Below are 122,280 nucleotides of genomic sequence, written 5' to 3'. Positions count from 1 at the left end.
ATTCTCATGAATAATAGTCAAAATTCAATTTAATATATTATGATAATATAATTATTTATAATAGATTATGTGTATAATAATAAAATACAAATTTAATGTATTTTGAATAATACAATTATCTCTTAAAAATTTTATAAAAATGCTAGTAAAAAATTTTTTTGTCTATTTTTAAGTAATATAATTATTTTAAAAAATTTTAGGCATAATAATAAAAATATTTTTTTCTGGGTTAAATTAATTTTTCAAATAAAATCAATTTAACTTTTTTTTTTTAATCATAGATTTAACTTTACTTACAGATACTTTATTCCATTAAATTATATATTGACATATTTGGTGTAACATTCTTTCAGTTCAATTTAAAGACACCGTTTTTCTAATTTAAATAATTCTAAATTCGAAGCTCATAGTCCATAAATTGAAAAAAATATATATTTGCTATGCATGAGCTAGAAATTTATGACTGCTCCTGTGAATGAAGAAAATTATATTTAAGAGCAAAAAAACAAATGTTGAGGAAAATTTACTGAAAAAATTATGTAATAGACCGTAGATTTTATTTATTTTTTTTCCAATTTTGTTACATGTTTTCATTTTTGGCTTTAGTGGTTTTGAGTCTTTCGACCAAATACCAGAACCAAAAGTAAACAAAGACAGGCTGAGTACTGCCGCAGTACTTCTACGCTGTCAAAATAGCAGAGTGATTCTGAAGCTCAGTCCCACCATGGCCAAACCTCGTCGCTCTTTCTTCTTCTTCTTCTTCCTCACAACAACCGTACTGCTTTTCTCGCTATCGCTGTCTCTCCTCCTCCAAGCCACTCCAACCCATCAACACCAAGACCCACAAGAAGGTGACACTCCCATCACTCGCTTCCAAAACTATCTCCGAATCAACACCGCTCATCCTTCCCCAGATTACCCTTCCGCCATAGCCTACCTCCTTTCCCAAGCTCGCTCAATCGGCCTTCTAGCTCGGACCTTCGAGTTCTCTCCCGGTAAACCAGTCGTCCTGTTCACATGGCCAGGTTCACGACCTTCTCTACCTTCCATTCTCTTCAATTCCCACTTGGACTCTGTCCCAGCCGAGTCCTCCAAGTGGGTCCACGATCCTTTCTCCGCCGTAAGAAAAACAGATGGGAAAATCTTCGCCCGAGGAGCCCAAGACGATAAATGCATCGGTATGCAGTATCTCGAAGCGATTCGCAACCTCAAGGAAAAGAAATTCGAACCCATTCGAACACTTCACTTTTCTTATGTGCCCGATGAGGAAATTGGTGGCTTCGAAGGGGCTGCCAAATTCACGGCCTCGAAAGAGTTTAAGGATTTGAATGTGGGTTTTGCAATGGATGAAGGGCAGGCCAATCCAGGCGACGAGTTCAGGGTCTTTTACGCCGACAGGTCTCCGTGGAATTTGAAAATTAAGGCCGATGGGATTCCCGGACATGGGTCGAGGTTGTATGATAATAGTGCCATGGAGAATTTGATGAAGAGCGTGGAGATTATGAGCCGGTTTAGGGAGAGCCAGTTCGATGTGGTTAAAGCTGGTCGAGCGGCTAATTCGGAAGTTATTTCGGTTAACCCTGTATATCTGAAAGCAGGGATTCCTTCTCCAACTGTGAGTTTCATATTTTTAAGAAAATGGGACTATGTGTCTTTAGTTGGTTATATTTACATGTTTTGGTGGTGGGAATTTGTGGTTTGTTTGTGCAGGGATTTGTGATGAACATGCAACCTTCGGAGGCAGAAGCTGGATTTGATCTCAGATTGCCACCTACAGCAGACCCTGATGCTATGAGGAAAAGAATTGCTGAGGAATGGGCACCTGATGTAAGGAACATGACCTTTGAGGTAAGTGACTGTTATTTAGCTGATTGATTTTTGGGGTGTCTGATTATGACTTGTTTAGGAATTTAAATGTGTATAACCAACATTTTTTATATGAATTTTTGTATACGTTGTCGTATAGTATCCATTAATTTTAGATTTTTAACAGATGGAAATATTACTCATTTCTTGAACAGTGTGTAATACCCGGTTGTGTTACTGTTACTCAATGGCTTCAGGTTACATTATCAAACTTCAAAAAATTTTGCCATGTGGAACCGATTTTCCACGAGCAGTCTAAATGGTGTCGGTTGAAATGTGATGGTCGTATGATGTTGGTTTCTTGGGAAGAGTTGAAGGATAAGATGCATGTGCCTAGGACATCATATTCTTAGAACCATGTTTAGTAAATCTTTGTTCTGCTAAGTGATTTATGTACAACTATCATGAAACTGCATCCTTTACCATATATAAGTGAAACTTATTCCGACATTTGAAATCATTATTGATCTGCAAATTAATACTAACCTAATCATATTTAAGTTAAAATGGGTGAATGGTTATAAAAGCAAGCGTGGACAATGTATTTTCCTTGATATCAAAGGGCCAATAATTCGAGAAACGAAGTTGGTTGTGTTTAAGATATTCAACTAGGATTACAAATTCCAGCAAAGAACAGCAACTCTTTCTGTAAAACTTATGCTGCTCTTTGGACAATGCTTGTAGAGTATATTCATCTTAATTCATCTTCCTTTAACTTTATTTTCTCAATATTCAATTTAACATTTTGGTCTCAGAGGGTATCATGGGATTTGACTTATTTTAGACATGCTTAGTCCATGATATTGAGTATCATTCGTTGCTCATGAACCTATTGGTAAAATAATTTATATGTCAATATTGCAAAAGGTGCTGAACTTATGTTAAAGGAAAAAAAAAAGAAAAAAAAAAGGATGGTTAAGATGCCATAGGAATTTCCTATACAATTTGATATCTGCGAGTCCCAAGGGTCTTTGATTTTTGAGTTCATATTTCCTTGTGTTCTTATTTGTTTCTGTAGAAGTTTTAGCATTTAGTTCCAGAAGCAATTGCTAACTTGTAAGGAGGTGGTTATCTCACCAAAGTTGATAATGAAAACGTTATGGGGATAAAATTATTTTAGCAATACTTAGTCTATGAAATTGAAGATCATAATCCCTGATCATGTTTTTTAACATAGAACGAACCATGGTTTGAGCTTCCAAATTCGCATTAAAGTGATTATATGTCAATATTGTAAAATGAGGATTCAGGAAAATTCCTTTACAATATCATTACTCTGTGTTTGGCCTATGTAATCTACCTGTCTTGTTTTGTATGGTCTAGAAATATTTAATTTGCTTACAGATGCAATTGCTAACATGTAAGCAAGTGGCTATCTCTACAGAGTCTATCCTGACTTCTGTAAAACTATATAATTATAATCATATATATGTTGGGCGGAGTGCTGTGTTATCTGTAACTTTTGCAGTACTCCCATTGCCCTAAGGATATTGAGGGAATTGACAATACATCATCATCTCAGCATAAAGGATGACATGGGCCATTTTTAATGGGTTTTCTTAAAAGTGGATATACATGGCACAAACTGAATAGGTGATTTTTGTCTCCTATTTTCTTTTAGGTTGGAGAAAGAATAATGCAGTTTAGAAATTTCATATGCTCTTGTTGATATAGGTATTGCCATTTATGGGTTCCAACTGTTAGTTAACTATTTTGATAGATGCTTACTAACGGGAAGGAGTAAGGAGAGGAGTAATTGCTAATTGATAAAGTGAACAAACAAAGACTTTTTAATTTCTCTTACTTGTTGAATAACATATGCACACAGAAACATGAGTATTTTTAAACTAATATTATCAATAATTCTTTTTCATATGTTTTCATTGTCTTAAAGTTTACATACTCTTCATTTATCCTGATGATCTTTTTGTATGGCAGATAATTCAAAAAGGACCCATTAGAGACATTCTGGGTCGCCCCTTAATGACCCCAACCGATGAATCCAATCCGTGGTGGTCTGTTTTCAAGCAAGCTATTACATCGGTAGGAGGTAAACTTGCAAAACCTGAAATCTTGGCTTCAACTACAGATGCACGTTATATCAGAGAATTGGGAATTCCTGCCCTTGGATTCTCCCCGATGACAAATACTCCCATCTTATTGCATGACCACAATGAGGTAGTTCTATGTTTATCTATCTTCTGTATCTGCATCTACTGCCTTTGGTTCTATGTTTATCTAGCTTCTGTATCTGCATCTACTGCCTTTTTTTTTGTTAATTTTCTTCCCTTCTCCTCATTCTCTAAACTCTTTCTGCAGTTCCTAAAAGATACTATATATTTGAGGGGTATTGAGGTATATGAATCAATAATCAGCACCTTGAGTTCCTTTGAGGAAGCATCTCATTAAAACGCAATCCATATCACGAAGAGTCAAGAGCATCATTCGTCCAAACTTCAACCTAACTCCTGCTGCACAGGTAAAAGGGGTCATATTTCAGGGACTCTTTCGTAATTGCTGTTAGCTGTGAATGTTTTTTGATAAGCTGTATGAACAACTTTTTGTTTTTACAAATAACACTTGGTTTATAGCAACATTCCTGCAAAAAGGGTTTTAAATGCTGCTATTTGGAAGCTTTATTTAAGAAAATTTGTAGGCTGATTTTTTATTCTATTTTAAAAGCCTAACCTTGATCCTTCAAAGTTTTTCAGGTTTTGGGAATAAACAAGAAAGGAACTTATGCCAGTATCCTTGTTATGTTGAAGGTTGCGTAGAATTTACGATATGCCAATATCCTTTAACAAATGTAAACTACTGTTTCATAGAAAATGCATTTGTACTTGTTCTATTATGTCTTCTGTACGCCCTATTGGAATACAAATTTCAGTCATTCTATGGATTTAATTCGGTGGCCATTTACTCTTTTTAACTTTACAAAGACAATAAGCAAGGCCTTTTATTTCACTTTACCATGTTGTATGATTAAAGAGGATTCTTTTTCCATTAATAAAGCCAACTTGAAATGTTTCAATGGATGTGTAATCAAATTTCATTTCAAATTATCATATTCATATTATATAAGATCATTTGTACAGTTCATCCAATCGAGACAACGTAGTCCAAGCTAAGTTATGCAACAACGTTCCAACGCATCTAGCGGGATAAGAAAATCTACTTCTACATCCCAGTTGGGACATAGGTATCGGTCAACATAAGCTCTGCTACCCGGTTCTTAAATTGTTCTTGAGCAAATTGCCTCTTTTTTGTTTTTTTTTTGTTTTTTTTTTTTTTTTTTTATAAATAAATTTATTATTATTAAAGAAGATTATGCATCCACAAAGCTCAAGAAAGTAAGAAAGAAAGCTGCTGTGACAGTAGTGAGCAGTGAGCGAAAGGGTCAACAAGATCGTCCTCTGTAACATTCAATGCACACAGAAAGCAGAGCTACCAAACATTACTTCTGCCATGGGCATGGCCATGACCATCCAATTTTCATCCTATCCAAACCAAAGATATGGTTGTTGATACTTGATACACCCCCCAACTGAACCCATTTTCCATGAACTTTCTTATCCTCCTGTCTATCAAAAATACCATTTGGATTATTTAAAAAGAAAAAAAGAAGAAAAAAAAAGCCACATGGATCTTGCCCCTTCATCCTCCAACATCTTCCCTTGTTTGAATACCTTCAGGTCCTTCACTGCACTTTCGCCCATATCCCCACAATTAATCCATTTTCTCATATATTTTATTATAAATCTTCTCCCATTTTTTCCATTTTTCTTATTATTTATCTACAATTTGAAAACCCAACAAATCAATTAAAACCAAGGTCTTTCTCTTCCACTTCTCTTTTGCCATTGCTATTACCACACACACACACACATACATAGCCATTGCTATTACCACACACACACACACATATAAAATGGTCCTACTTCCTCTGCTGCCCTTTTTTGTTTTTTTTTTTGGGTTGGTTGTTATTAGTTTGATTGTCAGCATTTATTGATTTGAGAGGTACGGAAACCATGGGTACGGTGCCAGTTAATAGAAATAGACTTTTAGATTTATGGAGATGCTAATCATGTCATATTGTATGAAGTGCATGACAGAAAGTATAACTGCAATCTTCAATATTTGATATGGTGCTTGTACTTGGGTTTTTGAATGAGGAAGCTGAGGAGTACCTACTAGGAATCTGCTAGGAAGGAATGTTTATTTCCCATTTCAATCTCTGTTTTTGGACTTCTTAAAATGGCTCATCATCATTGATACAACAAATATATTAACAGGCTTTACAGCTCACATCCTAGCCAACAGACACATAAAAATTTGGTCAATTTTTCACATCTGGGGATTTAATCGTTTTGGTCGTCATAACTATTTATTTGCTTAACTAGAAGCACTTCAATCCAAGTTGAAGAAACTTATAATAAATCATTTTTTTATTCCGTGAGACCGACAAATGGAAAATTTACGATTCAACTAGATTGAAAAAAAGGGTGTGTGGAGATGAAAATAATATATAATAATATCTTTGTTAAAAAGATTGATTTAGAAGTTAACGATTTTGACTAATACATAACTAACCAGGTTTGTACCTAGTTCAGCACAAAAAATATGTCCATTTTGACAAACATTGCTTAGAATGCATCGATAGAGTAAAAGCAAAATCTAACCCTTGACAATAATAATAATAATAATAATAATGAATTACTAACATTGGTAAAAGCATTGGATAAAACTCACATTTTGATCAAGGTTTTTCAAAAAGTCAAGCAAATTCAGCCATTGGCCAATCAAATTATACCCATTTTAATGATATTTCCTACCATGTTCCAACAAGCAAGTCCCCCATTTTCATTCCAGGATTTCTGACAGATTTTTAATAAAAAAAATATGGGGAGTGTGGCCTGAACATGTGACTACTCATTAATTCAAGAATAAGAAAATCAAAAATCAAAAAATCAAAATTTGTTAATTATAATTTTATCAGGAAACTGTACTGTCAGCCACCTGACAGAATACTAATTAAGACTTTATTTTATTTTTTTAAATTTTTTTGTGAATATTGATGTAAGAAATGATACTCCATTTTAAGAAATGCAAAAAAGATGCTTTTGTATATAAAGAGGGGTTTATATAATTTTTATATTTATTATGTGTTCAAATTGTGTCAACAGGAAACGAAGGAGGGAGGAAGCAGCACAACGAGGGAACTTGTACGGATTGACGACACTAATCTTTTTTACACTTGTATTTAATTCTTCATTGAAGAAACCAATAATTTTGCTTTCATGTTGTACTCCTCTTTTAATTTGCTCTCTTTCTCCCTTTTCTATTGTTTATACAATCACAAAATTTAATTTCATTTAAGTTTAGGGTAATGTGGTTCAGCTGAATTAATTCTAATTCATATAATTTGTTGCTATATGTATATATGGATTTAAGTAGGAAAAAAACTTGAACCAAAATTGGGTTGGAAACTAAGCAATGTAAAATCAAATGACAAGAAATAAAATAAATGAGACCCATTATAATTTTTCCAACAGGGTAGCTAGGGGTATTAAAAGCAGCTGTAACTATAGTTTGCCAAAGTCTTTGATCACGTGGACTCCAAGTTGTGATTATAATGACAAGAGTGAAAAAGACAACCAAAAAAAAAAAAAAAAATTACTTTGTATTTCACAATAGCGACTGAAACATATATACAAATTCTGTTTTTGGTCAACAACCTTCCGTAAATAATCAAGTAACACTACCAAACATATTTGGGAGCAGCTAGCTAGCTTGAAATGTTCCAAGTTCCAAAAATCCAATATCAAAATAGCCTATTTTGGAACACTAGTAATAATTAATAGCAAAAAACTGTCTACTTTCGAATCGTGGAATTTTATAGCTGTTCTCCTATGATAATAACAAAACATTTTCCTATTGAATGACAATATGAGAATGGTTCAACTCCACCATGTATATTTTGAAAAATAGGAAAGGATAGAAGAAATTCATATTAATTTGATAGCACCTTGCATAATTTGCACATGAATATTCATAGACAATTAAATATTTGTTGCAATCAGAGTGACAATGGAGGGATACGAGTGCTGGAAAGTTGAAAAAAAAACCCCCTCTGCCAAACCCCCCACCCCCAAAAAACCAAAAAAAAAAAAACTCTTTTGGTCTTGCCCATTTCAACCCTTTTAAAACGAAAAGCCAAGGCCCCCAAAATGAGAAAGGGTGCTTTGGGTCCAAAATGCTCCATGCATATGTGCGCTGGCATTTTTTTTTTTTTTCCAAAGTTAAAAATTAAAAATTAAAAAGTATAATTGATTTTAAGGTATGCCGTACCAAAGAGAATCCCAGCGAACATAACTCAAAATTTGAGGAAGTGGGAAGTGGGAAAAAAAAACAAAAAAAAAAAAAGTGTGCAAAGTCAAGTCCTGCAGGCGTAAGCAGCTAAGCAATGCCATGAGAAAAAAAAACAGTTTGAGATGTGTCTTTTTAATTACTTTATTCCTAAAAATTGAAACTTGTACTGCTTCATTCATACTTGATAGAGAGAGAGAGAGAGAGAGAGAGAAAGATTACATTTGCAAATTGCATGACCATAACGCGGTTTTAGAGTTGCAAGACAGGAAAAATACAGCTGTGCATATTACACATAGATTGGGGGCTAATTAAATGTCTAATTAATATTAAAACAAACTATACTATCTAATTTTATATGATACTTGAGAAATGTGGGTTTTTTTTTTTTTTTGGATAAACAGCCCAAAATCCAAAAAGCTCATTTCGCATCACCTGCATATCCAGGAAGTTTCTCTATTAGGAGAGAATCCTAAGTTTGTTTCTCTCTCTCCCTCTCCATAATTCAATATATATTTTATTAATCATAATATATGATATGATGATCTTAAAATAGAAATGAGATAAACATAATATCATCATGATGTTTCAGAAACAGGAAGAGAAAACTATTGATATTACGTATACACCCTTGAATTAATGTTTCTATTCTTTTGTTTTCAAAACCAAAATATTTACTTTTTATTTTTATTTTTATTTTTTTATCAACTAGGCAAGGTGATGACTTGGTGTGAAAGTCAAAAACTCTAGAAGAAGCGTTAAATTATTATTGTTATAACCAATTTAAAATAAAGTAAAATCCTCCTTAGCTAGCTTGAAGTAACCTGATTGGAGCATATGGATTACAGGCTGCAATATTCATTTCCTTTTTTCTAATCAAATTCTTTTCACTTTTTTTTTTTTTTCTTTTCATTACATTAATCTCTCTTCTTACTTTTAGGCACGTAAAATGACTACCCATCAAAAAGTCATGTCGGTTTTTATGTGTAATTATTAATATATATACATGCATATACATACATGTATATTATATATAAATATATATATATATATATATATGTTTACAATAAAGAAATAATAGAAAAAAAAAATGAATAGAAGCTTACAGAGGCCTCTATTTTCAAGAAAGCATGTGGGATTCAATCACTTTCTATCTTATGCGATTCTTATAATTTTGTCATTTTTCAATATATAAGAAACAACTAGTAAAATTTTTGAATTTTCCTAAGCATTCTCGTGGTTTATAATTTTTGTACAAAGTAATAAAAAGGACAATAAAGTCATTTTCAAGAAACTCTATAGTTTCTCCATTAAGTTGAAGCTGAAAATATCTGTCACCCATTATCATATTCAAAAAATGGATAGTTAGAGCCATACTGTTATTTTGACTGAGAGAGAGAGAGAGAGAGAGAGAGAGATCTGCTAGCTAAGCTTCCCACTCCCCCAATCCCATCTCTATAAATGGTAATCTTTTCCTTAATTTCCTTCCCATTGAGTTTCCTATCTCGTTCCTTTTTTCTTCATCACTTCCACAAAGCCAACATATAAACACCAAAACCAACTTATAATTTATACCACCTCAACACAACAAAAAAGAGAAACAGATACATATAACCTATAGCTATATATCTATAATCTTTCTACCTTTGTTCATCGGCAAAACATTTGATATCTTTGTGCAAACGATGGTGAAGACAACCACAGAGCAGAAGAAGATCCAGAAAGAAGCACCGAAGGCAATGTCATCATCATCATCATCAGGAAGCAATAACAACAAAAAGAAGTACAAGGGAGTGAGGATGAGAAGCTGGGGTTCATATGTATCAGAGATAAGGGCACCTAATCAAAAAACAAGAATATGGTTAGGCTCTTATTCTACACCTGAAGCAGCTGCAAGGGCTTATGATGCAGCACTTCTGTGCCTCAAGGGCTCTTCTGCAAATCTCAATTTCCCAATCAGTCCTTCCTCGTTTCATCATATTCCTCCTCAGGACACCATTTTGTCTCCCAAGTACATCCAGAGAGTAGCTGCTGCTGCCGCCAATAGTTTTATTGACAATAATGCCCCAAGCACTGCCACTAGTGCACCATCTTCTCCTCCTCAGCCTCATTCTTCTTCCTTTTCCGCATCATCATCATCATCATCTTTGGTTTCATCCCCATCTTTGTCCTCATCATCACCGTCTGATCAACTTGACGACGACGTTTCGTTGATTGGGACCTACATGCGTGGTATTACCTATGATGATCATCATGACCAACAAGGAAATATTGAACTAATGGCTATGATGGAATCGTGGTACAACTTTGATAACCTACAATCACCCAAGTATGTTGATCAGATGCTGAATGGTGCTCTTTTTGGTCCATCTCTTATAGATGATCTCTATGAAGAAAGCGATATTTCTTTGTGGAGCTTCTGCTGATTAAAGATGACCATTATAGAGATTTTTGTATTTACTAAACCAAAACCCATATATCATTCTTTTAATCACATCCATTCATTTTTTTTTTTCCCCATTGATAATGATCTTTGATTTATTTGTTAAAGATATATTATTACTGACAGTGACAAGAAAAAATCATATGATATATTATATATTTGTTAGTATGAATTATATTAGCTGTGGGAAGAACAAATTCATTTGGCGAGATGAGACCTTTTTTTTCCCCCCCTTTGACTCTCTCGATCATGTGGGTTTCTTTGTAATTTAATTATTTGGATTTTATGTATCATTAATGCAAATTAAGTGTTTCATATTTCGAATGTTATCAATATCGGTATTTATATTGTAATCCAATAAAATTACATGGAGATAGATTTATTTATTTTTTTAAATTTTCAACAGTATCCAATGTTATTTATTTTGGCTAATCAAGTATTGGATGTTAATTATGTTGGTATTTATGAACGTAGTTACTTTTCATATATAATGTTTTAGAGTACTATTACCCAAAAATAAATATAGAATATGTATACTGAAAGTACATATACACATGCTTTATATTCTGTATTTTCTTTTTACTTGTAAACCAAGCTATGCAATACTAAATACTAATTAAGAAACCAAAAAAAAAAAAAAAAAAGAGTTGCATTCGATTCAAGCCCGGAAAGTAGGACTAATCCAACTCATCATGCAGACTATGCAGAGGCCTAAATCGGTAATTTCAATGGTTTCCATGAATGAGAGATAGAGATTGTCGGTCTAATCTATACAGGATTTTCAAAGGCAGCAGAGGGTCCTGTACGGGATTGGGTTGGGGACTCGGTATAAATGGGTAACATGTAAAACAATATGATTCGCCGCGTCGATTGTGAAACTGTGTATATGACAACTGGCAACATCTGGAAAGATCTCCGAATTTTCACGGTTATATGATTGGAGATTCATGGCCATCTGATCAATCCAGCCTATGTATGTTTGCATTAATCTATTAATTTTCAAGAAAAGAGAAATGTGAGCAACATCACAAAAAATAAATACATAAAATAAAATAAAATAAGAAAAAGGTGACCAAAAAAAAAAGGGAAAACAAAAGAAAGTCTTTGTTACGATCAATTTATGATTGATTTATTAAAAATTATATTTGATTTTAAAAAAAATATTAAAAGGAACATATTTATTTCCTTTATATATATATATATATATATACATATTACATTAGAAAGGAAGATTAAAAAAAAAAATGTTAAAAAGGCTAACTGCAGTATAGAAGAATAAAATTCAACTTTATATGAGGAAAAACTATCTCCCAATTATTAGTTTGATTGATACAAAATAAAATAAAAGTTTGCCAAAATCAATTGTTGCAATTCAACCTCGTAGAAGTAAAATCGATACAACCTTTACGTATAAGCAATAATATGTAAATTTTTGGGGTTTCAAATGGTAATATATATTTTAGGGAATATTGGCCTCGTACTTAACGGTTGATTGCTTTTTTTTCTTTTTTTTTTTTTATGCTTTTTTGCATTGTTGAACATATTGAATGAGCATACTCTATAAGTCCAGTAAAAAACTAATCACTTCAGGAACCATATAAGGTGTCCCTATAAAACAGTCAGGTGGTAAAAGCTTTTGGATGTTGGAGTGAAAAGAATGAAGGTAATTCCTATTAGGCTACAATCTTGGTAATAATAACATACAACTTTACCAATACTTGTATATTTACTTGTAATTCTTATCTGTATAAATATAATAAATATGTGAAATTCAACCAAAAAAAAAAAGTGAAATGAAAAAAAAAAAAAAAAAGATATGTGAAATATTGGAGTTATAAATAGAATGGGGAGGATTCGACGAACTTGGCAGTATGTAGCAAAAAAATAATAATAATAATAATTAAAAAAAAATATATGGTGAAGTGAGTGAAGTATGTGGAGGAAGCCAAGACTGCACATGATGTGTCTTTATATCAACAGGGTATGAGGCTATGGCATGGGGCCCCATTCTCCTTGGTTTTCCTCTAAACATTGTATTCGGTCTATTCTCTTAATGGACCACACCCACGTCTTAGAACTATACGGAAAGACTCTGATCATTAGCAAATGGGCCCAATTGGGCCTTTCTGAGATTTTGGGTCGACATTTAAATATTTCTATTTATTTATTTATTTTTCCATATGATTTGCGCACCGGACACAGCCAAAAATGTCAATATTAAATATGACAATTAATTTGATAGACACATCATGTGACCTAAGAGCATCAATTAATCTCAGATTTCATTGTTACTTTCTATATTATTGCCCCTAATTTTGTCCATTGCAAACACCTTCCTTGTCCTTTTATTTTATGAATAACACCTTCCTTGTCCTGCCCAACCCAACACCCTGCAAAATATTTTCTTGTGTTGTGTGCCAAATAGTATCTTTTTGGAAGTATAGACTTTTTATTTTTTATTTTTATTTTTTTGGATTAAAAAAAATTATATATAGTATGTATTAATGTATTGCTAATAATACAAAATTTAACCAATTATGTATTTTCTTGGTGTTAATATTACAATATTTATAGAAACGCCTTTTCCAAGAAACTAAGGAATAATTAAATTGTTGTATTCCATGTTTAGTGATACCACCACCACATGAATATTTGATAGGTTTGGTCTCATTAAGCCAAAATTAAGGCAGAATTACAGAAGACATTGTGTAAATCAGATCCAACATAGGGCATAAGTTTGATGATACCGGCTTGGCCTTATTAAGACAGAATTAGGTTTTGTTTTATAATTGATTGGTCTTGATTTGATGCTGTTATATATAAAAATGCTTAAATGATTGAAAGAATTTAAGCATTTTGTTACAAGTGATTTACTAATTAATACCAACTCAATTTTAGGTATCCAATGAGATGATAAGTTGGATAACGTTTTAGCTGTTGAAAGATAAATATGAGATCTATATATAAAAGAATAACCAAACAAGGTGACAGCAATTTTACCATGTACATAATTAGGGAATTCTCTCAGCCAAAAATGAAAATAAAAATAAAATAAAATAAATAAATACATAAATTAGGCAATTCAAAAAGTGAACCTTCGACTTAGCCCAACACTGGGCATTTTTATTGGGCTATAAAGAGAACCCAACCACTAAGGATTTGGGTAGCCTTGATCTGGAGCTCCGAGCCTAATCGGCTTGTGACTAGGCTATGGTTCCTATGATTAATTGGCCGAGCCTCTTTTTATTTATTTATGCTTTAAAACATGTTTACGTTGAGATAATCCAGTAGTTAAAAGTACTAATTGTTTCTAATAATAATCCAAGTTCAAATCTTCAGTTCTAATATATATATATATAAGTTTTAAAAGATTGGCCCAAGACGTAGAGTATATATAGTTTGATATTTGGTAATAAAGCAAACTTAGAGTAGTGCTCCAACTCAAAACTATGATATAGGAGGCTTATCAAGCAAACCTGGCGTATCAAGCAAACCAATTTAGCTTGACTATTAGTTGGTAAATATGTGTTATATAAAAAAAAAAAATATATGTTATTAATTTCTTAGTTGAACAATTATTATAACTTAAATATATAATAAACTCTTAAATGATAAGGGAAATAAATATAAGCTAATAAAATTAAGACACCTTATTTTGTCATATCATTTAGTACTTCTAGCATCGTTTCTTTTTTTTTTTTTTTTTTTTTTTTTTTTTTTTTTTTTTTAACTACTACTAGCGTCATTGTATGACGCATATGTTATCTATAATTTTATCTTTGTTTTATCTATGCAAATAAGTAGTCTAGCTTTTGATTTGTGAGGCTACCATGAAAAATGTCTGTATAGTAATGTAGTAATTAAATGGAAGCAAAAATAAAATAAAATAAATTCCTTGGCCAGTTGGTTTTATTTGTTGGTTTGTTTTATTTATCTATTTATTTTTCCCTCTTTCGAAAGGCCTTGGCTACCGGCTAGTGTTGATCGTTTGGAGAAGTACTTATATGCTTACAAAGATAATGTTGAAAAACAAACATGACTTTATCAACACAAAGTCGTATCTCATATTCCCTATCCACACAAACGGTTTAGCATTTGATTAGTTTAATGCGTATACTCCACTTGCAACCTTTCCAAAACTAGTACTAGTATTCATTTGTGATTTTCAACAACATATTATTTCAAACAAATGGTTACTATGTAAATAAAAGAGGGGATTATACCGTAAAAATGCTAATATATATAATGAGGATTATAGAAAAAACCAATAAGTAATATGGGAATGATTTTAATTATTCTCCTTCAATAAATCTTTGGCTTTAGATTTATAAGTCCAAAATAACTAAAATAGGTCCAAGGCACCATACTCATCAAGAACACCTATAAATAGAGACATATCCATCATGTGACGGTCCGCACCTTTGGAATGGCCTAGTGGTATTTTCGTAAATATTTGAAGGTCGGAATCTTCGATCCCGGGCCGTGGGAAGTTCTTAAGAATGTCACTAGGATGGTGCATATCGAATGGCAAGCCAAGATGTGAAGGTTTGCTAGAGAAAACCCCATTATGATTTCTCGCACAAAGTGATATCTATGGGTGCCAGAAAGGAAATGGCTCAATAAGCTCTTTAGGGGGGTGGTCCGTGTCTGGCTCTCCACGGCCCCCGGCTCCGGCTTCGAGCTTGGGCTAAGCGAGCCTCCCATGGGCGACGGCAAGCCATGGAGCGGACATAAAGTGCCACGAAGGTGGGCATATGTCTCCAAGGGACAGGGAGTCCCGAGGACAGTACCGGTAGGCGCTACGAGCTGGTATTGCGCGTCACTCCTGTGCCAGAGGCTAAGTGTAGCATTCGCTATGCCGTTTTCTATCGGCTATGCCAAGAACACACGTAGGCCTTTGTTACAAGGTTGTGGCAAATGTGCCAGTGAGCGGGGGCTCGGGTTCTGCCTCGCTCACGAGGGTCGGAAGCTAAATAGGCACGGACGGGGCGACACCGTGCCATCGGGTGACATTCATATGTGGGCTTCCAATCTTGTGTTGCTACCCTGAGGGCATGTTGGCACGACGCTGGTGTGCATGCTCTAGGGTCGGATGCTATTCGAGATGTGCATGGACCAAGGCCCGAGTGGAGAGATGGGTTACTGGCTAGATCTTGGCACAAGATTGAGTAACAAGCTACCGAGTGGGCGTGAGGCCATCGGGCTAGCTTGCAGGGCGGTATAAGCCATGATGATTATGGGAACCTCATGAGCATATAATTGGTATCAGATGGGTCGATATATGAACTCGGATAGTGGAAAGGCTGGCCATGACTAGAGAGTCTTGGCGCCGCACGGTCTATTTCCGCTGCATAAAATGTAGGACCGTGACACATCACATTCACATATACATAACTTATATATTCCATCATAACATTTTGCCAAAAACCTTAAACCCTGAACATCCTGGCCCACTGAAATGATGATACTAATTTAAGTGTCATGGCATTATTAAGCCGATGCCACTTTCGTAACCAGTGACTCTTCTTCATTTTCTCACTTACAAGTTTAATGACAAATCTTAGTAAGTAGTCAAGTAAAAAATTTTGATTTTTTGGTTTGAGACAATTTTGACTTTGCATTCGACGCTATACTGTTCTGTATGAAGAATGTTTTCCAGATAGCCAGACTACACTGATTTCCTTCCAAAAGTAATACAATTTTAAAACTCTAGAAGGTTTGCACTTATTGTGAAGAGATATAATGCTCAAATTTATGAAGCGCTATTTTGCTAGGGTTCCAACGGAAATAAACCTCTTCATTATGTGTTATAATTATTGCACAATTGAAATAAAATATTCCAAGTATTTCAAGAACTTAGACACTCAATTTTAACATATATCTAAATATAATTAATTAAAACATAGAGTTAATTGTAATTTAGTACCTTAAACTTTTAGAATCATGCGATTTTAATTCTGTACTTTTAAAATATGCAATTTGGGCTCTCAAGTTTCGAATTTTGTATGAAATTGGTCCAATTACAAATAAATCGTAATGGACCATCAATGCGTGTAGCTCGTGACATTTTTTAATTGCATTTTATTTTCTTTAACCTTTAGATTGTGCAATTTAAGTGTTCAAATTCATTAACGTGCTCTTTAATACCCTTAATTTCAAATAATTGGGATTTAGGCCATCAACTTTATTAACATGCAATTTAGGTTTTCAGTTTTTGAAATTATGCAATTTAGGCCTTCCAATTTTCAATTAATATAATTTTATAAATAAAATAATACTTTTAAATAATAGGTAATAATCAATAATATAAAATGTATAGATAGGTTTAAATTCTATTTAAAAACATTTTAGCAAGAAAAAATATATTCTCTTTCAAGAAAAATATTTTAATTAATAATTTAAATATAGATTTTTGTTTGGTGAATAAGTTCACACTAATATTTTTATTTTCAATTAAAATTTTATAATATAATAAAATTAACAATAAAAAAAGCATTAAAACCTTTATTAATTTAAAAATAATTCCCAAAGCATTGTTTATTTAGAATATTAATAAACTATTTCCTTAAATAAATTTTTTTTTTTGCTACAATATTTTTAAATGGAATTTAAACCTATTTAAACATTTTTACAATAAATTATTGATTTTTTTCAATTTTATTTTAAATTCCATTTTTCAATTTAAACCTACGATTTTTTTGTTTTAATGAGGCCGGATGGGATGATTTGGATTTGACCTTGAACAAATATTTTATTTGTGTGTGTGTGTGTGTGTGTGTGTGTTTTTTTTTTTTTTTTTTTTTTTTTTTTTTTTTTTTTATAATAAAAAAACCAATGACTAGTGTTGGGTCTTATAAGGGGACGTCTACATAGTAGGATGTTTGTCTACTCTATCGTTGTCATTATCTTTTATTATTATTATTGTTATTTTCTTAAATTTTTTTCTTGATAAACATATATATATATATATATATATTTTCTTGCTATAATGATTTTAGATAGAATTTAAACCTCTACGTTAAAATACTGGTGGTTATTAATTATTTTTTAATGAGTATTATTTTATTTATAAATTATATCATTAGAAAGAAAAATTAAAGGTCTAATTTGCATGTTAGTTAAGTTGAGAGGTTTAGATCGCACATATTTGAAAATTAAAAATATTAAAGTGCAATTGAAAAAAATTATGTGCACATAGAGAGTCCATTAATGGTCCATTTATAATCGAACCAATTCATGCAAAATTTGAAACTTAAAAGTTAAAATTGCAAAATTTCAAAATCTAGAATTGAAATTATACAAGCTTAAAGTTTCAAAGTATTAAATTACAATTAACTCTAAAAAATATTAACATATTTTACATTAGTACATTTTTCTCTTCTTTTTCTTTTGCTTAAGATTTAAAATTAAATGGACAATATCTTTCAAGGAAATTTGGATAATTCTAGGGATTTTTTAATATATATAAGATTGTTCTTGAATTATTAAAAATGCTACAAATGGATCGGACTTGAGGCTGGCCAAGCATGGCCTGTTTAGAGAACTAGTAGTACCGACAGAAAATAATGAATTTGACTCAAGAGAGGTTATAAAATAAGCCCAATTGTATTATAGTACATATAGGCGTAGTTGGATTAAACATTCCAACTGCCACACGAACAAAAAGGTCATATGAACATATGGAAAATAAACACCGAAATCCGAAGGAGTATATAAAATATTAATCACCATAAATTTGGTCAAATCATTTTTTTTAATTAAATGAGGTTGATTAATATGATATCTCTTTTACTTTCATGTCCATAAAATTGTAAGTTTAAGAAAAAGGAAAAAAAAAGAAAAGAAAAAGAAAAAGAAAGAAGGGAACAATATAGCACCCTTTAAGCAAAATAAATAAATAAAAATTCTTACCACACCTAACCTAATCCATACCCCGCTGTCATTCAATTGACGCAATAGTCAAAATTATTTTTCACTTGATTTGCGATCAATAATGACGATAATAACAGTAGTATTTAATAATATAGTGCAGAGTTAGGAATTGTTTGATATAAATATGATTAATTAAACTTAACCTCCATTCACCAAAAAATTAATTTAACCTGTTTGATATGAAATATGGTTAATTAAACTAGAACAAAATTACTATTGAGTGTCAAGATTTCCTTTGATAGATATATGTCATCCGAATTATGGATTTTTTGGGGACATTCTCTATTGTTTGTTATAAAAGAAAAAAAGAAAAGAAAAAAAAATCCTCAATAAGAAAAAGTAGGAAAGTTAATAAAGAAATTTTGCATTGTCAACTAAGTTGGAAAAAAATATTGCAACAAGAATGATAAACATGTTAATTATATGTACTATATGGAAAGATAGAAGTAAACTCATGATTCTTAATAAATATTGTTGGGAACTTAAAAAAGCCTTACACGCTTCCCCAAAAGCTGACTTGATGTTAATATTGAGTATTAATATTCTCTTTGACTTGCACTATTTTTTTTTTTTTTTTCCTCTCTCTCCTTTGGTAGAATCTTCTTTAGGGTTTTTCCAAAGCCTAGAGGGCAGGCACATGTTGATCGGTGGGGTTGGCAGTATAATAATATTGGGCCTCTTTCGGATTTGTTTCTTATGAGGTAGATAGGATTTTCCATTCTTCAAGTCATAACAGTAAGAGCATCAACCAATCGTGGATTCACATTTGATCCTTCTCTTAAGGAAACGCATGTGCCTAACTTGTTTAATTGGTAGGAATTACAATACAAAAATGTTTTGTATGAATGACTTAGTTGGGTACTAGTTTAGTAATATTGATAATAGTAATTTTTCTTATTTATCTATTTACTCATTTTCTTGGATGAGAATGTGATAGTTGTTGTGTACTGTTTATGAAAATGATTATATTTTCTTTAAAAAAAAATTGTCAAATCAAAATCGCAAAAAAAATAAAATTGGAAGAAAGCGTGAAAGAGAATGATAAACCAACAAAGCATCCCACATTTGATGTTTGATTTTCTGCCCCAAAAAAAAAAAAAAAAAGGTTTGATGTTTGATTGAAACAAAATTAAAAGACTCCACTCTATTATTTATTTATTTCAGCAAATATATATATATATATATATATATGTGTGTGTGTGTGTGTGTGTGTGTGTGTGTATTTATTTTCTGCTTGGCCTAATCTAATATCGGAAACCCATTTTTGAATTTCCAAACACATTTAGCAACAATTTACCAAAAAAAAGAAACACATAAAGCCACACTTTTAAGCCAAGCCAATTTTCTCTAATTGACTTTTTTTTCTTTTTTGGAAAGAAGTCAAGAACTCTAATTAACTTTTTACTTGTTTGCTTTCCAAAATAAACATACTTCTTCTTTTTTTTTTTTTTTTCATTTTTTTGTCTCAAAAGAAAAAGCTATACCATTAAATAAAGTTAAGACCTGCAGACCCAATCCAACAGCTGTAGAGCAACAACACGACATTTGACCGGGCAATAATTTAAGGACTCTCTTGCACGTAATTAAGCTCAATGTCTCCCTAACATATTTCCAATCATTAGAATTGAAATGCATATTGATTTATGAACTTACAAAAATAATATCAATTACGCGACTGATCGATAGGAAGCCTTAACCAATGCCTATCATTTAAGTATCAGATTAGTTGTACCTTATTTCAAGCATCTTTAATGTAATAAAATAGTTCACAAAGGTTGACAAATATGATCTTGTCTATTAAATGCTTCCTTATATATATATATATATATTTATATTTTCCTCTATGCACCATGTTCACAAGCAATTAATATTAATTTTGCAAAAGTTTTAGTGTATAAGTGGCGGTGGAAACTGATAAATAAATAGATGAATTTCTTAATTATCATGTCTCACTGTTTGTCCCGATCTTTTATATTTTTTGTTTTCAAAAATTAATTAATTTTTGGTTTTATTCAAAACTAGACGTGCACATTACAACTATAAATAGAAGAAATGGTTGCTGTGGTGCTTCACATTGTGGGCTACAGAGAAAAAAAAATTAGAATCCTATATATATATTTTTGCTTTGAAGTGAGGTCTTAAAAATTGGAAGAAAATGAAGCTTCACATTCTCTTATCGATATGCACAGTTCTTGGCATTCTAGGTTTTTGTCAAGGAGGAAACCTTAGAAAAAATTTCTACAGAGAAAAATGTCCCAATGCGGAGCAGATTATTCAGCAAGCCACTTGGAACCATGTCAAAACCAATCCCACCTTGCCAGCAAAATTTTTGAGGATGCATTTCCATGACTGTTTTGTTAGGGTAAGTATACATTCCAAACATTGCAAGATCATAAATCAAATCCTTCCTCGTCATTAAAAACTCTTAGATCGCTCAAACCGGCCCGAATCTTAATCGTTTTTCAATTTCATGTATGTTTTTTGCGATTGTATATGATCGCTTGAAGCACAAGAAACATATGTTAATAGTGCAAAACATCTTTTATATATATATATATATATATATCTCATTTCCAACTTAAGGCTTTATATAGTGATTTAACATTTTTTTCAGGGTTGCGATGCATCGGTTTTATTGAACTCAACAGCAAATAGTACTGCAGAAAAGGCAGCAACTCCAAACCTAACTCTGACAGGTTTCGACGTCATTGATGACATCAAAGAAAAAGTTGAGGATGCTTGTCCGGGAGTTGTATCATGTGCTGACGTTCTGGCTCTCGCCGCTAGAGATTCTGTCTCTTTCCAAGTAAGTTTTCTAATCACCAAAAATCAGATCCTTACTAATTAAAATATTTTTAGTGGCAATTTCACCGATTAAATATTGATAATACTTTATATTTATGAATGATTAGTTTAAGAAATCCATGTGGGAAGTGCTAACTGGTAGAAGAGATGGCAAAGTGTCTTCAATGACAGAGGCCTTGCGCAACATTCCTTCACCCTTCATGAACTTCACTCAACTCAAACAAAATTTCGCCGCTAAAAATCTCACCCTCCACGACCTTGTGGTGTTATCAGGTAAATATCTTTATCGGTCTCTTATCATGTTGACATTATAATATTGTACTTAAAGCTTTTATACCAAATTAATTTTTTCCTTAATATTTAATTGTAGGTGGACATACAATTGGAATAAGCCACTGCAATGGCTTCGGCCCCAGGGTGTTCAACTTCACTGGAAAAGGAGATCAAGACCCTTCTTTGGACCCAAATTATGCTAAATTCTTGAAAACCAAATGCAATGGCCCAACTGACACAAAATCATTTGTCGAATTGGATCCCAATAGCTCCCTAAATTTCGACACCAATTACTATTCGATCCTTCTGCAGCATAAGGGTCTGTTACTATCCGATGCTGCCCTTATAACAAACAAAGGTTCAACCAAGATTGTCAAAGAGTTGGTAGAGACTGAAGATTTCTTCACAGAGTTTGCACAGTCAATGAAGAGAATGGGAGCCATTGAGGTCCTCACTGGCACAGATGGTGAGATTAGGAAGCATTGCTGGGCTGTTAATTCGTAAATTCAATGTTTTTATTTTTTATTTTTATTATTATTCTCTGTGTGTGTGTGTGTGTGTGTGTTCTTGTTTTTTTAAATTTGGGGTTTCGGATTTTTAATGAATAAAAATGCATTCTATGAAGTGGCCGGGTTTGGTACTGGGTTCATTTTTGTTCGCCATTATGATAAAATGGAGGTGCTGTTCGATATGAACCTGTGAATTAATGTAGATGCATATGTGATGAGTTGATGTAATATTATTGGAACTGGTTCAGTGATATTCACATCCAAATCTGTTAATTTTTTTTTAATCAAAAGTGAATTGTTGACTTATTATAAATGTATGAATTGTTACATATCCATTACGCACTAATAAAGTCAAAAGCACTCCAAGAATTGTTAATTTTTTGAAAGGTTATATACGTGCCTTTTGGGATTCATGATCCGCTATTAAATATTAACAAATTATAGCTATGTTCCCAAAACAAAAAAAGAAAAAAAAAAAAAAAGAAGAAGTCAAAGTCATGAGGTTTACAGAATTCGAGATTTATATATTACTATGCAAAAATTGATATCTAGAGGCACTCACTTAATGATGCTACGAAACAAATGCATGTGAAAAAATAAACTATGATTCTGAAGTTAATATATCAGTAAAAATTCAATAAATATACGATGCATCCAAAAACTGTCGACCTTAAAAGGTCGCCAAAAACAAAAAACACGCAATATATCTGTTAAGGGTCGCTGAATATGGGGCTGACGAGAGTCGCCATTAATACTGTGTGTATATTTTATCTGAATTGTATTGTACGCTTAAATGCTACTCATGAAAAATGAATACCAACCACTAATCTATGTTTACATAATAATAAAATTTAATTATACAAGATTGTTGTTCAATTATATAATTTTTCTTATATAACTTATTCTTGCAAATCTCTTAAATAATATTATTTTATTTCAATTACAAATAACCAGTAAAAATATTAGAGCAACATAACTGAATTGGTTTTTTTGTTTTTTTTTTTAATAGAGGTAATAGGCGACGCACTATTTAGATTGTGCGTCGCCTGTTACCTTTTCTTTACTTTTTAATTTTTTTAAAGTTTTTTTAAACAATTTAATTTTATTTCGACAGTAAATAACCAGTAAAAATATTAGAATAGCAAAACTGAGATTTTTGTTTTTTAATATATAGTTAACAAGCAATGCACTATTTAGATTGTGCATCGCCTGTTCACCCCTATCTTTTTTTTTTTTTTTTGGTTCTTTTAATCAATCTCATTTTATTTCAATAATAAATAAGCAATAAAAATATTAGAGTAATGTACCCGAGCTGTTTTTTTATTTATTTTTTATTATATATATTACAGGCGACGCATTAATTAGATTGTGTGTCACTTGTTCTCTTCCCCTTACTTTCTAATTTTTTTTTAGTTTTTTTAATCAATCTAATTTTATTTCAATAATAAATAACCAGTAAAAATATTAGTGCGTCAAAATTGAGCTGTTTATTTTATTTTTTTTATATAGTTAACAAGCGATGCACTATTTAGATTGTGCATCGTTTATTCCCTCCTCACCTTTTTTTTTTTTAGTTCTTTTAATAAATCTAATTTTATTTCAACAACAAATAACCAGTAAAAATATTAGAGCGCCAAAACTGAGCTTTTTTTTTTCTTCTTTTTTTATATAGTTAACAGGCGACGCACTATTTAGATTGTGTGTCGCCTGTTCTCTCCTCATCTTTTTTTTTAGTTCTTTTAGTCAATCTAATTTTATTTTAATAACAAATAACCAGTAAAAATATTAGAGTGCCAAAACTGAGCTTTTTTAATTTTTTATTTTTTTTATACAGTTAATAGGCGACGCACTATTTAGATTGTGCGTTGCATATTCTCTTTGAGCTCCCTTTTTTTTTTTTTTTTATATATAGTTAATAGGCGATGCACCATTCTTTAACAAATGCATCGCCTTTTTTTTTTTTTTCCAATTTTTTTGTTTAAACATTTAGAAACCCATAAAAAAAATAAAATCAAAATAGAGTCATAACAAGAATTGAACCCAAGACCTCCTACACTCTCAAGAAATCATCACACCATTTTTTTTTCTTTTTATATAGTTAATAGGCGATGCAATAGTGTGTCGCATGTTCTCTACTCACCTTTTTTTTTAAGTTCTTTTAATAAATCTAATTTTATTTCAACAACAAATAATCAGTAAAAATATTAGAACGCTAAAACTGAGCTCCTTTTTTTTTTTTTTTATATAGTTAATAGGCGACGCACCATTCTTTAACAAATGCATCGCCTTTTTTTTTTTCCAATTGTTTTGTTTAAACATTTAGAAACCCATAAAAAAAATAAAATCAAAATAGAGTCATAACAAAAATTGAACCCAAGACCTCCTACACTCTCAAAAAATCATCACACCATTAGGCCAAATGACTTGTATGTACTAATAAAACAAAAACTAGCTAATATAATGTTAGACAACGTATTATTTAAAGAATGCGTCACTAGATAGATGAAAAGGCGACGCATTCTTCAACAAGTGCGTCGCCATTTCTTTGTTTTTTTTCAATTTTTTTGTTTAAACCTTAGAAACCCATAAAAAAAATAAAATTAAAATAGAACCATGACAAGAATTAAACCCAAGACCTCCTACACACTCAAGAAATCACCACACCACCAGGCCAAATGACTTGAATATAATAATACAACAAAAACTATCTAATATAGTGTTAGGCAACGCATTATTCAAATAATGCATCGCCAAATAGATGAACAGGCGACGCATTCTTCAACAAATTTTTAACTTTTTTTTTTCAATTTGAAAGTTGTTTTTAGTAATTTTTTAATTTTGCAAATAAGCTTTTTTTTTGTTTTTTTAATTTGTAGATGAGCAATCAACAAAACTAATTAAAAATTAAAAAAAAATGGAATAGGCAATGCGTTTTTTAATGGAATTATGTCGCCTATTCCTTCAATTATTATTATTTTTTTTAAAAAAAGCAATTTAATAGACTTTCAATTTTTAAAACCAAGTAAACTATCATTGACCACAAACACATAAAAGTTAAGCTTATTTAACATACCTATGTAGATAAATTGGTCAACAAATGCTTATTGAATTAGAATTCTATATTCAGTACCATATCTCAAATTAGGTCTTGAGATATTTTATATCTCGTCTATACACATATATGTGAATAACTGAGAAGAGCATTGATAAAACTATTTTCTATTTTTAGATCAATAGAATTTATGTTCATTGGGTTGCTACATGAATATATTTGTAGATGAACAATTAAAAAATTATTTAAAGATTATAAAAAAAATATAAAAAATGAAACAAGCGACTCTTTTTTACCATAATTTTTGGCTTGATCCCAAAATTCAAGAACGGGCTACCATTTTTCAAGAGAATGCATTGCCTGTTCTCTCAATTAAAAAAAGCAAAAAATTTGAAAGACATGCAAATTTTATAAAGAATAAAGGTGTACTTGAAAAATAGAAAAATAAACAGCAATCTTTGATATTTTACTTCGCATTTTTAAAAAGTATTTTTAGTTTTTATTTGTAGATAAAAAATAAAAAATTAATCAAAGGAAAAAAAATGCAATTGGGAGAAAAGATGCATTTTTGCCATTTTTTGAAAATTTTTGGCACGTTTAAAAATTTTTATGTGCTCCTTTGAATCCCTTTTCTTGTTTAAAACTACATCAAGTATACTACCTAATAGATATTAGATTTGGAAGCAATCAAAGAGAGACTTGAAAAGTGAGATATTTCGGATTTCATTTTTATTTGCCTACGTTGTCGTTAGCCGGGAAGCTGGATTTCTCTGTGTCGCCCTCGTGATTTTCTGGGTTTCTTCTTTCTTTGTGGTTGGAGGAGACATGAGGTGGGTTGTTTTTTTTTTTTTTTGTTTTTTTTTTTCATTTTAACTGCAGGTTAGGTTCGTTGGGTTTCATTAATTTTACTTTTGTAGAAATTTTGTTTGTGATATTGCTTGACATTGTTCTGTTAAGTTCAACAAGTATTTTATGTTGAAGATCAACTTGATTCAAGATGGTCTATTGTTTCAACTTCACCACAACATCATACCTTTGTTGAAGAAGATGTTCTTGGAGATACTATGATGGTTCACAATCCATTTGTCATATAGTTGCCAAGTATCGATGAAAATGATAATGAGGATGAATGTGAGAGTGATTATCTTTGTAATGACTATGAAGAGAGAAATGTGCCTCGTCAAACCTTAAGAACAATTGTAATATTCTTTAAATTTTTATTTACTAAATTATAAATTTAATAATAATTAATATTTTATTTATTTTGCATAAGTGTTAATAATTTTTTTAATTTTTCCATATGCAGTATGAGGGTGTAATATCCTCACCAAGAGGACATTAACTTCCATTTCAATGAGTATGAAAAATACAATAGCTTATAAATTATGTAAAAATATGTCAATGAGATGATATTTAATTTATTTGATAATTAATTTGTTATGACAAAATATTTATTTAAAAATTTTGTATTCTAATTATTTTGGATGAAGCTAGTTTTCGTTTTTTTGTATTTTAATTATTTTTATATTTTTACTATTTTAATCACTTTTCACAAAATTTAAAAAAAAGAAAAAAAAAGGGCGACGTATTAACAAATAATGCATCGCTAAAAGTGTCGATGCATTGCTAAATAGACGACTCTATTAATGCGTTGCTAACTAGGATTAATGCGTCGTTAAATAGTCAACTCTATTAATGCGTCGCTAAATAGACAACTCTATTAATATGTCGCTAAATAGGCGATTCATTAGTGACTAATATATTTAGCGACGCTATATGAAATAATCGCTAATATATTTTTAACGATATTATTGTGAAGCGTCGCTAAATAATGCGTCGTTATAAGTAGATTGATAGAATGAGTCACTAGAAGTCAATATGCATCGCTAAAAACTAAAATATAGACAACTCTCATACTGTGTCGCTTATTGTATTATGAATTTGGCGACAGAACGTTAGGCGACGTCGTGCGATATGTCGTTGTTTATTTTATGCAACATATTTATTGCGTCATTTATCAATGCGATTCTAATAGTATATGGTAGTTAATATTGCTTAACATGATTGCATGGGTTTTAATTGGTCACGTTATTATAACTAATTTAAAGGCTAGCAACATCAAATCTCATGAATGATTATTGGGAACTGAGCTATCCAAAAAAGTACTCGCCACTTTCAGTTGAGCATAATAAAATATTTTTCAGAAAAAAAAAAGTAAAAAAAAAAATGAGACGACAGAGTTGAGCCAATGAAGTTTTCAATACATAACATTCAGGCAATTTTATATTTTTAATGGAAGTGAAATTTTATTTCATATTATATGAAAACATACAAGTAAATTTATTTTCATTATTTATTAAATTTTCAATGCCAACTAATTTGATGGTACGCAGGCTAATATATGTTTGACAAATCAATGTAGAGAAAAATAGAGATTTTTTTTTTGGCATAAAATAATATATATAGAGAGAGATAAGTATTATCAAAACAACAAATGTAAGTAGATCCAGTAAAACAATGTCATATATCAGTGAATATTCAACACTTTTTTTTGGACAACAGTTAATAATTAGTTTGTTTATCAAGTTGTGTTTTTGTTTTTGTAAGTAATCATCAAGCTGTGTGTTTGTTATTGTTGTTCAAAACTTATAAACAAATTTACTTGTAAGTCTAATATTATCAATAAATAATATAATATGTGAACAGAACAATTTTATGTTTTTTATTTTTATTCTTTTAGAAGTAAAGAGAAGAATTTGTTCTGCCGTACGTAAACTATGATTTGTAGCTGGACATATATCACACTCCGATAGGAAAAAACTACTGGGCTTAAGAGGCTGGGTATGAATTCCAGGCCCAACATATCGGATCCAAAAGTTGGGTTCTAACACGCCCATAAACTAATCTGGTCGCACATGTGTCTCCGATACGCGTTTCTAGTTTGGAAGAGCATTTTGGTTTGGAATTTTTGCCTCTGTTCTGCGCAGAACTCTTTTAGACCTATTGTTTTTCGATTTCTAGCAGTGAAAAGGAGATATGGGTTTTTCCAAGGAACAGTTGTTAGCTCGTTTGCAGGTTCTCTCCCACTCTTAACACTTTCCCATTCAGGGAAATTTCTCGTTTTCTTTCATGGATGGTAGAATTTGAATAAATTTATCCGGTTTTTATTTTTTTTGTTGTCCTTTTAATTGTTGTAAATTTTCTATTAGATATGGTTTTGTTTTTACACTTGGAATTGAATGAAAATGGTAAAAATGATTGAGGCTTATATGGGTTTTTGATGGGAGATAAGCAACACACAAATTGTATTAAGATCAACCTTCAATAGGCAAGGGCATTCGAGGTTGAAATTTCCGACTATTTTAGGATGAGATATGGTTTTATAAGATGCATGCAATGTGGGAAAATTCTAGTTTTTAGTTGAGCACCGATATTTCGCCCATGGTATTTATATATATATATATACACACGCATATATGTTTACATTGGAACTATTTTATATATATATATATATATATGTGTATATATTTTGGAGTAGGAACTCTGGTTCAGCTTTTTCTGAAAGCCTAACTGTACAAAATAGTAAGATTGAGACTGTAATAATCAACATGCATTGCAGTATGTGGAATTGGTTTTATTTTCTTAATGACTCTGTGTGTTTTATTTCTGGATGCTAATCTTATAGTATTGGAACTTTTTAGGAGCTTCAAATTGATTATTCCCAGCATGAGCATCCTGTGGTTTTGACTGTTGAAGCACAGGTAAAAGAACCTCTGAAGTGAACATGGAAAATAAGGGGGATCTACTTTCCTTTATGTAAATGTGTGTTTATGTATTCTGAGGCAAGAATCTATGTGTTTCAATCAGGCAAAATATGTTGGAGATTTGGGGGGTGGACTTAGTAAAAACTTATTCTTAAAGGTAATATATTTTAATTCTTGAAAAATAGTTTTTATGATGTTTACCTTTTCTGTTTTATTTACAAATGGCAATAACCCAATGTATATGGTTGTTTACCTGTGTAGGACAAGAAAAATAGGTTATATATTGTTTCCGCTTTAGTGAATACGAAAGTAGATTTGAAAGGTATGTGCTTTTTTGCCAATTGTCACTTTATTATAGACGAAGTTTTGAGATGTCAACCATATGTGTTTTAGCTGTCATATAAATGGATTTCGGTCATCTTTATATGCTTCTCAATATTTTTAAGAGTTATTGGTGCCTTCAAAACTGAGCAGTTCTATCAACAAGACTGGGATTGGGAAAAGGAGGTTTGAGAATGGCTCCTGAAGAAGCATTGGGAGAAGTACTTCAGGTCTGTGTTTGCCTATAATCCACTTTGGCTTGAAACTAACAGTTTCACCAAACTAAGAATGATATGTCCGTGTCAGCAGATATCCTGATAACTATACCTGCTTTCTTCAAGTAAAAAATTTAATGCATTGGAGGGTCTAAACTTTAAGTTATATGTCAATATGATTTGAATATTGTAGCATAATACCTGTTCCTCATAAATTTGTCATTCTTTCAAGATCTTTTTTATTTTTATTTTTAATTTTTTAATTTTCTGGTTTAAAATTGGTTTTTCTTATTTGCGTAGGGTGGTTTTCGGTTGTCTACGGTTTCCATCTAAATAGGTGCAATCAGTTGCTACTTTCTCTTCCTGAGTGTTATCATCCTTGTAGCACCTTCTTTAAGTGATATGCATCATACGAATTGAGTGATTTTTCAATTTAGACATATCTTTTTTGACAAACAACTGATAAGCATTTATAATTCTTACAAGTAATCTAAATTGCCCTCTGATTCCTTTTCTTGTAATTTTATCTGCAAGGTGCCACTGGGTTGCGTCACACCATTTGCTTTGGTGAATGAATCAGCTAGGTATTGATCTTCACTTGCTTATTGCATCAGGTGTTATTTATTTCTGCTCTTGATATAACATTTCATACATTATCGTTAGTTGCACTTGTAGCTTGCATCTATAGCAGACCAAATTTCTTTTGATTGATACCATTTCATACATGTTTATTACTATATAAAAAATACATTTAAAAAAAAAAAAAAAAAAGATATAATGCTGTAGCAAGCAAATCTTACAGGCCTATTAAATAATTAACTTGTTCCTTTATCTGTTTTGCAAGTAAATTCTTTGCTTTTTTGTAGTGATTGGACCTTTTTGTTTTTTTTATTGTTCTACTATTTAGATGCAATAATTTATAACGTTGGTGTCTGCCCTTTAGCTCATTCATGACTTCTTCTTCTTGATTCATTAAAAATTATGAAGCATAATCTCCTCATGCTCATTGAAGAATTGATGTTATCATCTTATGTGATAAAATCTCTTTGACCTTTTGCCTTTTTCCTACTTTCATGTTCTCACATGTTATTATCCATTTTTCTTTTTTTGGAAGACACGTCGCTCTGTTGTTGGATCAAGGGTTTAAAAGTCAGGAATACTGCTTCTTTCACCCACTATCAAATGATATGTCAATCTGTAAGTAGGAAAATTCCTGACTGTGAAATTAATATTTTCATTTGTTTTATACAAATCTCAACCTGTATATATACTCAGCTGAAATTTTTATGCTCGTCATTAATGGATTCTTATTTGCTCTTAATTTACCTGATCAAATGGCTTTTCCTTTTATCAATCTTCATTATTTGAAACCTCTTTCACCTCTATGATGTTTATTATTTTTACCTTTATTTGTCTTTCTGAGAACTTTGTAAGTAAAGATTCTCCCTGATCCCTTTGTTGTATTTCTATTCCAGCTCTCAATGTCTCTGGTCTTGACAAGTTTCTTAAATCTGTTGGGAGAGACCCCACATATGTAGACTTGGAGGTGATTTAGATTTTCTTTGGTGAGTTTTAAATGATATGTGACTATTTCATACAATGTAATTATATTTTTGCAGGCTAGCCCTTCAGTAGGAAAAGACCAACCTCCTGATCTTGCTGCTCTTGTCCCAACGAGTAGCACAGTTTTCTCTGATCCTTCAGAAAATGCAACATCAACAAACTGCTCTGTGTCCTCTTCTGGTGCCAACACCGCTAAAGTCACTGGTAAATTTTTTGGCAAATTTCCATATGCATTTCAATTTACAGAAAATTGCCACTCTTTTGCCTGTATTTTTTTAGGAAACAAAAATTCAGTAATTCCTAATGCATCCTACGATCCTGACCATAATGCCGATGGGCCTTGTGGCCAACTGGTATTGACCATGTTAAATTTAGAAGGTATTGATTTTAGGGTTTGGGTCATTTCTAAATTGGTGTTGTATGTTAAAGAATTCATTATCAAAAACCGTTTTGTCAAATCTATTTAGGTAATAAACTTGAGGGTGGTGAATAGGTCAAATGATCTGAACTTGCCAACTTAAAAAGAATGTAATGACGTACTCAATTTGTAAACAATCAGATCAACCATTCTCGTTTTTTTACATAGCTGATCAAGTCAAACATCTACATAATAATTTTAGCTATGGATGGGTGAAGCTTATAAAATCTCTTGCTAATGTAGCGAATCCATCAAAGCCATCCTCTAGTGTGAAAAATGCCAAGGATAAAGCAGTCAAAAGTGCAAATCCATCTGCCTCTACAACAAATGTTGAGGCATTTGTGGAATCAATACTGGATAAAACATCTCAGCTGTTGCTTAAAGAGGTTAGTAGAATATTATTCTCTTTTTTTACCCTCAATTTTGGCAGTACAAGGCTTGGGTCCATGATATGAAGTCATACAGATAACTGAAGAGACTATCAAGGAACATGGAGGACAGCTGGGAACTGTAGTATCTAATATTATCAGAAGCCGTCTTAGCTCGGATTTGAACAGCACCACTGTGAGTTTCTAACTTCACTTGTTGATGAATTTCTTCTCTAAGAATTAATAGCATGATTTTACAAGCATGAGATTGTCTCTGTTGTAGATGACATTCAAGAACACTGCATATACAGAAGGATTTCATGCTGGCATTCACTCTTCTCCCAGGCAAAGTTTTTGATGAGTATTATTGGGTCTCCCTTTCCCACCCCCAAGTGAGGAGGGGAAAAAAAAAAAAGGAAAAAAAAAAAATTTAAAGAAAAAGGCGGCAGAGAGGGTATGGAGATATACTGTTCAATGTTCTAATTTTTAATTGATATAATTTGATAGATGTATTATTTTTAGATTGTTGATACTATTTTCCATACTGGTCAATGTTTAATTACCTTGTAAGTGGCTTTCTTTATAATTTACTTCAATGCTACTGGTAAAAACTTTCTGGATAGTGAGCTTGATTACTAGTTACCTCCTCATCCATTTGTCATCTATTTTAGCTTCTATGATTGCATGAGAAACTCTGGATGGTGAGTTGAATAACTTCGTGTTATTTTCGGGTTTTTCTAATTATCAATTGATGATTAGATGTTGATTGTCAGTTGCTTCGAAACACAATGTATGCTTGAAATTACAAATAATTCTCTAACTTTGAATTATTGCATAATAATGTACTGTACATTTTCATAGGCATATAAAAGAACATCTACTTTTCTTTCTTTTTTCTTTTTGTTTAGTTATTTATTTATTTTTTATGTGTTTTGCATGAATTAGAGCATCTCTCAGAACACTGAGAACGCCCTTTTTGAGTTTTCCCAAGCATGCTTTAGGCCGAGATTAGGTGAAGAATCAGCTACACTCCTGCAAAACGCGCAGTCATGGAAATATAGTTAGCCTACCTTATTGAAATTTTATACGAGGAGAGCATGAAAAATCAGAAAAAGCAAGTTACACACACACACACACACACACACACACAAAAATAAAAAAGGGTTCATGTTTTTAAATTAAGGGAAAAATTAATAATTATAATAATTCATTGTAATAAAACAGGAAGAGAATTGTAGGAAGGGAAAAGAGGGTTCATACCGAATAATTCAATGATAAATCGGTAAGATCAATCTCCACAGTAACCCTCCCAAGAGTGAGGCCAGAAATAGTAGTATAAAATCTTAAAGTGGTCCTAACAAAGATTTCAACCATAAAAGTCCATACAAATGTCATCCATATACAAAGTGCTAAAGAATGTAGCAAGAATGCCGCCATGAGCTAGCAGCTGTTGAAATAAAAAGCCAAAATAAATTTAGATGAAAAATTCATATATGTTGAACACCCATTTCAGAGTATATCAAAAACTAAAACTTAATGATAAAAAAAAACATAAACTTTTATTTGCAAGACTTTCTTTCTTCGGCTTACAAACTATTTTGAGTTAGCTCATAATACTAAATTGAGAGAACAAAATAAGCGGTTGACAAACGTGTTTGGCAAAATTTGAAGGAGTGCTTCGCCATAAAATGCTTTTAGGAGAAACACCAACATTTGTGTTTTTACAAAACAAAAAGTGCTTTATGTTTTTATTGAAAGATTATTATTATTATTATTATTATTATTATTTGAAAATGATGGGACTCTCAATAGATCTTATCGGCCTAATGCTTGACATATTAAAAATGAAAATTGAACTAAGCAATTTCAGACCCAATTATCAATGACATTTTTCCTTTTTTATAATTCATCTAATTTATAAACTATTTAAAAACCTTTATGAATTTATATTTTTCATACTCAACCATTAAAGCTACGTAATCAATTAAATTGATTGAATTGACCAATGACATCTTATCAAGCATTTATTTGCTGTAGGTGTTGGTGGTGTTTTATTATTATTATTATTATTATTATTATTTATTTATTTATATAAAGTAGTATTTGATAAAAATGCTAGAATAAAAGGACTTGTAAAAAAACCACACTGCGCAACACACCCATAATTGGAAATAATAAAAAAATATACAATGGAATTCAAATCAAAACTAACCAGGTCCAGGTCGAGAAGGAGTGGAATCAGGGTGCGAATGTGGATTAAGCTGGCGATACCTTGATCGGAAGGGCCAGAAAGAGCCCAACCGCTGATGCCACCTGGGGCACCGGCGATTCCTTCTTCCTCCACCACCACCGTCATTGGAAGACTCCGATTCCAACAAATCTTCCCCGGCATCGTCTTCCGACACCGACAACTCGTGCCGACAGACAGGGCAAGAATTGTGAAGTCGCAGCCAAGGAACAATACAGTCATAATGGTATATGTGTTTGCATGGCAATTCTTTTGCCTCACCACCCACCTTGAACTCCTCCATGCAAACCGGACAATGCGGCGAGTCATTTTTCAGATGCGCCTCAATGATTTTCACCGTTGGAATCTTACCAATTGCCGATTCCGGTGCCGGAGGCGGTCCCGGTCTGTCGTTCTGGGTCAGTTCCTCGATCAGTTCATCCAAACGCTGTCCCAAAAAGTAGTTTCTGGGATCCACACCAGGTGTTCGGGGATTTTCCCGACTGAAAATGGGCGAGAAAGGGTTAGAAGGATCCAGGGGTCTTAGTAGAATCCACGCCCCAGGTTGGTTTTCATTTTCTTCCATGGTGGTTTCCCGGACCCAATTCGTCCCGTCGAAGCTCCGGTTTCGCCGCTGCCGCCTTCTCCACCGCGGAGGTGCTCCTCGAAATATTTGAGCTTCTGGATCCCGAGCATCTGCACCTTCTTGGGTTTGTCGCCTCCGGAACAACGGACTGGTTGTTTCCTGTTCCGTCTCCGGATCTCCAAATAAGCCTCTCCTTATCCGAGGATCAAGCATTAGGGTCAGCGCTTCGAGTAATCGAGCTCCCGGAGAGAGATCGTAATCGGTGAAATCGACAATCCTACTGGGCCTTTCTGCATCCATTTCGCAGAGGAAATGGCCGAAGCAACGAGGGCAAAGGATCTCGGAAGGGTTGGTGTTAGGGGCTAATCTGACCGCTCTACGGCACTGGTAGCACCAGTAAAGCTGGTAGGTTCCGGTGCCGCTGCCGCTGCCGCCATTGTTGCCGAGACGAGTTGGGCTTAAAGACATAAGCGATTCAATTGATGGTGAGAATTCAAAAAGGGGTTTTCGTTAAAAGATCGAATTTTGGGTTTTGTGAGGTCAGCTGTTGGAATCAAAATGAGCAAACATATATAAGCAATGATACGTACACAAAAGAAAGAATGGCTTTTGGGTGTTGAGAAAAGCAATGCTGTTTTTCTCTCCATCTTGGATTGGATGTGCTTCTTCTCACTGTTTCGTCTTTGTAAAGGAAAGAATGAGTCGTTTGTTGCAAAAAGAGATTTCTTAAGGAACTACTTCAAAAAACAAAAAAAAAAAAAAAAAGGAAAAAAAACGAAGAAAAATTGGAAATTTGAATTTGGAGGGAATGTAACGGCTAACTTTTCCTGGAAGAAAATGTTAGCATCTTTTATATTATGGACCTCCTTTTTCACTTTCATTTTTCATTTTTTTTTTTTTTTTTTTTTTTTTTTTTTTTGGTGTAAATCTGGTTTCTCTCCCATTATGGGTTAAGTAAACTGACAGTTTTGAACTTCACCGTGTTATAATGACCAATTTTGTTTTTTTTAAAAAAATACCAATAATAGAGGACTTGACTATTATGTTAATCAACTAAATCTCCATTCAAATGACTTTTACGAATAACTAGACTTTTACGAATAACTAGATATTATATATGTCCAATTTTTTCTACCAAAATATATAAAGTCAGGTTCACATCACATAGAATCGATTAAAACTGCAGTTTTGATGTATGCTAAATATTTTGGTCCAATGCCCCTATTTTGCAAGCTTTAAAGATATTTACTAACACTTTTTGGATCTTTTTTATTTTACCCATCAATGTCTATTTTATCCTTAATAAAATTACAATTAACTTGTGTATCCTTATTTTACATTCCCCCACGTCCATTATTCACCGTTCTTCGAAAAAAAATTTCCATTCAAAACAAACAGAAACCCCTTCGTCCCCCACGTCATCTTCATCATCATTTTTTTTTTTTTTAACAACCTCAAAAATTTTTCACAAACCCAAGGTAGCCAACGAACCCAGATTGAATTTTGAATTTAATAAAATAAAGATAATTTATGAATTTTGTAGCTGGAGGAGATAAAAAGAAAGAGAGAAAAATAAGGAAAAATGAAAAAAATGGTAGCTTTAAATATGTGAGAAATGAAAATCAAACAGCCAAAACTTCTCAGATAGAGAAAATATAAAGACAAAAGTAATTCACAAAGAAAGATTGAATAATTTTGTATGATGGACTGTTTGTTATAGATAAAAAAACAGCCCAAAAAATATATATATATAAAATAAAAAATTAACGGAAGAAAAAGCAAAATGAAAGAGAAAGAGAGAGAGAGATGAAATGAAAGATTTATCAAAGTTCATTGAAAATTGAGAGAAGCAAATTTAGGAAATGGGTTTTCTTTTCTTTCTTTTTCCTTTTTTTTGGCTCTCCTTTTCTCTCTCTCTATCTATTCTATTTTCTCTTATTTGTTTGTCCCACGTATACCTGGCAATTCGTGTTCGTGTCAACCCGTTTAATAATCGTGTCAAAAATGCCTAACCCGAACACAACCCATTTATTAATCGTGTCAGGTACCTAAAACACTAATCTGACCTGTTTATAAACAGGTCAACACGATACAACCCGTTTAACACGATTATTTTAACGGGTCGTGTTGACCTATTAACTCGTTAACCTGAAATTAACCTATTAACCCGAAATCTAACCTATTAACCAGTTAACCCGAAAATTAACCTATTAACCCGAAATTTTTTTTTATTTTTTTATTTTTATGTTTTTGTTTTATTAAAGATGTATTTTTTGTTTTTAAAAAATTAGTAATAGAAAATTATTTTTATAAAATTTTTAATTTATAATATTTTTTAGTTATAAAATATTATATTAGTGATAAAATATTAATTTAAAATTAAATTTAAATGGGTTGTAATAGGTGTATAATCGTGTCAGGTTGAAACTAAAACGTTTAATAAATGGGTCGTAACGGGTCAATTTTGAGTTAAATAGGTCAATCCGAAAATGACACGATTAATAATCGTGTTAAACGGGTTGACCCGATTATGATCCAAACCCATTTATAATAAACCCAAACCCATTTATTCCGTGTCGTTTTCGAGTCGTGTCGCCGTGTCATGACCTAAATTGCCAGGTCTAGTCCCACGGCCATGTCTATCTCATTGTTGAAACCTTCAAATGAACATTTATGAGCGACAAATCACTCATCCTATTTGCTGGACCTGAAATTGAGCATAAAACCTCCTTCCATAGCTTTGAGATCGTCCTTTGAGTCCAACAAAAGAAAGAACTTAAATATGAGAAGGGTTATCAGTAAAGAGAAAGAGGGAAAGTGGATGTGAAATGTGATAGGTGAGACATGGGTAAGAGAGAAGGGTAGGGTTGGAATAATGAAAAGAAGATGGGTAGATAAAAAATGTTTAAAAAAGAAGGGGTATTTTTCGTTAAAACTCTCAAAATAAGGGTATTGGGCCAGATTCCCCAATACAAATATAATCTGCATTTTCTTTATTACAAATATTATACATGTTAAGAAACACTTTGACTTAGCCCTGCATTTTATTTTATTTTATTTTGTATGGTGAAATGGATGAGTGACAGACACTTTGCTCAGCAATCCCAAGGCTTGGAGTTACTGTAAATCTCTAATTTTAAAAGCAGGAAACTGCAGGTTGGTAAGCTTAGACCATCTCCAACCCTCCACCAGTTTGGTGCGAATACACAAATTTTGGTACAATTGATGCATCAAATCTTTTACCATTTTAGCGGGGATGAACATGCATTAAATTTGATGTATTACTGTTCATCTACTAATTTACTGTTTATGTCTTTTCTTTTTTTAAAAAAATTTTATTTAAGTTTTTTAAATTTACAAAAAACAACCTCTAATATTATAACAATTATAATTTTTACCCCAAAAAAAATCAATTACTTTTTGGTTAAAAAATAATAATTTTACATTCATCCTATGTTTTTAATTTTATAAAGAGTAAAATTAATATGTAAATAATACAATATGTTAATTTACAATATAACAATGGTAATATTAAAATTTTTAATGATATTAATTAAAATCACATAATATTCAAACTAAATTTAAAGACTAACATAGATGAAGTAGATAAAAGTTGGAAATAAAAAAAATTTATATAAAAAGTATATAAAAAAGAATATAAAAAGAATATATATATATATATATATTTATGTTAAAAATGGTTTAATAGGTTGGAAAAAAATTAGTATTTCATGTGACTTTTGTACTATTTTGGTGCAATGGATTGAAGATGTTCTCAAGCCTCCAAATGGATTTTAACCATTTTATATCCTATAATTTATTATTATTATTATTATTATTATTATTGTAAATATATGACATAGCTTGTCTCTTGGTAGATAAAAGTCCATATTTTTTTTTTTATTATTTGGATGATCTTAAAAAAAGATACAAATTCAATGTTATACCTATGATTTCAACCGGTTCATAGATGCTTTCTACAGGTCAGCTAGCTAACGAGATTTTCAATTTTCAATCTAGGTCTTCTTCTCCTATAAATTTCTTTGATTCTACTTCAACAACTTCTCATGGTGCATCTTCACAGTCACAAAAAAATTTACATGAGTTGAGTAAATGGTCTACTACTACTTCTACAACAAACCAATCAGGTACATTACAACCTCATAAGTCAGAGTCTTCAATTGCTTCTGAAATTGACACATATGTTGATTTACCTGTTCAGCACAATAAACACCCTATGCGGACTTGTTCTAAAAGTGGTATAATAAAGCCCAAGGTGTATGTCTCAACCAAGGGAGATTTAGATACAACAATTGGTTATAAAGTTTCGGCTTTTTCAATACTAGAGCCTTGTACAATCAAGGAAGCATTATAAAGTCCAGAATGGAAAAGTGCTATGGATGCTGAGTTTAATACATTTATACATAATAATACATGGATTTTAGTTCCTTATTCTTCAAACATGAATGTCATTGGCAACAATGGATATATCGAGTCAAGTTTAATGCAAATGGTTTTATTCAGTGATATACAACAAGATTTGTGGCCAAAGGTTTTCACAAAAAATCAGGGTTTCCTTATTTTGAAACCTTCAGTCCAGTGGTCAAACCTACCACTATTTGAGTAATTCTTACCCTTGCTTTATCCTATAATCGGCCCATATGTCAATTGGACTTCAATATGCATTTTTAAATGGTGATCTCCAAAAATCTATATATATGACTCAACTTGAAGGATATGTGAGTGCTCAATCTCCTGGTTATGTCTGCAAGGTGAATAAAGCCTTATATGGTCTCAAGCAAGCTACTCGGGCTTGGTTTGATTAACTTAAGACAACTTTATTTCAATGTGGGTTCATTAATTTTGTGGCAGACAGTTTGCTTTTTATTTTCAAAACCTCAACAATTCATGTATTCATTCTAGTTTATGTGGATGATCTTGTTATCACATATTCAAATTTAGAGTTCATCACCACTCTTATTTCTCAACTTCATAGAGAATTTTCAGTTAAAGATATTGGAGATTTATCTTACTTTCTTGGTTTAGAAATTAAAAGGACAAAAAGTGGCTTGATCATGTCACAGACAAAATATATTCAAAATTTACTTGTGAAGACTAAGATGGATACAACAAAAGCTTACTCTACTCCTATGATCTCATCTAAACAATTATCTTTATATAATGGGAATATTCTTTTTAAACCTGAGTTATATCGAAGTACTGTTGGTGCCTTACAGTATCTTACTATTACCTATTCTGAGATAGCATTTTCTGTCAACAAGTTATGTTGTCCAAGCCTTGTTAGTTGGAGTTCTAAGAAGTAATCTGTAATTGCCCGTTCTAATCCAGAAGTTGAGTTTTGTGCCTTGGCTCTTATTGCTTGTGAGCTTAGCTGGTTGACTCATCTAGCTTCTGAATTGAAACTTGAATTATCTTTTTCTATTGTCTGGTTAAACAATATTAGTGCAGCGACACTTGCTTTCAATCCAGTCTTTCATGCTAGAACAAGACATATTGAACTTGATATTTACTTTGTTCGTGACAAAGTTTTGAATAAAGAATTAGAAATTCTTTATATTCTTGCACTTGAGCAAACCGCTGATATTATCACAAAAACTTTATGAACTTCACGTTTTCTTTTCTTAAGAAACAAGCTTCATGTAGTGTCTGGCTATGTGTTATGGATGTCAAAGTTGTTCAAGATATCACACTCACATAGTACTCTTCTTGAGGGAGGGTGTTGAAATGTCTTATACAGCACCAACTCCATGTTAGCTTCCACAATAGCAGCAGCTCCTCATGTCAGCCTCCACAACAGCAACAGCTCCATGTCAGATTTTGTAACAGAACAAACTATTTTAATATCTGTTTTAGGTTAGTTAAGTAGTTAATTAGTTAGTATTGTTTGTTATTTAAGTTTGACAGTTGTCTTAGTTTGATTGGCTTTAGCACTCAACTGTATGTATAAGCTAGCTTCTTTATATAGAGAAGCTAGGCTCTGTCTTCATCTTGTCTGGTTACTTCCTCTTGGAATTTTCTCAAAAAAACAAATAGTAATAAGAAAATAAAATTTCTTTTTGCTTTCTACATCTTTTTCTTGATCGAACATAAAGGGTATGTTGATTTGATTTTAACATTCATGCGGTTGATTAGTAGTTGGGTATTCTATGCTGACTACATAATTTTCACCTCAACTATAAAAGCCTGCTTAACCGATGACAATGAGAATTGAATTTCTATATATATATATGTTTTTGTCAATCTTCTACTCTGTTAATTTGATTGAATTTGTTATACTTTTAGAAGGCATTTAGCTATATTTGATTTTTTTTTCTTCAATTTGGATTACATGTGAGTGTAAAACTATCCTGTTCTATTTGGACAATGATTCTTTCCTTTTATAGAGAATTGGAGAATCTCAATTTGAGTTTATCAAAATATGCCATGTTAACACTTTAAGGGGGGTGTATTCAATTAGGATTTTAATGGATTTTAAAATATTTTGAAAGTCTAAACGTATTTGATTAAGATTTATATGGAATCTATTAAAATCTTATAGTTTTCAATTCAGATTTCTATATAATCCATATAAATTTAATGGTATTCAATTATGATTTTTTAAAAGTCTATAAAAATTTATTAACTTGGAAGGATTTTACAAATTAATGGATTTGATTGGATTTTAAGATGCTAGATATAAATACCCAAGGGTTTCACAAATCTAACTTACACCCCATAGATTTCATCAGATTTTAAAACCGAAGGAGACACTGTGTTGAGACTGAACAAAGAATGGACGGACTTGCCTGTGGGCTCTCTCCACTTGCTTCCTTACTTCTGAGTATGATTCAAATTTTTCTTTTTTTTCTTTATGCTTTGTGTGTGTTAGATTGTTGTTCTTCGGAAAACATAAAAAAGAATAAAAGAAAAGAAATTAGTTTAACTTTATTTTTTAATATAATATATATAAAAATTTGATTCGACTTCTTGGACATATGTGGGTAGCCTATGTAGAAACATAACTGCAGAAAGCCTATGTAGGATGCCTATGCAGAAACATAACTGTAGAAAGCCTGTAGGAAGCCTTCAACCCACGTCAAAACAAAAAGTAATTGATTTAATTTTATTTAATATTACATATATAAAAGTTTGATTTGACTCCTTAAATATATATAAAACACATAGAAAAAAAAAAGATTATAGGAAACCTCCAACCCGGCAGGATTCATTATTTGGCTGTTGCTATGTAAGAAGAATATGAACAGGAAAAATATTTTACTATATTCTGCATTTGAATCAGAATCAAAGTTTATTGTGCCTTTATATTCCATATCTATTATAACATCAACTCTAGAACCTTTTAGAAAACAAAACCACAAAAAGAAAAAATTGCATTCTAAAAACTCTTCATTATTAATCATATTTCTCTTAAGCAAAAAATAAAAAATAAAAAAAAATCATATTTCTCAAAAACAGAACCCTAGTTCAAAATATACAATTCTACTATTAATTGATATTATGCAAGAAAGAACAAAAATAAAGTTCTCAACTTTCTAGAGAACGTACATGAATATGAATATTGTTGATATTGAAAATCAATTATCTTTAGTATCTTATAATACTATTTTTGCATACCAACAATTTCTGAAATATTGCAAAATAGCAAATCATTAAAGATCTTATGATAACACCATGCTAGCATTTTGAGACACTCTGTTTATAAAAGATATCATATATGAAATTGAAACAAAATTTATGATTTATATCTCACACTTGGATTGCATCTTGTTCGACATTCTTAAACAAAGAATAAATTATATATTAGGACTTCTCCTAGTAAGGATGAGGATGGCTCCATAAATACTAGTGTTCATATGGCTTCTAAGAAGCTATTTCTAATTTTTAAGGCTTAATAAATAACTGGTGCCGTGCCAGATGATATTTATGTTGCTGTTTAATTCTTTTTGTGAAATTTCCCTTAAATTTATTATGTCCATTTGAGATGTTGCTTTTTTGTAATGAATGGGTTCCATCAATATATAGTTAATGGGGAATATTGGGAGAGAGAGGAATATAATAGTGGGAATGGAGAAATAACAAATAAATGGGTCCAATGATATGAAAGTTGCGGCTTAGTTGCGTAGTACTTTGTATAATCCAAAATAAAATTGTAAATAAGACAATGTGGAGTAACATGAGGTTTTTAGTTCCATGAGCTCTAATGATAAACTCCTATGTATTTATATTTATATATATATATATATATATACATACACAGCTTGTAGCCTTAGGATTCAGATAGGGAATTAGGTTATTCAAAGTACATTGTTCTCTATAACATTTCTCAGGTTCCGATTGGTGAAAAGTTTGGGTGTCCGATTAAAAGAGTGGTGTTCTTTTGGTCTCTGGTAACCTTTTCTGCTTAGCTTTCTCCAATTTGATAAAGTATGTTGAGCTGTTTGGAAGTATGGGATTGTGGACTATGCTAATACGATGTTTTAAAGTATGGGAGTGTGGACCTAAGATGTTTTGAAGTTCGGGAGTATGGAGTCTTTGTAATTTTTGATTAATAAAATTCTTGTTTTATTCATGGAAATTTTTTTTAATATTATTAATTAGTTGTAACTAATATATACATGTTCACTATATTTTAGGTTAATTATTTAAATTAGATCTCTTGTTTCATGCTCTGACTAGCTACTAGGTAGTTGGTTGTTCTTAATTAGCATATGCAAGCCATAGAGAGATCGCCTAGGGAAAATTCTTGTAATTATTGTACTTTTTCATGAGGATTATTGATTTTTTTAGGAAGAAAATGTATAGTAGAATATGTTCACCATGTATGCATGCAAATATAGCTTCCCATTGCCTATGTTTGATATAGCTTTGTTTGTCTATGAGAATCAAATTATCATCAATCTCTATGTTCTTGGTCAAGATGTTTTCCATGTGCATATAGTCGTGATGTTTGTATTGGAATGGGTTACATATTTTGATTTAGTTGCCTGGCAAGGTTGATACTATTATCTCCAACAACCAAAAGGCATTTGGGTGTTTTTGTTGCTGTTTAGATTGGATTACTTCATACCTAGCTAACAGATGTTATTGGATGCTTTGATTATTTCTTGAAGGATGCCCATGTCCCATGTTAAAATGAAAAAAAGTTAGTCAAAAAGCTTTTAACAGAACTAAATTTATCCACTGCTTCATGCAATTAACAATATATACGTGTGGCTGCCAATATATATATATATATATGCACACACATAAAATATATTTGATAAAATTTCCCAGAGATATGGTAAGATAATTTATTTCATATATTGACTCCTCCTCTACATAAATATCAATATTATGTTTTGATTTTTGGGTGTTTTTAATTTCCCACTTTGAAATATAGAATCTTGATTAGTTGAGCTAACTTCCTTGTATACTTTTTATGGGTGTTTGGATTAGTTTGAGTTGAAATGTGAAGATCTTGATCTTGTTTATTATATGCTTAATTTATAATATATATATATATATATATAAACATGAGTTGCAACTATTCATGGGCTTTATATTTAGATATTCATTATTATAATGGGAGATTCACAACGAAAAGGTAAAACTACATATAACACATGGACCTCACAAGAAAGTAATATGTTATTGGAACTAATGGTTGATGCTGCTAATCGTGGATGGCGTGATAGTAATGGTGTATTTAGCAAACTAACTGTGGAAAGCAAGATACTTCTTAAGCTTAATGAAGCACTTGGGTGTAATAAGAATTATATTCAGTATCAGAGTCGATTGAAATGGTTTAAAACGCGTTATCAAACATTTTCTCAACTTATGCGTTTCAACTCTGGTTTTGGATGGGATGCAGCCACACAAAGATTCACTACCACAGATGAAATATGGGATAATTAATTTAAGGTGAGATTATAAATTTTCATAAGAAGATCCTCAATATTTTCAATAATTATATAGGATGTATCCTGATGTATTTTTGAAGTTATGTCAAATTATTAGAGAAAAAACACATTTGCAGGATACAAGATTCATTTGCATTGAAGAAATGCTTGCAACATTTTTACTTATCGTAGGTCAAAATTCTTGCTATCGTATGATTCGTGAAACATTTAATCGATCACATTTCACAATGAGCAAAAACTTCAATAAAGTTTTGAGGGCCTTGAACACAATAACACCAGATATGATGGTTAAACCAAAATCTACAATGCCAAGTAAAATAAGAGAATTGTGAAAATATAACACCATGCTAGCATCTTGAGACACTCTGTTTATAAAAGATATCATTTATGAAATTGAAACAAAATTGATGATTTATATCTCACACTTGGATTGCATCTTGTTTGATATTCTTCAACAAAGAATAAATTATACATTAGGACTTCTCCTAGTAAGGATGAGGATGGTTCCATAAATACTAGTGTTCATATGGCTTCTAACAAGCTATTTCTAATTTTTAAGGCTTAATAAATAACTGGTGCCGTGCCATATGATATTTATGTTGTTGTTTAATTCTTTTTGTGAAATTTCCCTTAAATCTGTTATCTCCATTTGAGATGTTGCTTTTTTGTAATGAATGGGTTCCATCAATATATAGTTAATGGGGAATATTGGGAGAGAGAGGAATATAATATTGGGAATGGAGAAATAACAAATAAATGGTTCCAATGATATGAAAGTTGCCGCTCAGTGCTTAGTTCTTTGTATAATCCAAAATGAAATTGTAAATAAGACAATGTGGAGTAACGCAAGGTTTTTAGTTCCATGAGCTCTAATGATAAACTCCTATGTATTTACAGATATATATATATATATATACACATACACAGCTTGTAGCCTTAGGATTCAAACAGGGAATTAGGTTATTCAAAGTACATTGTTCTTTACAACATTTCTCAGGTTCCGATTGGTGAAAAGTTTGGGTGTCCGATTAAAAGAGTGTTGTTCTTTTGGTCTTTGGTAACCTTTTCTGCTCAACTTTCTCCAATTTGATAAAGTATGTTGAGCTGTTTGGAAGTATGGGAGTGTGGACTACGCTAATACCTTGTTTTAAAGTTTGGGAGTGTGGACCTAAGATGTTTTAAAGTTTGGGAGTGTGGACCTAAGATGTCTTGAAGTTCAGGAGTATGGAGTCTTTGTAATTTTTAATTAATAAAATTCTTGTTTTATTCATGGAATTTTTTTTAAATATTATTAATTAGTTGTAACTAATATATACATGTTCACTATATTTTATGTTAATTATTTAAATTTAGATTTCTTGTTTCATGCTTTGACTAGCTACTAGGTAGTTGGTTGTTCTTAACTAGCATATGCAAGCCATAGAGAGATTGCCTGGGAAAATTCTTGTAATTATTGTACTTTTTCGTGAGGATTATGGATTTTTTTAGGAAGAAAATGTATAGTAGAATATGTTCACCATGTATGCATGCAAATGTAGCTTCCCATTGCCTATGTTTGATATAGCTTTGTTTGTCTAGGAGAATCAAATTATCATCAATCTCTATGTTCTTGGTCAAGATGTTTTCCATGTGTATATAGTCGTGATGTTTGTATTGGAGTTGGGTTTGTATTTTGATTTAGTTGCCTGGCAAGGTTGATATTATTATCTCCAACAAGCAAAAGGCATTTGGGTGTTTTTGCTGCTGTTTAGACTGGATTACTTCGTACCTAGCTAACAGATGTTATTGGATGCTTTGATTATTTCTTGAAGGATGTCCATGTCCCATGTTAAAATGAAAAAAAGTTAGTCAAAAAGCTCTTAACAGAACTAAGTTTATCCACTGCTTCATGCAATCAACAATATATACCTGTGGCTGCTAATATATATATATATATACATACGCATAAAATATATTTGATAAAATTTCCCAGAGATATGGTGGATAATTTATCTCATATATTGACTCCTCCTCTACATAAATATTGATATTATGTTTTGATTTTGGGTGTGTTTAATTTCTCACTTTGAAATATCGAATCTTGATTAGTTGAGCTAACTTCCTTGTATACTTTTGATGATGGTTTGGATTAGTTTGAGTTGGAATGTGAAGATCTTGATCTTGTTTATTTTATGCTTAATTTATAATATATATATATATATATATATATATATATAAACATGAGTTGCAACTATTCATGGTTTTTATATTGAGATATTCATTATTACAATGGGAGATTCACAACAAAAAGGTAAAACTGCATATAACACATGGATCTCACAACAAAGTAATATGTTGTTGGAATTGATTGTTGATGTTGCTAATTGTGGATGGCGTGACAGTAATGGTGTATTTAGCAAACTAACTGTGGAAAACAAGATACTTCCTAAACTTAATGAAGCACTTGGGTGTAATAAGAATTATACTCAGTATCAGAGTCGATTGAAATGGTTTAAAACGCGTTATCAAACATTTTCTCAACTTATGCATTTGAACTCTGGTTTTGGATGGGATCCAGCCATACAAAGATTCATTGCTACAGATGAAATATGGAATAATTACTTTAAGGTGAGATTATAAATTTTCATAAGAATGTAATTTATATTATATCTTATATATTTTTTAGTATTTTTATATGCTCACATAATGTTATATTAATTTTTTTATTTTTATATTTGTCAGTTCATCCAAACCAGAAATACCTTCGAACAGACATTTTTGCTGACTTTGAGGATTTGAAAATTGTTGTTGGGAATAGAACTGCTATTGGAAAAAACTCTATTGGATTAGAAGATGATATAGATGCTAGAATTTATGGACAAGATGAAAGTACACATGTTAAGATAGATGACTATGTATATGATGAGATTAACGAGATATATGTGCAAACTCAACTCAATCCATCATACCAAGCACCTTCACCTAGACATAATAAACCATCAATGTTAGAGTTCGATGCAAATTTAGAAGCTCGCATGGAAAATATTGTTCAAAGAAAATGAACTAGAAGTGAATATGAAGGGAATACTTGTTCATTTGATCAGAATGCTACCCGAGTTGATCTTCTAGAAAAACTTTCTCATGGTTTGCATTCAATTGAAAAAATTGCCACTAAAATTCGAGGAATGTGTAGCCTAATGGAGAGAAGGGAAAAGAAAATTAGTGAAAAAGAGAAGAAGAATGATATTTGGAATGCTATTAAAGAGACTCCAAATTTAGATAATCATGGTCGCTATAAAGCTCTTGCGTTGATTCAGAAAACGGGAGTCAAAGATGCATTCTTAAAGATGTTACCTGAAGAGCACTCACAATGGATATCATTTAATATGGAATGAGTGTTAAAATATATATTTTTAGCTATTTGGATATTATTAACTATTTTATGAAATAGGTTTTTAGTTTTGGTATATTTTTCTCTAGTTTGTTTAAGTAAATTTTTTTTTCTTTGCTTTATTTTTTAGTTTGTACTGAATTGAATTTTTCATTAAAGAGGTTTTTCCCCCTTCATGATATTATTATTTTTATTTCACTTTATATTTTTCTAATAATATTTGATGTTATGATTTAGATCAATAGAGAAAATGGAAAGAGAAGAAGTAGGAGAAAGAGATATACAAGAAGATGGAGAATTTTATGAAACCATTAAATTAATATTGTTGGCAATACAAGCAATACTTGAGGTATTAAATGCACTAATGATTAGCATATGTGACGGATATATTGAACGTCCACACCTCGACGACCAATCACTCCTAAGGGGTATAATTATATTCATAAAGTATTGAAAGAAGATCCTCAACAGTTTCAACTATTATATAGGATGTATCTTGATGTATTTGTGAAGCTATATCAAATTTTTAGAGAAAAAACACATTTGCAGGATACAAGATTCATTTGCATTGAAGAAATGCTTGCAACATTTTTACTTATCGTAGGTCAAAATTCTCGCTATCGTATGACTCATGAAACATTTAGTCGATCACATTTCACAATGAGCAAAAACTTCAATAAAGTTTTGAGGACCTTGAACACAATAGCACCAGATATGATGGTTAAACCAAAATCTACAGTGCCAAGTAAAATAAAAGAACATACAAGATTTTACCCTTAATTCAAGGTAAGTAATGGATGTTTTACCTATTTATTTTTTTGGTAATAATTATAATTATTGTAATAGGTTTGTTATTATTAGTGTTGTAATTATTATTCTAACTCCTTATGGTTTATGTTAATTATAAATTTTATTATTTCTTTTAGGATTATATTGGAGCTATTGATGGCACACATATACCAGCAACAATAAATGGTCGCGATGTAAGTAGCTACCGTAATTGCCATGGAAAATTTTCACAAAACGTATTAGCAGCTTGTAACTTTGATTTAAAGTTCATATACGTACTCAGTGGATGGGAGGGTTCAGCTCATGATTCAAAATTGCTACATGATGTTTTATCAAGGAGGAATGGACTTAAAGTACCACAAGGTATATATTATTTTATTATATATATATACATATTCTTCAATATGTACTAATTTTTACAAAAATAATGTTTATGAATTAATTATTAATATCTTATATTTTTAGGTAAATATTTTCTGGTGGATTGTGGATTTCCAAATCATTGACAATTTTTAGCTCCATTTCTAGGGGTTCGATATCATTTGCAAGATTTTTCTGGTTCAGACCGTCACTCCGAAACTGCAGCTGAATTGTTCAATCTACGTCACTCTTCATTAAGAAATGTAATTGAGAGGATATTTAGTATATTTAAATCTAGATTCATAATTTTTAAGTCCGCACCTCCATTTCCGTTTAAGACACAAACAGAGCTAGTTTTAGCTTGTGCAGGATTGCACAACTTTCATCACAAAGAATATCGCTCTAATGAGTTTCGGATAGAGTCAAATGATGAATCTCCATCACCGTTATTAACACAAGAAATTGAAGAAAATAATTTTGAGGAGCTGTTTGAAAGTCAAGAGCAACAACGAGAGAATGATAATGAATGGAGAACTACAATTGCTTCAAATATGTGAATAGATGCCCAAAACTCAAGAAATCAAAGTAATGAGCAATGAGTTTTTTTTTTTTTTTAAATCAAATTTTGCATATAATAATAAATAATAGAGATGATACAAGATTATTTGATATATTTATCTAATTTTATTTTAATTCATCTTATCAATGTTGTTGTTTTTTTATTTTTCATTTTTTAAAAATATTTCAAGGATTATATTATTAAATTTAATATTCATGTATATGGTGTTTACCTATTTATTAATATTTGTTAATTTGTCCGATATCATAAATATTCAACAATGCTAATGGTATGATAAAAATAAATAAATAAAAATAAAAATAAAAAATCTGCTTATAGTATGGTTGTTTTACTAAAATAAATTATATCATTCACCAAAACAGTAAAATAAATTATATAAAAAAATTTAAAAATCATTAGAATTCCATAAAAATCTGTTAAAGTCTATAATATAAGTCCTACAAACTCCATATAGGATTCTGATAAAATTCATGTGAAATCTATATAAATCCATTAAAATCTATGAATTCCATCAAACATATTAACTTTTTAAAAATCCATTAAAATCTTAATTGAATACACCCCCTAAATCTACCGGTTAGAATTAAACCATACAATCAAATATTAATTTGGAAACAATTTCATTACTCATTAATAATTACTAATTCCTTATACAATTTAGAATTAAAAATAGATTAATAAAACATGGCTATCCAAGATATAATTACTAATTGATTACTTTTAAGAGAAAAAGAACACAAAACATAATAAAAATAACATAACTATTATTTCCATGATAATCATTTTTTAATAATTTGTAGAATTAAATAATAAAAAAGTTAAAAGTAAAGTGGTTGTGAAATATTTTATGTTTTTTTTATATTATATAATTGATACATAAAAAAATTAAGGTTAATATAATAATTGAATAATATGGTAACTTTTTTTTCAAAAGCATAACTTGGCTTTTAAAAGTAATGTTTTCATCCATTTTACATAAACAGTAATGTTGAAGGCATCAAATTTATTTACCAAAAAAATATGGCATAAGATTGGTGGTTGACAAAAAATTGTACCCTAAATCTATGGAAAATGAACATGATAAAATTATATGCCATATCATTTTTAGTAAATGAATTTGATTAAAAACAAAAATTGATGTCTAGCATTTTTATTTTTTTTTTATAAAATCCAAAAGATTTTGTGATAAACTAATGCTTAGGTTGAGTCAAAATCATAATAATCGTCTCAATAACATTTGTCCCCTACCCTGTATTGAAACATAAAAGGAATAGTTCTCTTTTGAGGGGGAAAAAAATTTATATAATTGGACTATGAATGATTTAAAACTTTTTTTTATTTTAAAATTATGCATATAATTATAGAGATTAGAGTAAATTACGCAAATTCTTTCTTCAATTTCAAGTTTTTTCATATATACCCTCTGTTTTTTTAAAATTGAACATACTCCTCTTACAGTTTTAATTTTCTTTCACATACTTCCATTTATTTGGTCAAATTTTGAAAATTGTGATCATGGTTCACTTTTTTATAATGATGAAAATACCCTCCATGTAAAATATGAAAAGTAAAAAAGTACTAATTATTTTATCTATTTAGAAGTTATTTCATAAATAAATTTACTTGCCAAAAAATGAAAATAAAATATAAAATGCCTTGACAAAATAAAATCTAAATTTGTTTATTTATATATGTTAATTTAAGGGAATCTTAAACAAATCCCATTGAATTTTTCGCTTTATTATTTATGTTAAAGGTAGCTTTGTCATTATATAAAATTAAAGCTTGTTGACCACCAACTTTAAGTTTGGCCATAGGAAAAGAGTTTACGAAGGAAAATTCAAACTCCAAAAGTATGTGTAAATTTTACAAAACAAGTGGTGTATTTGAAAATAACAGAAACCAAAAAGAGAAGTTTTATGTAATTTACCCTTATAAATTATGCAATTTATATTACATAATAATTATTGAAAGTTTTTTTAGACTAAGGTACAAAATTTCGATATCAGTGAAAATATCGAAGGTTCAAAATATAAAAATTTTCATAAAAATATTGAAAAATATCAAATATTAATAACAATTCACAAAAAATAATGAAAATTTATTTTAAAAAAAAATTTTTTTTGTTGAAACTTTAGTATTAGTTTATTTAAACAATCAATTGTTAAATTGATTTAAAAATTATAAAAATATTGAATAAATATTACATTTCTGTTAATCAATTTAATTTATAGTAAATGATAGCAATTATAAATAAACTATTATTGATAAAAATAGATAAAAAAAGTATATATTTGATAAATTATTTATTAAAAGATAAAATAATCATTACAATTACATTATATTTCATAACTATTATCTCAATATTTATAGAACTCTTAAATAATTAAAAATTATTGGTCTCTTTTTCGTTCTCTTTTTTTATATATGAAATGTAAAAAGTAATTATTAAAAAATATATCTTCTTAATAATTTTTCATGTAATTATTAATATGTCAACTATAAAAATCTTATATTAAATATAGTTGTCCTTAATGTTTAATATAATATATTCTATCATTTTTTTTATTTGCTTAATATTATTAATTTAAATGCTATCACTACTGATTCTACATAATATTGTATTTTCATATTATTATTTTATAATATTATTTTTCATTCTTATATAATCAATTATTAACTTGTAATTATGGAATCGAATGATCTATCTTGTACAAAATGTATAGGAAGTTTATATATATACATTTTATCAATGAATAGAACTAATCAAAGTTATTGAATTCGATTCACTCCATTTTATTTATATCATTAAATACTTAAAAGACAATCAAAAGGAAAAAAAAAATTTATCACTAAAGTTAATTTGGTAAAATAATTTACTAGAAATCAATAATATTTTTGAATTTTTTTAATAAAAAATTTTAAAAAAATTTCATAGATATTTTCAAACTTTTCATGAAAATTTTTAAAATTGCGATGGATATTATGGATTTTTTAACCAAATTGTTAAATATTTGATGTGAATATTTTGATAGATATTTCCATGAAAATTTTGGTAAAATTTTAGAAATTTTAATAAATATTATGAAAATTCTATCCATTTTCATTTGAAATTTAAATTTTATTTCAACCTTTTAAAAAAATAGAAATTTCGAGAAAAATTTGAATTTTTAAAACCTTACTTTAGACTATATGGCATAATGATTACATGTAATATCTTTTCAACTTTTGAAAATTCACATGTATATGAACTACTTAGTGGTATCCTTAATTTCATCACACGTTTGACTAAAGTAATGTAATTGTTTTTAATTTGCTTAAAAAGTGCAATGAATTTTTAAGACAATAATATAACAGTGATGTCCCATTTTTTTTATTCAAAAAAATGAGAAAAACAAAAAAGTATCACATGGTAATTGGAATAAAAGATTGAATATTTTTAGAAATATCAAATAGACTTTTTAAGATGTATATTGGTGTTACATGCCAATATTTAATTAACTTATATTTAATTATATTAATTTTTTGAGGTTCATTCATCTTAATTAGATTATAATAATATATTAACTAATAAAATTTTAATACATGATATTTGATACACATATCAATATATTCAGTTATTATTTCTAACATTATTACTCTAATTTAATATTGATATATGGTATTTAATATATAATCGATACATTTATTTGTTACCCTTAGTGATGGAACTACTCATGGGCTCGAGGCGATGGACCCCTAACATTTTTTTTTAAAGAAAATATATATTTTTTTAATATATCCATTCAATGCTAATTATATATAGAATCAAATTTACTTTATTAGTTTATAAATTCATAAATAATAAATGTTATCTATTTAATCTAACGCTAATCAATCTAAACTTATATATAAAATAAAATAAAATTAATAGTACTAGAGTTATCAAAATGTTCAGTAAATTTATTTACCAAATGATATAACAACATTTAACGGGTTGTTGTTTAATTTGATTATCTATTTAAGGGTTCATTCTTCCATATTTGGGTTATATAAATATATTATTCCAAAATATTCTAAGTTATATAAATATATTATTCCAAAGTATTCTAACACTTATTATCTGGTAAATAAATTTAGTGAACATTTTGATATCTGTAACGTTACTGGAAAATTGAACCTTCTTCTTTCTATCATAATACACAAATATTCATTAATACTCAATAAGGTGGAATAACAAAATAGAAACATATTGGAATTGACTGTCAAGGAAATAAGGTAACTTTTTTGTTCTTTTTTTTTTTTTATCAATTACAATTCATAAGTCTAATCATATGTCTTTAGATGAGTACACATAACGTTTTCTTTTCTTTTCTTTGCTTTTTGTTTTTTCTAAGTATCCAATAAGCATAAAAAGATTAATAGAACATGTCAATTTTTTTTGGTTTTTCGTTGATTTTATATTTTGAAAAGAAAATTGTGAAAAAAAATATTAAATATTGATTTAACTATAAATGAGTTTTATGATTTCAAAGAATATAAACTTGTATTTTGATTTTTAAGAAAAAATTAATTTATAAATAGTTTATTTAATATTGATATATGCATGATCAAATGGAAAGATTTCAATGGAATTACTTAATATATGTATATATGCATATATACATATATATATATATATATATATATTATATTTATATTTACTAGAAGTAATGTAAATCTCGGCCCCCACTTGACAATTCTAGTTCCATTCTACCCCGCTTGACAATCCCGGTTCCATCCCCGGTTACCGTTAGCATCACTCTAATGTGTCTAAGTCCACAAAGTAAACTATCTACTTTCCATTTCCCACAAGATGCATACAAATTGGAAAACATCATATATTCCCCCGTCACTCAAGCAATCAGCCTTGGTTGATATTAGCCTTATAAGGTCTCTTTGAATGACATAAGCAGTAAGCAAAACACCCATTATAGACTCCCCTGGTTCAAATGGCATGCTTTTGATCACTAGAATGTACTATCAAGAAGCCTGACTCTACTTAAAAGATCAACCATGCAACCGTAATGCTCTTTTTTTGGGGGGTGATTTTAAGGTCCTGTTTCCATGGAGCCAAAGAGTTGACAACCCTGCATAACTGGAGGCACTGAGCAGGCCGATGGATGTTGTATGGTCTGGCCTAATGTGGTTCGCTCTCATTTCATCAAAGAGTTTAAAAGCAGTATTTCCATGACCATGAAGAGCTTGCCATTATGGCTAGAATTGGCCCACAATTAAGAGAGTAAACTCCCACAAGTCTGATTCTCAATTGCCTGCACTTTCAGCAGCCAACAGTCAACAGTCAACAGTCCTTGACCAGAAGGACTAGCATTGATGCTCCTCAATGCAGCATAAAAAATGACAGTCCCATACATACCATTTTCCACCTTCTTGATCAGGACTTCCTTCACAACCATGAAGTCTAGTCCCCCAGCCAATGCCAACTTCCCAAGTACCTGATCACCGAAGTTAATTTGGCGGTTTTAGTAAATCAATGCCCAACATACTGAATAGAACCCAAATCATCATCGCTCGGCATTCAACGGGATCTAGAAACCTCCCAGTTTTCATTATCAAACCCAAAAAATAAATCACAGGAATTAGAGGGCTGTGGAACAATTATATCAGCCACCTATATGTTTAGGATCCAAACCAGTATTTTTTAAGAATTATATTTAAGAAAAAATTGAATGCCTAATTTCTTAATATTATGCTCACTACAGAACATCCATGCTAGAATAGCAAAGCATCTTGAAGTCCATGTTAAATAAACCACAGGAATTGATACCACCATAATTGCTGTGGCTAATCTGTATAAATTGAATAATTTCACTCCACAACAGAAATATATTTATTATTTTCCTTGTAACAACTTCCACTTTAGAAACTGAAAAATAAATGGACAAAAAATATATAAAAGAATAGATTCATATATTTATGTTTTTATTCTAGTAAAAAGTTCAAATTTTTATCTAGTAATCCAAGAGTGGCACAATTTTTATCTAGAAATCTATGCACTATTACGTAAAGCATCGGGTAATTGTGACTTTTGCAGAATTGAGTAATCCTCACATCACATCAAAGCGTGGAATGCGTATTCATACAGGGTTAATTAAGGAGAACAAGCTTAGATATATGTGGTCCAACTGTTTAGTATCACTAATCTTTATATTTGATGAATAATTTGGTATGAGTTGTCATCTTAAGTTGGTGTGATATTTGTAGTTGATCAAGACTGCTAATTAATAATTTCGATTGCATAGTAAAAAAAATTGGGATTTAATTTAAATTTCATCTCAGCCAGCTGACTTAATCATATATGATATTATAAAAATATGGTTATTTACTTATATTAAGCAACAAATAATATATGCTCATCACACCCGTCTTCATGAAGACTGAAGTCTTATTACGCTCAAGTGAGATTGATTAGGAGCATGTCTTTTATTGAGGGCGTGAAAATAAATGTTTTTTATTTTTTATTTTTTACTAAGAAACTAAGAAAATACCTTTGAATCTTTAACTTGAAGCATATTTTCTATAAAATAGTTCTTATAAGCTTTTAATTAAAAAGAATTCAATAATATTATTGTTTGTGGAAAAAGAATTTGTTTAAATATAGTTAGTAAATTTTGAAAAAAAAAATGAAAAGATAATCATCTTATTAATATAATTATAAATTTATTTTTTTCTTTTTGAAAGCGTTGTTAGAACAATTATAGATTTTTTAATAAAACCCACAATTAATTGCCCATATTTTGTACTTCATAAGAGATATTATGGTTTTTATCTTAATTGTTAATAATTAATGGCATCCAAGAGTTACATAAAAGTTCTCCACTCCGATCCCACTAACCTATCGAAAGTTGGTCTGTTTGTCCCAATGCAGAGTCAAATTTGTGACCTACTAGAATATAATAAAGATGCCTGAAATTAACACAGTGAACATATAAAAGGCACAAGAAATGGCATGTCAAATGACAAAAGGTCAGCATACCATCCCCTCCATCTTTGACATAAACTGACCACCCACATTTGGACCACATATATCTAAGCTTATACAAAATAAGAAATGTAGCATGGAAATTATAAAAAGAAAAACTCATCTTCTTCACTCCCCAAACCTTATTGAGGATATTATCACAAAATGCAGCAAGTACCTCTGCACCTGAACTTCCAGCAACAGCTTCATTTCAGAAAATCTCAAAAGCCTCTTTTAGGGCATATTATTGTCCAACAACAAATTAAACAATGCTTTAATTGATAGCGATTAAAGGCAAAATTGTTTTTGTTTTCATGTTTCATATGTTATTCATCTTTCCATCTATATTACAAAATTCTGCAAAGGATTCATTTTCATTTTTCATAAAGCAAAATGTATTCATTTATAAGGGACAGGCTATGTTTAGCATTAAAATAAAAAATATAATACTACTACTTTACTGACCATATCCTTTTTCAAAGCATTGGAGGAAGGTGTTAGTCAATGGACCTACAGGTTCTTACTCAAAAATTGGATATTAGTAAGCAAGAAGAATGGGTTTTTTCGATAAATAACCACCTTATAACTCCATTTTAGAAAAATAGTAAATTTTTTTTTTTTTTTAAAACTAGCCACCTTGGGACAAAAATACCCTTGATAAAATTGAAAATTACGCAAAAGATTTTTTTTTTACCCTTTCCTTTCTTCCTCTACACAGCCGTTCGTGGGGTTTCTACACAGCCGTTCGTGGGGTTTCTCTAAGGTCACTCTTTGCATCTCATCGCCTCTCACTCTCATTTTTTTGTATTTTCTCATATCTCAAACTAAAATCAGGTAAAAAAATTTTATCTTTTTTCTTATTAGATGAAAGTAAGGAAATATGTGTTTTTTTTTGTTTTTTCTCTTTCTCTTTTTTCTTGTAAGTTTTATTAGTTTAGGGTTTTTTAAACTTTTTATTTGATATGGGTATGCAAGAAATTAATTTATGAGATGTTATATGTGATTTTAAAGATACTTAGGTGGCATATGGTTTGAAAATGGGAGAAATTTTGTGTAAAACTAAAAAATCGCGAAAAACAGTAAAAACAGAGGAAATTTGGTGAAAAAGATGAACTTCCGCCAATTTCCTCCAGTTTGTCAGTTTTCGCAAAATTTCCACCAATTTTCTGCTTTTCCGCCAGTTTTCCTCCAATTTTCCACCAATTTTCCGCCAGTTTTCCGCCAATCTTCCGCCATTGTTCTGCCAATTCGTGGAAAATGGCGCTGCTTCTAAAGGAAAAGGGAAAATGGCGCTACTGCTGTGCTTCTAAAGGGAAAGGGAAAATGACGCTGCTTCTAAAGGGAAAGGAAAAATGATGCTGCTGGTGTGTTTTTTGCTTGAAGTGAAAATGGCGCTGCTGGTGTGTTTCTAAAGGGAAAAGGAAAGCTTTGTTTTTATACCCTAGTTTTGTTTCGAAAGGAAAAGGGAATGGAGGAAAAAAAAAAAAACCAAAAACAACAAACTAAAACAAAGTTGCATTTCGGTAGAGAAAATAGACCCAAAAAAAAAGTATAAAAGGGTATTTTGGTCCTGATGTATTAAAAGGTGGTTTTTTTAAAAAAAAAAAAATTTTTTTGCTATTTTTCTAAAATGAAATTGTAAAGTGGCTATTTTTCGAAAAAACCCAAGAAGAATTACCATCTCTATTAGGCCCAAAGCCCAACACATGCACACACAGTTGGTCCAACAAAATTTGCAGTCCGCTTCATGAGCCTGAAACCATCTTTATCTTAGGCCTGGGCCACACTCCAGAAGACATACAAATGTTTCGTGCATGTTAAGAAATACTATGCCCTGGATCAATTTTTTTTTCCTTTTTTTTTTCTTTTTTTTTCATATGGTGAAGTGGGTGTGTACTAGAAACTTTACTCAACAATCCCAATGCCTGGAGTTTCTGTAAATCTCTGATTTTATGAGCAGAAAACTACAAGTGGTTAAGTTCAAGAAACCACCCAATGGAGTTTAACCATTTTATAGCATATAGCTTGTATTTTTTTTTTTTTTTTATAATTAACGTCGACTTACCAATGATTCGAACATGAACAGAAAAAAATAAAAAAATATGGTTATAGTCTAAATTTTATTCTAAACTAATAATATTCAAATATATTTTTTTTTAACAAAATATCATTAATTTGCCTCAAAGGGTGATATGCCAATGACATTTTTTTTAAAAATGGAAAATAAAATTATCTCTTTTTATATGATACTCATCTCATAAAGAAGAAGAAGCTCGTTGTTACATGAAGGATCATATTGTAGGACCCTTGTCCAAAATAAGAAAATGCTATTGACAAGTTAACATGGACCTTATACAGCCACTACGCCATATTATTCAAAAAAAAAAAAAAAAAAAAAACGCTGTACTATATCAACATACATGAAATTATAATTTTATTTTTCTAGTGATGCACAACATTAAATTAAAATATATAAGCTTTATAAAATATTTATTAATTATATAATTATAATTAATTTGTTATATTATATCATCTAATAAACTTGTATCTAAGATTTTTTCCTCATAGAGTTTTCAATTTTATTTGGAAAACTTTAGTTTCATCTTCCAAAGCCACAACTTTATTCACCAAAAAAAAAAAAAAAAAAGGCACATCTTTTGATTAAAAAAAAAAAAAAAATTCCAAGGCCACAAAATGCCATAACCATAAAGATAGAGAGAAAAAGAGGTGGGGAGCAAAGCACAAATTATTAACTTTATTATAGATGAAGTTTTGAGATGTCAACCATTTGTGTTTTAGCTGTCATATAAATGGATTTCGGTCATCTTTATATGCTTCTCAATATTTTTAAGAGTTATTGGTGCCTTCAAAACTGAGCAGTTCTATCAACAAGACTGGGATTGGGAAAAGGAGGTTTGAGAATGGCTCCTGAAGAAGCATTGGGAGAAGTACTTCAGGTCTGTGTTTGCCTATAATCCACTTTGGCTTGAAACTAACAGTTTCACCAAACTAAGAATGATATGTCCGTGTCAGCAGATATCCTGATAACGATACTTGCTTTCTTCAAGTAAAAAATTTAATGCATTGGAGGGTCTAAACTTTAAGTTATATGTCAATATGATTTGAATATTGTAGCATAATACCTGTTCCTCATAAATTTGTCATTCTTTCAAGACCTTTTTTATTTTTATTTTTTTAATTTTCTGGTTTAAAATTGGTTTTTCTTATTTGCGTAGGGTGGTTTTCGGTTGTCTACGGTTTCCATCTAAATAGGTGCAATCAGTTGCTACTTTCTCTTCCTGAGTGTTATCATCCTTGTAGCACCTTCTTTGAGTGATTTGCATTATACGAATTGAGTGATTTTCAATTTAGACATATCTTTTTTGACAAACAACTGATAAGCATTTATAATTCTTACAAGTAATCTAAATTGCCTTCTGATTCCTTTTCTTGTAATTTTATCTGCAAGGTGCCACTGGGTTGCGTCACACCATTTGCTTTGGTGAATGAATCAGCTAGGTATTGATCTTCACTTGCTTATTGCATCGGGTGTTATTTATTTCTGCTCTTGATATAACATTTCATACATTATCGTTAGTTGCATTTGTAGCTTGAATCTATAGCAGACCAAATTTCTTTTGATTGATACCATTTCATACATGTTTATTACTATATAAAAAATACATTTAAAAAAAAAAAAAAAAAAGATATAATGCTGTAGCAAGCAAATCTTACAGGCCTATTAAATAATTAACTTGTTCCTTTATCTGTTTTGCAAATGAATTCTTTGCTTTTTAGTGATTGGACCTTTTTGTTTTTTTTATTGTTCTCCTACTTAGATGCAATAATTTATAACGTTGGTGTATGCCCTTTAGCTCATTCATGACTTCTTCTTCTTGATTCATTAAAAATTATGAAGCATAATCTCCTCATGCTCATTGAAGAATTGATGTTAACATCTTATGTGATAAAATCTCTTTGACCTTTTGCCTTTTTCCTACGTTCATGTTCTTATCCATTTTTCTTTTTTTGGAAGACTCGTCGCTCTGTTGTTAGATCAAGGGTTTAAAAGTCAGGAATACTGCTTCTTTCACCCACTATCAAATGATATGTCAATCTGTAAGTAGGAAAATTCCTGACTGTGAAATTAATATTTTCATTTGTTTTATACAAATCTCAACCTCCATATATACTCAGCTGAAATTTTTATGCTCGTCATTAATGGATTCTTATTTGCTCTTAATTTACCTGATCAAATGGCTTTTCCTTTTATCAATCTTCATTATTTGAAACCTCTTTCACCTCTATGATGTTTATTATTTTTACCTTTATTTGTCTTTCTGAGAGCTTTGTAAGTAAATATTCTCCCTGATCCCTTTGTTGTATTTCTATTCCAGCTCTCAATGTCTCTGGTCTTGACAAGTTTCTTAAATCTGTTGGGAGAGACCCCACATATGTAGACTTGGAGGTGATTTAGATTTTCTTTGGTGAGTTTTAAATGATATGTGACTATTTCATACAATGTAATTATATTTTTGCAGGCTAGCCCTTCGGTAGGAAAAGACCAACCTCCTGATCTTGCTGCTCTTGTCCCAACGAGTAGCACAGTTTTCTCTGATCCTTCAGAAAATGCAACATCAACAAACTGCTCTGTGTCCTCTTCTGGTGCCAACACCGCTAAAGTCACTGGTAAATTTTTTGGCAAATTTCCATATGCATTTCAATTTACAGAAAATTGCCACTCTTTTGCCTGTATTTTTTTAGGAAACAAAAATTCAGTAATTCCTAATTCATCCTACGATCCTGACCATAATGCCGATGGGCCTTGTGGCCAACTGGTATTGGCCATGTTAAATTTAGAAGGTATTGATTTTAGGGTTTGGGTCATTTCTAAATTGGTGTTGTACGTTAAAGAATTCATTATCAAAAACCATTTTGTCAAATCTATTTAGGTAATAAACTTGAGGGTGGTGCATAGGTCAAATGATCTGAACTTGCCAAGTTAAAAAGAATGTAATGACGTTCTCAATTTGTAAACAATCAGATCAACCATTCTCCTTTTTTTACATAGCTGATCAAGTCAAACATCTACATAATAATTTTAGCTATGGATGGGTGAAGCTTATAAAATCTCTTGCTAATGTAGCGAATCCATCAAAGCCATCCTCTAGTGTGAAAAATGCGAAGGATAAAGCAGTCAAAAGTGCAAATCCATCTGCCTCGACAACAAATGTTGAGGCATTTGTGGAATCAATACTGGATAAAACATCTCAGCTGTTGCTTAAAGAGGTTAGTAGAATATTATTCTCCTTTTTTACCCTCAATTTTGGCAGTACAAGGCTTGGGTCCATGATATGAAGTCATACAGATAACTGAAGAGACTATCAAGGAACATGGAGGACAGCTGGGAACTGTAGTATCTAATATTATCAGAAGCCGTCTTAGCTCGGATTTGAACAGTACCACTGTGAGTTTCTAACTTCACTTGTTGATGAATTTCTTCTCTAAGAATTAATAGCATGATTTTACAAACATGAGATTGTCTCTGTTGTAGATGACATTCAAGAACACTGCATATACAGAAGGATTTCATGCTGGCATTCACTCTTCTCCCAGGCAAAGTTTTTGATGAGGATTATTGGGTCTCCCTTTCCCACCCCAAAGTGAGGAGGGAAAAAAAAAAAAAATTTAAAGAAAAAGGCGGCAGAGAGGGTATGGAGATATACTGTTCAATGTTCTAATTTTTAGTTGATATAATTTGATAGATGTATTATTTTTAGATTGTTGATACTATTTTCCATACCGGTCAATGGTTAATTACCTTGTAAGTGGCTTTCTTTATAATTTACTTCAATGCTACTGGTAAAAACTTTCTGGATAGCGAGCTTGATTGCTAGTTACCTCCTCATCCATTTGTCATCTATTTTAGCTTCTATGATTGCATGAGAAACTCTGGATGGTGAGTTGAATAACTTCGTGTTATTTTCGAGTTTTTCTAATTATCAATTGATGATTAGATGTTGATTGTCAGTTGCTTCGAAACACAATGTATGAATGAAATTACAAATAATTCTCTAACTTTGAATTATTGCATAATAATGTACTGTACATTTTCATAGGCATATAAAAGAACATCTACTTTTCTTTTTGTTTAGTTATTTATTTATTTTTTACGTGTTTTGCATGAATTAGAGCATCTCTCAGAACACTGAGAACGCCCTTTTTGAGTTTTCCCAAGCATGCTTTAGGCCGAGATTAGGTGAAGAATCAGCTACACTCCTGCAAAACGCGCAGTCATGGAAATCTAGTTAGCCTACCTTATTGAAATTTTATACGACGAGAGCATGAAAAATCAGAAAAAGCAAGTTACACACACACACACACACAAAAATAAAAATAAAAAAGGGTTCATGTTTTTAAATTAAGGGAAAAATTAATAATTATAATAATTCATTGTAATAAAACTGGAAGAGAATTGTAGAAAGGGAAAAGAGGGTTCGTACAGAATAATTCAATGATAAATCGATAAGGTCAATCTCCACAGTAACCCTCCCAAGAGTGAGGCCAGAAATAGTAGTATAAAATCTTAAAGTGATCCTAACAAAGATTTCAACCATAAAAGTCCATACAAATGTCATCCATATACAAAGTGCTAAAGAATGTAGCAAGAATGCCGCCATGAGCTAGCAGCTGTTGAAAGAAAAAGCCAAAATAAATTTAGATGAAAAATTTATATATGTCGAACACCCATTTCAGAATATCAAAAACTAAAACTTAATGATCAAAAAAAGCATAAATTTTTATTGGCAAGACTTTCTTCGGCTTACAAAATATTTTGAGTTAGCTCATAATACTAATTTGAGAGAACAAAATAAGCCGTTGACAAACGTGTTTGGCAAAATTTGAAGAAGTGCTTCACCATAAAATGCTTTTAGGAGAAACACCAACATTTGTGTTTTTACAAAACAAAAAGTGCTTTATGTTTTTATTGAAACATTATTATTATTATTATTATTATTTGAAAATAATGGGACTCTCAATAGATCTTATCGGCCTAATGCTTGACATATTAAAAATGAAAATTGAACTAAGCAATTTCAGACCCAATTTGTCAATGACATTTTTTCTTTTTTACAATTCATCTAATTTATAAACTATTTAAAAATCTTTACTACTTGAATTTATATTTTCCATACTCAACCATTAAAGCAACATAATCAATTGAATTGATTGAATTGACCGATGACATCTTATCAAGCATTTATTTGCTGTAGGTGTTGGTGGTGTTTTATTATTATTATTATTATTATTTATTTATTTATATAAAGTAGTATTTGATAAAAATGCTAGAATAAAAGGACTTGTAAAAAAACCACACTGCAAAACACACCCATAATTGGAAATAATAAAAAAATATACAATGGAATTCAAATCAAAACTAACCAGGTCCGGGTCGAGAAGGAGTGGAATCAGGGTGCGAATGTGGATTAACCTGGCGATACCGGCAACTCGTGCCGACAGACAGGGCAAGAATTGTGAAGTCGCAGCCAAGGAACAATACAGTCATAATGGTATATGTGTTTGCATGGCAATTCTTTTGCCTCACCACCCACCTTGAACTCCTCCATGCAAACCGGACACTGCGGCGAGTCATTTTTCAGATGCGCCTCAATGATTTTCACAGTCGGAATCTTACCGATTGCCGATTCCGGTGCCGGAGGGGGTCCCGGTCTGTCGTTCTGCGTCAGTTCCTCGGTCAGTTCATCTAAACGCGGTCCGAAAAAGTAGTTTCTGGGATCCACACCAGGTGTTCGGGAATTTTCCCGACTGAAAATGGGCGAGAAAGGGTTAGAAGGATCCAGGGGTCTTAGTAGAATCCACGCCCCAGGTTGGTTTTCATTTTCTTCCATGGTGGTTTCCCGGACCCAATTCGTCCCGTCGAAGCTCCGGTTTCGCCGCTGCCGCCTTCTCGACCGCGGAGGTGCTCCTTGAAATATTTGAGCTTCTGGATCCCGAGCATCTGCACCTTCTTGGGTTTGTCGCCTCCGGAACAACGGACTGGTTGTTTCCTGTTCCGTCTCCGGATCTCCAAATAAGCCTCTCCTTATCCGAGGATCAAGCATTAGGGTCAGCGCTCCGAGTAATCGAGCTCCCGGAGAGAGATCGAAATCGGTGAAATCGACAATCCTACTGGGCCTTTCTGCATCCATTTCGCAGAGGAAATGGCCGAAGCAACGAGGGCAAAGGATCTCGGAAGGGTTGGTGTTAGGGGCTAATCTGACCGCTCTACGGCACTGGTAGCACCAGTAAAGCTGGTAGGTTCCGGTGCCGCTGCCGCTGCCGCCATTGTTGCCGAGACGAGTTGGGCTTAAAGACATAAGCGATTCAATTGATGGTGAGAATTCAAAAAGGGGTTTTCGTTAAAAGATCGAATTTTGGGTTTTGTGAGGTCAGCTGTTGGAATCAAAATGAGCAAACATATATAAGCAATGATACGTACACAAAAGAAAGAATGGCTTTTGGGTGTTGAGAAGAGCAATGCTGTTTTTCTCTCCATCTTGGATTGGATGTGCTTCTTCTCACTGTTTCGTCTTTGTAAAGGAAAGAATGAGTCGTTTGTTGCAAAAAGAGATTTCTTAAGGAACTACTTCAAAAAATAAAAAAAATAAAAAAAAAAGAAAAATTGGAAATTTGAATTTGGAGGGAATGTAACGGCTAACTTTTCCTGGAAGAAAATGTTAGCATCTTTTATATTATGGACCTCCTTTTTCACTTTCATTTTTCTTTTTTTCTTTTTTGTAAATCTGGTTTCTCTCCCATTATGGGTTAACTAAACTGACAGTTTTGAACTTCACTGTGTTATAATGACCAAATTTTTTTTTTTTTAAAAAATACCAATAATAGAGGACTTGACTATTATGTTAATCAACTAAATCTCCATTCAAATGACTTTTACGAATAACTAGATATTATATATGTCCAATTTTTTCTACCAAAATATATAAAGTCAGGTTCACATCATATAGAATCGATTAAAACTGCAGTTTTGATGTATGCTAAATATTTTCCTGGTTGATTAATAAGCTTTTTAGTATCCATTTTTTGTTTTCCATGGAATGTTTAAAATGTTCAAATTTTTTATTATTATTTTTATTTTGCAGGTATTCAAATTTCTAATTGAATATGTTCAATCCGGTTCTTTACAATAGAAAATGTTTGGGCCAACAATAAATGCCCTCATCTTCATAACCCTTAAACCTGCTTCAGGTCAGCCCAAAACTTGGCCCAGCCAAACACTAGAAGAAATACAAATATAATCTGCATTTTCTTTATTACAAATATTATACATGTTAAGAAACACTTTGACTTAGCCCTGCATTTTATTTTATTTTATTTTGTATGGTGAAATGGATGAGTGACAGACACTTTGCTCAGCAATCCCAAGGCCTGGAGTTACTGTAAATCTCTAATTTTAAAAGCAGGAAACTGCAAGTTGGCAAACTCAGACCATCTCCAACCCTCCACCATTTTGGTGCGAATACACAAATTTTGTTACCATTTTTTTTTTTTTTTTTTTGAATATTCCCCGCCCCCCGGGCACCCCAAGATGACTCGAACTCGCGCCTCTTGGGCGCAAGTAGCAGCGCCTTACCACTGCGCTATGCTGCTTCGTCAATTTTGGTACAATTGATGCATCAAATCTTTTACCATTTTAGCGTGGATGAACATGCATTAAATTTGATGTATTACTGTTCATCTACTAATTTACTGTTTATGTCTTTTCTTTTTTTAAAAAAAATTTTATTTAAGTTTTTAAAATTTACAAAAAACAACCTCTAATATTATAACAATTATAATTTTTACCCCAAACAAAATCAATTACTTTTTGGTTAAAAAATAATAATCTTACATTCATCCTATATTTTTAATTTTATATAGAGTAAAATTAATATGTAAATAATACAATATGTTAATTTACAATATAACAATGGTAATGTTAAAATTTTTAATGATATCAAGTAAAATCACATAATATTCAAACTAAATTTAAAGACTAACATAGATGAAGTAGATAAAAGTTGGAAATCAAAAAATATATATATAAAAACTATATAAAAAAGAATATAAAAAGAATATATATATATATATATAAATATATATTTTTTTTAAAGTTAAAAATGGTTTAACAGGTTGGAAAAAAATTAGTATTTCATGTGACTTTTGTACTATTTTGGTGCAATGGATTGAAGATGTTCGAAAGCCTCCAAATGGATTTTAACCATTTTATATCCTATAATTATATTATTATTATTATTATTGTAAATATATGATATAGCTTGTCTCTTGGTAGATAATGGTAAAATGAATATTTTACTCTAAAATAATAATTATTCAAATATATCATCAATTTGCCTCAAATGGTGATATACCTGAATGACATTTCTTTTAAAAGGGAATATAAAATTATCTTTTTTAATATAAAACTCATCCCATTAAAAAAATACAGCAAGAAAAAGAAAAGAAAAAGAAACTCATTGTTACATGAAAAATCAAATGTAGCCCCTTTGTCTAACATGAGAAAATGTTATTGACAAATCACATGGATCCCAACATACAAGCGTCATATCATATCACCTATCATGCAATTACCACCGAATATAAATTCAATGATTTAATAATGCACAATATTAAAATAACTTTTTAATGGTTGCAACTAGGACTTTTTTAACACAAGGTAGACATGACAATTCTTAGCATGCAAGTCATAAGTGAGTTCTCAATTTTATTTGGAAAACTTTAGTTTCAAATTCCAAGGCCACATATCGAGCATACAATTCCGTAATCACGAGATAAAGAGAAAAAGAGGTGGGGAGCAGAGTAACGTCTTTATAATTATTCCCATATTTATTTTAATTTTTTTCCCCGCCGCATTAGGAGCATGTCCAACTACTATACATTTTCAGAAATTTTTCAAAATGATTATGATTTTCTATAAATATGGTATATTTGCATGCCATCATCGTCATCAATTTGGCTCGAAATATTTGTCTCAACCTAACTTTGCACCTGATTTGGGTTTTAGCCTTCTTCTTCCACCCTAAACACACACAAAGAGATAGCAATATATATGTGTGTGTGTGTATATATATAAATGAAAATTGTATAGTATAAAAGTCCTTTTTTTTTTTTTTATTATGTGGACAATCTTAAAAAACAATGCAAAATCAATGTTATACCTATGACTTCAACAGGTTCACAGATGCTTTCTACAGGTCAGCTAGCTAATGAGATTTTCAATTTTCAATCTAGGTCTTCTACTCCTATAAATTTCTTTGATTCTACTTCAACAACTTCTCATGGTGCATCTTCACAGTCACAAAAGAATTTACATGATTTGAGTAAATGGTCTACTACTACTTCTACAACAAACCAATCAGGTACATTACAACCTCATAAGTCAGAGTCTTCAATTACTTCTGAAATTGACACATACGTTGATTTACTTGTTCAGCACAATAAACACCCTATGCAGACTCGTTCTTAAAGTGGTATTATAAAGCCCAAGGTGTATGTCTCAACCAAGGAAGGTTTAGATACAACAATTGGTCATAAAGTTTCGGCTTTTTCAATACTAGAGCCTCGTACAGTTAAGGACGCATTATAAAATCCAGAATGGAAAAGTGCTATGAATGCTAAGTTTAATACACTTATACATAATAATACATGGATTTTAGTTCCTTATTCTTCAAACATGAATGTTATTGGCAACAATGGGTGTATCAAGTCAAGTTTAATGCAGATGGTTCTATTCAGTGATATAAAACAAGACTTGTGGCCAAAGATTTTCACAAAAAATTAGGGTTTTCCTACAGAGCGTGATTCCGTTCTTGTTAGGTCTAATCACGACGAAATAACTTCACTAACTTGAACAGCAACCTAAATTTGACCTCCTGCGGATTAAAGAAAGGAGGAAGTCAAATAAAAACAAAAGAGACCTATTACCAGTGTGATTTCTCTATGAGGTGCAACAAAGGAAGATCTAAGTGAGGTTGAGTGCTCGCTTTCTTCCAACGACCGGATTTGGATTGATGTTTTGAAACCTTCAGTCCAGTGGTCAAACATACCACTATTCGAGTAATTCTTACCCTTGGTTTATCATATAATTGACCCATATGTCAATTGGACTTCAATATGCATTTTTAAATGGTGATCTCCAAAAATCTATATATATGACACAATCTGAAGGATGTGTGAGTGCTCAATTTCCTGGTTATGTCTGCAAGGTGAATAAAGCCTTATATGGTCTCAAGCAAGCTACTCGGGCTTGGTTTGATTAACTTAAGGCAACTTTATTTCAATGTGGGTTCATTAATTTTGTGGCAGACAGTTCGCTTTTTATTTTCAAAACCTCAACAGTTCATGTATTCATTCTAGTTTATGTGGATGATCTTGTTATCACAGATTCAAATTTAGAGTCCATCACCACTCTTATTTCTCAACTTAATAGAGAATTTTCACTTAAAGATATTGGAAATTTATCTTACTTTCTTGGTTTAAAAATTAAAAGGATAGAAAGTGGCTTGATCATGTCACAAACAAAATATATTCAAGATTTAATTGTGAAAATTAAGATGGATACAACAAAAGCTTACTCTACTCCTATGATCTCATCTAAACAATTGTCTTTATATAATGGGGATATTTCTTCTTAAACCTGAGTTGTATCGAAGTATAGTTGGTGCCTTACAGTATCTTACTATTACCTATTCTGAGATAGCATTTTCTGTCAACAAGTTATGTTAGACAACTTAGTCCAAGCCTTGTTAGTTGGAGTTCTAAGAAGCAATCTGTAGTTGTCCGTTCTAATCCAGAAGTTGAGTTTTGTGCCTTGGCTCTTATTGCTTGTGAGCTTAGATGGTTGACGCATTTAGCTTCTGAATTGAAACTTGAATTACCTTTTTTTATTGTCTGGTTAGACAATATTAGTGCAGCGACACTTGCTTTCAATCTAGTCTTTCATGCTAGAACAAAACACATTGAACTTGATATTTACTTTGTTCGTGACAAAGTTTTGAATAAAGAATTAGAAATTCTTTATATTCCTGCACCTGAGTAAACTGCTGATGTTATCACAAAAACTTTATGAACTTCACATTTTTTCTTAAGAAACAAGCTTCATGTAGTATCTGGCTATGTGTTATGGATATCAAAGTTGTTCAAGATATCACACTCACATAGTGCTCTTTTTGACGGAGGGTGTTGAAATCTCTTATACAGCACCAACTCCATGTTAGCTTCCACAATAGCAACAGCTCCTCATGTCAGCTTTTATGACAGCAACAAACAATTTTAATATCTGTTTTAGGCTAGTTAAGTAGTTAATTAGTTAGTACTATTTGTTATTTAAGTTTGACAACTGTCTTAGTTTGATTAGCTTTAGTACTCAACTGTATGTATAAGCTAACTTCTTTATATAGAAAAGCTAGGCTCTGTCTTCATCTTGTCTGGTTACTTCCTCTTAGAACTTTCTCAAAAAACAAACAGTAATAAGAAAATATTTATTTATTTATTTATTTATTTTGCTTTCTACATCTTTTTCTTGATGGAACATAGGGGGTATGTTGATTTGATTTTAACATTCATGTGGTTGATTAGTAGTTGGGTATTCTATGCTGACTACATAATTTTCACCTCAACTATAAAAGCCTACTAAATCGATGACAATGAGAATTGAATTTCTATATATGTATGTTTTTGTCAATCTTCTACTTTGTTAATTTGATTGAATTTGTTATACTTTTAGAAGGCATTCAGCTACATTTGATTTTTTTTTTTTTTTCAATTTGGATTACATGTGAGTGTAAAACTATCCTGTTCTATTTGGACAAGGATTCTTTCCTTTTATAGAGAATTGGAGAATCTCAATTTGAGTTTATCAAAATATGTCATGTTAACACTTTAAAGGGGTGTATTCAATTATGATTTTAATGGATTTTAAAATATTTTAAAAGTCTAAAGGTATTCAATTAAGATTTATATGGGATCTATTAAAATCTTATGGTATTCAATTCAGATTTCTATAGAATCCATATAAATTTGATTGTATTCAATTATGACTTTTTAAAAGTCTATAAAAATTTATTGGTATTCAAAAAGTCATTAACTTGGGAAGGATTTTACAAATTAATGGATTTGATTGGATTTTAAGATGCTAGATATAAATACCCAAGGCTTTCACAAATCTAACCTCCACCCCATAGATTTCATCAGATTTTAAAACCAAAGGAGACATTGTGTTGAAACTGAACAAAAAACGGATGGATTTGCCTATGGGCTCTCTCCACTTGCTTCCTTACTTCAGAGTATGATTCAATTTTTATTTTTTTTCTTTATGCTTTGTATGTGTCAGATTGTTGTTCTTCGGAAAATATAAAGAAGAATAAAAGAAAAGAAATTGGTTTAAATTTATTTTTTAATATAGTATATATAAAAATTTGATTTGATGTCCTGGATATATGTGGGTAGCCTATTTAGAAACATAATTGCAGAATGCCTATGTAGGAAGCCTATGTAGAAACATAACTATAGAAAGCCTGTAGGAAGCCTTCAACCCACGTCAAAACAAAAAGTAATTGATTTAATTTTATTTAATATTACATATATAAAAAGTTTGATTTGACTCCTTAAATATATATAAAACACATAGGAAAAAAAAAAAAAAGATTATAGGAAGCCTCCAACCCAGCAGTATTCATTATTTGGCTGCTGCTATGTAAGAAGAATATTGACAGAAAAAAAATATTTTACTATATTTTGTATTTGAATCAGAATCAAAGTTTACTGTGCCCTTATATTCCATATCTATTATAACATCAACTCTAGAATCTTTTAGAAAACAAAATCACAAAAAGAAAAAATTGCATTCTAAAAACTCTTCATTATTAATCATATTTCTCTTTAAGCAAAAAATAAAATAAAATAAAATAAAAAATCATATTTCTCAAAAATAGAACTCTAGTTCAAAATATACAATTCTACTATTAATTGATATTACTCAAGAAAGAACAAAAATAAAGTTCTCAACTTTCTAGAGAACGTACATGAATATGAATATTGTTGATATTGAAAATCAATTATCATTAATATCTTAAAATACTATTTTTGCATACCAACAATTTCTAAAATATTGCAAAATAGCAAATCATTGAAGATCTTAGGATAACACCATGCTAGCATCTTGAGACACTCTGTTTATAAAAGATATCATTTATGAAATTGAAACAAAATTTATGATTTATATCTCACACTTGGATTGCATCTTGTTTGATATTCTTCAACAAAGAATAAATTATACATTAGGACTTCTCCTAGTAAGGATGAGGATGGTTCCATAAATACTAGTGTTCATATGGCTTCTAACAAGCTATTTCTAATTTTTAAGGCTTAATAAATAACTGGTGCCGTGCCAGATGATATTTATGTTGGTGTTTAATTCTTTTTGTGAAATTTCCCTTAAATCTGTTATCTCCATTTGAGATGTTGCTTTTTTGTAATGAATGGGTTCCATCAATATATAGTTAATGGGGAATATTGGGAGAGAGAGGAATATAATATTGGGAATGGAGAAATAACAAATAAATGGTTCCAATGATATGAAAGTTGCTGCTTAGTGCTTAGTTCTTTGTATAATCCAAAATGAAATTGTAAATAAGACAATGTGGAGTAACACGAGGTTTTTAGTTCCATGAGCTCTAATGATAAACTCCTATGTATTTACATATATATATATATATATATATATACACATACACAGCTTGTAGCCTTAGGATTCAGACAGGGAATTAGGTTATTCAAAGTACATTGTTCTCTATAACATATCTCAGGTTCCGATTGGTGAAAAGTTTGGGTGTCCGATTAAAAGAGTGTTGTTCTTTTGGTCTTTGGTAACCTTTTCTGCTCAACTTTCTCCAATTTGATAAAGTATGTTGAGCTGTTTGGAAGTATGGGAGTGTGGACTATGCTAATACGATGTTTTAAAGTTTGGGAGTGTGGACCTAAGATGTTTTAAAGTTTGGGAGTGTGGACCTAAGATGTCTTGAAGTTCAGGAGTATGGAGTCTTTGTAATTTTTAATTAATAAAATTCTTGTTTTATTCATGGAATTTTTTTTAAATATTATTAATTAGTTGTAACTAATATATACATGTTCACTATATTTTATGTTAATTATTTAAATTTAGATTTCTTGTTGCATGCTCTGACTAGCTACTAGGTAGTTGGTTGTTCTTAACTAGCATATGCAAGCCATAGAGAGATTGCCTAGGGAAAATTCTTGTAATTATTGTACTTTTTCGTGAGGATTATGGATTTTTTTAGGAAGAAAATGTATAGTAGAATATGTTCACCATGTATGCATGCAAATGTAGCTTCCCATTGCCTATGTTTGATATAGCTTTTTTTGTCTAGGAGAATCAAATTATCATCAATCTCTATGTTCTTGGTCAAGATGTTTTCCATGTGTATATAGTCGTGATGTTTGTATTGGAGTTGGGTTTGTATTTTGATTTAGTTGCCTGGCAAGGTTGATATTATTATCTCCAACAAGCAAAAGGCATTTGGGTGTTTTTGCTGTTGTTTAGACTGGATTACTTCGTACCTAGCTAACAGATGTTATTGGATGCTTTGATTATTTCTTGAAGGATGTCCATGTCCCATGTTAAAATGAAAAAAAATTAGTCAAAAAGCTCTTAACAGAACTAAGTTTATCCACTGCTTCATGCAATCAACAATATATACATGTGGCTGCCAATATATATATATATATATACATACGCATAAAATATATTTGATAAAATTTCCCAGAGATATGGTGGATAATTTATCTCATATATTGACTCCTCCTCTACATAAATATTGATATTATGTTTTGATTTTTGGGTGTTTTTAATTTCTCACTTTGAAATATAGAATCTTGATTAGTTGAGCTAACTTCCTTGTATACTTTTGATGGGTGTTTGGATTAGTTTGAGTTGGAATGTGAAGATCTTGATCTTGTTTATTTTATGCTTAATTTATAATATATATATATATATATATATAAGCATGAGTTGCAACTATTCATGGTTTTTATATTGAGATATTCATTATTATAATGGGAGATTCACAACAAAAAGGTAAAACTGCATATAACACATGGACCTCACAACAAAGTAATATGTTGTTGGAACTGATGGTTGATGTTGCTAATCGTGGATGGCGTGACAGTAATGGTGTATTTAGCAAACTAACTGTGGAAAGCAAGATACTTCCTAAGCTTAATGAAGCACTTGGGTGTAATAAGAATTATACTTAGTATCAGAGTCGATTGAAATGGTTTAAAACGCGTTATCAAACATTTTCTCAACTTATGCATTTGAACTCTGGTTTTGGATGGGATCCAGCCATACAAAGATTCACTGCTACAGATGAAATATGGAATAATTACTTTAAGGTGAGATTATAAATTTTCATAAGAATGTAATTTATATTATATCTTATATATTTTTTAGTATTTTTATATGCTCACATAATATTATATTAATTTTTTTATTTTTATATTTGTCAGTTCATCCAAACCAGAAATACCTTCGAACAGACATTTTTGCTGACTTTGAGGATTTGAAAATTGTTGTTGGGAATAGAACTGCTATTGGAAAAAACTCTATTGGATTAGAAGATGATATAGATGCTAGAATTTATGGACAAGATGAAAGTACACATGTTAAGATAGATGACTATGTATATGATGAGATTAACGAGATATATGTGCAAACTCAACTCAATCCATCATACCAAGCACCTTCACCTAGACATAATAAACCATCAATGTTAGAGTTCGATGCAAATTTAGAAGCTCGCATGAAAAATATTGTTCAAAGAAAATGAACTAGAAGTGAATATGAAGGGAATATTTGTTCATTTGATCAGAATGCTACCCGAGTTGATCTTCTAGAAAAACTTTCTCATGGTTTGCATTCAATTGAAAAAATTGCCACTAAAATTCGAGGAATGTGTAGCCTAATGGAGAGAAGGGAAAAGAAAATTAGTGAAAAAGAGAAGAAGAATGATATTTGGAATGCTATTAAAGAGACTCCAAATTTAGATAATCGTGGTCGCTATAAAGCTCTTGCGTTGATTCATAAAACGGGAGTCAAAGATGCATTCTTAAAGATGTTACCAGAAGAGCACTCACAATGGATATCATTTAATATGGAATGAGTGTTAAAATATATATTTTTAGCTATTTGGATATTATTAACTATTTTATGAAATAGGTTTTTAGTTTTGGTATATTTTTCTCTAGTTTGTTTAAGTAAATTTTTTTTCTTTGCTTTATTTTTTAGTTTGTACTGAATTGAATTTTTCATTAAAGAGTTTTTTCCCCCTTCATGATATTATTATTTTTATTTCACTTTATATTTTTCTAATAATATTTGATGTTATAATTTAGATCAATAGATAAAATGGAACGAGAAGAAGTAGGAGAAAGAGATATACAAGAAGATGGAGAATTTTATGAAACCATTAAATTAATATTGTTGGCAATACAAGCAATACTTGAGGTATTAAATGCACTAATGATTAGCATATGTGACGGACATATCGAACGTCCACCGGCTCGATGACCAATCACTCCTAAGGGGTATAATTATATTCATAAAGTATTGAAAGAAGATCCTCAACATTTTCAACAATTATATAGGATGTATCCTGATGTATTTGTGAAGCTATGTCAAATTATTAGAGAAAAAACACATTTGCAGGATACAAGATTCATTTGCATTGAAGAAATGCTTGCAATATTTTTACTTATCGTAGGTCAAAATTCTCGCTATCGCATGACTCGTGAAACATTTAGTCGATCACATTTCACAATGACCAAAAACTTCAATAAAGTTTTGAGGACCTTGAACACAATAGCACCAGATATGATAGTTAAACCAAAATCTACAGTGCCAAGTAAAATAAAAGAACATACAAGATTTTACCCTTAATTCAAGGTAAGTAATGGATGTTTTACCTATTTATTTTTTTGGTAATAATTATAATTATTGTAATAGGTTTGTTATTATTAGTGTTGTAATTATTATTCTAACTCCTTATGGTTTATGTTAATTATAAATTTTATTATTTCTTTTAGGATTATATTGGAGCTATTGATGGCACACATATACCAGCAACAATAAATGGTCGCGATGTAAGTAGCTACCGTAATTGCCATGGAAAATTTTCACAAAACGTATTAGCAGCTTGTAACTTTGATTTAAAGTTCATATACGTACTCAGTGGATGGGAGGGTTCGGCTCATGATTCAAAATTGCTACATGATGTTTTATCAAGGAGGAATGGACTTAAAGTACCACAAGGTATAGATTATTTTATTATATATATACATATTCTTCAATATGTACTAATTTTTACAAAAATAATGTTTATGAATTAATTATTAATATCTTATATTTTTAGGTAAATATTTTTTGGTGGATTGTGGATTTCCAAATCATCGACAATTTTTAGCTCCATTTCTAGGGGTTCGATATCATTTGCAAGATTTTTCTCGTTCAGACCGTCACTCCGAAACTGCAGCTGAATTGTTCAATCTACGTCACTCTTCATTAAGAAATGTAATTGAGAGGATATTTAGTATATTCAAATCTAGATTCATAATTTTTAAGTCCACACCTCCATTTCCATTTAAGACACAAACAGAGCTAGTTTTAGATTGTGCAGGATTGCACAACTTTCATCGTAAAGAATATCGCTCTGATGAGTTTCGGGTAGAGTCAAATGATGAATCTCCATCACCGTTATTAACACAAGAAATTGAAGAAAATAATTTTGAGGAGCTGTTTGAAAGTCAAGAGCAACAACGAGAGAATGATAATGAATGGAGAACTACAATTGCTTCAAATATGTGAATAGATGCCCAAAACTCAAGAAATCAAAGTAATGAGCAATGAGTTTTTTTTTTTTTTAAATCAAATTTTGCATATAATGATAAATAATAGAGATGATACAAGATTATTTGATATATTTATCTAATTTTATTTTAATTCATCTTATCAATGTTGTTGTTTTTTAATTTTTTATTTTTTAAAAATATTTCAAGGATGATATTATTAAAATTAATATTCATGTATATGGTGTTTGCCTATTTATTAATATTTGTTAATTTGTCCGATATCATAAATATTCAACAATGCTAATGGTATGATAAAAATAAATAAATAAAAATAAAAATAAAAAATCTGCTTATAGTATGGTTGTTTTACTAAAATAAATTATATTATTCACCAAAACAGTAAAATAAATTATATAAAAAAATTTAAAAATCATTAGAATTCCATAAAAATCTGTTAAAGTCTATAATATAAGTCCTACAAACTCCATATAGGATTCTGATAAAATTCATGTGAAATCTATATAAATCCATTAAAATCTATGAATTCCATCAAACATATTAACTTTTTAAAAATCTATTAAAATCTTAATTGAATACACCCCCTAAATCTACCGGTTAGAATTAAGCCATACAATCAAATATTAATTTGGAAACAATTTCATTACTCATTAATAATTACTAATTCCTTATACAATTTAGAATTAAAAATAGATTAATAAAACATGGCTATCCAAGATATAATTACTAATTGATTACTTTTAAGAGAAAAAGAACACAAAACATAATAAAAATAACATAACTATTATTTCCATGATAATCATTTTTTAATAATTTGTAGAATTAAATAATAAAAAAGTTAAAAGTAAAGTGGTTGTGAAATATTTTATGTTTTTTTTATATTATATAATTGATACATAAAAAAATTAAGGTTAATATAATAATTGAATAATATGGTAACTTTTTTTTCAAAAGCATAACTTGGCTTTTAAAAGTAATGTTTTCATCCATTTTACATAAACAGTAATGTTGAAGGCATCAAATTTATTTACCAAAAAAATATGGCATAAGATTGGTGGTTGACAAAAAAATTGTACCCTAAATCTATGGAAAATGAACATGATAAAATTATATGCCATATCATTTTTAGTAAATGAATTTGATTAAAAACAAAAATTGATGTCTAGCATTTTTTTTTTTTTTTTTTTATAAAATCCAAAAGATTTTGTGATAAACTAATGCTTAGGTTGAGTCAAAATCATAATAGTCGTCTCAATAACATTTGTCCCCTACCCTGTATTGAAACATAAAAGGAATAGTTCTCTTTTGAGGGGGGAAAAAATTTATATAATTGGACTATGAATGATTTAAAACTTTTTTTTTATTTTAAAATTATGCATATAATTATAGAGATTAGAGTAAATTACGCAAATTCTTTCTTCAATTTCAAGTTTTTTCATATATACCCTCTGTTTTTTGAAAATTGAACATACTCCTCTTACAGTTTTAATTTTCTTTCACATACTTCCATTTATTTGGTCAAACTTTGAAAATTGTGATCATGGTTCACTTTTTTATAATGATGAAAATACCCTCCATGTAAAATATGAAAAGTAAAAAAGTAATAATTATTTTATCTATTTAGAAGTTATTTCATAAATAAATTTACTTGCCAAAAAATGAAAATAAAATATAAAATGCCAACTTTTGACAAAATAAAATCTAAATTTGTTTATTTATATATGTTAATTTAAGGGAATCTTAAACAAATCCCATTGAATTTTTCGCTTTATTATTTATATTAAAGGTAGCTTTGTCATTATATAAAATTAAAGCTTGTTGACCACCGACTTTAAGTTTGGCCATAGGAAAAGAGTTTACGAAGGAAAATTCAAACTCCAAAAGTACGTGTAAATTTTACAAAACAAGTGGTGTATTTGAAAATAACAGAAACCAAAAAGAGAAGTTTTATGTAATTTACCCTTATAGATTATGCAATTTATATTACATAATAATTATTGAAAGTTATTTTAGACTAAGGTACAAAATTTCGATATCAGTGAAAATATCGAAGGTTCAAAATATAAAAAGTTTCATAAAAATATTGGCAAATATCAAATATTGATAACAATTCACAAAAAATAATGAAAATTTATTTTAAAAAATAAATTTTTTTGTTAAAACTTTAGCATTAGTTTATTTAAACAATCAATTATTAAATTGATTTAAAAATTATAAAAATATTGAATAAATATTATATTTCTGTTAATCAATTAATTTATAGTAAATGGTAGCGATTATAAATAAACTATTATTAATAAAAATAGACAAAAAAGTATATATTTGATAAATTATTTATTAAAAGATAAAATAATCATTACAATTACATTATATTTCATAACTATTATCTCAATATTTATAGAACTCTTAAATAATTGAAAATTATTGGTCTCTTTTTCGTTCTCTTTTTTTTTATATATGAAATGTAAAAAGTAATTATTAAAAAATATATCTCCTTAATAATTTTTCATGTAATTATTAATATGTCAACTATAAAAATCTTGTATTAAATATAGTTGTCCTTAATGTTTAATATAATATATTCTATCATTTTTTTATTTGCTTAATATTATTAATTTAAATGCTATCAATACTGATTCTACATAATATTGTATTTTCATATTATTATTTTATGATATTATTTTTCATTCTTATATAATCAATTATTAACTTGTAATTATGGAACTCGAATGATCTATCTTGTACAAAATGTATAGCAAGTTTATATATATACATTTTATCAATGAATAGAACTAATCAAAGTTATTGAATTCGATTCACTCCATTTTATTTATATCATTAAATACTTAAAAGACAATCAAAAGGAAAAAAAAAAAATTATCACTAAAGTTAATTTGGTAAAATAATTTACTAGAAATCAATAATATTTTTGAATTTTTTTAATAAAAAAATTTTTAAAAATTTCATTGATATTTTCAAAATTTTCATGAAAATTTTTAAAATTGCGATGGATATTATGGATTTTTTAACCAAATTGTTAAATATTTGATGTGAATATTTTGATAGATATTTCCATGAAAATTTTGGTAAAATTTTAGAAATTTTAATAAATATTATGAAAATTCTATCCATTTTCATTTGGAATTTAAATTTTATTTCAACCTTTTAAAAAAATAGAAATTTCGATAAAAATTTGAATTTTTAAAACCTTACTTTAGACTATATGGCATAATGATTACATGTAATATCTTTTCAACTTTTGAAAATTCACATGTATATGAACTACTTAGTGGTATCCTTAATTTCATCACACGTTTGACTAAAGTAATGTAATTGTTTTTAATTTGCTTAAAAAGTGCAATGAATTTTTAAGATAATAATATAACAGTGATGTCCCATTTTTTTTATTCAAAAAAATGAGAAAAACAAAAAAGTATCACATGGTAATTGGAATAAAAGATTGAATATTTTTAGAAATATCAAATAGACTTTTTAAGATGTATATTGGTGTTACGTGCCAATATTTAATTAACTTATATTTAATTATATTACTTTTTTGAGGTTCATTTATCTTAATTAGATTATAATAATATATTAATTAATAAAATTTTAATACATGATATTTGATACACATATCAATATATTCAGTTATTATTTCTAACATTATTACTCTAATTTAATATTGATATATGGTATTTAATATATAATTGATACATTTATTTGTTACCCTTAGTGATGGAGCTACTCATGGGCTCGAGGGCGAATGGACCCCTAACATTTTTTTTTAAAGAAAATATATATTTTTTAATATATCCATTCAATGCTAATTATATATAGAATCAAAATTTACTTTATTAGTTTATAAATTCATAAATAATAAATGTTATCTATTTAATCTGACGCTAATCAATCTAAACTTATATATAAAATAAAAAAAAATTAATAGTACTAGAGTTATCAAAATGTTCAGTAAATTTATTTGCCAAATGATATAACAACATTTAACGGGTTTTTGTTTAATTTGATTATCTATTTAAGGGTTCATTCTTCCATATTTAGGTTATATAAATATATTATTCCAAAATATTCTAATACTTATTATCTGGTAAATAAATTTAGTGAACATTTTGATATCTGTAACGTTACTGGAAAATTGAACCTTCTTCTTTCTATCATAATACACAAATATTCATTAATACTCAATAAGGTGGAATAACAAAATAGAAACATATTGGAATTGACTGTCAAGGAAATAAGGTAAGTTTTTTGTTCTTTTTTTTTTTATCAATTACAATTCATAAGTCTAATCATATGTCTTTAGATGAGTACGCATAACGTTTTCTTTTCTTTTTCTTTGCTTTTTGTTTTTTCTAAGTATCCAATAAGCATAAAAAGATTAATAGAACATGTCAATTTTTTTTGGGTTTTCGTTGATTTTATATTTTGAAAAGAAAATTGTGAAAAAAATATTAAATATTGATTTAACTATAAATGAGTTTTATGATTTCAAAGAATATAAACTTGTATTTTGATTTTTAAGAAAAAATTAATTTATAAATAGTTTATTTAATATTGATATATGCATGATCAAATGGAAAGATTTCAATGGAATTACTTAATATATGTATATATGCATATATATATATATATATATATATATATATATATTTATTTATATTTACTAGAAGTAATGTAAATCTCGGCCCCCACTTGACAATTCTAGTTCCATTCTACCCCGCTTGACAATCCTGGTTCCATCCCCGGTTACCGTTAGCATCACTCTAATGTGTCTTAAGTCCACAAAGTAAACTATCTACTTTCCATTTCCCACAAGATGCATACAAATTGGAAAACATCATATATTCCCCCGTCACTCAAGCAATCAGCCTTGGTTGATATTAGCCTTATAAGGTCTCTTTGAATGACATAAGCAGTAAGCAAAACACCCATTATAGACTCCCCTGGTTCAAATGGCATGCTTTTTGATCAACTGGAATGTACTATCAAGAAGCCTGACTCTACTTAAAAGATCAACCATGCAACCGTAATGCTCTGTTTTTTGGGGGGTGATTTTAAGGTCCTGTTTCCATGGAGCCAAAGAGTTGACAACCCTGCATAACTGGAGGCACTGAGCAGGCCGATGGATGTTATATGGTCTGGCCTAATGTGGTTCACTCTCATTTCATCAAAGAGTTTAAAAGCAGCATTTCCATGACCATGAAGAGCTTGCCATTATGGCTAGAATTGGCCCACAATTAAGAGAGTAAACTCCCACAAGTCTGATTCTCAGTTGCCTGCACTTTCAGCAGCCAACAGTCAACAGTCAACAGTCCTTGACCAGAAGGACTAGCATTGATGCTCCTCAATGCAGCATAAAAAATGACAGTCCCATACATACCATTTTCCACCTTCTTGATCAGGACTTCCTTCACAACCATGAAGTCTAGTCCCCCAGCCAATGCCAACTTCCCAAGTACCTGATCACCGAAGTTAATTTGGCGGTTTTGGTAAATCAATGCCCAACATACTGAATAGAACCCAAATCATCATCGCTCGGCATTCAACGGGATCTAGAAACCTCCCAGTTTTCATTATCAAACCCAAAAAATAAATCACAGGAATTAGAGGGCTGTGGAACAATTATATCAGCCACCTATATGTTTAGGATCCAAACCAGTATTTTTTAAGAATTATATTTAAGAAAAAATTGAATACCTAATTTCTTAATATTATGCTCACTACAGAACATCCATGCTAGAATAGCAAAGCATCTTGAAGTCCATGTTAAATAAACCACAGGAATTGATACCACCATAATTGCTGTGGCTAATCTGTATAAATTGAGTAATTTCACTCCACAACAGAAATATATTTATTATTTTCCTTGTAACAACTTCCACTTTAGAAACTGAAAAATAAATGGACAAAAAATATATAAAAGAATAGATTCATATATTTATGTTTTTATTCTAGTAAAAAGTTCAAATTTTTATCTAGTAATCCAAGAGTGGCACAATTTTTATCTAGAAATCTATGCACTACTACGTAAAGCATCGGGTAATTGTGACTTTTGCAGAATTGAGTAATCCTCACATCACATCAAAGCGTGGAATGCGTATTCATACAGGGTTAATTAAGGAGAACAAGCTTAGATATATGTGGTCCAACTGTTTAGTATCACTAATCTTTATATTTGATGAATAATTTGGTATGAGTTGTCATCTTAAGTGGGTGTGATATTTGCAGTTGATCAAGACTGCTAATTAATAATTTCTATTGCATAGTAAAAAAAATTGGGATTTAATTTAAATTTCATCTCAGCCAGGCTGACTCAATCTTCAAAGATGTTGTAGGCCAAAAAAAAAAAAAAACTTAATCAGATATGATATTATAAATATATGGTTATTTACTTATATTAAGCAACAAATAATATATGTTCATCACACCCGTCTTCATGAAGATTGAAGTCTTATTACGCTCAAGTGAGATTGATTAGGGGCATGCCTTTTATTGAGGACGTGAAAATAAATGTTTTTTATTTTTTATTTTTTACTAAGAAACTAAGAAAATACCCTTGAATCTTTAACTTGAAGCATATTTTCTATAAAATAGTTCTTATAAGCTTTTAATTAAAAAGAATTCAATAATATTATTGTTTGTGGAAAAAGTTTTTGTTTAAATATAGTTAGTAAATTTTGAAAAAAAAAATGAAAAGATAATCATCTTATTAATATAATTATAAATTTATTTTTTTCTTTTTGAAAGCGTTGTTAGAACAATTATAGATTTTTTAATAAAACCCACAATTAATTGCCCATATTTTGTACTTCATAAGAGATATTATGGTTTTTATCTTAATTGTTAATAATTAATGGCATCCAAGAGTTACATAAAAGTTCTCCACTCCGATCCCACTAACCTATCGAAAGTTGGTCTGTTGTCCCAATGCAGAGTCAAATTTGTGACCTACTAGAATATAATAAAGATGCCTGAAATTAACACAGTGAACATATAAAAGGCACAAGAAATGGCATGTCAAATGACAAAAGGTCAGCATACCATCCCCTCCATCTTTGACGTAAACTGACCACCCACATTTGGACCACATATATCTAAGCTTATACAAAATAAGAAATGTAGCATGGAAATTATAAAAAGAAAAACTCATCTTCTTCACTCCCCAAACCTTATTGAGGATATTATCACAAAATGCAGCAAGTACCTCTGCACTTGAACTTCCAGCAACAGCTTCATTGCAGAAAATCTCAAAAGCCTCTTTTAGGGCATATTATTGTCCAACAACAAATTAAACAATGCTTTAATTGATAGCCATTAAAGGCAAAATTATTTTTGTTTTCATGTTTCATATGTTATTCATCTTTCCATCTATATTACAAAATTCTGCAAAGGATTCATTTTCATTTTTCATAAAGCAAAATGTATTCGTTTATAAGGGACAGGCTATGTTTAGCATTAAAATAAAAAATAAAATACTGCTACTTTACTGACCATATTCCTTTTCAAAGCATTGGAGGAAGGTGTTAGTCAATGGACCTACAAGTTCTTACTCAAAAATTGGATATTCGTAAGCAAGAAAAATTACCTTCTCTATTAGGCCCAAAGCCCAACACACACACACACACACATTTGGTCCAACAAAATCTGCAGTCCGCTCCATGAGCCTGAAACCATCTTTATCTCAGCCCAAAAACTGGCCCAGCCAAACTCCAGAAGACATACAAATGTTTCGTGCATGTTAAGAAATACTATGCCCTGGATCAATTTTTTTTTTCCTTTTTTTTTCTTTTTGTTTTTTAATATGGTGAAGTGGGTGTGTAGTAGAAACTTTACTCAACAATCCCAATGCCTGGAGTTTCTGTAAATCTCTGATTTTATGTGAAGAAAACTACAAGTGGTTAAGTTCAAGAAACCACCCAATGGAGTTTAACCATTTTATAGCATATAGTTTATCAAGTTAACATGGACCTTCTACAGCCATTACACCATATTATTCAAAAAAAAAAAAAAAAAAAAAACGCTGTACTATATCAACCATACATGAAATTATAATTTTATTTTTCTAGTGATGCACAACATTAAATTAAAATATATAAGCTTTATAAAATATTTATTAATTATATAATTATAATTAATTTGTTATATTATATCATCTTAATAAACTTGTATCTAAGATTTTTTTCCTGATAGAGTTTTCAATTTTATTTGGAAAACTTTAGTTTCATCTGCCAAAGCCACATCTTTATTCACCAAAAAAAAAAAAAGACACATCTTTTGATTAAAAAAAAAAAAATTCCAAGGCCACACAGTGCCATAATCATAAAGATAGAGAGAAAAAGAGGTGGGGAGCAGAGTAATTACCAATTATTCCCGCATTTAATTTAATCTTTCTTTCCGCAGCATTAGGAGCATGTCTGACTACCATTCTCTGCAATTCTTCAAAATAGTAATGATTTTCCATCAACATGTATATTTGCATACCATCATCATGACTAGCTTAAAATATTTTTCTAACTTAGCTCTGCATTAGATTTGGGTTTGGTCTTTTTTCTTTCACATATAACTAAATTCATATTAGATTGTCTGTTAGTTGTAACAACGAGACTTCCTATTTTAACTTTCTGCTTAGTTTTAACAACAAGATTTTTCTATTTTAATTTTTTAAATTATTTTAGAGGTTGAAATTTAAAAATATATTTTTTAATTATTAAATTTCAATAAAAACTATTTTTTCTTATTAAATCTATATTTTATCGCTAATTAAATTTTAAATTATAATTTATAATGTAATCAAAAACTAATATATGAAAATTTCTTATTAAATTATATTGATACAGCTTAACTCTACATGTATATATATATATATATATATACACATATATATTTAATCATATAATACCATAAGCACGCTGCAAAATAATAGATGCCCATAATGGTCAAATGAGGAGGTCCCTCTCTAAACATTAAATTAATATTAATTTTAAAAGCCTACTCAAAACCACAAACATGATCTGTATAAAAGATACCCTCTGAATTGAATAAAATAATATGAATATGACCCGAGGTGCTTGTTAAAAAGTGAAATAAGGATGTATAATTTGCCATCTAATCAAATCGGAAAAGATTATATCTGGACATTCTATAGCTGTAGGTATGGCTTATTATTACTTCCTAAAATTAGGTTTGCTTTCATTTTATTTTATTTTTTCACTTTACTTATTATTATTATTATTATTATTATTATTTATGGTTTTGAGGTTTACAGGACTTTTCAAGTAATTCAAGCTACATCAAAAACATATGGATAAGAATTTAATTAATATTGGGAGGATCTCAAAATAGGACCAACTTGCTTTGTAGCTCACTTCGGTGTTGGATCGATATATATATAGATATGGTACATTACAATTCATGTTTTTGGACTGCCATTTACCCAAATACAGTTAATATATACCTTTAATTTCTGCTGAATATAGGTTTTTTGTTTTTTAAATTTGTAAAAGCTGAATCTATGGTTATTTGTTGTGTGTTGGAGCTGGACATATTATACGTACTACTCTACTCTGGAATCTAAGAAGCTGAGAGTTGCCTTATTCCTGTATTCTGTACCTAACTTGCTCTACTATACCGGAAATCAATACCTAAACTATTCACAGAATTATTAATTCAATATGGTTTTGAATATGAAGGAGCTAATAATATTCTTGGGGAACAAGTATAGCAGTAACTTGTCTCCCAAACAAACACCAGATATACATTGAAAATGTCATCCAAATAAGGTATGCAGTCCTTAAATTATGCAAAGCCTACCAAGCACATAATATTTGACAAATGGATATCAAATAGTTGATATGTTTGTTGAGTCATCTTCATCACCCAAACGCTATATTTTATCTTTCATTCAAAATTCAAAAGAGTCAATGGTTCACCAGATGCATCTACTAAAATAGGTCCAATCTCATTTTTAATGTTTCCTGTCCCTTCAGTAATTTAATTGCTGAATGTATATAAATATTTCAAAATGGTGTTTTGCATGGAAATGCCATTTAACTTGTGTTCCTTCATTTTTTAACAAATTTTGAATTCGAAAATTTGGTTTTTTTTTTTTTTTTCTATTTCTATTTGTTACTAGTTGCAACCCATGACTTGAACTTGTGAAACGAAATGTTAATAAAATTATCAAAATCGTTATTATAAAACCTAAAAAATAAATGTAATTTTTATTAATATTATTTTGAAAGCAAATATAAGTAATTAGAATTTAAAATAGAGTCCAAACCGGATGCAAACTCTTTATATCTATTATTGTTCTAGAAATTAAAACTTTTTTTTTTAATAATTCTTCAACTCTGCCAGATCACCAGCCGTCATCTTTCTAAGGGAATAGATTGTAAATTTGTAATTATTTGAATTTTGAACGATAATTAACAAATATCAGCCAGTATTTTAGACCCGGACAATTGTTAGTAAAACCGCTTAAATAGACATTAAGAATTGTAATTTTTTCATATGTACAAAGTATCTGTCAAAGTCACCCCAATGGAACGTGAACCCTAAAAAGCCCATGTCATCAAAACGACCCACGTCTATCTTTGACCCTAGCAAGCTATATATATGTATATATATAAACTTACCCCCAACAAAATTTTATATTAAAGGCATTTATAAGCATTGAAAGTCAATAAAGAAGATATGGATTAGGTGGAGTAAACTTCTTTCTGCAATTATTACATACAAAGACAAGGATATAAAAGGGTAAGGGACGGTGGAGAAAACTTAATCAGCACCATATATCACTTTGGACTTCAACGGATATGCAACTCCTTTTCAAGGTGGCGTAACATTTAAGTTTTTTTAAGAACTTTAAATGCCCATCAACTTGGAAAATGAAGTTTTACTGTATTAGTTTAAGATTTCTTCTATTGCTTTGCTGTAATGATATATATGTATTTAGAAAGAACCGGGTGTTAAGTTTGAAATTTTTGAAGTCAAATATATAAGGTGATTGTTAGGGGACCCCTTTATGTGTTTCCATATATCAGTCAATATATATATATATATATATATTTGGGCTATAACATATGTCAGTCGATATAAACAAAGATATATACATCCGCTCCTTAGTGTAGGGTATTTTATTTTACTTTTTTTTCTTTTTTTTCTTTTTTTCCAAATTTTGATGTGTGGGGCAACTTTTTGACATATGATTATCTAGAAGCCTAGAGCAAATGACATAATCCATTAAATATAAAATATAAGAATAATAATTAATAATCAAAGCATTTTTATTCTATAAGTTAAATTCCCTTTCAAAATTTTAGGCTAATAAAAAATAAATCATCATTGTATTTATATTATTTTAATATTTTTCTCATATGTAAACCATATCATGAATTTATAACTTCAATTATATTTGATTTTGATACTAAGTTATTTTTTCTTAAAAGCTTCAATAAGGTTTTGAATTCAAAATTTCATAGTTTCTTCCAAAAACATATTGTGAAGATCCAAAATTCAGTTCAAAAGATGATCAATCATGCATATAATGGGGAATATTAAAATGATATAATATAATAATAACTATGCTTAAATTTTAAAAAGATGGATGGTTCAACTCTGTATATGTGTTGAAATAAAAAGATTTAAACTTAATATTAATGTTTGAAAAACTAATAACTTGCCATTGAAGTGTCTCTTCAAAAATTAGTAAGAATGAATTTAATATGTTGTTTAATACAACCATAAATATTCCTTTATAAAATAAACTATTTATTTATCATAGTAAAAACCACAACCATCAATTACCATGGATTAACAAAGTCTAGAAATTTTGTTGTGTGAGCTTTTTGTTGAGAGCCATTTATTCAACAGTATGCCAGTATCTATCATCTCAATCAGAAAAGCAACAATTACTCTTTTCAATTCCACTTTAAATGAATATAAACTGTTTTCAAAGTTTACCCTGCACCTAAATTTTAGAAAAAAGCAGGTGAAAAGAAAATAACCATAAGAAGAGAGTATCCTCGTTTGCTTGCGACAATAAAGAGTTTAAAATAGGCTCTAGAAAATGTCATATCCAATTGCCAAACACATCCATAAAAATTGTCACCTCGCTTTTCTTTTTTGCGGCAAAGAATCATATGACCCTTTCGGACTTTTTGTGCTTCAAAAAAAAGTAGTAAACTGCAAAATTTGCATCCATATGGCGGAAAAAGAGACATGGACACTATTTTTATATTAATAATTTGTGATTATTCTTGTTTGGGAAAAGAACTAGCTTATCTAATTCTGGACTGGGTAGTCCTTTATTGGAATGTCCTTTACAAATTCAAGGTCCAGATTACATCACGGTTCGATTGGACTGCTAGCAGAAAAAAGAAGATAATATAGATATGGTAGTTTTAAAAAACTTTAGTAATGTTATTATTATTATTTTTTCCTCTTGTCACTGCAATTAATTGACACTGTGCTGCAACTATTGCATTGTCGTCTGGCCTGTGTATATCATTTATCATGAAGCTTTTTTTTTTTTTTTCCTTTTTTTGTGTGGAAAGATATTGTTTTCAAATTTCTTTTTTCTTTGGTAAAATAAAAAATAAAAAAATAAAAAATATGTTTGTGGATTTTACAAAATTCACAGTAAAGGTGTCATGATGTGGTTGGCTTTTGATTGGGGCTGTTGAAAATCGATTGTTTTCAAGTTTTTTTTGGGTAAAAAAAAAAATGTTTGTGGGTTTTTACAAAATTCACTGTAAACGTGTCATGATGTGGTTTTTATTATACAATGGGAAAAGCCAGTCTCTAACCCCTTTCATCCAACTTTTATGTTTATGCTTGCTTAATTTTCTTCCCAAACTTTGATCTTTTAGGAAAAATAATGTTTTAACAGTAATTAAAAGATATATTTAAAAGAAAAAAAAAAGTATAACTGTTTGAGATGCAGAAATATATTGGATTTGGAGTACTGGATTATTTTAAATTTTTATTCTGCCAAATAAAAAATATTCAGTCCAATTCAGTATTCCAAATGAACGTATATATGTATAAATCATACCTGAAGATGGCAATAGATAATTCCAAGATCCAATAGCAAGTCCTTGTGTTTTCTAGCTGTTGTCTTTTTGTTTTCGTTGTGTTGTATCCTTAAAATTGCTCCAATGAAAAAAGTAGAGCAATTTGGCTCACGAAACATACAAAGATTTTTAACAACTTGTAAGATGGGTGACAGAAGTTCTTTGTCATACATTCAAGGGTTTTATATACCCACTTACTTACTGGAAGGTTCTTATTGATCTGGTATCTTCCCCATTCTATACTATGATCAGCTAGCTGCAATTTAATGCCCTTAAATCTCTTAGATTTTAGTAAAAATTTCATGGGGATTCAAATAATTTGACCACTTATCACAGCTTCAGATGTAGGAAGAAATTTTGACCACTATTATATTTAATTCAATCGACTGACTGCTCCTCCAATGGTCAGAAATTGAACCCTCCCAAGGTGACAATTTTTTAAAAAATAAAAATAAAAATAAAACTGCAATTCTTGAAACCAATAATGGTAGCCAAATCGGATGTCTAATAGTTATGTAGGGACATACCCACAAGACATTTGCAAAAACAAATATATTATATAATTTCCTCTTTCTATATATCCATTAATGGAACATGGTGGGAAGAGGGACAGGTCATACTCTCATGGCTACGGTAATTAGTCTCCATCTCCAAACCTATTTACTGAAAAATTTTAACCAAACCCACCTAGAAAGATCAGCTCAAAACATTTTAAAATTAAACTTAATCTTCATTTATTATTATTATTATTGTTTTTTTCTTTTTTGATGAGCAATCTTTTTTTTTTTTTTTTTCTTCCTTGTGGACACACTTTTTAAGAAACGCATGTGGAGTGGTTGGAAGTTTAAGCTAAGCTATATGCACAGAGAGAGAGGGAGAGAGAGAGAGATTTGAATATAGGGTAATAAAGATACTCCAGAGTAAATAGAAAGTTTTGAAAAAAAAAAAAAAAAAAAAAGAGAATTACAAAGATTTGAATATTCAAAAGAAAGAAACAAAAATGAGAAAAAGGTATTGTTTTATTGTGCCATTAAAATTAGATGGAATAGGGGGATTGTGGATCCAGCATGCATGAAAAGTTGAGATTTCTTTCACCAAGACAAGCAGAGCCACACCCACCACCCCCACATCATGTGCCCTCTGTAAAAAAAAATATATAAATATATAAATACAAATATATTTTATAAGAATCACTAAACGTTATCCTATACGAAGGAGAAAAGGCACATGGCTTCCTAGCATAAGTTAGTGCAATATCAGCATCTTCACGAAACTAAACCAAATTAGAAAGTTGGTCCCTTATAAAACTCAAAAGATTTTATTATACTTTTGAAGAAATAAATAAACCAGCAATGCCAAATCTTTTTTTAAAAAAAGAAGAAGAAGCTGAGTTAATTGTTTGTTATTTTGCTAATATTTAGAGATACTTTTGGCCATGTGTGGGGAGGTGTGGGCATATATAATGGCATCTAGATCTTTCACATTTCCTCACGTTAATCTGTCGACGATGTGGGTATGGGCATGGATCGTGTTGAAGTTCTTTGTATTAAATAAGGTTAAGCAGAAGCTGCAGAACACCAACATCTCCATAGAATCTATGGATATTTTGTTTAAACTTTTTTTTTAATAATAAAAATGGATGTGCACGGTTTTCACTTTTATGTAAGATTGATTTTTCTGTTCTCTCTCTCTCTCTCTCTCTCTCTCAAAAAATAAAAAAAGATCGATTTTTTCTGTATTTTTAAATGAAAATAAAACCTACCCAACATTTTACACGAAAAATGCTTTTAGTTTGGAAGATAAATTTTCAAGGATTTGTCACTCGTCATGGTTGGTGATTTGGATGATGGTTTCCATAAAAGAAGAGAAAATAAAAAAACATAGTTTTAAAATGTTCTTCCCAAATTTGTACCAGCACTTTTAAGGCAACACAATTCAAGATTAGGCTTGCAGAGTTTCAGATTAAGCTTGTAGAGTTTCTTTGCTCTTGATGTCATTGTCAATTATGATGCTAACAGAGACAAGCTAGGAGCAAAACTTCGATCTCATTATTGCAGTCCAAAACACAATAATGGGCTTTCATGCGGAACCCCACACCATTACTAATTGCTTTTCAAGTGGATGAAAAAGAAAAAAGAACGGAGAAACCAACAGAATTCTTTTTTGGAAAATTTTCATATTCCATTGATATACACGGTGTATATACAAGTTGAAGTGTGATCATGGAAACTTGGAACATACACTTTTCTCAACCTCTCATGAGCTTTTTGCTCACCGGGGTGATGACCCTTCTCCCAAACTAGTTAAAATTAGTTGAAAAAAAAAAAAAAATGTACACATTCAAACAAAGCTAGCATTGTCTTCCACGTTCGTATCGCAAAATTTTCCGTCCATCCGGTTTTGGACAGCTTTGACTGCTGCAACTCTTGCAGCTGTGGCAGCTCGATTTGCAGCCATAACTGCCTTGTTCACTTGTTCATCCACCCTGCGAAGCTTGATAGCGTTCTCTGCCGTTCTTCTAGCACCCTGAGAGTGAACAATGAGAAACACAGATTAGCACATTAAGTAATAGGCAACAAATATGAAAAATGGGCTACATTTCAATGTCAACACAAAATACCTGCACAGCTCGAAGAACTGCATCTGTTAATGGCGGTAGAGGTTGCTTAAGTGTACCACAGTCCCATTCACCGCATCTGGTATCACTGTGCCGGAATGTATATTTGCCATAGCCTTGCTTGCGGCCTTCATGCCATGACCCTTCATAACAATGGCCATTGGCAAAGTGATAGACACCAAATCCATGGATTTTGTCTCCAAAGTATTCTCCTGCATATGTATCTCCATTCCTACAAACAACAACAATCACCATCACATTCCTTTCCTTCAACTAACATGAATAGATTAAACTAAAAAAATTCCAAAACAAAGAAATCCCATTGTTGACTTCTTTCTCTTCCAATTAAAAGCTTCAACAGGAAGACATATATGACCATTCTATAACACCGTCAAGCATTTTCAGCACAAAAATAAAAAGTCAATCTTGGACAATTTAATTAATTGGCAATTCAAATTCAACAGACATACTAAAAAAGGGGAAGAAAAACAATTATATTGTGCTTTAAGGTCACACAAATAATAAATATTCTGATGGCTTGAAATATTCATCACAGAAATTTGGTTGGGACCAAGAAATCAGGAAGAGTTGGATCAATAACCCAAAAGATGCAAGTGAAAAAAAGAAATTTTCATACGGCAAAACCAATTAAGATGAAATGAGACTGACCATTAAGATTCAGCCTTTCATTAAATAATGGGTGGACCAAAAAAAAAAAAAAAAAAAACTTCTATTAAGTTCTACTGTTTTATTCGTTGAAGAAAATGCTGAAAAGCCAAAACAGAAACGTAAAAACAATGGGGGGGGGGGGGGGGGGGGGGGGGGGGGAAAGCTATTTTAATATCCAAAAAATTCCAAATTGAAGTTCAAAAACTTAAAACTGTTACACCCGAGGCCATTTATACATTAAAAAATAATAATAAAGAAAGAAAGAATCAAATTTTACCAATACCCAGAGGAGAAGACCTCAAAAACAGTAAACCCACAAAAGTAATTTGAAATTCAAAGAAAAGTAAAAATAAAGAAACAAGAAATACCCAGAAGACGAAAAAAAATAATAATAATAATTGGGAAAGAAAGAAAAAAAAAATTTTTTTTTCGTTTTTAGAGTTTGAATTGAAGAACTTACCGGAAATGGTAGCGGCCAAGGCCATGCTTCACACCGCACTTGAACTCCCCGATATAACAGCTTCCATCGGAGCAAGTTTGTACTCCAACGCCATGACTTTGCCCATTACACCATTCCCCTGCATACGAATCCCCTGTATAGAACCTGTAAACCCCATAACCATGCCTCAAGCCCTGCCTGTACTGTCCCTTGTACCGAGACCCTCTTGCCCAGCTCTCAATTCCATACCCATCATATCTCCCATCAATCCAATCCCCTTCATACCTCCCATTCACGAAGTAATTATAAACCCCACTTCCATTACACTTTCCTTTATGGAACTCTCCCTCGTAGAAATCGCCATTGCTGTAGAACTCAACCCCTTCCCTTATAATCCTTCTCTCTTTCCTCGCTCTCTTACCGTTTGAATCTCCGATGGACCACTGGACGGGCTTGGAACTACTACTGGTCTTTGAGAAACAGAGCCACTTGGCGTTCTCATCCCACGAGTGTTTGATGATCGAAACGCTGCGGTGGATCAGACCCTTGTTCTTGCTCGCCAAGAAGAGCGTCACGGCGACGAAGACCAGAGCCAGAAGGAGATTCTCCGAGGTGGAAATCTCTTCCCTCCTGAGATAGAAAAAGAAGAAGAGGAACAGACTGAACAAAGAGAGCGAAGCCATGGCTACGAAATGTTGAGCAATCCGGATCGAACCGGTTCGAGGAGTCGAAGTCGAACCGGACCGGACGGGTTTTTTCTTCTGCTGCTTCTCTTCGTCGTCGTCGTTTTGTTTGGCCGCCGCCGAAGCTGCTATAACGTCGTCTTCGGTAACCGAAGATAGACTGTGAATGGAAGATCGGATGGTGGGTGATGAACGGAGCAAAGACTGAGTTCTCGTAAGCTTCGCCGGGCTCATCTGACCGTCCATTTTTTTGTTTGGGTCCCACAACAACGTTCTAGTCCAATTTTCCAATTTCCAATCCCAACCGTCCGATTCCTTTTTTTTTTTTTTTTTTTAACCTCTGCCTAGAGAACTCTCCTGTAGCGCGAGATTCTTCTTATCGACAAATTAGTCGCTTCCGAAACCTCCGACGACATCTCAGTCGTCGAAACAACAGAGCAGTGCTTCTGAGTGGAGGTATTTAGCAGCTACTGAAAGCAATCAGGAAAGAAAATAAATGAAAGCTCAGAGAAAGAGAGAGTGGGTTCTTAGAGAGAGAGAGAGAGAGAGAGAAGTTCAAAGTGTGAGAGAAAATAGTATGCGTTCAGATTTGGACCGGGTTTTGATTTATTTGTAATGTAGGGTGAATCAACTGAGATTGAATCTTAGGCGTTGGATGGAAAACTTGACGGTCCGAATGAAAATAAAAGTTTTATAGCCGTTGGATTGGATGTTGAATGTACCGGTTATGACGGGAAGATATGGTCGTCGTCGGATCTAGATTCCGCCACTTTTCGCTTTACTGTGCAGAGCCGGCACGTGCCACCAAAAGTTGCTTCTATATTTGGTGCACACCTGAGAGTGAATATCGTGCTTCGCGCTATTAACATAATCATATTTGCTTCGAGCCTTCATCACCGTTGACTTTGGCATCAGCTCCTGGACAATGACGGTTCACATTTTTGAACGGCTGTGATGGATTTTCACTGTATCACGGATCTTTTATCCATTTTCATTTCCTATTAAATGCAAATATGGTATTTTTTTATTTATTTATTAAATTGTAAATAAACTTTTAGTTGTGCAAATTGGGATTTTGATATTTCAAAGGTCTAATTTACTGTGGGTTTAGATATGGGAAGTGAAAGTTACTTTTTTTTGCACTTTATGTTGTGGTATTTGATTTGTGTGATTTTGTGCAAGAAAACATGAAAATATTACAGAAATCACTGAGCAAAGGCAATCATTTAAGTTGGGCCACCTTATTTTGTTCATAGTCACTTTGGAAATTTCCTCCCCACTCTCCATTTTTTTTTCTTTTTTTCTTTTTTTCGGACCTTTTCATGTTTTGGAAAAGAAATTGATTCTTTTGTCAAATTTCAGATTATTAATATTATTATTGTTATTTTCTTTCTGTTTTTATTCTTATCTATCTTCATCAAGTAACCTGTTTATTATGTTAAGATTTTTTTTTCAATATTAAAAGAATTAATTTTCTTATATTGTTTTTAACTTAATTAAGACATTTCCTCGATTGAAGAATTTTTTTTCTCAATTAAAGATTCATGAATTGAATTAAAATTAGACATTAATAAATCAAAATTCAGAAAATATAATTTGAAAAAAAAAATTCTTTATAACTTTTTTCATTATCACTTTTCATTTTTTTCATACAAAAACTGAAAAGAGGGATCTTACTTTTTTTTTTTTTTTTAAATGAAAAATGAATGCGACATGCAACTTGACACGTGGGTGAGGTTTAGGTTCAAATATAGTTTCAATAGATCTTTTTTCTTATTTATGAAGTTTCTTATTATTAATAGAATCATTGAATTTGAGCTTGTCATTTAGATCCTCATTAGTTTGTGCCATCAATATTTTTTGGAAATTTGATACTATGTGGGAAATTTTCCCTTGTTATTTTCTTTTTCTTTCAGTGATAAAATTTAAGCCCCCTAAAAATATGTGGAATTCTCCTATTTTATTAAAACGTGAGTTAAAAATCATTATCCATGCTATTCTATAATTCTTTTTTAAAAGATATTCTTAATAAATTATCTATTGTAGAAAGCACTTTATAATGAATAATGATTATTTGAAAACTAATTTTTCATAGTCGATACCTCCATTAGTTTCATTTTCATTGTAAACCAAAAGGACCTTAATAGATAATTAATTTACAACTAGAACTTTATTTTCTAAGACCTCATTTAAAAAATGTTAAAATTTAATTTTTTAAAAATTAATTTTCAAGTTATTAATTTTTTAAAAATTAATTTTCGTAGAATTTGATTAGTAACAGATAAATCTACTTATAAGTAATTAAATAAATTTATATTTTAAATTTAAATATATAAATTAATTTTAATAAAATACATAAAACCAATTTTCTACATGAGAATGATCTCTTTTTATGTGAGACCATTTTCCACCGTACGTTATATTTCATTTTCCATCATATTTTCCCAATTGTATTCTCATGGATACTATAGTTTCCACGTTGCGAAAATTATCCAAAAATAATATTAATAACTTTTCTATAAAATTTTTAATTTATTTGATATTTCTTAGATAGGCGCCCAAGGACTCGCAAGCTCTTTCCATGTGTATTAGTCTTATCTTAAAGGCCCATGTACCTTTTTACGTTTTCTAACTTATGAATTTTGTTTCAATTCTTGTTGATGTGGAACAGCTTTGAGGCAATTCTCCTGCTTTATAGAACAAAAAATAAAACTTAATTTTTCTTGTTTATTATTTCTCCTATATGTGGTGCTAATTAATGCATTTAATATAATCAAGCAAATGAATATGAGGCTTTTTTTTTTTTTATAAGAGTTTAATTTGTATATATTATGTGTCATAAATGACCAAATTTACGTGAACGTGAAGCGTCAAAGGTGGAAATTATCTGCTTTGACAGATACGTTATATTTTTTGTGGGCAAAACTTTCCCAAATTGTGTTATGGATAGGGATTAGTACTTTTGCGCTGCTTGCTTGCAATTATCACAGATAATGTCATATGGTTCTTTATATGACCGCAAATTAATTATAAATTATTTTAATTAAATATAAATTTTAACTTTTTTTTTTTTTTTTTAGCATATAAGTTTGTTTGGGGAAGATATATGCGCCAATAAACGTTACGTCACCATCTGCAAAACCAGATCATTCCATATATCTGACTTCCGATATAAATAAGGCTACAAATATTAAAATATTCATTAAAAATATTTATCAACTAACATACATTAATATGTTTTGAGATGCATTGTTATATCATTGATTAGTATATGAATAAATAAATTTTTAAATAGATAAATAAATTAATTTAATATTATCACATTATTTATCATATTTTTTGATAAATAAATTAATTTGATAAATATTTGAATAATGTTAATATTATTATTGGACATAAATTTTTGAAATGTTTTATAAATTTTGGAAGGAGGTGATTTAGCTATTGGATTCTAATTTCACTCTATTTGAAAAGACAACTCATTGCAATTTTCTATATTTTATTGAAACATATTATTGTTTTAGTAGATATATATGTTATTTGTAGCAATTGATGATAAGCAACATAAGACCCTCACTTATAAATATCCTAATTTAACAAGAAAAACATGCTATCTATTAGCACCGTTAATTATCATTATTAGAAGAACTCATATGGTGATGTGGTAATTTAATTGACTATCAAAACTGTCCACTTTACAGATTAACGCTTTTAATTTCAAAAACTAAAAACTTAACTAAATTGCAGCCAGTTAATAAAATCAATTGCATCCCACCACAAATGGATCCCACATGTCCTCATTCCAATTGGTTTAGCATTTTGTTGCTCTCTGTCCTGGTTTTTTGCCACATACATGAACCTCAAGGTAGCACCACCGGCTACCCCTCCCTTCTGCTGCTGCTGGAAAACCTCGTCGGAAAAATCTCTGGCAGCACAGTGAAAACCGAGTGCTAGCTAGGGGTTCTGAAATTGACAAAGACATGATTCAGATGAATCTAATTAATTAATTAACCCGAACATTTATACAAGTACTCAAATTTCATGTCATGGTCATGGAGAAGAAGAACCACAAACGCTGAATGACAAAGCTGAGTTGATATGATCTATGAACAGGAGTGTGAACTAGCATCCAGATCCAAGTGCTTGAGCTTGAGGAGGAGGAGGAGGTTCCCAACAAGTGCAGGCCAGGGCCAGCAATGAAGAAGAACTCCTTCGGAGCATATTTATGTACATATATGTAGACCAAAGTAACGAAATTCACTAGGCTGGCTTTATGGAGGCGGATTAATTGGATTACTTTCAATTTGCTAAGCTTTGATATTTAGTAAGATAAACAACTAAAATATTAATTAGTAATAATAATTAAGTTCTTAATTGGTTGTTAATAATAAATACCACACTCTTTCCATGCACGAAGTCCTCAAAAAGCCAAAATCTCCCAAATTTAAGGGGGGAAAAACATACAAGTATATAAAAGGGGTACAATTGAGAAAAAAAGTACCAAATGTTTGCTAATATCAGCCGACTTCTTAGAAATTGTCGCTCAATTAAACAAAAAACTAAGGTGGTGACTTACAAAGCGAAATTTTATATCTCATCGGTTTTTATAATATCAACAACCCAATTTGAACTTGAAGATTCTAAGTCAAAATATTAAAAAATTAAACTTGAAATTTTCTATAATCCAAGTAGGAAACAATTCCCATCACATTACTCAAACGATGATCCAAAACTCATATAAACCGTTGTTTACACGATTGCTGGTATATATAGAGTGTAGAGAACATAGATAATATAAAAAAAGAAAAAAAGAAAAAAAAAAGATTAAAATAGACGAAAGAGCATGGCATGAACATCTTGCACTGTACTGAAAAACGTACGGCTGAATAATATTAGTGTAATTAAACAGGGTTTGCCTAGACTAGAGCTCCCAGTGTGGTGGGTGCACATATATATATTTTGCTTAGTATGGCCGCCAAAGAGGACTAACCATTTTCCAACTTCTCACCCATACACAGTGTTACTAAGCTTTTTGATACAGTGGATGCAATACAAAGGTAGAGATTGCTTGCAACTCAAGACCAAGGTTGGACCAACTTTTTATTATTGCACTTTTTATTCTTATTCTTATTATGATTTATTATTAGACTTGAAAATCAAGTTAACCAAGTCCATTAATTAAACCCAACATGAATCTGCAACCCTCACTGTCCCACTAGCTAGAGGACTTTAATATGATTCTCACTCCTCTTCGTCCACTTCTTCCATTCCCAAATGAGTATTGGGTATTGAGTAGTAGTATTAACTGATTGGTATGAAGAATAACTATGATGTCATTGATTAATGACCCCAAATTCAAAAGTTTATTCGATTGGTAACCAATGGAAAATTTACAGAGAGGGCAGCACTATATAATAAATACCTTATTTTCCACAGGTTACACCATAACATTTCTTGTTGACCCACCGAAAAAGGTCAAAAAAATCTTTTATGTAACTGTTGATAATTATTGATTACAGGATTCACATAACTATTTTTATAGATTATTTTTTCATATTAATTTTTTGGCTTTATAAAATTAAAAAAAAATTAAAGCAAACCAATCAATAATTGTCATGTAAACAATTAGTAATCATTATGTGTGACAATAGCGAAATTCAAAAGGGGGGGAAAATGAAAGGAAAAGAAAGAGGGTTATACTATTGGTTGTGATTTGTGAAGGTTCTTTTTTTTTTTTTTTTTTTTTTCACACTATTGAATACTGACTCTGCAAGCTGCAACCTCTACAATACTTATTGCATGCTCGCCAGTTTGTGTATATATATATATATATATATATATTCGCGTAAAGAATAAAGTGCAAAGCTGTTTGTTGAAAAATGAGTAAAGCTATCTGTTATAAGGTGATAGTCACTTTTGAAATCCATGCTCACATAACAATCATTAATTGGATCTCACCCAATTTTTTTTTTTTTTTTAATTTTTAAAACTGAAAATCTAAATTGAAAATAAAGTTTTAATGGTAATCTATTAAATTATAATTGATATTCAACAGTAATAAATAACATCTTTCGTTAAAAAAAAAAAAAAATCATCTAGTCCCTTGTTTTTTGGTGAATTCATCTAGTCCCTTGTTAATTATTGTGGTTGACTTAATTTTTATGTTCATATATATTGTCATTTGTCACATGACGATTTCTAAATAGTAGTAGTAAATTGCGAAAGTTCACATTTCAACCTTTTTTGTCTAGAAAAAGAGGGAGGAGAAAATTTTTGATACTTCCAAAAATCGGAATCTCTTTTTCTTACAAATAGATCGGATCCATATGAGATTCGTAGATATGGAATCCACCTGTCTATGAGAGAAGGGAAAACTAGTTTTTAAATCTTACAAAATTTTATATAACACAAACCCACACGATACATTCAGTGTTTAGATTTGTCTTAATAATTCCGAGTCCATAACAGTACCAATACAATAAGACACGATAACTAGTAGGTTGATAACGGTTAAACACGATAACATCTTAAGAAATATATTTTGGTAATATAAATTTATATTTATTAAATATTTTATTATATATGTTGATAATATTCAATATATTTTTTTATATGTAACATTCTAATTTATCTATTTAATATTAAAATTTGTAAATATATATATATTTTTTATATTACCAATTATTAATTAATTTTAATTTTGTATTTGATTATTTTCATTTGAATATTTTTAATATAATTTTTTATTTAAAAATAAAATTTTATAATTAAAATAAACAGTTGTAAACAGGTTGCATAATAATTTAAATAACAAGTTTGGATTCTTATATTCTAATGCAAAAATTTAACTACTCGTATTTGAATTAAAAAATTTTGACACAGATATAATATGATAATATGATATGACACGAACATAATATATTACCAAGTCTAACCATTCCTAGCATTCCTAGCATTTGAAATTTTTTTTAGAGAGAGAGAGAGAGAGCAAACCAATAGGAGTTTCTTCAATATAAGAACTTTTACCACATAGGCATATATCATTAGCAACTATTATTCATCAAAAAAATCATGTGTAATTATTATTAATAATGATTTAAAAAAAAAACATTACTTTTGAGCGAATGCTAAAATATTCATTTCTTAAGTATGGATTCCATGAACTGTGCATATATGAATTAAATTAATTTTTTAAAAGAAATTAAATTTAAATTTTGATGGATAAAAGGTAGTATCATTTATCACTGAAGTCGTACTAAAACTTATCAATATGAGAAGAGTATTACATGTAATAATATGGTTGATAAATTAATAAAACTTAAATATTTAGAGTTTTTATAGGAACAATTAAATGATAAAAATTATTATTTTCTTGAACAATGAATCTAAATTTAAATTTTTGAATCTAATATAATTATAAAAAATCTTAAATATTTAAATAAATGCACTCTAAGGAAGACAATAAGGCCTTTTTTTTAATTAAAAAGAAAAGAAAAAAAAAGAAAAGAATTCATTAGGTTAGTAAATAAATCTTTGCTATATTTTTTTTTTTCCCAATTTGTAATTGGATTGGTGACATGCGGCCATGGATCATGCACTAAGTTTCTCTTTTCAAGTTTAAAATAATAATAATAAAAAAAATACAACTACTTAAATTTTTTATTTATTTTTAAATCAGAAAATAGAATATAAGACAAAACATGTAGAACTACAATGTTCTTCTTTTTTTTTAATATTAAAAATGGAGAGATTCAAACTCAGCTATTGTTAAAAGAAAAAAAGTAATAACTTTTGCTAACGAAAATGAAGAGGTTCAATCACGAGCCATTGTTCAAAAACATAATATCATCTACTAATGGACTCTGCCGTAGAGACCGTCACCTTTATTATCTCAAGCAAGCATTCATGTTTGTATTTCAGGAAGCACCTCAGTAATAATAACATTTTTTTTTTTTTCTGAACTCAATAATAATAACATACTGAAAACAAAAATAAGAAAATTCTAGTATCTTCCCCGAAAAAATACAATTACAATTGTATTTCTAGCTAGACAGTCATCCAAGAATGAGGTTATTTGAGCAAATTTTTATTCGTTCAGAAGCTGAGAAGATAGTCTACATATTTCAGGGGAGAACACATTCAACCTTAATTTCTGAGTTTACAATAATCTTTTCATCCTATGAAACTTTCACATTCGATTAATCCAACCATGCATTTAAATTTATTTTCTCAGCTTCTCCTTCATCCTCTCTACCGCAGCTCTAAGAGTTCCCTCATCCTTGCAAAATGTAAATCTAACTAAATTCTTTCCTTCTTCTGGGTTTAAGTAAAACACGCTCGTTGGAATTGCTACAACTCCAACTTCCTTGATCAAATACTCACAGAAGGAAATATCATCGGGCAACCCAAAAGGAGTGTGATCGACAACCACAAAGTAAGTCCCGCTTGATGGGAATACCTTGAAACCGACAGCGTTCAATCCATCCACCAAAATGGCCTTCTTTGCCATGTAATCCCTCTTTAGCTCCTCGTAATATGACTCTGGGGCTCTAAGAGCTGTTGCAGCAGCCCACTGCATTGGAGTGGAGGTAGCAAATGTAAGGAAAGCATGTGCTTGCCGCACTCCCCAAGTGAGATGTGGAGGGGCTACTGCCCAGCCAATCTTCCACCCAGTCAAGGAGAATGTTTTGCCCAAGGAATTCATAGTTACAGTTCGCTCATACATTCCGGGAAGAGAGGCAAAGGAAATGTGATCCATTTCAAAAGCCAACTTGTCGTATACTTCATCAGTGAAAACCAACACATCATTCTCGACACATAGAGATGCAATTGCGCTGAGCTCCTCTCTGGTGAACATCTTTCCAGTTGGATTATGTGGTGTATTTATAAGAATTGCCCGAGTATTCTTAGAAATTGTTGACTTGAGCTCGTCGATGGGGACAGCAAAATCCGGAGGGCGCAACGTTATACCTTTTACATTGGCACCAGCCATGGACAAAGTGGCTTCATAAGAATCATAAAAAGGAGCAAAAAGGATAACCTCGTCACCGGGATTTATCAAGCCAAGTATAGTTGCAGCAATTGCTTCTGTGCAACCAGAGGTAACAGTGATTTCTTTCTCAGGGTCCACCACAAGTCCTGTGTCTTTCTTGAATCGCTCAGCAATGGCATTATTAAAGTCTGGAACTCCATAACCACGAGCATATTGATTCTTCCCATCCCTAATGGCTTGAATAGCCGCTTCTTTTACAAACTCAGGACCATCAAAGTTGGGGAAGCCTTGACCAAGATTAATTGCTCCATGTTTAATAGCAAGATTACTCATTTGGGTGAAGATTGTTGTTTTGAACTTCTCCAAGCGCTTAGCAATCTGAAAAGAAAAAGACCGATATACTGGAAATTAGTACTACCATAAAAACAAATGGCATACAATTGCATGCCTATCATTTGACAATGAAAGCCAAGCAGGAGATTGTCCTTCAAACCAGACACTAGCATACATAAACTAGATAGAATTAAAACTTTTGAAGTGGGAAAAACAACAATAATAACTGGTCAAGCTAGCAAGATGTAACCACATTTACAAGAGTTAAGACCAAGAATTCTACAAATTTATATCTGTACACGGGTTTTGTGTAGTCACATACATATCTCACTATATGTTTACTATGGAGTATGCACAAGGATGCCAGCTCCATCAGAAATGAACACTTCAGAAAACAAACTGCACCATCATCCAAAATGGAATAAAGCATAATCACATTACATCTTAATAGAGCTGGTTAACACAATTACAACAATGGAACCTATCTCCTTCAGACAATTAATTTGGCACTATTAACAAGCCAAAAAGGTTTTGATAGATACTAATCACGTAAATAGATGAAAAAAGCAAAATCAACTAATTTGTATGCAGTAAAACAAAGATTATTTACAAAGATTATAAGGAGAGAAATCAGAATCAAACAACAGGAGCAAGCTGTTGGGGGGAAAAAATGGCCATTATATATATTATATATAAACCATCAGATTGTTGCAAAATATCATACATAGGACTTAGGAAGCATAAAGTCCAAATAAATTTATGTAATCATAAAGCATCTGAGCGATTTGAATTCTACAGAAATTGATCGGTAAACTCTAAATGGTAATCACGAGTTTCAAACATAGGAGAACTTCCAGAGAGCTACTTCTGGTTTTGTTTTTTGGTCCATTTAATTACCTTTAAATGATAGAGCCTTGCACTATTAAGCCTTTTAAGCTCTGGCCTCTGTTTCTAAAATTGTTTTCAAACTTAAATAAAATAAAATGCTTGCATATTACATTAACACTAGAGTAAAAAATAAAGAGGCTAAAGCTTCAAAATTCTTCCCTAAGTTAGGAAAAAAGTGGTAATAAACCCTCAAACTCAAACTCAATATCCTTCTAAGCATGAAATATCCAAAACATTATAAAGGACCCTATAAAATAATCATAACAAAGGAGGTTCTCTCTCAGTTGAGTTAATACTTCAAAGGATACAGATCTAAGTAGTGACCAACCACTCTGCCATAAAAGGATATCGAATAGAACAAGGTCAGACAAGAGAGTGTTTCCCTTATATACAAAAAGGAAAGAAAATTGTCTAAGAGATATAACTTGGATAGAATCAGGCAATGAACTAAAAATAAATGCAAAACAATCATAACAATCAAGAATAATTCTGAACACACATGAAAAGAAAATAGAATTATTGGTGCTACATAGCAAGTGTATAGAAAACTTATCTGAGTTTAGGGAAATAATGCAAAGTATATCGCGAAAGAAACAGACATACGGCCGACTAAGCCTTCCAACATGTACGATAGTATTTTGCAAAATGTCAAAATGTATGAGTTCAGTATAAATTCTATCATTCAGTGAAAATGGCACACGTGTGTTTTCTCAAGGAATAAAAGGATAAAAGGGAAAGTTGGTTTTGGAAGACGGCCAAGTAATATAAGCAGTAGATAAGCAATAATAATTTAAGCAAATATCCCTTTAGACTTCAGATCATTATATATTAGGCGTTTACAAACTAAATGACATTCCTAGCAAATTTCATCATAAACATTCTAAAAGCACAAACTATAAGCAAGTCCACATAACATCAAAACAAAAACACAGCAACCAATCAGATCGGGTTGAAGTGTACACTAATTAAGTATTAAAAAACAAGCTATAAAATGTAAAAATCAACTGCAAAATGCAACTAACAAGCTATAAAATGTAAAAATCAACTGCAAATGCAACTAACAAGCTATAAAATGTAAAAATCAACTGCAAAATGCAACTATCATGACAGAGATGAAGATATACAAAGTTTCGCAATTTATACCAAAAAAAAAAAAAAAAAAAAAAAGAGCAAAAAATAGAACATAGCAACCCAGAGAAAGCAGACAGATAGAGACGAGCACTCAAACAGGGGAAAATCTACGAGCAAAATAAAAATAAATAAAAAAAGAACAAAACTTTCTATCAGAACTTCCAACAAAATCATGCAGAGGACAAACCCATTTCGGACCGAAGCAAGAAAATCCCAAAAATAAAAATAAAGGGCGAAAACCCATTTGAATTGAGATCAAACCCATTCACAATAATGCCACGAAATCGAGCAAAAATCAAAGCGATACCCGACACCCAAAAAAAAAAAAAAAAAAAAAAAAAAAAGGAAGAAATGAAGGCATACCTGCAAAGGGCGCTGGGTATTCTTAGTCGACTCATTCTGATTTGGAACTACCTCAGTTGAAACGGCAGACATGGTGACCAGAAGAGAATTATTAGAGCCTCGTCTTCTACTACCAATATAGCCAATCCTTGTTTGCAAATGCTTTGAAAACGTTGTAAACGTGGACGGCCTGAAGCGCAACTCACGGCACGTCCAGGTGCACTGAATCTGCATCACAAACCCAAGAAAGGTGGGATTTTCCTTAGGTCAGTCTGAGTCAGAAGAGTAATAGGCTTTTGCTTTGATTTGCTTTTGGTTGATTCACATTCGTTTCCTTGGTTTATTTTATTTTATTATTATTCTTTTTTTTTTAGATTCCTTTTCATTCGTGTTTCAATTGGGCTTTCAGTGAGTGGGCCCATCATGGTTTGCAATTGGGTTTTTGGCCTGCCTCATGCTACCACTGACTTTGACTTTTATTATTGTTAACGGCTTTTGACTTCTTTTTAGGTTGATTAATATTGCTAATGAATAATATTTAATTAATCAATTTATCTTCTCAATATTTGAGACTACAATTTTATTTTATTTTTTTACTTATTTGGTTTAATTTTTTTTAATATATATAAGTCTTGTTTATTTTTTAAAAGTAAAAATTCTCAACATCAATAAAATTTATGATAATATAAAAATATTAGAAGTTTTACCACGGCATGGAGATTGGAGAAGGACTTCAAAAAGTATCTACACGCATTTGCAAGAATAATTTAACTTCTGTGGTTAGGTAATGAGTCAATTTTTGTTAAGCTTGTTTCATTCGACATTTTTTTATTTTATTGTCCTAAATTGATGATAAACATGTTTTTTTAGGCTTTTATATCTAGTAGAGGGAATGGATGGGAATTAAGGAAATAAACACTTAAACAAGTAAATTGTCATGTTGAAGTGGATTCAGCTAGCCTTGGTGGTTAAAATCATCCACTCTTTGAATGAATCAAAGGTTGTAAAAGCTACGTGGAAAAGATGTATTGGAAATGCAAGCTTAATCATATGTAGAGAATTGCAACACCATAGAAAATGGCATGGCAAGTTTTAGTGTGGACTTGGAGGTGGAGATTTAAATATTACTATAAATCCTTTTATTTTACTATCTTTTCAAGTTTTCATTTTTATAATAAAATATATCAATAACCTTTTCACACACACACATATATATATATATATATATATTTTATTTCAATGTCATCCCTTTATTAGTCAGATGGTAAATCAATATATATAATTCTTTAGAATGGTACTTTAAACTTTTTTCTTATCCATATAACCAAACATAACTATTCAATGTTTTTCTTCCTTTTCCCTTTAATATCTTGCAATACATTCAGCAATGGCTTCATCTTCCGATTGACACCAAGGATAATAGGTAATAAGCGTAAGGGCACTTTGTTTTTTTAGCAATGCTTAAATGTTTGGTAACAAAAATAACATAGCCTCTAACAAGGAAAAAAGAAAAAGAAAAAAAAGGCCAAAAGATATATTGGTCAAATTGTACTATATTGAAATGAAAGCGAAATAAAAGGGAACTGTACTGATATTTTTTAAAATATAAATATATCATTAAAAATATATAAATATAAAGGACTATAATGATATTTACCTTTTTATTGTAGTTTCTTTTCTTCATTATTTCAATTGTATTAGAGAACTATTCGAATTGAAAAAGTTTGTTGGGAAACAATAACTTTGTTCTTAAAATTTTACAATAGAGATGTTTGGCCCCTTCCTATTTTAAAAATAAAAAAGTAGATTAAATTTTTTTTTTTTTTAATTGGCTTTGCACTGCAATAACAACTTTATACACATCCATCAACGCTATAAGGTTTTGGATTTTTAGAAAATTCAGGTGCTTTTTTTTTTTTTTTTTTTTTTTGGTAAAAGAAATTTTATGTGCTTGTATAATATCCAAATGGCATTGCAAATAGAATTCTCCATATCAACATAACCAACTTAGAGGTTATAACACCCCCACCCAAACCCACCCCCCCCTCCCCCCCCAAAAAAAAAAAAAAAAGAAAAAAGAAAAATCCAAAAATATACTAAATAACCTATAAGATTTCCAAGGAAGTCGGGGTATGGACCGGACTAGGCACAAAATGAAATCTGAATGGCAAAGCTATTAAGCAGGCTCAATCCAGTCCTTAATCGGAGTGTCCACGGGCTTGGTTGATAGGAAAGGCCCATAGTGTTGGACAAACGATCTTACTTCCAAGACATCAACATTCACACGTTTGCAAACAAGATAAACAACATCATTAGTTGCTGCAATGATAACAAGATAAAAAGAACATTTTCACCCAGCAAAAAAAAAAAAAATAATAATAATAATAATAATAAATCATTAGTTGCTGTAATAATTTGCAATTTTGCATGGTATTAAAGACCCAAAAAACACTTTGATTATAATGTAATTTATGATCAGCCATTATGAAATCCACACAAATAAGGGCCTGCATACATGTTCATGTGGGTACAATCTATAGGAAAGCTACTGTTTTTTTTAACAATAATCTTGAATTCATATCCTTTATTTCTTTTTTTCTTTTTTTCCAATGGCCTAATTACCAATATCTTTTAAGTTTGGGTCTTGCAATGATGGGCGTGGCCCGTATTTTAAGCCATTTGTTTTAACACTTTTTTTTTTTTTTTTTTGGGCTTAATCACTGGTTTTAACACTTATGATGGGACAACAAGCTTCTCTCAGAGAAATTATATTTTTAATAACCTGTTAGAATGAGCAAAACTCAATGAAGTTGAAAATTTAATTTTGGCCTAACAGTTCGCTTATGATTACTTTTATATTTAAACATAAAAAGTCCAACAAGAACAAAATTATATCCATCTATAAGGGGGACATTTCAAGTAACTAAGCAATGATAATATTTACCATAAGGTTAAATATTTCATGTGACCATACATCATTTACATATAACTATATTGAGAGCCTCTTTTTTTTTTATGAAAAAAAAGAAATAATAATTTGAGATCCTTAATTATAACATTTTAAATTTAAAAATCAAATTGAAAAAATATATATTAAAATGCATGATATAAATTAATCATGCATACATACATCTACAAACACACACATATACATAAATATATATTTATATGAAGCGGGTCCAGTGAACTTTTATACATTACATTGGTCTATATATAGTAAACAACAAAACCTATATCATTATAATTGTTAAAATAATCATTAAAAATAGGTATTAATATTTTATCAAAACTATAATAGGCAAATGGGGATCGAGGTGACCATTTGGGCACGGAATATTTAATAAATAATTACATTTGTAATATGCCTACTCATCTGTGTATGTCACCAAATTTATTGTTTAACATTAATCTACGTTTGTGAAACAATAAAGAAGTAGTGCATATTTAATATGCTATTGCTAGTCAAAATTTGTATATTTTTTAGTGTCTCGAGATTGTAGGCTAGGCTCTCCAATAGTTCTGAGTATATATGAATAATTGGTGACGTGCACTAAAAGAAGAAAAAGTTTTTTGTCTCCTTGGGAAGGGGATTTAAGCATCTCTCAAGGAACTGCAGTATGTTGTCATCTTTGTCTTTAAATTCCATGAAAATCCAATTTAGAGTTTGTTGTTTAAGGCACATTCTCAAGAATCTTCCTCTGCCTGCTACGATTCCCTCCAAAATAAACCCTGCCACACTTCCAAATTGCCATGGAATAGATGGCTATATGCTAACCACCAACACATGCATTTCTCTCTATCATTTTTTTTTTTTTTAATTCATAAGCGCAAGATGATGAACTTACTACCATAAATCATTATTATTATTTAACTAAATATTAGCAGAGTAGGTAGGGTACGTAGCTAAATATATGGTTGTTAACATTTCAAATATATGCATGGAAAATTATCATGGGGGGGAATAGTTAGTCGCAAAGTTACCATTTTTTGGAATAATAATTTCAAATTTTGAATCCATTTAATTTTAAAAATTAAAAAAAAAAAAAATTGCTAGCAAGCTCTGCTATTACTGAAGTCCATTGTTTCTTCATACAAACCTTTTAGGAAAAAAAAGAAATTATATTGCAGAAAGTAACAAACATGACCTTAGTTTTCAAGAAAATGAACTTCCATCTTATAAGTATGAAAGAGCTTTGTTTTTCATTAGGTTCCATTTGTACTATTAGATTTTTATTTTTTTCATTTTGAATTTGAAATGATAAATTTTTATCATATATTTTTTTAACAGTCTTTTTCTTTTCATTTTAAACAAAGGATCATGTTGACACGACGATAACGTTAACCTGATTTATATCCAACTTGATGGCTCATTAAATATGCTAAAGAATTAAATAAAACTTGATGGCTCGTTAAACATCATTTCCTACTGATTAGTTTATTATTCCATCTCTTTCTCGCAACCGAAACGTTTCATTAATATATTTTCTCGTTCCTACCATTACTATAGAGTTGGAAGGAAATTAATTAATCTACACTCTAATGACAGAATAACGTGTGCCAACAACGTAACTGAATAACTAAAGAAGTTCTTCTAGTCAATGACAAATTATCATCAAATAAAAAAAAGATAAATATCATTATGCAAACCTTTGATTTGTTATTTTTCCAATACTATATTTCTATTATGAAAAATATCATTACAACTCTTTTACATTTTGCTTTTATTTCAATATAACATTATTTTTAAAACTTTTAATCATAGAATTAAAATTTGACCCGTTTACTCTCCGTTGACTTTTTTTCTTTTTTTTCTTTTTTTCACTTCTAAAGTTTTTGTTTTTCAATTTTTTTTCCTAAGAACTTTAGGAAGAAAAAAAAAAAACAAAAACACATACAAATACATATACATACTCTTTCTAAAATTCCTAAATCTTTAAAATATTGGTGTTAAATCACTAATTTCTTATTTATCAAAAAAAAAAATTATATATAATAACCATGATTGTCTTAAACATAAATTCAAGAATCAAGCTTATTACATTTGAAACTATTTTTATAAAAGAAAAAAAAGTTAATTACGAGTTTGATCATATTATTTTTATCATTAATTTTCATAATTCCTTATCTTTAAAAATTGGTAAAAGAATTTTAATTAAAAAAATTGATAAATAGGTCAAATTTTAACCTTCTTATTAAAAGCTTAAAAAATGATGTTACATTGACATATTTGGATAAAGGTAAAATTAGTGGGAATCTAATTTTTTTGGAAAAGTGATAACTTTCTTTTATTTAGATACTTACTGTGAAATGGAAAACTGTGGGTTTAGGGAATTAGATTCCCATCAATGTAGAAAAATATGTAGAAAAATTATTATCATTTATATAGGTGTCATTTTGAGAATCCCACATAAAATAGTTTTAAATTTTTTTTAAAATAAATATTTATCCTTAATTTATTATATAATATTAAATTTAATTATTTATCAATCCCAACTTTTCCATTACTCACCAAACAGATTAAAAGAAAAACCAATTATCAGAAAACTAAATTTCGAAAATTAATTTCTCTTTCAATTTTGATATTTCCCAAACATCCCGTAAAAAAAACGTGAAATATAAAAAAATTATAGTTTATCTTATATAATAAAAATATAGTGTTGAAAAAATAACAAGAATCCGAGGAATTATAATGATATTTATCCTATAAAAAATAAAAAATAAAAAGATATATGTTTCAAGAAACTAGAATGAATCTCTCTAATAGTTTTTTTCGAAAAGAAATATATTCTTCCGAAAAGAAATATCTCTGATAGTTAATTTGGTCCTTCAATGGTTGTTAATCTAAATCATTAAGTAGGAGCAAAGAAACCAAGATTTATCATAAAAGTTGAAACCTGTTATATAACTCTGCTTCTCTAATATAAGATATAGCTAGAAATGTACATATAATAGGAGAGCACATTATATATATATATATATATATATATGTGATGATTTTTTTATAATTCCTTGAGAAGGTTAATTGGTATTTCTAAAAACAAACGTCATTTCGAAAAGACATTAATGATGCAAATCCATGAATTTTTATATTTAATTTACAGGTCTTACAAAACACAACAGTAAAAATAACTTCTTTTTTTTTTTTTTTTTTTTGGTCTTTAACAGAAAGATAACTTGAAAGTGCCCAAAAATTGTGAAGCTGCATTAGCTTGGAACCAAATCAACAAAACTGTTTTTGGTTACAGTCTTTGGCTTCGTCCAAATGGCAAAATCTGGTCGAGGGGTTTAAAATATAAGACAATATTTTGGGAGTGGGATAGAGGAATATTTGAGAAGAAAGTGGGGACAAAATAGCAAATAACGGAAGTAAAAGATGCCAATCTACAAATCTGAGTCTAAAGATGACGACGTCCAAACAGAAGCCGATAGCAAACGCCGTGATTTCCACCCTAAAACGAGTCTGTTGTTAGCCAGCTCCTCCACCCTGTACCCATCGTTGAATATACCCAACAAAAGCTTTGCTTGAACCTGATTGGCGTAGCTAATTGGTACAGCTCTAAACCCGAGCCCACTCAACCACTCCCCCCAAGGGCTACCTTCCTCGCCATGAGTACGGTAAATCCGGGCCAACGACCCGGCTATTCGGGGGCCCAAAAACACCCTCTCCACCAAAGCCCGAGCCCGATTCTGCATTGGAAACCCGGCTTCGAGCGAATCGTAAACGGCCGAGTAATGGTAGAGCGAGTCCATGAAACGCGCCACGAACCCTCCGTCCCCGGTGGGAGCCACCTCTTCTTCGACGAGAGTGATCAATCTCGGGTTCAAGGTCTTGGATCCGGATAAAAACGAAGCGACCGAATCGGGTGCCCGATAGCTGAAGTGGGGGAGATTTAGCATGCAGTTGACGATCAACGCTTCTCCTTTGACCAACTTGAGAGCGGAGGGTCGAAACGACTCGTCGGAGTCCAACCTACATTGATGAAACGAAAATGGCTGACCGATCGAAGCCGCGAACGCCACCAAACGACGTCCCGTTTCCTGACAGGTCCCGATCGATCTCCGACCGCTCCCTCCTCGTGACAACGCCGTGATCCTAAGGTGTGGGGTCGGTGGGCCGTCTTTCCTGGACACGAGGGCCTGCATCAACGAAGCCCATTGGATCCCTTCCATGATATCATAGTCCACTATGTGGATTCGCTTGTCCTGAATCACGGCCTCAAGGATAGCTTGATTGGCGGTGAATTGGCCGAACTTAACGTACGGTGACATGTCCTGGAGAAGCTGGAACGCCGCGATCACGTCCGTCTGATGATGTTCATCCCGATGATGGTGATGGTGGTGGTGGGGTCCATTGGTGATGAAATGCTTATTGTTATTACTATTACCGTGAGCACCCCCGGTACCTTCTAGCAAACCCTGGAGAGCATCGGTAAAATACGCAGCCAGCCTCTCCATGTTAGTGCCGTCGGTTGGAGAAACCAACTCTTTGAGCCGAACCAATATCACACGAGCCAGATCCCGGCTCTTGTTAGGGCCGGTGAGCGCCTCAGCAGCCGCCATAAGGAGGTGGACGAGCCTAAGCCCCTTGGAATCCTGGCCGTTGGATTCGTCATCCACGGTCCTGATCGTGTCGGTGGTGGAGGAGGACGTGGAGTTGCTGATGCAAGCTTCTTGAACTACCCTCACGGAGTTCAGCTCTCCATCCTCGTCCATCATTGATTCGATGAGGTCGCGGAAGTCGTCGTGGCCACCTGAGAGGGCGTCCCAGTCGACGACCGGAGACCAGTCGTTCCAGTTGCATCCGTGGTCGTATTCCGGCGAACTTGTGGTGGTGGTGGTGGTGGTGGTGATGGCACCGCCGGTGGTAGTGGTGGTGGTGGTGGTGGTGGTGGTGCTGTAGCTGGATAAGTCGAGTTCAAGGGCGTCGTCTATGGCCATGGCCATTGCCGTAGCAGAGGTCACAAGATTCATACAAGGGTGAGGTTGTTTTTTGGGGTTTTGATTAAGGTGGGTGTTTGGGAAGTGAGAAAATATAAAAAGAGAGTTTGGAGGAAAAGTGTTGGAGCAAGAGACACAAAGACAGCAGAGAATGGCTCCTAAGGTTGAGTGAAAATTGGTGTTATTATTATGATCGACGAGGTCTTTCGACTAGGATGGGCTTGCTGATCCCTATGCTTGGGGTTTGGTTTTATTTATACCCACTCGATCAAGGTCGTAATCAATTTTATAAGTTTACACTAACGCCCTTCATTTTTATATGTATTTTAAAATGGGCTCTAAACTAATAATATATGTTTTCTGTTTTTGTTTATTACACCTTAGGGTATATGCATAGGATCTTTAGCTTTGCATCATCCTAAATGACCCTAAAAAAAAAAAAAAAATTTCTTATATTCAAAATGATAATTTGAGCAATCAACATTGCCTTTTGATTTCATAATTTAAGAAAGGACATGCTTTTTTTTTCCCCCCCTCTTTTTCTTTTTGGGTGGAAGTAGCATTCACAGGTGGGACGTTAGAGATTCAAGTTTACAGGAGATTATTTAATATAATATATAGTGTGTTCTAGCTGATCAATTGCCAAATATATTGTATATTTGGCTGAGGCAATAGCTCACTAATCATGTGTCCAATTTATTTACTTTTCGATTTTTACCCAGTGCTTGAGGTTTAGACGTGATTGCGTACATCAATAAATATTCGTCCATTTTTAAGATTCTCTTGGGAAATTTTATGTAACAATGAAAACGAAAGGTAAAGCTTCAAGGGTTTTTTTTTGGTTTTTTTAATTAATTGTGTTCAACATGGAGAATCATGACAACATTAATTTGATTTGATTTGATGGTAAATAATAGATAATTACTAGTCAATTCCCTTGTTTCCAATCACATTCTTTAGATATTTGTCCACCAGAATTTGACCTTTTTATAATTAATTATAGTTAAAACAGTTTAGAAAAATAAAACGTGAAGCTTCACAAGTTAGAGTTTGATAATTTACATCGATTTTTTTCTTTATTTTGGTATTCTAAACTTATAACTTTTCAATCATAAATATAATTAATTTATTGATTAAATTAATATCATTTGACAAAATAAGTTAGAATTTATTTGATATTATTCATGCTACATCACCTTTCACAAAAATTAATTACAACTATGGTTTAAAATATTCAATTTTTATTTTTGAAATTTAGTAGAAATTTTTATTTTTTTAAAGGGTCAAAATAAAATTTAGGTTTCAAATAAAAATAGACAAAATTTTCATAATATTCATTGAAATTTCTGAAATTTCACCAAAATTTTCATAGAAATTTCGGTAAAATTATCCACATCAAATATTTAATAATTTAGTTAAAAAAATCTATAATTTCCATAAAAATTTTTGAAATTTTCACTGAAATTTCAAAAATATCCATTGAATTTTTAATTTTTTTTTTTAAATTCATAAATATTATTTATATTTAGTAATTTTTTTTATTAAATTAACTTCATTAATAATTTTTTTTATCCTTTAATTACCTTTTAAACATTTAATGATATAAGCAAAATAAAATGAATTGAATTGAATAACATTAATAAGTTCTACTTATTAAATATTGATAAAGCAAAAATACAAAGATTGTAGATTATATTTTTGAATCTGGAAAATCTTATTGCCGGGTATATCTGTTTTACAAATGTGGGCAAATACATGATAAAACATATAGATGGAGGTATCACAACAAGAAAATGATTTAATTTCTATGAATTTTGGATCAATGAGGGTTGGAATTTATTTTCATAACCCTTATTCAATGGATATTCATAAAATGTCATCAAGTAGCAACTCATGGGTACCATCTCAAACTCAACCATCAAAGAGTAGTAATTATACACATAGTCAACCAATAATGTAAGATTCATATGGTTGGCATATTAATAATTATATGCAAAATTATCAGGGAGATATATTTTTTCATAATTACTTTTCACTTTTCACATTTCAAAATCAAAATGAGGAAGAAACCGATAATTTTCGACCACTAAAAAGTTCTATATAGTATTAAGATGACATTTATGAACTACAATGTAATTGTAATAATCATTTTAAATATTTTAGTTAATAAATAATTTTATTATATATGTATTTTTTGATATATTTTTATTAATAATAATTTATCTATAATCATTGATGCTTATTATAAGTTAATTCAATAGTCAATATTTTACTAAGAAGAATATAATATCTATTCAGTATTTTAGTAAGTTTTATAATCAATTTGATAATAGATGGATTAAATAAGTTAATTCTAAAGTTTAAAAATTTTTACTTTTAAAAATAAATTTCTATCATTCTTTATGATTTTTTATCGACATTCAATATTTTTATGAAAATATCCGTATTTTAAACTTTTAATATTTCCATAGATACTGATTTTTTGAACCTTGATTACCATAGTTGAAATTTGATATACTATGTCATTTCATAATAGTCTAATAAAAAAAATTCATTATTTTTTAATAAAAAATTTGAGTTTAAATCTCCCACATCCAAACTAAATTAACCTGATTCTTTTTGCTCAATATTTTCTCTTTCGTCAATGTATCACCGATATTAATCTTGAAGTTACTTAGTGGCAAGAAATCAAAATTATTTAAGCTGTAAGGGGGAAATTAAAAAGGAGAAAATAGAGAGGTAAAATAGAGAATAGAGGAAAATAAAGGAGTAAGACAGCAAAATATCCGACAGTAGAGTTGTTTAATGGGAAGAGGCGGAGAGTGACAGATTTGATTGGCGTAGAAATCAACAAAATGAAAGCTCAGTTGGGAAAAATGCTTTTTGGGAAGTTATTATTAACACTTATAATTACACTCCCCAAATTATAAAACAACTTTACCCCTGTGGCAGTTGCGATTCAATTATTCCAAAACAGTTCAATGAATAAGCTCTAATTTCATTCAGCCAAAAAACATAAAAATAAAAAAAGAATAAGCTTTAATTTCTTTTAACTGGAACCACAACATCGTCCTCTCACCACGTCACTTTTGCCGGCTCTACCGGCTGAGCCTCCCCCACCCCCACAGTCCCGCCCCAGTTCATGTTCGACGTTACATTATATTGCAAATTTCTTATTGTTTTTTTGCTTGATTTTCCTTTTTTTTTTTTTTTGTCTTTTTTTCCTCTTTTCTTTTTGTTTGGGAATTAATTTTCTTTCACTTTCTAATTACGAAATACAACCATCACGCTCAGACCCACGAAATTCGCTTTCAGTTTTCGAATTTTCAATTATATATATAATTAGATTTGTGAAAATTAAATGTGAATGTCTATTATAATTAAGCAGTATCTGACTGTGTCAGTGTGTTTGGATTGGATGGCACCAAGGGGTCCACCACAAAATCACCACCCTAGTTGTTAGGAGGGTCTACTTGGTCAAAACTACATGGTTGGATTACACTACCAATTTTTGATTGATTATCAATGGTTTGTAAATTTTTGTAGGGGACCAAATGTATGCACGGGTGCATATATTCTTCAAATTTGGAATATAAAAAGAAACAAAAAAGAAGAAATCATGTATTTGTATTAAAAAAAGAAATCACGTGTTTGTATTAAAAACCCATTAGTGTTTGTTTAAGCAAGGAGTTAACTTTTGAAAATGGTGCTGATTTTAGAAGCAAAGGTATGTGCCTCTATGTTGAACATTGAAAACAGTGTTTTCTTTTCTTTGATGATATGGGTCGAAGTGGTTTTTCGATCGGGTAAGTTATACCTCATTCTTGACTTCTTAAAGGTTAGGCATGCAATAATTTTTACAAACAATTGTTGTTGATAAAAATATATGTAGTAGATTATCATGAGGTGAGCTTAGCTAATTTTATTTTATCTTGGATAATAATAATTATGTGATCCCTGCAATAATATATATATATATATATATACACATTTTTTTTTTTGGGTAAATAATAAAACACGCAATATCTGAAGTATATTTAAAAATCATGTTGTATCTCAAAATCTGACAATATTCTTACATACGTTTTATAAAACACCATAACTAGATTGTATACGTACTTCGATCGGTTTTAATTTTATATATATTTCATTTGCCATTCTGGTTGTGTAGACATATATATATATATATAGTATTTTCTTGCTTGACTAAATTATGCATAAAAAGATACATATACTTCATTTTTATCAATGTATTTTAGTTCTATATAGGACCCTAAAGAATATTTTGCTTGAGATTTTAAAAATAATATAGAGAAAGGTAGTTATACATATATAGAGAAAGGTAGTTTTATATATATATATATATATATTCAAATTGCTCAGAAATCAGCTCTCTTTTTAATCATGTTATAGAATCTTCAATTTTTTAATTTTGCTCTCTTATTTTAAAGAAGAGCATATACCCTTGATGAGTAACACGTACACTAGACTGCCACCCAACGAGGCAAACATTTGTGATTTTAATTTTGTTTTGGACATAACCCAAAATTGTGGAATGAAGTTGTGAAGTTCATGAAGGAGTTGGTTGGTTATATGGTCAGCTTAACAAAATGGCACATACCGCAACCAATTATTTTTGTCAAAGAAAATAATGCTTCTCAATTTGAAATTTTCAATCACTCACTTTTCCATTTCCATTATATTTTTTTTATTATAAAATTTTGCTATTTATTGAATAAAATATATACTAAAAATTGAATATTCTTATCCCTCCATTCCACAAATCCTAATTTTTTCTTCTTATTTATTTGTTTTTCAAGAAGACAAATCCACTTTACTAAAGAGAAGAAAATAATAAGACCAAAACAAAGTCAACTAGATGAATGGCTGGGATTGTTATAGATCAAGTTGATTGAAAAAGTCAACACTACTATTGAAAGTCAAATATCAATCCAATTGATAATGACGGTGAAAATTGTCCCAAATAAGAAATACTTACCCGAAAGGGCAAAACATTTATTAGACATACGTGGAAAATGATCAAAGGCAAAATAAAAACATAAAAAAAGGAAAAACATATAAATAATAAATAAAATAAAAAAGTGACTTAATAATACTAGACGTGGCACTGTTTGGGCGGTCGATAAGATCCCAATATAAATATTATAATCCAACGGCCGGCATGTTCCCAAGAATGATGCAACCCCGTTGCTGTCGGGCACCTTTCGAAGTTCCCTAAAGGACGGCGGGGACGAGTCAAAAGGTTCCGTTAAAACATCAATTACCAACGCCATCATAGACATTGCCCTCTATCTTAGGGTACTATTGGAATTTAGGAATTAGATCCTATTAAAACAGTTTCACTGAATCTCTTTTAATCTCTGAAAATTCAATTCAACTATGTATTTATGCAGTGTCAATGTGGTAGCTTGGTTACTAACCTCTAAATTGGCTCGGAAGTTCAAAATCGGATTGATTAATGAGACAAACAAAGGTTTTAAATATCAAATTTTATTTTTAAAATTTCTTCAAAATATATATATATTTTTTTAAAGATCCAAATAAAATTTAGTTTTCAAATGGGAATGAATAAAATTTCTATAATATTTATCGAAATTTTTAAAATTTTACTAAAATTTTTATGAAAATTTTCGTCAAAATATCCACATCAAATTTTTAATAATTTAATTAAAAAATTCATAATATCCATCAAAATTTCAAAAATTTTCATATAAATTTATAAAATTTTTAAATTTTTTTATAAAAATTCAAAAATGTTATTGATGTTTAATAAATTATTTTACCAAATTAACTTTAATGATATTTTTTTTAACCTTTTATTATCTTTTAAGTATTTAATAATATAAATAAAAAGGAGTGAATTAAATTCAATAACCTTGACAAGTCCTATTCATTGATAATATATATATATATATATTTGCTATACATTTTGTATAAGATAGATTTATTAGAGTCCTATAATTATAAGTCAATGATTGATTATATAAAAATAAAAAATAATATCATAAAATAATAATGTAGAAATATAATATTATATAGAATTGATATTAATAGCATTTAAATTAACAACATTAAGCAAATAAAAGTAAAAAGATGATAGAATATATTATACTAAACATCAAAGGCAACTATATTAAATACAATATCCTTATGGTTGATATATTAATAATTACATAAAAAATTATTAAGGAGATAAAATAATAATTACTTTTCACATTTCACATCTCAAAATGAGAATGAGAAAGAGATCAGTAATTTTCAATTATCTAAGAATTTTATAAGTATTGAAATAATATTTATGAAATATAATGTAATTGTAATGATTATTTTATCTTAATTTATCAAATATATATATATTTTTTGTCTATTTTTATCAATAATAGTTTATTTATGGTCGTTACTACTTACTATAAATTAAATTGACTAAGAAAAATATAATATTTATTCAATATTTTTATAATTTTTATAATTAATTTGATAATTGATTGTTTAAATAAACTAATGCTAATGTTTCAACAAAAATTTTTATTTTTTTTAAAATAAATTTCTATCATTTTTTGTGAAATTTTATCGATATTTGATACTTTTTAGCATTTTCATAAAAATTTTCATATTTTAAACCTTCGATATTTTCACTGATATCGAAATTTTGAACCTTGAACCAAACTAATATTGAAGAAGGAATTTCATTAAGGAAGTTAAATCGAATTATTACTAAACTTATATGAATATTGCTGAAGAATCTTAATATCATCTTGTTTACACCCCCACCTTGCTTAGAGTTTTTTATTTTTTTTTTATTTTTTAATTTTGAATTGAAGATATAGTGAATTTCTGTTAAGGAAAAGGAACAAAAAAAAAAGAAAAAAAAGAGAAAGTAGTTTTCCACTAAACTGTCTTTATTGGTATTAGTACCTTTGCTTGTTCTTGCGAAGACAATTTAGTAGTAATATTCATTATTTCTATATGTGAGATCCTAGATTCAAATTACCAATGACTTTTATTACATAATCATGAGTTTTCAAACCTACAATTACGAGGTTAATGTTACAATAATGGATTCTTAATGCATTAGCCAAAAAATGGAAGCATAATACTTACTATTTTATCTCTTTGAGAGTAGTCTAATAACTTTGTTTTCTCCGAAGCATTTAGTAATAAAAGACTCAATCAATGCTACACATGAGGTGAGGTACACAAAAAAGGCTTCGAGGTTTAAAACATTACCGTTGTGAGGCATACATTTTGCGCACAAAAATGTAATTTTGGTGAATCCAATAGTGAGGCATACACCCCACTAATCTAGTTAAATCTACTCTTTTTATTTTTTATTTTATATAAAAAAAATTATCTTGTCCTTACAAATTATTATTTATAACTTAGAAATATATGTTTTATTGTAAATTTATTTATAATTTATTAATTTTAGATTATGTAAATTTTAGCTGATTTATTTTGAGTGTAAATTTTTTTTATTTTTTTATCTTTTAATTTCATATCGATTTAAATATATATTTAATTCTTTAATATTAAAATTTAATTCTCAAAAAGCTTCGCTTTAACGCTTTAGAGGCCTACGCCTCACTTCATAACCACAAAAACACCTCACTTTGCGCTTTTGCCTTTTAAAACTCTGTTTGGTATATGTCGTGTAGTAGTGAACATTATTAATATAGTCTTGTCAGTTTTTTTATTGGAGTATTTATTTAGTAGATAAAAAAGAAAGTTATTATTTAAAGCTGATTTTTTTTTTTCCCTTCTCGTTATAGACAATATTATTTTCTAAATTTTGGAAGGTTTTCAAATTAAATTTTTGTAAAAAATTTCTTCTACCTGGAAGTACTTCTTGCAGTTAATTGAGGTGCAAAACCATCATAAAATAACATGTGTACATTTGATACACTAGATGGTATCTTTAGTATTGTTTTAATTTTAAAATGGGATAATTATAAAAGCACCTATCTATTTTGAAATATCGGATGGTCAATAAATAAATAAGTTGACGTTAAAATAATTTTATGATATTTATCGATAAACTAAGGACAAGGAAGACGGGGGATCCAGGGAAGGCACCTCCTCTCCCATACCTAATGAAATGTACAAGCTCTATTTTTATCATATAGTTCTATATCTTCACACTCAAATCTCCTCAATTTAATAATTAAGTTTTACAAAACTCTCTTCTATTGATTTACCGTTAAAAAAGTCAATTATCATATCAATTTAATTACCCTTTTTTCATAATTTTGTTTAAATAGCTTATATAGAATATCATTTTCTCCCTCTTTTGCATATTTATTATTATTATTGAATAAGTTAATTTTGGTTTGATTAGTTTATATATATATATATATATATATAAGTGCCATATTGGTTGAACTTCAGGGTTCTAAGGGGTATGGATTACTACCCCTATTTGGTTAACATGTTATAGTGGAATTTCAAGCCTT

General features: G+C 30.4%; 12 protein-coding genes and 1 pseudogene across 18 annotated transcripts; 8 read left to right on the top strand and 5 right to left on the bottom strand.

The window, feature by feature from the left end:
- The first annotated feature begins 598 nt into the window (after window positions 1–598).
- On the top strand, window positions 599–4,897 carry LOC107435996 (uncharacterized). 2 transcript variants are annotated; one of them, XM_025068173.3, is made up of 5 exons: window positions 599–1,615; window positions 1,711–1,848; window positions 3,805–4,044; window positions 4,186–4,345; window positions 4,570–4,897. In XM_025068173.3, the coding sequence occupies exons 1-4, from the start codon at window positions 725–727 to the stop codon at window positions 4,273–4,275; spliced, it is 1,359 nt and encodes a 452-aa protein (XP_024923941.2). In that variant the 5' UTR covers window positions 599–724; the 3' UTR covers window positions 4,276–4,345; window positions 4,570–4,897. The 2 variants fall into 2 exon arrangements, with proteins under 2 accessions (XP_024923941.2, XP_015903120.2); XM_016047634.4 differs by having other exon boundaries at window positions 600–1,615; window positions 4,578–4,897.
- Window positions 4,898–9,481: 4,584 nt separating this feature from the next.
- On the top strand, window positions 9,482–11,078 carry LOC107406029 (ethylene-responsive transcription factor ERF014). Its single transcript, XM_016013117.4, has one exon. It carries the CDS (start codon window positions 9,918–9,920, stop codon window positions 10,656–10,658), a length of 741 nt encoding a protein of 246 aa, XP_015868603.2. The 5' UTR covers window positions 9,482–9,917; the 3' UTR covers window positions 10,659–11,078.
- A 9,600-nt stretch (window positions 11,079–20,678) lies between these two features.
- LOC107435998 (peroxidase 3) lies at window positions 20,679–22,451 on the top strand. Its single transcript, XM_016047636.4, has 4 exons — window positions 20,679–20,969; window positions 21,222–21,413; window positions 21,520–21,685; window positions 21,783–22,451. The coding sequence occupies exons 1-4, from the start codon at window positions 20,763–20,765 to the stop codon at window positions 22,187–22,189; spliced, it is 972 nt and encodes a 323-aa protein (XP_015903122.1). The 5' UTR covers window positions 20,679–20,762; the 3' UTR covers window positions 22,190–22,451.
- A 5,713-nt stretch (window positions 22,452–28,164) lies between these two features.
- Window positions 28,165–32,545, top strand: LOC107403246 (uncharacterized). The gene is made up of 12 exons (XM_016010116.4): window positions 28,165–28,321; window positions 28,948–29,007; window positions 29,114–29,167; window positions 29,272–29,332; window positions 29,485–29,561; window positions 30,081–30,130; window positions 30,661–30,743; window positions 31,022–31,092; window positions 31,166–31,313; window positions 31,771–31,913; window positions 31,993–32,091; window positions 32,179–32,545. The coding sequence occupies exons 1-12, from the start codon at window positions 28,283–28,285 to the stop codon at window positions 32,251–32,253; spliced, it is 960 nt and encodes a 319-aa protein (XP_015865602.1). The 5' UTR covers window positions 28,165–28,282; the 3' UTR covers window positions 32,254–32,545.
- A 143-nt stretch (window positions 32,546–32,688) lies between these two features.
- Window positions 32,689–35,563, bottom strand: LOC107436000 (E3 ubiquitin-protein ligase RZF1). Of its 4 annotated transcripts, none has more exons than XR_007241561.2 (3): window positions 34,108–35,562; window positions 33,156–33,342; window positions 32,689–32,927 (listed from the first exon to the last, which is right to left on the bottom strand). XR_007241561.2 is itself a non-coding variant. In XM_025068172.3 (3 exons), the coding sequence occupies exons 1-2, from the start codon at window positions 35,174–35,176 to the stop codon at window positions 33,164–33,166; spliced, it is 1,143 nt and encodes a 380-aa protein (XP_024923940.3). In that variant the 5' UTR covers window positions 35,177–35,563; the 3' UTR covers window positions 32,689–32,927; window positions 33,156–33,163. The 4 variants fall into 4 exon arrangements, 2 of the variants coding, with proteins under 2 accessions (XP_024923940.3, XP_015903126.3); XR_007241562.2 differs by having other exon boundaries at window positions 33,156–33,249; window positions 34,108–35,561; XM_025068172.3 differs by having other exon boundaries at window positions 33,156–33,237; window positions 34,108–35,563.
- Window positions 35,564–46,896: 11,333 nt separating this feature from the next.
- Window positions 46,897–47,669, top strand: LOC125422922 (uncharacterized protein At2g29880-like). The gene is made up of 2 exons (XM_048475632.2): window positions 46,897–47,235; window positions 47,364–47,669. The coding sequence occupies exons 1-2, from the start codon at window positions 46,897–46,899 to the stop codon at window positions 47,667–47,669; spliced, it is 645 nt and encodes a 214-aa protein (XP_048331589.2).
- A 1,046-nt stretch (window positions 47,670–48,715) lies between these two features.
- LOC125422921 (uncharacterized) lies at window positions 48,716–49,704 on the top strand (annotated as a pseudogene).
- A 9,822-nt stretch (window positions 49,705–59,526) lies between these two features.
- LOC132803663 (uncharacterized) lies at window positions 59,527–62,607 on the top strand. Its single transcript, XM_060817002.1, has 8 exons — window positions 59,527–59,684; window positions 60,197–60,246; window positions 60,764–60,846; window positions 61,125–61,195; window positions 61,269–61,416; window positions 61,874–62,016; window positions 62,096–62,194; window positions 62,282–62,607. Exons 1-8 carry the CDS (start codon window positions 59,649–59,651, stop codon window positions 62,354–62,356), a joined length of 705 nt encoding a protein of 234 aa, XP_060672985.1. The 5' UTR covers window positions 59,527–59,648; the 3' UTR covers window positions 62,357–62,607.
- A 125-nt stretch (window positions 62,608–62,732) lies between these two features.
- Window positions 62,733–65,475, bottom strand: LOC132803662 (probable E3 ubiquitin-protein ligase RHC1A). Of its 3 annotated transcripts, none has more exons than XR_009638870.1 (3): window positions 64,171–65,475; window positions 63,231–63,417; window positions 62,733–63,006 (listed from the first exon to the last, which is right to left on the bottom strand). XR_009638870.1 is itself a non-coding variant. In XM_060817001.1 (2 exons), the coding sequence occupies exon 1, from the start codon at window positions 65,103–65,105 to the stop codon at window positions 64,215–64,217; it is 891 nt and encodes a 296-aa protein (XP_060672984.1). In that variant the 5' UTR covers window positions 65,106–65,474; the 3' UTR covers window positions 62,733–63,006; window positions 64,171–64,214. The 3 variants fall into 3 exon arrangements, 1 of the variants encoding a protein (XP_060672984.1); XR_009638871.1 differs by having other exon boundaries at window positions 63,231–63,324; XM_060817001.1 differs by lacking the exon at window positions 63,231–63,417 and having other exon boundaries at window positions 64,171–65,474.
- An 8,403-nt stretch (window positions 65,476–73,878) lies between these two features.
- LOC132803756 (uncharacterized) lies at window positions 73,879–76,684 on the top strand. Its single transcript, XM_060817270.1, has 4 exons — window positions 73,879–74,059; window positions 74,332–74,531; window positions 75,907–76,103; window positions 76,234–76,684. The coding sequence occupies exons 1-4, from the start codon at window positions 73,879–73,881 to the stop codon at window positions 76,682–76,684; spliced, it is 1,029 nt and encodes a 342-aa protein (XP_060673253.1).
- A 15,249-nt stretch (window positions 76,685–91,933) lies between these two features.
- Window positions 91,934–94,777, bottom strand: LOC107435997 (uncharacterized). Its single transcript, XM_016047635.4, has 3 exons — window positions 93,524–94,777; window positions 92,398–92,626; window positions 91,934–92,303 (listed from the first exon to the last, which is right to left on the bottom strand). The coding sequence occupies exons 1-3, from the start codon at window positions 94,429–94,431 to the stop codon at window positions 92,118–92,120; spliced, it is 1,323 nt and encodes a 440-aa protein (XP_015903121.2). The 5' UTR covers window positions 94,432–94,777; the 3' UTR covers window positions 91,934–92,117.
- Window positions 94,778–102,030: 7,253 nt separating this feature from the next.
- On the bottom strand, window positions 102,031–106,206 carry LOC107403249 (uncharacterized). Its single transcript, XM_016010117.4, has 2 exons — window positions 105,893–106,206; window positions 102,031–103,555 (listed from the first exon to the last, which is right to left on the bottom strand). Exons 1-2 carry the CDS (start codon window positions 106,103–106,105, stop codon window positions 102,407–102,409), a joined length of 1,362 nt encoding a protein of 453 aa, XP_015865603.2. The 5' UTR covers window positions 106,106–106,206; the 3' UTR covers window positions 102,031–102,406.
- Window positions 106,207–112,052: 5,846 nt separating this feature from the next.
- Window positions 112,053–114,002, bottom strand: LOC107435999 (protein NODULATION SIGNALING PATHWAY 2). The gene has a single exon (XM_016047637.4). The coding sequence runs from the start codon at window positions 113,840–113,842 to the stop codon at window positions 112,253–112,255; it is 1,590 nt and encodes a 529-aa protein (XP_015903123.3). The 5' UTR covers window positions 113,843–114,002; the 3' UTR covers window positions 112,053–112,252.
- Window positions 114,003–122,280: the final 8,278 nt, after the last annotated feature.

Source organism: Ziziphus jujuba, chromosome 5, assembly GCF_031755915.1.
Source record: "Ziziphus jujuba cultivar Dongzao chromosome 5, ASM3175591v1".
In the NCBI taxonomy this organism is placed as follows: domain Eukaryota; kingdom Viridiplantae; phylum Streptophyta; class Magnoliopsida; order Rosales; family Rhamnaceae; genus Ziziphus; species Ziziphus jujuba.
Note: the sequence above shows the minus strand (reverse complement) of the source record. Positions and strands in the feature narration are given on the sequence as shown.

What these genes read in the sequence shown, in the direction of transcription:
- LOC107435998 (XM_016047636.4), top strand. Translation starts at nt 20,763, where the DNA reads ATGAAGCTTCACATTCTCTTATCGATATGCACAGTTCTTGGCATTCTA. An exon ending in TCCATGACTGTTTTGTTAGG is followed by an intron (nt 20,970 to 21,221) that starts GTAAGTATACAT and finishes CATTTTTTTCAG; the next exon opens with GGTTGCGATGCATCGGTTTT. An exon ending in CGACCTTGTGGTGTTATCAG is followed by an intron (nt 21,686 to 21,782) that starts GTAAATATCTTT and finishes ATTTAATTGTAG; the next exon opens with GTGGACATACAATTGGAATA.
- LOC132803662 (XM_060817001.1), bottom strand. Translation starts at nt 65,105, where the DNA reads ATGTCTTTAAGCCCAACTCGTCTCGGCAACAATGGCGGCAGCGGCAGC.
- LOC107403249 (XM_016010117.4), bottom strand. Translation starts at nt 106,105, where the DNA reads ATGCAGATTCAGTGCACCTGGACGTGCCGTGAGTTGCGCTTCAGGCCG. An exon ending in ATACCCAGCGCCCTTTGCAG is followed by an intron (nt 103,556 to 105,892) that starts GTATGCCTTCAT and finishes TTTTCTTTTCAG; the next exon opens with ATTGCTAAGCGCTTGGAGAA.
- LOC107435996 (XM_025068173.3), top strand. Translation starts at nt 725, where the DNA reads ATGGCCAAACCTCGTCGCTCTTTCTTCTTCTTCTTCTTCCTCACAACA. An exon ending in CAGGGATTCCTTCTCCAACT is followed by an intron (nt 1,616 to 1,710) that starts GTGAGTTTCATA and finishes TTGTTTGTGCAG; the next exon opens with GGATTTGTGATGAACATGCA. An exon ending in TATTGCATGACCACAATGAG is followed by an intron (nt 4,045 to 4,185) that starts GTAGTTCTATGT and finishes CTCTTTCTGCAG; the next exon opens with TTCCTAAAAGATACTATATA.
- LOC132803756 (XM_060817270.1), top strand. Translation starts at nt 73,879, where the DNA reads ATGGGAGATTCACAACAAAAAGGTAAAACTGCATATAACACATGGACC. An exon ending in GCTTAATGAAGCACTTGGGT is followed by an intron (nt 74,060 to 74,331) that starts GTAATAAGAATT and finishes TATATTTGTCAG; the next exon opens with TTCATCCAAACCAGAAATAC. An exon ending in ATGAGATTAACGAGATATAT is followed by an intron (nt 74,532 to 75,906) that starts GTGCAAACTCAA and finishes TATTTCTTTTAG; the next exon opens with GATTATATTGGAGCTATTGA.
- LOC107406029 (XM_016013117.4), top strand. Translation starts at nt 9,918, where the DNA reads ATGGTGAAGACAACCACAGAGCAGAAGAAGATCCAGAAAGAAGCACCG.
- LOC125422922 (XM_048475632.2), top strand. Translation starts at nt 46,897, where the DNA reads ATGGGAGATTCACAACAAAAAGGTAAAACTGCATATAACACATGGATC. An exon ending in TATGGAATAATTACTTTAAG is followed by an intron (nt 47,236 to 47,363) that starts GTGAGATTATAA and finishes CATCCAAACCAG; the next exon opens with AAATACCTTCGAACAGACAT.
- LOC107436000 (XM_025068172.3), bottom strand. Translation starts at nt 35,176, where the DNA reads ATGTCTTTAAGCCCAACTCGTCTCGGCAACAATGGCGGCAGCGGCAGC. An exon ending in TCCTTCTCGACCTGGACCTG is followed by an intron (nt 33,238 to 34,107) that starts GTTAGTTTTGAT and finishes GACCACTTTAAG; the next exon opens with ATTTTATACTACTATTTCTG.
- LOC107403246 (XM_016010116.4), top strand. Translation starts at nt 28,283, where the DNA reads ATGGGTTTTTCCAAGGAACAGTTGTTAGCTCGTTTGCAG. An exon ending in AGTTGTTAGCTCGTTTGCAG is followed by an intron (nt 28,322 to 28,947) that starts GTTCTCTCCCAC and finishes GGAACTTTTTAG; the next exon opens with GAGCTTCAAATTGATTATTC. An exon ending in TACGAAAGTAGATTTGAAAG is followed by an intron (nt 29,333 to 29,484) that starts GTATGTGCTTTT and finishes AAAACTGAGCAG; the next exon opens with TTCTATCAACAAGACTGGGA.
- LOC107435999 (XM_016047637.4), bottom strand. Translation starts at nt 113,842, where the DNA reads ATGAATCTTGTGACCTCTGCTACGGCAATGGCCATGGCCATAGACGAC.
- LOC107435997 (XM_016047635.4), bottom strand. Translation starts at nt 94,431, where the DNA reads ATGGACGGTCAGATGAGCCCGGCGAAGCTTACGAGAACTCAGTCTTTG. An exon ending in CTTGGCCGCTACCATTTCCG is followed by an intron (nt 92,627 to 93,523) that starts GTAAGTTCTTCA and finishes TGTTGTTTGTAG; the next exon opens with GAATGGAGATACATATGCAG. An exon ending in CAGTTCTTCGAGCTGTGCAG is followed by an intron (nt 92,304 to 92,397) that starts GTATTTTGTGTT and finishes GTTCACTCTCAG; the next exon opens with GGTGCTAGAAGAACGGCAGA.
- LOC132803663 (XM_060817002.1), top strand. Translation starts at nt 59,649, where the DNA reads ATGGCTCCTGAAGAAGCATTGGGAGAAGTACTTCAG. An exon ending in CATTGGGAGAAGTACTTCAG is followed by an intron (nt 59,685 to 60,196) that starts GTCTGTGTTTGC and finishes TTTATCTGCAAG; the next exon opens with GTGCCACTGGGTTGCGTCAC. An exon ending in CGGATTTGAACAGTACCACT is followed by an intron (nt 62,195 to 62,281) that starts GTGAGTTTCTAA and finishes TCTCTGTTGTAG; the next exon opens with ATGACATTCAAGAACACTGC.